General features: G+C 40.7%; 5 protein-coding genes across 10 annotated transcripts in view; 2 read left to right on the top strand and 3 right to left on the bottom strand.

Moving 5' to 3' along the window:
• Positions 1-9,285: 9,285 nt before the first annotated feature.
• LOC124131870 (protein phosphatase 1 regulatory subunit 16A-like) lies at positions 9,286-53,260 on the top strand. Of its 4 annotated transcripts, XM_048397521.1 has the most exons (13): positions 9,286-9,404; positions 13,311-13,858; positions 17,722-17,792; positions 20,987-21,132; positions 23,547-23,650; positions 24,903-25,027; positions 25,970-26,095; positions 26,535-26,610; positions 27,320-27,431; positions 33,592-33,663; positions 37,112-37,162; positions 42,849-42,963; positions 45,973-53,260. In XM_048397521.1, the coding sequence occupies exons 2-13, from the start codon at positions 13,588-13,590 to the stop codon at positions 46,702-46,704; spliced, it is 2,001 nt and encodes a 666-aa protein (XP_048253478.1). In that variant the 5' UTR covers positions 9,286-9,404; positions 13,311-13,587; the 3' UTR covers positions 46,705-53,260. The 4 variants fall into 4 exon arrangements, with proteins under 4 accessions (XP_048253478.1, XP_048253480.1, XP_048253479.1 ...); XM_048397523.1 differs by lacking the exon at positions 33,592-33,663; XM_048397522.1 differs by lacking the exon at positions 37,112-37,162.
• Positions 53,261-54,698: 1,438 nt separating this feature from the next.
• Positions 54,699-66,147, bottom strand: LOC124132241 (F-box/LRR-repeat protein 8-like). 2 transcript variants are annotated; one of them, XM_048397519.1, is made up of 3 exons: positions 66,037-66,147; positions 63,574-64,604; positions 54,699-56,862 (listed from the first exon to the last, which is right to left on the bottom strand). In XM_048397519.1, exons 2-3 carry the CDS (start codon positions 64,563-64,565, stop codon positions 56,724-56,726), a joined length of 1,131 nt encoding a protein of 376 aa, XP_048253476.1. In that variant the 5' UTR covers positions 64,566-64,604; positions 66,037-66,147; the 3' UTR covers positions 54,699-56,723. The 2 variants fall into 2 exon arrangements, with proteins under 2 accessions (XP_048253476.1, XP_046352046.1); XM_046496090.2 differs by lacking the exon at positions 54,699-56,862 and having other exon boundaries at positions 63,035-64,604.
• Positions 56,869-59,303, bottom strand: LOC124132172 (F-box/LRR-repeat protein 21-like). Its single transcript, XM_048397520.1, has 3 exons — positions 59,120-59,303; positions 57,553-57,831; positions 56,869-57,197 (listed from the first exon to the last, which is right to left on the bottom strand). The coding sequence occupies exons 2-3, from the start codon at positions 57,821-57,823 to the stop codon at positions 57,169-57,171; spliced, it is 300 nt and encodes a 99-aa protein (XP_048253477.1). The 5' UTR covers positions 57,824-57,831; positions 59,120-59,303; the 3' UTR covers positions 56,869-57,168.
• A 4,961-nt stretch (positions 66,148-71,108) lies between the features above and the next one.
• Positions 71,109-102,185, bottom strand: LOC124132315 (syntaxin-16-like). The gene is made up of 8 exons (XM_046496207.2): positions 101,979-102,185; positions 98,448-98,542; positions 83,563-83,615; positions 81,614-81,720; positions 80,217-80,379; positions 77,941-78,047; positions 73,867-74,010; positions 71,109-72,175 (listed from the first exon to the last, which is right to left on the bottom strand). Exons 1-8 carry the CDS (start codon positions 102,057-102,059, stop codon positions 71,993-71,995), a joined length of 933 nt encoding a protein of 310 aa, XP_046352163.1. The 5' UTR covers positions 102,060-102,185; the 3' UTR covers positions 71,109-71,992.
• Positions 102,186-106,659: 4,474 nt separating this feature from the next.
• LOC124122534 (Fanconi anemia core complex-associated protein 24-like) overlaps positions 106,660-108,483 on the top strand; it is a 14,991-nt gene continuing 13,167 nt past the window's right edge. The window contains exon 1 of one of the 2 annotated variants that reach the window (XM_048397517.1): positions 106,660-106,697. The gene's annotated coding sequence lies outside the window, so the exon portion shown is untranslated. Of the gene's footprint in view, positions 106,752-108,483 lie in introns of both variants that reach the window. The other variant, XM_048397518.1, reaches the window with a different exon arrangement.

Here is a 108,483-nt window from a genome sequence, read left to right as displayed (position 1 = left end):
CTGTCAAGGCAACTTTGGATGTATACTCCCCAGGGAGCTGAGAATGGAGTGCACACTGATCCACTGACCGGGGTAATAATGTTAGCGCTTTGAGCATGCACCGAGTATACGGAGGCTTGCACAATATACGTACACACATCACTATTATGTATTTGATACAAATATGTCATATTCTAGCACATGCAACATTTCATCACAGAGCGCATTTTGGTCCCATACGTTTCAGCTAATGTGACCTGCTGATCACCTCTTAATATGGGACCCTGGAAAACCAGGATTAGAATGATTAGAGGGCTAAATGGACCGAAAATGTGTCTGTCTGTCTGTCTGTCTGTTCGTTACTTAGCTGAGCCGATGGCGAGGGACATTGATCATCATTGTTCATGTCCAGAGCACAGTGGTTGTCGCAGGGATGGTTCATGGCCAGAGCACAGGGGGGTGTCTGTCTGTCTGTCTGTTTGTTACTTAGCTTAGCCAATGGCGAGGGACATTGATCATCATTGTTCATGTCCAGAGCACAGTGGTTGTCGCAGGGATGGTTCATGTTCAGAGCACAGTGGTTGTCGCAGGGATGGTTTATGGCCAGAGCACAGGGGTTGTCGCAGGGATGGTTTATGGCCAGAGCACAGGGGTTGTCGCAGGGATGGTTAATGGCCAGAGCACAGGGGTCTGTCTGTCTGTTTGTTTGTTACTTAGCTTAGCCGATGGCGAGGGATAGTGATCATCATATCAATCACTGTTTGTCTGATTAATTATCTAAATGCCGCCGTCATACAGCGGCAATATTGGTGAGTTCGGCATCAACCTCAGTCGCTATATGGCTGAAATCATACCGATGCGACGATAGATTTTAACTCACTCACTCATTAACATCAACCAAACAAAACGTCTTAACATGCAAGATGAACTTAGGTCTAGCGTTTTTGGTAAATGGAGTTCACCACAGTTGACATTTAGCTTTCCTAAAATAGAACACAAAGCTAGACATCCGGCCTTACTTCTTTACATTTAAAGTCCAATGGCCAGTGTACTGGTAGAAATTCGAAGATGTATGTGAAATACATTGAACAAAAACTTCAGGGATCATGAATATTTTTGGTGATTTCTAAAAGAAAAGTGTGCCCAGCCTTCACTACAAAAATATTCCAAAAATTATTAATGATCCCTAACTTTTCTTGTTCAGTATACATGTATATAAATTCTCGTTCCCATTATACCCTATGATTGTCCAACGAGTTTTAATGATATATATTTCATGAACATAATATATATGTATTTCATGAACATAATATATATGTTTTTCATGAACGCATTATATATGTATTTCATGAACATAATATATATGTTTTTCATGAACATGAAAAATATGTATTTCATGAACATAATATATATATGTTTTCCATGAACATGAAAAATATGTATTTCATGAACATAATATATATGTTTTTCATGAACATGAAAAATATGTATTTCATGAACAGCTGTAAACCAACACCCACGCTGTAATAACAATGTACTCTGTAACAAGATCAAGCGTATTGTGTGTCACGTGGTAACCACAAGTAGGCTCAGACCAGGAAATGAAAGCGACTTCCTTTAGTTTGTATTGTTGGTATTTATTACGCTTGTAACAGTATATAATCACACACACATAAAAGACAAAGAAACATTTGCAGCAAGTTTGATACAGTTAAGCTAAATCTTCAAAGACACTTCAGAGACATAATTCATTTGGTTATGTGTCCGCTAATTTTGAGTGAGTGACTGAGTGTGGTTTTACGTATCTGTATATTGTTATTATATTTATATATATTGTACATATGTATACCGTAATTATCCAGATACTAGTATCTGCTCAAATGCGGTTGATTTATTCCCCGACCAGTAGATCCGTATGCATTGAACTCAACTCCTTGGAGGGTTGAACAACCCAAGGTGCCTACTAGCGTTTGAGGGGTTTTACATCCACCTCACATATAGGGTACCCATTCCCGGCTGGGTGAACAGAGGCACATGTGAACGAAGTCACTTGCCGAGGGTGACACCACACGTTTTGACGAATTAGTTTTTCCACCATCTGGTCTTCTATCATCGGACGAGTGGGTTCTTTAGATTGCACAGAGTGAATGTACTGTACACTAGGGGTGGCGACAACACTATAAAGACCTGTAAACGTTGTTGGAATAACAGCCTCACCACTAGCAACATTACAGCAATATCACGGCGGTGAACACCAGAAATGGGCTTCACGCCTTGTACCCATGTAGAGAATCGAACCCGGATCTTCGGCGTGACGAGCGAACGTTTTAACCACAAGGCTTCCCAAAAATCCAGTGGTCCCCAGTAACCTATGATTGTCTTTAGAGGCGACAAAAATGGATAGGGTGGTCAGTAGACTAACGCATAGTCCCATTGACATGGGAGAATCCGTGCTTGTGGATAATCTAGACTTGCTTCATTTTGGGATACAAGATTACAGTACAGACTAGGCGGAAGGGAAAATAATATGATACGGGGACCGCGAAAGAGACTAGGGGAAGCTTATAGTTGATTGGGTCTCATTATATCAACCGCGGGTTTGTCTGGTCCAGACTCGAGTATTTACAGGACGCTATGATAAATCCGGAATATTGACTGCGACGTTAAACAAAATTCACTCGTTGTTACTTGGAAACTGCGCTAAACAAGATGATAATAGGAGAAATACGAAAAGAGACAAGTGAGAATTGAGAAGGGTCGGAAAGTGGAAGAGAAGAGAAAGATAAAGTATCAACAGAACGGGATTGTAGTGACACAGATTTCGGCGAATACCATATTACTGATTCCCGTGTTTATGCGAGAACGTTGAGCGATTACCACTGGAGCGTGAACAGCCGAGCCCGGTTCTCACGCTGGGCGACCCGCTGCGATAAAAGACAAGGAGTCAGCGAGCTGCCTTGCTACACACCTGTACAGAAAGTAGAGCCCTGCGTGAGATCATCCACAACCTGGCTACTAGGCCGCAGCCTCACCAACGGTATACCCAGTGCATTGATTTGAGCAGATTCTGGTTATTATTGTGACAGAATAGCAGCAAGCTGAGAAAAAATAAATGATTTGTGGTGCCTCATATGCCAACATATAAAGCTTAATATTGAGTGAGTTAAAATTTAACGTCGCGTCGGCATTATTTCAACCATATAGCGACAGCTCATTCTTGAAAAAAATGCATTGTGGGGGGTCCCACAGTTAGTGTTTGTGTGTATTTGTTGTTTAACGCCACAATGAACAATATTCCAGCTATATATGACGGCGGGCTGGACCAATCTGGATCAGACAATGCAGTGATTGATATTATGACCCACGCCGTCGGGTAAGATGACACTCCATCAACCGTCTGACCACTCAATCCATTTGGTCGTCTCCCACAGACAGGACAGGTTACTGGGGATCAGGTTTATCCCGGAATCTCCACTGGGCGACACAACGGTAAGCGCTGACACCATCGACATCGGCGCACAGTCCAAAGGATCAATCACGTGACCGCACACGTCATCGATTACCTCGTGTATCATGCATCCATTCTATTGTAATAAAAAATAACAGAAGAGAGATATAATAGACTGAATAATCGAGGTTGTTAACGGTTATCTAAGGCATACCCAATTTTATCGGGTAGATGGGATATTTCCCTTAGTAAACAGAAGTTTGTACCAAGGACTCGAATCACTGATTCGCTACTAAGTTAAAGAAAAGCTTTGCTTAGGAAGAATGTTTATATAATTTTCTCTTGTTAAGACGCCAACGACGACTGATGGCATGGGTCGTTCAGCTGATGTAAGAACTTTCTGACACGCGCCGTGCGGATGTAAGATATGAAATGATGATACTTCCGTATTCAACTTTGTATTATTATTGTCCAGCTATAGTCAGCCTGGTATTGACATCTACCTTACCTGTACAACATTGTATCTTACACATCTGTACAACATTGTATCTTAAACATCTGTACAACATTGTATCTTAAACCTCTGTACAACATTGCATCTTACACATCTGTACAACACTGTATCTTACACTTCTTTACAACATAGTATCTTACACACTGTATACATTGTATCTTACATACCTGTACAACATTGTATCGTATACTTCATTGCAACATTGTATCTTGCACACTGTACAACATTGTATCTTACAAAGCTGTACAACATTGTATCTACACTCCTGTACAACATTGCATCTTACATACCTGTACAACATTGTATCTACACTCCTGTACAACATTGTATCTTACACTTCTGTACAACATTGTATCTTACACTCCTGTACAACATTGTATCTTACACTTCTGTACAACATTGTATCTTACACTTCTGTACAACATTGTATCTTACACTTCTGTACAACATTGTATCTTACACTTCTGTACAACATTGTATCTTACACTCCTGTACAACATTGTATCTTACACTTCTTTACACCATTGTATCTTACACTTCTGTACAACATTGTATCTTACACTTCTGTACAACATTGTATCTTACACTCCTGTACAACATTGCATCTTACACTCCTGTACAACATTGCATCTTACACTCCTGTACAACATTGTATCTTACACTTCTGTACAACATTGCATCTTACACACCTGTACAACATTGTATCTTACACTCCTGTACAACATTGTATCTTACACTTCTGTACAACATTGTATCTTACACTTCTGTACAACATTGTATCTTACACTTCTGTACAACATTGTATCTTACACTTCTGTACAACATTGTATCTTACACACCTGTACAACATTGGATCTTACACTCCTGTACAACATTGCATCTTACACTCATGTACAACATTGTATCTTACACTCCTGTACAACATTGTATCTTACACACCTGTACAACATTGTATCTTACATACATCTACAACATTGTAACTTACACACCTGTACAACATTGTATCTTACACTCATGTACAACATTGTATCTTACACTCCTGTACAACATTTATCTTACACACCTGTACAATATTGCATCTTACACACCTGTAGAACATTGTATCTTACACTCCTGTACAACATTGTATCTTACACACCTGTAGAACATGATACATTGCACACCTGTACGTGATCATATGTTCCCCTGTTTCAGGGCATGTGACGATATGCTTCCTATATACATTGTAACCTATGCAATCCCACGCAGGTGTAAGTTCTAGGTCAAATATCTTTCCACGGCTCCTATTTCAATCTGACACACTCATGAAGCACACTTCTTAGACACTTTAAATATATCTCTCGGTCTGAAAACACAGCTGTTTACCGGGAAGCGTTTCGCGGAGACAGGCAGACCAGCATACATACCAGTACATTAGTAAATGGGTGCCTTATAACCTGATGGACGGGTCCATTCAGTATCACAAAGTACAGAACACAATACAGTACATGCCGTTTACAACACGCGGGTGTGTCCATACACTGAACTCGGGGGTATACAGGTGTTGTACCTTATTATAAACTTCATCAACTTCACCCCAGTTACTAAGTTAGTATTATTAATAGTGTTCGACATGGGTCGGAGAGCAACCATTGGCCCTTCTGACGTCAGTGTGGTTGCGACAGCCACCCCCGCCCTACTCCAGTAGGCTGGCTATCAGTGTAAATATTACATATATAGTAACTTGCAGGACAACATGATGTGTCATAGCTCAGTGCGTGTCTGTATAACACTCCTGTCTACTCTTGTTCAAATGCGATGCTTATCCGGGTCTGGAGGGAAGGGAGGGGCCTCTCTCCATTTTTGCCACATATAATTTTTTGGTACGCAGGATTCGGGGGTCTATGTAGAGGGTATCCGGGACTTGGCAGTACGGTACGCAGGACAGCAGATTCAACATTTGAAAAACATTAATGGTGTACGTAATAGTTTTCATTATCATATAAAATATATTTTAATAAGTCGTCTAAGGCACCACGATTCGCTGTGCAGAGTTGGGCACGCCAGAAACCTATGATTGTGGGTTCGAATCCGGTTAGCCCCGATTATGTTTCTAGGTTTGTCAGCTCCTGGGTTTCATCGAAGTGGTAAACGTCTGAGACCTGCATCACTTCGGGCTTTCCTCCCACATTAAGCTGACACGCCGTGGTATAACTGGAATGCTGTTAAAAGCGACGTTAAAACCCAACTCACTCATTCGATATTTTTGGGGTAATTTAATTTCGAATCGCACCTTTTACTCAGTGCTGAAATATGTGTCATGTAGAATTCGGGATTCAGGGAGGTGGCGGTTGGCACCCCCACAAGTCCTTGAATACCTATAATACCTTACATTATAATATGCACCCATCGTATCTCTGCAGGGGACGTGCGTGGCATGGTTGTCTTGATATCTTCATGACACAACTACAGATTATGGGTCTGCGTTGCTAGCACTGTGTGTAACAACAAGGTGACTACAATGGGCGTCAGCAATGGAGTGACTACAATGGAGTGATTCACCTCACTCTGGTTATTGCTTTGCGCACATAATTATTTCTGACAAATTGAGTGTGTGAGCGAGTGTGGTTTTACGCCGCTTTGGCAATATTTCAGCAATATCACAGCGGGGAACATCACAAATGAGCTTCACACATTGTACCCATGTGGGGAATCGAACCCGGGCCTTCGCCGTGATGAGCGAAATCTTTAACCACTAGGCCACCCCATCGCCCCTCCGACAACTTGAATATAGCTGTGATATTCACGCTATGATAACTGAGATATAGCCGTGATGTTTCTCGGATATAGTCGCGATATCATGGGCTGAGATACAGCCCTCATATCATGAGACATAAAGTCGAGATGTCACGATAAGGCCAAATGTCACCGAGATGTGTACGGGTAGGTGATAGACATCATAAGCTAAGACATTATCGAGCTTTTGTGTTAATGTCAAGCATGGGGATTCCGGGGCAGTACCTCATGCTTGTTAAGAGGACACTGACTCTATTCAGCATCAGCGATTCTATCGTAGCGCTCAGACTGTCGTAAGTCGTATCGTCTTAGCGCTATGGTGGCTTTTTGGAACAGGGACCTGGTTTCTGCCACCCATGTGTGTGACCTTTGTTTAAAGGGGGGCTAGCCGAGGGATATTCAGCACTCCCAGCAGGTTGGACTCAAGTCATTCAAACATGACTATATGGCTGCTACTTTATATTCAATTATGCAAGTCAATCATATATTTGGTTATTACCCAGGATATGTCTCAGTTTAACTCATGGCAACAACTCCAATGTCTTGACCTAGATTGGAATTGGGCATGAGAGCATGGAGCACAGTCTCCCTTTAAAAACGTACCCCGACAGCGTGTACCGGCACTCACACTGTCAAACTGATTATATTCCGTGAGTGAGTTTGGTTTTACGCGTCTTTTTGAAGTATTCCGTCGGGGAACACCAGAAATGGGCTTTTTGTATCTATGTTGGGAATCGAACCCGGCGTTCGGCATGACGTGCGAATGCTTAACTACAAGGCTACAATACCGCCCGATTATCTTCAGAATGCTTGACATCAATGTATATTAATGGGTGAGCTTAGGTGGCGGAGACGTCGGTCATTGGTATTTTCTTATTTACAGGGCCTATTTCAGAGCTGGTAGGGTAGCCTAGTGGTTAAAGAGTTCACTCGTCACGCCGAAGGCCCGGGTTCAATTCCCCACATGGTCACAATGTGAGTGAAAGCGGCATAAAACCATACTCAATCACTATATAACAAAGCGATCTTTCTAGGTCTATGTAAGAGTAGTGGAGTGACGCTGGAGTCGTTTTATGGAGCGAGGATGTCATTATCCTTTCTTCTACCTGTTTTTTCAGATTACGTTACCTGGAGGGCCTGCGTGATGTGTTGTATGATATCGTGCTATTGATATTTGGTGATAAGTTAGTGCAGAATCACGGGTTTTGTTACGTGCTGGTCAGCCATGCCTGCTGCCCGTGGGCCATTTAGATATACCTAACAATCTACGAGGACTAATGGGTTATATGTTCTTGAATAATAGTTGTGTGTCTCGAGCAAATTGCTTGCGTCTTACAACATTCATTCAAGAGGAACGGATAATCCGTAACTCAAAGTGATAAGGAAGGCAATCATATTCAAAAGATCAGCCAAATAAAAAACAGTTGTTCGGATGACGTAACGTGATAAATCAGGACGTCATGAACATTGTGTGTCGTCATATCATACTGTTAAAAATGTGACGTCACAATGCTTCAGCCGGCCAATCAGGTTTGAGAAATCCAAAATCAGCAATAAAAGGGAGTTATTACCCTCGATCTCTTCAAGTTTTGTTTGTTTGTAGTTTAACGCCGCCCTCAGCAATATCCCAGCTATATGACGGGGGTCTCTAAATAATCGAGTCTGGACCAAACAATCCAGTGATTGACATCATGAGCATCGATCCACGCAATACACAAGTCAGCTTGCCTGACCATCCGATCCCGTTAATCGCCTCTTACGACAAAGCATAGTCGCCTTTTACGACAACCATGGGTTGATGAAGACCTATTATACCCTAGATCTTGAAGTGGTAACATTGGTGTTTTGTTAACTGTTTATCTTGTTGAATATACGTTAAGCAGTTGTAACAAGTGGTTGTCTCTAACTACTACCACAGCTGAAGTGCATCAGGTCATTATGTCAGCTAGGTTGGTGCGTGTATCGGGTGTAAATTACTGCTATAATACTGAGCTGGTGAACTCCGAGATCTTTAGTGCCAGCCTTTATTCTCTTTACGCATACCGTGTGCGTCAATTATAACAAACGTGCCAACGTGAACTGTTAAGCAGGTCTTGCTCTGCATAATCAAGTGTACATGCTGCAAGTCTCGACAGCGCCTTACGCGAGGCCATTCGTTTCACTGCATATAGAGCGAGTCAAGGGCGGTATGTATATATATGCATGCCGAGAACAAGTTTGCAATCCGTCTGCACGTTGATTACTCGTTTATAACCTGTGTTGACAACATCCGTCCTACAACCCACTGCACCAATCCCTGCATATAAACTGTACTTTGTTTACGAACGCCTGAGAAATGATTCATTATGTTCATTCTGCATTCGGCTGCAACACGTACGCGACCCTATAGCTAGTTGATTGTAACATTAAACTAGCAGTTAGACGCTGTCATGTAGCCTGATTTTCCTAACTGCTCCTATCGAGCTGACCTCGCACGTTCAATCCATGCCGTCACGACCTCATACCCGGCCTCTGTGTATTACCTGTTCATAACACACCTGACCAACACCTGTCACATGACATTGTCCTCCGTGCGTAGCGCCACCTACCGGTAAAATGTCTACCGGGACTTAATCTGTCGACCTTGCCTAATATCGTCACGATGACCGGGTTATGAGGTATGTACCTCACCTGTGAAAAGAATATATGGTTAGTTCAATACTTTATGTATATATGTCTGCACGATGTTGTATTTGTGGCGAGAATGTCGCCCGATGGTCGAGTCAGAACTCAGGTCGACGCGACGAAGTGTGTCGTTTGGCCTCTATTTTGAGTTGTCGCATTGTAACGATTGTTGACAAGCCATCTACAACTTACACAACCCAATTAGCTTTAGTTTGTAATGGTTTCTGCTCTTTCTACCTTAGAGAATACTTCCAAATACCGTTTTTTATATGTTAACCGCTTTGGTACGGATTGAGAAATATTTGACACACCTAAACCGAGACAACACAACATCGGCTGTATATTGGATAGCTGAGCGGAAGTTCCGTTCGATGTCAGATCCAGTGGACTGGTCTCTAATGTTTTCTAAATGTTCGTGCACACAGTGATATTATGTAGAACATATGTTGTAGTGAACTGTATAGGTGAATGTTTTTCTCGTGTAACGGTTAGCGAGCCAGGGAGAGCTCGGTGGTGAGACAAGGTTGATGTCGAGAGACATTACGCCAGTACAGGTATAGATCTAGGTCAGGTAAGATGAAGTTAAAGTAGACGAGTCACATACATACAGGTGGATTTAAGAAGGATTACAGGTAGATCGGATTAGGTTATATAATCCTCTGCAAATATAAGCTCCTGTATTCAATGATGGAACACGCTAGATGTTACTAAGTCTCTGCAGGAAGTGATTTTACTGACGTAGCATTTTGATCATAAAATCACTATTGTGAAAATATGAATTTTTGTTTACAGAGTTAGACCCTATTTTTACGTATTTCATTGAAATTTGTACTGAATGTAATAATACTATTTCAACTAGGAAACATTGTTACTCTGTGAGTGTTATTATTAAAGTATTTCATGTTTAAACATTGTTTGTAAACATAATACGTTTCAGGTCCTACTTGATACAAACATATTCCAGCATGATACCTGGGATATTAATAAATATATATCACAACTGAAACAATATCATATATGTTAGAACAGTGTTAATAATTTCCTCTACTGTATTCACATGTGCAATATTAAGATGGATTAAGTTGAAATAGGATTCAGTGATTATAAATACCTCATTTCAGTTGTATGTTCAATATCTTGTGAGGTGGAGCAATTAACTGATTTAGGACTTATTGTGTGCTAGATGCCACACCAAATGAAAATATCATATATTTATTTTATGATATTTGAAAGAGTAGTTATTATTACTGTATATAAGTAAGAAAACAATAGAAATCTGACAGTTTATACTGTTATATGAACAAAATCAAAGTTGTACAACTGGCTTGACATACAGCTTGTTTTGAACATGTTTATTCACATGAACAAAATGTTTTTATTATTTTACACATATCAAGGCTGCCATGATTACATGTCATGTTGTGATGATGTCTTATACAATGCTGGGTGTGGCAATAAGTATGCTATACTTAATGTTGCATAGAACTGATTGGTTAATCATTATTGTATAACAAGAATCACTTGGCTGTTTTCTGTCAACGGTGCTATCAAGATTGCCACAGGGTTTAGTGTTGTTCCTTATGAATGTGTAAATGTCATTTTCCATTCTTGATGGAACAGTCGATTTTCAAGGTGTAGGTCATCTGTACTCAATTTCTTGTATGGCCACCGTTAGAGTACAAAACTGACTGGCATCGTCGTCCCATGGAAGCAGTCTGATCCCGAATTGTGGCCTGGGGAATGTTCACCTCCTCTGCCTGCTGTGCTTGTGCAAACTGTCGGAGGTTCTGTGGTTGTTGCTGACATGCTCACAGCTGTTGATCCAGTGGATCCCAACGCCTGTAAACACGTTGTCTATATCCACACGGCGAAGCATAAAACAGGACTCGTCACTGAACCAAACTTGTCTCCATCGCAGTTGTGGCCATACTCCGTGACCTTAACACCATTGATTTCACAGCCGACGATGCAGGTCCGCCAAATGACACCTCGAAATAGATGTCTAGTGGGAATACCTTCAGCATGTAAACATTTCCTCACTGCCTGGGCTGATATCCTACACAATCCTGCCGTATTTGTAGAGGTGGCTATGGTGGTTATATCACTGAAGTGACATAGATGTATGAATCGACCCGTGAAGATCCGGGTTAGGATAGGTCTTCAGCAATCCATTCTTGCCATAAAAGGCGACTGTGCTTGTTGTAAGAGGCGACTAACGGGATTGGGTGGCCAGGCTCGCTGACTTGTTTGATGCATGTCATTGGATCTCAGTTGCCTGGATCGATGCTCATGATGTCAATCATTGGATTGACTGGCCCAGACTCGATTATTTACAGGCCGCCGTCATATAGCTGGAATGTCTGATAAACAGTTCTACAGTCTTGTAATGGTGCTTGGAGCTATGTGGGAAAACCAGCATAAAGCTAAAGATGATTCTCCTGTTTGTAGTCGGCTGATGGTGTTGTTTAGCATTGGGCTTCCATCAGTTGGGCTGTAAGATTGTGATGGCATGCAAATGAAAACCCAACATGATGTTGCATGTGCATGTTACCTAGTGGTAATAGCAATCGCTCATCATGTCGAAGACCCTGGCTCGAATTCCTTCATGGGTACAATGTGTGAAACCCATTCCTGGTGTCCCTGCCATGGTATTGCTGAAATATTGCTAAAAGTGGCGTAAAACCATACTCACTCACTCACTCACTATTATGTCAAGTAACACTGACATAACCTGTGCATCACTATATGTTAAATGAACAAAGCTATCATTGTAGAATGATGCAAGATGTGCTTTAATTTGTGTCAATACATATTTCGTGTCTTAATTTGATGCAAAAGAAATCGCTACTCGTCATGTGAAGGAAACATTCCCTAATTAGAAGGGAAATAATAGTAGCTGCACTGAAATGTTTTTTAGTAGATTTGAATTAATTAATAAACCAGTTGATTGCGACTTTTATATAATTGTACATACAAGCAGAAAATAGATATTTATGAATAATCTGACCGCCTCCGTGGTCTAGTGGTAGAGCGTCCACCAGGAGAGCGGAAGGTCCGGCGTTCGAGCCCCGGCCACATCAGACCAAAAGACGTTAAAAGATGGTGCTTGTTGTTACCCTGTCTGGCGCTCGGCATGAAGGGGCTAAAATAAGGACTGGTCGGCTCGGAGTCAGTATACTGTGTCAGTCCGGGCTAGTACAAGCAGCCACACAAACACACACGTACATGCACATCGCTATATAAGTGCAATAATCTTGGACGCGACCTCACCTTATGATTAATCTTCATGCTATTATACCCTTGTATGGTTTTGTATCAATAGTCGTATCGTGGCACATAATATTGTGGTGCACTAATTGTTCTGTGGATCTTAACACAGCCCTTGTTTCTGTCCTGGGTCTTGTGGACCGCGTCTGAAAGCAATCTCATTAAAATCAGATCTTAGTTTTTGCTACCGCTAAACAAGGATCTAAAGACATCCCATTAGGGTTCACGTCAGAACAACTTTTGACCAATCAATGAAATGACTGACAAGAAATCGACATTAGCCAATCAGAAGGCAGCTTTTTCGAGCTTTACAACACTAGTTTCAAACTGGCGACTATGCTTCGAAACATATTTTGACGTATTCTCGGTTAAAATTTTTAAAACTGATTAAAAGAACATTCTGGAATGGCTTATAGATGGCCTGTATTGTATGGATATAATCATGAAACCTGTTACTGTCGTTCGGAATACCCTCTTTTAAATATTTCATGGTTACATGATTAGAAAACACATTCTGTGTGTCACTTTCATGATCTGGTAAGCGACGCTCCGACTGGTGAGATGAAAGGTCGTAATGGGATGTCCTCAGATCTTTGTTCAGCTATAGGGAGAACTAAGAACTGATTTCCATGAGATTGGTCTGATATCTGATGTTTGTTTCAGGTGACTTGCAACTAGTCCACAGAGGACCAAGGTCGACTCCGCCCACCTTACAGGAGACCTACTGTTGGATGTACTTCATGTGGAGCCTCTCTCAGACAGCATAGGCAACTTCCTGTAGACGTAGGCCCTGTGTTGGCCTATGGAGAGAAGGTGTGGCTTGTCACCTGCAGACTCTGATTACTGTCCTTGGCTTCTGTGATGGGGCAGGACTCACTGTGTGGGCGTTACCTCTAGCTGTGTTCTCCTATACTTGTGATATCTGACTGACGCTGCCAGGATGACTGACCATAGCGAGCTGGTTAATGAGATGGCGTCCGTGGAAAGGATGTCGACTCAGGATCGGCTAAAACATGCGCGGAAACGGCGCACACAGCAGCTGAAAAAATTTAGCCAGTATGAGAAACACTTGGATAAAGACTCAAAGAAGAAGAAATCTACATCTCAACAGAATTCTATTCAGAGACAGAAAAAAAAGAAAAATATCCGAGTCAAATTCATAAGTAGCATAGCATTGTTGGAGTCTGCGGCAAGAAATGACATTGAAGAAGGTAATAAAAAACATTATTTACCAACAGTATTGTTACTAGCAGCTAGGGAGTGGGTTGACACAGAAGAAGGGATTAAATAACATTATTGACCCACAGTATTTGTTACTAGCAGCTAGGGAGTGGGTTGACACAGAAGAAGGGATTAAATAACATTATTGACCCACAGTATTTGTTACTAGCAGCTAGGGAGTGGGTTGACACAGAAGAAGGGATTAAATAACATTATTGACCCACAGTATTTGTTACTAGCAGCTAGACCTGTGAATTTCCGGGGTAGAATAGTTCTTCAGCAACCCATGCTTGCCAAAAAGACGACTATGCTTGTCATAAGAGGCAACTAACGGGATCGGGTGGTCAGGTTCGCTGACTTGGTTGATGAATGTAATCAATCCCAATTGTGTGGACTGATGCTCATGATGTCAATCACAGGATTGTTTGATCCAGACTTGATTATTTACAGACTGCCATCATATAGCTGGAATATTGCTGAGTGCGGCGTTAAACAACAAACAAGAAAAGCAAAACAAAAATTGCTAGGTACTTGGTTGACAGAGAAGAAGGTAATCAATAGAGGATACCAGAACTAGTCACGAGTTTCATAAATTTGGTATTAAATGGGAACTTGTTTAGTTTTTTTTTTTTACTTACCGCTTATTACTTTAAAAACATCACTTCTGTGTATGAATAGGCAGATATCTACTTGATCACCAGCAAAATCCTATTAAGTTTAACAGAATCATTCTTCAAACACATCAAAAGTTGACAGGTATTAATTTACTACCATACAGGGGCCTACCTTTAGCATTCAGGGGTCCATCCCACAAAGTTGTCAAAGGTTATCGTAGCTCCCATATTTTATCATAAACTTTTTTGAATGGGGCCTTGCATCACAACGTTTACGATCACGTCACAATACCCTATGACATAAATTGTAAAATTTGGTTGCAAGACACTCTGGAGAAACAATGCCATGTCGAGTGTGCATGAGCTCTTCTCGGTGATATATAATCTCTACATGCAATGTTGTTGAATGAGCCAAGGGATGTTGAGAGTTTTCAACATTTGTTACTTTGTTGGTCAAACTTGTTCCATTAATTGTGTTTTCTTTGTAAACTTGTTCTGGCAGAACATAAGTATGCGCTTTGTTTTTCGTCACTGTGTAATACCAGCTTATTGTTATTAAACGGGTGATGTCTTCACGGGCAAGTAATAAATAACACCATTTACCAACATTATTGGTTCTAGCAGGTGGGTAGTTGGTGGACATTGAAAAAGACAAGAAATAACATTATTTATCAACAGTATTATCACTAGCTGCCAGGTTCATTGGTTGAAATGCTTGCACTTGTTCTTCCTTTCACCATGGTAACATGGAAATCTGTTGGGTATACTTCTCATGCTCAGTGCAGTTAATCATTGATAATCATTCAGAATTATAAAACCAATATCTTTGTACATGTTGTATTTAAAAGTTCCTAATTATTGATAATTACTGACCTTTATCAATAATTCAGTATTGGCAAAACCGACAATTTTGTGACATCCATTGATTTCTTGAAGATAGCTTTAACAAATACAGATGGAATATGGCAAAATTTGGTAATTTTCTCTTAAAATAACCAGCAAATTGTTGAAATGAAGTCAAGAGTTATCCGGATTTGATGATCAAACATGGATTTATCTAGACCTACTTGAAAGCTCATATGCAGCCTCAAGTCTGACGCAAATGTCAGTAAAAAGTCCCAAATTAGAATGAAATATTTGCCATGTCATTTTAGTATGGTAATAACAATGTTATCACTTTGCAGAGGGGTCTTGCTATTCACTGATAGCAGAACCAGTAAACATGAACAGGCTTTAATGTTTAGTGTTATGGTTTTGTATTGAGTTTATGGTTTTGTATTGAGTGGAAGAATAAAAGTACCCCTGAATTTATGAATATAACGACTTTAAAGAAAATCCCTAATTTGAACAAACTTGTTTTATATCCAATTTGTCTGCCTAGGGAACTTTGTTTGGAATCCTTGAAAAATCCCTGTCAAATTCTTTTGTTCGCAGGTGAATGTAAGTCACTATTAATATGGACACGAGTAACCATAGTAACATGACGTTTGTTATGTCCTGGTTTGAATGTAGGTCAGTGTGAAATCAGTTATGACTTTCATTGTTTTGTTTTTTATTTTATTTCTCTTTGGAGTTACGAGTTTCATTGGTAAGTGCACGGCTCACAGTGCCTGGCTGCATTAACAGAGCATGAAGTAAATATTCAGGCCCACATTTGTTATGCCCAGGTTTGAATGTACGTCAATATGCAGTACGTCAAAATTTACATGACCAGATTTGTTATATTAAGGTTTGAATGAAAGTCACTATGCTGCAAGTCTGTTTTCACATGACCAAATTTGTTATAGCCAGGTTTGAATGTACGTCAGTATGCATCGAGTCAGATATCACATCACCCAATTTGTTATACATGTATCAATGTTTGAATATATGTCAATATGCAGTATGTCAGTATTCACGTGACCAAATTTGTTATATCAACATTTTAAAGTGGATCAGTATGCAGCAAGTCAAAATTTACATGACCACATTTGTTATAGCCAGATTTGAATGTTCGTCAATATGCAGTAAGTCAGTATTCACGTGACCAAATTTGTTATATCAACTTTTTAAAGTGGATCAGTATGCAGCAAGTCAAAATTTACATGACCTAATTTGTTATAGCCAGATTTGAATGTTCGTCAATATGCAGCAAGTCAGTTTTCACATGACCAGATTTGTTAAATCAAGTTTTCAATATAAGTCAGTATGCAACAAGTCAATAGTTGTAAGGATTGAATATCGGTCGACAGTGTAAATGTGAGGCATGTCAAGAGTCACCATGGTTGGATCAGCATGTTAGGGTTTCAATGTAGGTCACATGTGACATGTATGAAGCAAGTTAAGAATTTCATGACCATGTTTATCATGTTTATGTCCAGATTTTAATGTAGGTCAACGTGAAGTAGATTTAACTTTCAATCTAACAGTTGGTTTATTGATTTAGTTATCAGTTGTTTGTAGAATGTCTCTGTGTGAAGGAAACCCACATCTGAGGGTATATTTTCGATTTAAAACAAGTATTTGTGTTTTTTTCCAAGGATGAGAGTTTTAATAAAAATCTTGCTGCGAATAGCTGCAAGATTGCTGATTGGGTGTTTGGCAATAACCAATGGCATATCCATATGTTAAAGTATATTTGACTAGCTAGGGATATCAACTACAGCTCTGAAGGAGAAATTAGTGTCGTAAAGTGTTAAAATGATATGGCTTCACCATGTTTGTGTCCAAACTTATGTTTGAGCCTGTGTACAATATGAGGGAGGTGAACCAGTTTTGTTTTGGTAGACATAACGCCCAAAAATATAATTTGGTTTAGTTGGAGCATTTTTGACATTTTGTCCGGCTAAAGAGTAATCATACTGTTTTTAACAGAATTAATATAGAAACTTTACAGATAACAAGGTGCTTCCTGTAAGTAATCTTTGTTGTGCAAAAGAAACAGACTATTTTTTTATCGGATGTTTGAATAAAAACTTTCTGTTTCCCTGACTCTAGGCTCTTGTGGTACCTGTGTCAACCGCTAAAAGCCAACTCAAAAGGTGGTCTAGGTGCACTGGTCAGATTTAACATAGACAATATCATCATGATGAATAAACTAGAATATCATCATCATAATATTCCGTGATATGTAATCTAGATAATTGGCAGTTTGCTGCCATGCAAGTCTATGTAAGCATGTTAAGCGCAGTAAGTGGTATATGCTTACCATGGTTAATTTGTGGTGAAATGCTTAGTAAATGTTTGCATTGTGTTTACAGTTCGGAATCTTTTACAAACCAAGACTGACCCTAATGTTACAAATGAAGATGGACTGACAGCATTACACCAGGTAAGGCTTAGTACCTGTACATGTTGTTGGAATATTGCCATCCTCAGAAATTTATTTTTTAAACTAGTCCAGAGGAATTGAAGGAAAAAATATATTGACCTAGTCCTGCTTGAATGAGACCAAAATGTTACCATGGTTACTGTGCTTAATTTGCTGTCAGTATTATTCAGTTCCAGTTTGTAAAAAAACTGAAGCATTGAGAACTAGTTCAGAATTATGGCTTATGGGGACCACCAACATTATATGCTTACTTGTCCTCAGCATAATTTTGTAGTCTCAGGCCAGCAGGCTGGCGTGAATTTCGGGGACTGTGTTTCTGCTACATTGGTGCACAGTTGTTCCATATGTCTAACATGTCTCAATCTTCAGCAACCCATGCTTGCTGTTAAAAGTGACTAACGGATTCGGGTGGTCAGACTCGCTGACTTGGTTGATTGATGCATGTCATGTTATCCCAATAAGGTGGATCAATGCTCATGATGTCAATAACTGGATTGTCTGGTCCAGACTCGATTATTTACAGACCGCCGTCATATAGCTGGAATATTGCTGAGTGTGAAGTTTAACCTCAAACAAAAAAACGAATAACATGTCTCAGGCGTTGCAATTTCTGTGCAGAGTTCTGTCCCTTAGGTGTGCCAGAATCCTATGATATTGGGTTCAAATCCGAGGTTCATTATGATTCGAAACACCTCTGCTTATGTGTGTCACCAAAGTGGTAAACATTTTAGATCTACCTCCTTTAGTGATATGACACTGTGAATAATACATATATTTTAAAAGTGATGTTGAACTCAATACATCATGATAAACTACTGCAAGGTTTTAATCTTGTGTTTTATGTTTCGGGGAAAGGGGAAATGTACAGCTTACCAGAAGCAGTACAGTGAGAATATGATGCACTCACTCACCTTAACTGCTCCATTTGCAACAAAAACATCTTGAGCAATGTGAAAGTTGTCCTTGTGTCAAGAGGGTATTTCATACTTGCAACAGTTTGCTGATCGTGCCTAGATATCTATGCATGCCATGAAGATATGAGTTGTATTGATTCTAGGCAACTGTCCACAAGGAAATATATATATATATATATATATGTGTATATATATATATATATATATATATATATATATATATATATATATATATATATATATATATATATATATATATATGTACGTATATAATATATGATAACTAAATAAGAAATAGTTGAAAATGAAGTAAAATAGAATAAAAATATGAATAATTTCTGTTTTTTATTTAACACTATAGGCCTATATTTGGAATTGTAGAAACATCTTGATGTGTCATATATTTTTTAACAATCATTTCTTTTTTTGGCATCACGGTGCATGAACATGAGAAATATTCTGTACATAACCATGATAACTAATCTAACTCTTGATATCGGATGGATATGTAGTATGCCATATATACAGTAGCAGTATAAGAATAAATATGAAATAGTTGCATCAATTATTATTTTCCGAAGTTTGGTGGGGGTACTTGCGGTGATAGATACAGCCATTTTCCCTGCTCGTACACACTCACACTCATTCAGAACTCTCTTGTAAAGGAAGGGACAGAATATTCCAGTGGGCACTTCAATGTGACTTTCCTGCACTCATGTTTGTCTAAGAACATCCAGATTCAACTGAAATGGAGATATCAGTGAACATGCTGAGCGTTTGCTATGTATAGTGGTCAGTGTTTGCTGTACTTACAGTGTGTACCTGTGAAGACCTGCATTAGAATTGGTCTTTAGGTGGTGAGGTGAGGTGAAATGGGGTTTAACGTCACGTCCAAGATTATTGCACTTATATAGCGACGTGCATGTATGTGTGTGTGTTTGTGTGGCTGCTTGTACTAGTCCGGACTGATGCCGATTTATAGTGCTACCTCACTGAGATACCATGCCGCAGTTTAACATGAATAAACCACTCAGACACAGTATACTGACTCTGAGCCGACCAGTCCTTGTTTTAGCCCCTTAAATGCCAAGCGCCAGACAGGGTAACAACAAGTACCATCTTTTAACTTCTTTTGGTATGACGCGGTCGGGGATCGAACCCCGGACCTTCCGCTCTCTGGGCGGACGCTCTACCACTAGACCATGGAGGCGGTCTGGTCTTTAGGAACTTATGCTTGTTGTAAGAGGATTGGGTGATCAGGCTTGCTGACTTGGTTGATGCATGTCATCGTATCCCAATTGCATAGATTGATACTCATGATATCAATCACTGGATTGTCTGGTGAAACAACAAACAAAGAAACCTACTTGGACTGTGACCACCATGGACGACAAAGTCTAGGTGGTGATGATGACTCTCATCATGAGTGATAATGGTGTAGATCTCAGCCTACCAAAACGACCTCATAAATATGTTGTTGTGGTTTCAATTACACCTATTTTTAAAATAGAGTAGGCTATGGTAGGTAGGTATGTATTATTTTTATTATAAACCTACGACCATGTTGGCAAACTGTTTGATTGGCAATGATTTACTCTTGCTTGACAACGGAATAAGGATGCATACCGAAACATCACATCATAGTAGAATAATGAAGTTTCATCCGTAACATATCTTGTCCTTACTGTTGAGAACTTCTGTAAACTATTTTTGTAACAAAAAGTGAGTACTCATAAAAAGTTAGGGTCATCACCTGAGATTTAAGTTGGGTCATCACCTGAGATTAGTCTTGGTCTGGAAATCGGAACCTCATAGCTGGTGTTTTAGGCCAAACGACGTTTATATGTCCAAACACTAAGAAAAACAATAAGGCACAGTTTCCAAATTGGCCGGTAATGGATTGGGTATGGTGTGTGTTACGTTATTGACTTGAATGATGTGACTGATTTTGTATTATTGTCTAATTTCAGTGGGTTACCATGGTTACTTCTTGTTGACATATATATGATTATTAGAAATGACTTCAACATATTCTTGCATTTATGGTGGTATAAACATAAAAACCAATATGCATATTTGCATAGCGCAAAAACAACAACGCATAAAGGATATATCATGTCCATTGTTACATTGTTACCTATTTGTGATTTTTGCATGATTAAGGGGTATCCTGGGGTCCTTAGGATCTCTATAGTATTTGAATCTAGGGCTTCCAATTTTTACTTTTAGCATTTGACAGTTGACTTTCCATCTCTGATGTGTATGTTTCCTCCATTGCAGTGTTGTATTGATGACAACACAGAGCTACTGCAGCTGTTGCTAGACCATGGAGCTAATGTTAACGCCAAGGACAGCGAGTTGTGGACGCCGCTGCATGCTGCTGCCACCTGTGGACATGTGCATTTATGTAAACAGCTGATAGACAGGTAAGCTGCAATGACCTGTGACAGGAGCATTCGACCATGACAACAGCTGATTGACAGGTAAGCTGCCATGACCTGTGACAGGAGCATTCGACCATGACAACAGCTGATTGACAGGTAAGCTGCCATGACCTGTGACAGGAGAACGTGGACTATGAAAACAGGTGATAGACAGGTAAGCTGCCGTGATCTGTGACAGTGACTGCACGGCCAGGACTTGGTGTGAAATGTTGGTGTATTATCACAGATCATGAAGGAGGACACCCTCCTCTTAAACATAGTATAGGGCAACACCCTCCTCTTAAACACTGTATAGGCAACACCCTCCTCTTAAACATTGTATGGGGCAACACCCTCCTCTTAAACATTGTATAGGGCAACACCCTCCTCCTAAACACTGTATAGGGCAACACCCTCCTCTTAAACATTGTATAGGGCAACACCCTCCTCTTAAACATTGTATAGGGCAACACCCTCCTCCTAAACACTGTATAGGGCAACACCCTCCTCTTAAACATTGTATAGGGCAACACCCTCCTCTTAAACACTGATAGGGCAACACCCTCCTCTTAAACACTGATAGGGCAACACCCTCCTCTTAAACATTGTATGGGGCAACACCTTCCTCTTAAACATTGTGGGGCGGTCGGGTAGCCTAGTGGTTAAAGCGTTCGCTCATCACGCTGAAGACCCGGGTTCGATTCCCGACATGGGTACAATGTGTGAAGCCCATTTCTGGTGTCCCCCGCCGTGATATTGCTGGAATATTGCTAAAAGCGGCGTAAAACTATACTCACTCACTCTTAAACATTGTATGGGACAACACCCTCCTCTTAAACACTGTATAGGGCAACACCCTCCTCTTAAACATTGTATAGGGCAACACCCTCCTCCTAAACACTGTATAGGGCAACAAACCTCCAGATAAACATTGATTGGGGCAACACCCTCCTCTTAAACACTGTATAGGGCAACACCCTCCTCTTAAACACTGTATAGGGCAACACCCTCCTCCTAAACATTGTATAGGGCAACACCCTCCTCTTGACAATTTGTATAGGGCAACACCCTCCTCTTAAACATTGTATAGGGCAACAAACCTCCAGATAAACACTGTATAGGGGAACACCCTCCTCTGAAACATTGTATGGGGCAACACCCTCCTCTTAAACATTGTATAGGGCAACACCCTCCTCTTAAACACTGTATAGGGCAACACCCTCCTCTTAAACACTGTATAGGGCAACACCCTCCTCTTAAACACTGTATAGGGCAACACCCTCCTCCTAAACACTGTATAGGGCAACACCCTCCTCTTAAATATTGTATGGGGCAACACCCTACTCTTAAACATTGTATGGAGCAACACCCTCCTCTTAAACACTGTATAGGGCAACACCCTCCTCCTCCTCTTAAACATTGTATAGGGCAACACCCTCCTCTTAAATATTGTATGGGGCAACACCCTACTCTTAAACATTGTATGGAGCAACACCCTCCTCTTAAACACTGTATAGGGCAACACCCTCCTCCTCCTCTTAAACACTGATAGGGCAACACTCTCCTCTTAAACACTGTATAGGGCAACACCCTCCTCTTAAACATTGTATGGGGCAACACCCTCCTCTTAAACATTGTATAGGGCAACACCCTCCTCTTAAACACTGATAGGGCAACACCCTCCTCTTAAACACTGATAGGGCAACACCCTCCTCTTAAACACTGATAGGGCAACACCCTCCTCTTAAACACTGATAGGGCATGTAGGGCAACACCCTCCTCTTAAACACTGTATAGGGCAACACCCTTCTCTTAAACACTGTATAGGGCAATACCCTCCACTTAAACATTGTATGGGGCAACACCCTTCTCTTAAACACTGTATAGGGCAACACCCTCCTCTTAAACACTGTATAGGGCAACACCCTTCTCTTAAACACTGTATAGGGCAACACCCTCCTCTTAAACACTGTATGGGGCAACACCCTCCTCTTAAACATAGTATAGGGCAACACCCTCCTCTTAAACATAGTATAGGGCAACACCCTCATCTTAAACATAGTATAGGGCAACACCCTCCTCTTAAACATTGTATAGGGCAACACCCTCCTCTTAAACATAGTATAGGGCAACACCCTCCACTTAAACATAGTATAGGGCAACACCCTCATCTTAAACATTGTATTGGGACAGATCTTTCACTTAAACATTGTGTGGGGAAGCATCCTCCATTTAAACATTGTATAGCGCAATGCCCTTCGCTGAAACATGTATATGTTCTTTAAGCAATGGCACTTATCTTGACCTTGTCTTCAGGTTGACTGGTAGTACAAGTTACAGTTTAACGATAGGCTTAGATATTTGTGAGTGTACTTCATGGCCCATTAGAGATAAAAAACTGTATTGTTTTCTTTCAGGGGTGCTGAGTTGTTGGCTGTCAATGCTGATGGCAACATGCCATACGACATCTGTGAAGATGAGGAAACGTTAGACTATATAGAGACTCAGATGTCTATGCGAGGTACCCAGTCTTTTTTCAATTCTGTCGTTTTCACTCACCTTGACATCATGGTTATGAATGACTTTGCCGTTCTTGTCCTTCCATCCGATGGTAGTAAAATATCTCCATCTGAAAAACTATTGGTGAACAATAACAATTGCACTTAGTATGATCTGTGTGTCCCTTATTTCAACAGAATAAGGATTTTCATTTTGGCCAAAGAAGATGGCTTGATAATTTATTCATGAAAAAATACAGACTTTATCGTGTGAATCCGAAGTCTTCTTTTCTTGTACCTATGGACAGAATCATAAGAGACGTAAAGGCACCTTGTTCAGAATTGATCTTGTAAAATTCAGATTGGTTGCCATTCAAAAATGTGAAACTGAAATCTGTAAGATATTGAACAACACTGTGGACACAGACATCTCAAATAAGTTAAAAGTGTTTAGCATAAAAGTTAAAGTTTAGGTTAATGATATTCATATTCATCTGCTATGAAATGTTAAACATTCACTCTGCACTTTGTACATCCATGGTTGAGAGTATCTCCCAGCTCTTTAAGTCATTGTGGGGCGGTCGGGTAGCCTAGTGGTTAAAGCGTTCGCTCGTCACGCCGAAGACCCAGGTTCGATTCCCGACATGGGTACAATGTGTGAAGCCCATTTCTGGTGTCCCCCGCTGTGATATTGCTGGAATATTGCTAAAAGCGGCGTAAAACCCTACTCACTCACTCACTCACTCACTCATTTTAAGTCATTGTGAACTTCTGAACCTGTGATGCTTGGATGATGAAGAGAGTTCAAATTATGTTAGACACTGTACAGTAATCATATTAATTAACTTTATCCTATCCTCTCGTTGCTTTATGGAAGGACTGCATGTGTGTTAGATCCCTGTTTATGCAAGTTTTGTATGCTATTGTGGGCAAACATTTATGGTCTAAAATGTGTTTGCCATTTTGAAATTTGTTGATCCGAAAATTATTTGGCAATTTTATCCATGTGTTCATTCAGCCTGTTATAAAAATAGAATTGATAAAGAAATTATATAACCTACCATCTAACCCTGCTCTTCCCAACTTGTGCGAATATTATTTTCAGACTAAACTTGATGAATGTGGAATGCTTTCAACAAAATTAAGAAAGTAATGAGCCTATTTAAATTATATGATTACTGAAAGTCCTGTTTGATAGCTCATTGGTTGATATTTGTGACCAGACGAAGTCTTTGATCAAGGGACATGCCAATAGAATGTGTGTTCATTTTGCAGGCATCACGCAGGAGCAGATAGATGAGACACGACTGGCCACAGAGAAGAGGATGTTAGAGGACCTCAAGGCTGCGGGCAATGAACGCCGAGCCCTGGAACACCGGCTTGATGATGGAGTGACGCCTGTAAGTCTTTACATCAACTTGAATTCTCGCAAATTGACGGATGACAAAGAAAACACAATTTATGGATAACGTCTTTTTTTACTGTGATGGCAACGTTTTGTTATAGATCCTTATGTCATTGGTAAGCAAGGGCAATGGTATATTGATCTGTACAGAACTGTCACCATTACAGTAAAATAAAGAAGTTGTTATCCATAAATTGTGTCTACTGTTTTACATCCACTGTTGTTGAAGCACCGTGCATCAAGAACTGTATGTGAACCAGTAGCTCAATATGGTCTGTGTCTCGTGTTTCAACACAAAAATGAGGAGCTAATTATATTTTTAAAAATATGTTAATGCCAATTCACCATGTTCTCTTTGATATTAGAGAAAATTTCAAAAAGCTTACCCGTTGATCCTTTGTAACCACCTCCTACCCATGTACGCAATGTCAACCAATAGGATCAACTCTTCTTCCGCAATGCCTAGGAATGTTACGATATATATCCAACTATAGACGTATTGCTGTTGATTGCTCTACAATTTTAACATATCAATAGGAATTAAGACACCAATGGTACTGAAGATGTGTGCATAACAATTGATCGTTTCAACAGACTCTATTAGTTATTAAAAAATCAGCTTTGACAGTCAAATTTCAAACCTGCTATGTGTTGATTAGCAAGGATTATGACTTCAGTTTAGAGTTACTTCCCTTTGGTTTGAGTAGCAACAAGAGGAAAATATCCGTCAATACTTTATTCAGTTTTATTACATTGGTTGTGTAATTATCAAGCCTTTAAGTTGGTTTAATACTATCGTAATACTGTTGCAATAGTGAATATAGTGCCAGTAGTCTCCCCCATTGAAAAAAAGAGTTAAATGTCACTTTAGAAATGTCTGCTTGTGTTCTACTTTGTTGATTATATAAATTTCACTTACTCTTACTTTTGTCCTCAGCTGCACATAGCCGCAGCCAATGGCTACATAGAAGTGGCCGACTATCTCCTGACCAATCATGTCGCTATCAACATGCGTGATGATGACTCATGGCAACCTATACATGCAGCAGCCTACTGGGGACAGGTGAGTTGATGATGAACCAAACTGCTTGAAGTAAACTGTTGTCTGTTGCTGTTGGGGGTGGTGGGTAGCCTAGTGGTTAAAGCGTTCGCTCGTTATGCTGAACATCTGGGTTCGATTTCCCACATGGGTACAATGTGTGAAGCATACTCCTGTCCCCCGCAGTGATATTGTTAAAAGTGGTGAAAGGTCGCTCACTCACTCTTGCTGTTGGAGTCTGTTTGCGCTTCAAATATTCAAAATCATTTAGGTACAAGAAATCTGCAATTGTTATGATGTGCTAAAATAATCATGATAATGATCACAGTGCTCTGAAATAGATATCACTTCTTGGTGTGAACATATATTTTGTCCTTAGTTCTGTTTTAAGATGTATCCCTATCTTATTTATTGGAGCTGTTGATGAAAAAGAGCCTACATATCTTACGTTATATTTTTCCAGCCAGAGATTTTGGAACTCCTTGTCCAGAATGGAGCTGATCTTGATGCCAAAACACGAAATGGAGAGACTGCTTTTGGTATTTATCATGTTTATGAACCAACTGAGTTTACTTGGCTTGTCCTATGATTATTGGTTTGAATCTCAGTTCACCCGATTACGTTTCCAGGTTTGTCAGCACCAAACTAATCGTGCTCATGGATTTTACCAATGTGGCAAATGTCTGAGACCTGAATCACATCGGGTTGTACTCCCACAGTAAGCTGACATGCTGTGATGTAACTGTTCTACTGAAACCCAACTCACTCACTCACTACATATCTTGTCCTTGTCAAATAACTTCTGTAGTACTTTGATTTTATGGAGTTGTTCTGTAGGATATTGCACCCTCCCCAATATTATTTGGGGGTACCTTATTATTCTTAGGTTATCATGCAGTGCAAAGACACAATAGTAAGCATTTGTGCTGTTACATCTTACCACAAAGATGGATTTGCCCATGCTCTAATTTATCATCTCTGTATAGATTCGTTAATTCCTGACCTTTGTTAAATATTGGCAGATGATGTCATTTGATCATGCTTGTATCAAGCAGAACTTGAGCTTGCAGAGGAGAGAATGCTTGTTGTAAACCAAAATTGTGTAGAACACTTGAGATTAACAGTTGAAACAAACTTTTACTTGAATATTGAAACTCCCATTGTAAACTGATTTGCTTTTGTAGTGAATGGATCAGCTGTAACTTTGGTAACCACTTGATGTGTTTCTATCTATCTTTCTGTGACCAGATTTATGTGAGGATCCCGAGCTCAAACAGAAGATCCTTGACATGAAGGATGAGATTGAGACAACGCGGAACAATCGGTTGCCCCAGAGAAAACACCGTATTAGTACCAGAAGGTAGGAGGCACTGCATGCTTGTCTTGAAACCAGGCTACAGAGATAAACGGAGGGAACTCCACTGGCATAGAAGTAGGGATCATATGGGTTCTCAAATAGGGACCTGAAGCAACATGTGGATGGTTCCTAGGGCCTCTAGGGGGTACGGGCTGGAAGCTTTTTGTAAATGGTGGTGCATACAGGTAGAGCACACTTAAAGATGCCTGGACATACTCGTAGGGATCATATAAAGAAACGTGGGCATACAGGTAGGGATCATATAAAGAAACATGGACATACTCGTAGGGATCATATAAAGAAACGTAGGCATACTCGTAGGGATCATATAAAGAAACGTGGGCATACAGGTAGGGATCATATAAAGAAACGTGGACATACTCGTAGGGATCATATAAAGAAACGTGGGCATACTCGTAGGGATCATATAAAGAAACGTGGACATACTCGTAGGGATCATATAAAGAAACGTGGACATACTCGTAGGGATCATATAAAGAAACGTGGACATACTCGTAGGGAGCTGTTAAATAAATGGTGGCCCAGTCGTCTAAGGCGCCGCGGTTCACTGTGCAGAGTTGCATCCCTTAGGCACGCCGGAAAACTATGATTGTGGGTTCGATTCCAGGTTTGGCCCTATTATGTTTCTAGGTTTGTCAGCACCATACCCGTGCTCGTGGGTTTCACCGAAGTGGTAAACGTCTGAGACTTGCATCACTTCGGGCTTTCCTCCCACATTAAGCTGACACGCCGTGATATAACTGGAATACTGTTAAAAGCGGCGTTAAACCCAACTCGCTCACTCACTCTTACAGAAATATCTGCATGCAGGTTGGGAGATCTTTAAGAAATGTGTGCACACAGGTAGAGCTTTTAAGCATGTATGGCCATACAGGTAGAGTTGGTAAATGTGGGTATACACGTATTAAGCTCTTAATGAAACGTTTTTTCTATCGTCAAATTATGTTGAAGTTCTTTGGATTTGTGAAATATGTGTGGCATGGGAGGCTCTTGATCAAGTAATCCCTAAATGACAAGTCCAGTAATGGCTGACACATCTGGAGACTGGTTTCAAATGCATGAATATATAATTGTTTATGTGTTTGATATTCACATGTGACACAGTATTTGACACATCAATATAACATAGAACAGTTATATCTTACAGTTGTCTGTATGTTCATCTGGTAACTGCTAGAAACATGTGCTAGGCACACATGTTCACATTTAGAGCAACTTTCACGTGGAAGATGTGGAAGTGTTGTCCCCTTGTCACAAATCCGTGTCACATTCGTGAATAAAGCATGTGTTTGAGTGGAGTTCATTAAGCCTATTGGTTGCTTTTTCTGGCCATGTAATCTGAAGTGAGCTTGTAGTAGTTGTCATCTGTATTGAAGGAAAGGACGAGTTGCCGGTGTATTAGTGGTGTAACGATACGGCGATACAGTATTGTATCCCGATGCACAGCCCATGATACGATGCATCGATTTGGAAAGCATGTATCGCGATACATACGATATTTTCATAACACAGTTTTACTTACCCAGTACTTTTAAACATGACATACGTTTAACAGTTTCAAAGCCAGTTTGTTGTTTCAGTAAAACATACTGTATTGCTGACAATTTGCTATAACAGTAAATAAACACTTTATATCTTCTTCAACTGTACTTGTCACATCTTTTAGAGAGCAGAAAGACTGTATTGTGATACGTATCGTATCGCGACCCCTGTATCGTGATACGTATCGTATCGCGACCCTCCCGTATCGTTACACCTCTACTGTGTATGCATTGTGACTTACTTGGAGTGAATAAGATTTGTATGAAAGTTGTTTTTGTTGTGTTGTCATACTGCTCAGGATAGGTGTTCACTGACACAGTGTGTACTGTCCATAGAATGGCTGGATCTGCTTGGTCATGGGTTCAAATCCCTTATTATGATCTTTGGTTTGTCTGAACTGGTTGGTTTCATAACTTCCATGGTCTAGCAGAGAGAGCGTCTACCCGGAGTTTGATCCCCAGACATGTCATACCAAAATATATTAAAAGATGTAACTTGTTACCCTGCTTGGCGCTCGGCATTAAAGGGATAAAACAAAAACTGGTCAGCTCAGTCAGTATGCTGTCTGAGTGGGGTATTCATGTTAAACTGTGGTATGTCTTAAGGGGCAAGCACTATAAAATGGGCATTAGTTTGGACTAGTACAAGCAGACAAGCCCATACGTGCAGGCACATTTCTATACAAGTGCAGTAATGTTGAACACAATATTAAACCCATTTTCATCTCATCTCGCCTCAATTCCGGTTGTCCTCCCATATCAAGCTCCCTACACAGAGACACTGAGTCAGACTACATTCCATTCATCGTTGTATGTTGTGTGTGTATGGTAGTAGTGTCTGTGTGTGCATCTTCCCTAGGCAAGGGAGTTAACTGACTGTCAAAGTCCAGTTTCCACCCTTGCTGAACAAGACTGGAATTTCAGGGCTCGATCGTAGCGCCAAGAGTGGCTATTATGAGTTATGTCCCTTCTGTGTTCCCCCTATTGACCAATCAGATTCCACCCCTCATATTACTTGCATTTGCTTCAAACAAAATGGTGGCGCCCAGTTAACACGATCTGATTGATAATCAAATTCTATATAGTGATAAAGTGTATCAAATCACGTGAGCACCTTGATTAAAAAGATGAAAAGATTTGAAAAATATCTATTGATCCTGAGATGGCGGTACACATGCTATGCAAATCCTGCAATCGACTAAAACCTGTACTGCAGTTTATGAAATGGATGTCGATTTTATTACGAGATTGATTGGACTATGCGCACACTCGTTAGTCCAGCCAAAATATGACTCCATTATTCCAGCCTAGTTCGGCAAGTGTAGAAACTGGACTTTTATAGTCAGTTAACTCCCTTGCCTCGGGAAGATGCTGTGTGTGTGTGTGTCTGTGTGTATATTCATAGTCACATGTAAGGCGTGTATGTTGGCTTGTCCAACAATGCATGGGTAGATGGTTGGGTCTGTTGCATGACATTATTTTCCTCTGTAAAAGGAAAAATATTTCAAACAAATTCAACTGAGTGTCATAAGATTTGTGATAAGAATCAGATACTGAAGACACTCGAAATATTTTCAGTTTATTTCATAATAGTAATAGCATTTCCACTATCTTTGTAGTTATGAAATAAAGTTATTATATTATCTGTATCCCTTATTATCATGGTTATTTTACCAAAGGATTTGCAGTATGGGATTTGTACTTGTATCATGGCTGGCATCATCATGCTTATGTGCCCTGTGTAAAGCTAGGCTTGATGTTGGGTGCGATTATTGCTTGCCTGTATGTAGTGTCTTCTGCACTTAAACAAATGGAATATCTATACACGGTGGACATGATACTGATGAGACTCTCACTGATGCTCAGCGCTACCTAATCCATATGGTTCAGTGCTGTTTACTGGCATCAGAACCTTTCTGTTAAATTAACGTTTTATCAGATCCAACGAAAATCTTCAAAGTGTAGTCAACTTGTTACTATACTACTCAAAACAAGTTAAGGACCACCTGATTCTTTCATATTACTATAGTTAATCAGTCCTGGCATGTCAGGTTAAGTACTGCTATATTACTACAGTTAATCTGTCATGGCAAGTTTGATTAAGTTTAGAAACATGAAAGAATAACTTTTTTTAGTAGTATATTTGTGAACTGCAGTTAAATTAATTTTTTTTTCAATCATTTTGTACTTTCGGACACAATTCGCCAACAGTGCTACAGTTCTCTGTACAGAGTGGTGTTCCTTAGATGTGCCAGGAGATCCTGTTATTTCTGGGGTCAAATCCCTGATTTGCCCTGATTATGATCCTTGGTGTTTCAACACTGAAACCATGCTTGGGATTCCAGCAGGGTGGTGAATGTGGAACACCTGGATCACTTCAAACTTTCCTCCCACATTTAGCTGGCATTCTGTGATGTAACTGATGTACAGTTCAAAGCAGCGTAGAACACAACTCACGCATAGTGTTGTTGAATGCTGAATCGGATGACCTCATCAGCGGCCAGAGTTCATCAGTCTGACATTGTCCACAGTGTATGGGAATTCTTCATATGCACTCTGCCTGCCCTTTATTCAGATTAATTGTTTAACTTCTATTCCAGATTTCTTTGAGTTGTTTCTTGCCTTGATACATTTTACAAGACTACATGTGCATCCAGATAAAATAAATATATACCAAATATAAAAAAATGATTATCTATATTAATCTCTAATAAAACTAACTTGTCCACAGTCAGACTTTTCAAGCTCAACTGGCTGTCATGCATTTTCTGTCCTCTGTTGCTCTGTTTGTAAAACTCTTGATATCACATCTTTTGCAAGTCAAACCAGTGTCTTGATATTTTGTTTGGTTAGGATCACATGACTTAAAAACAGAATCTTTCAAGGGGGTTGATCTCAACCCTTCTGTTGGCATTTTGCTGTACCTAAGTTTTTATCTTAACTAGGGGTACTAGTTACTTTAGTGTTGAATTTATGCTTAATATAGAGGTCGTCGTTTATGCTTAATATAGAGGTCATCAATAAGTGTTTAAGAAGTACTGTCATGTCTCTTCAAGTCCTTATCATCAATGAGATTTTAAATAAATAAAACTAGCTAAACTAGGTTGTAAGCTACTTGTTCTGTGTGTTTTTTCAGTGTAACTTGTAATAGTCTTCAAAATTCAATGTTTGTTGGACAATCAGTTGAGCACAAACATGGTCTGAGGCTCTTGTCCTTCTACCTAATATATGTACTTAACTCCATGCTACATACTTCCTACCTTCAGGTTGTTATCCATATGACATAGGTTCCACAATTAACTTTCCCTTAATGGTCTCTCTATCTCTCCAACCCCCCTTTACCTTTCATATGGTCTCTCAAAACCTCCAACTCATCTCACCTTGGCGGCCAATTTAGGGGAAAACAAGATATTTTTCAAACTTGGATTTTTTAAAATTTATTTACTGTATTCGACGTAATAAGCGCCCTGCTCTAAAAAGCGCCCACGGCGATATTTGCTAATATATTGGCTAGTGTACAATCCAATTAGCACCCCCTGTCGATTGATCAATGTACACAAGACTTCGCGTATAATACGCACTTGTGTGTTATATGCACCCTTAATTATGGGCAATTAAATTCTGGGAAAATATATCTGTCGTATATAAACATTTTAGGCTGTCAGCATAAACCACGAAATATATCTTTCAACTCTGTTTTTTTTCACCAAAATAATATTCTAATAAGAGCCCCCTATTTCTAATTTTGAGAGCGCCCTGGGCGCTTATTACGTCGAATACGGTATTTTTGTAAATTCTGCGGAATTTAGAAACTGTAGATTCAAATAAGGACTTTTACTGTTCTTTAGCTCCATATTTGTGGCCGAATATCAGCCTCTGAGCAGGCCTAGATATGTCCACTGTCATTCCAACACACTTTAACCTGACCAGATGGTTTCTCGATCTTTCCAACCCACCTTCAACTGCACTTGGTCACTCCATCAGTTAAACCCACCTTTGATTTACCCTTTGGCTCTCCATCGATCCAGCCTGCTTTCAACACATCCTTGGAGTTCTAGGCCATGTAACAGTCACTGGTCCCACCTTTTACATATTATCCATGTGTCCAGTGATCATGGTTGAAGGTCAAACCTCTGTTGAAGGTCATTTTGTACCCATGCCCAGTCTATCAGTTCAAATAACAAAGGCATTTTAGGCATGAACTTAAATCTGTAATAACAATAGGGCATGAAGTGAATCTTTTTGCTGAAATTATAAATTTACTAAACAAAAAGGTATGAAGTTTATTTTTGGCTGAAATGATAATTTATTATAACAAAGAGAATGAACATGATGAAGTTAGTCCTTTTCCCGAACTGATAAATCATTAAACAAATGAGCATGAAGTGATTCTGTTGCTAAAAAAGGATAAATCTATCATAACCGAAGAGCATGAAGTTAATCAAGATGAAATAAGAGTCTCAAAAGACCATTTCCTGTAAGATTTGAATGCACATGAAGCTCTTGGAGTGTTCTCACCTCCAGCACCATGTAGGATGATGTATGAAATGATGCCACTAAGGCAGGCATGATCTCAAGCCTGATGCTGCTCTATATTTCAGCTTGACTCATTCCCCAGGGATGCTGTATAGCTCCAATTCCTCACTGAGTGAGAAAACTCCCAGTAGTCACAGGTTAGACATCACATGATAGATACCATATATATCATTGTAATATGTCTCTCAGTCTACTCTGCTGCACCATCTTCGCTTACCTTTCCACATCCCAGCATTATCCTTTGACGGCTTTAGTATTAACCAACCCTGCATTCTAATAATCAATCTCATCTCATAGATCAGATTTGTATGAGGTAGACCACTATTGTAACAGACTTAGGTTGTGTGTTTCCTTGACAGAAATATTAACCTGGTCAGATTTGCTGTTGACTACAAGACTCTGTGTTCTGACCACTGAGGTGTACTGGCTTTAAGATGTACTGACTATGGGCATGTACTGATGTATATTTTACTGAGTTCCAGGTGTACTGACTACAGAATTGCTGACTTTAGGGTGTACTGATTTTATGATGTACTGACTTAGGTGTACTGTCAGCATGATGTACTGACCTTATGATGTACTGACTACATGATGTACTGACTACATGATTCTACAAAGGTGTCACTTAGTGTTCACTGATGGTTGGATGAACAAAGGTATTGCTGACTTGGGTGTTCACTGATGGTTGTATGGACAAGGGTGTAGCTGACTGTAGGGTGTTCACTGATGGTTGATGGACAAGGGTGTAGCTGACTGTAGGGTGTTCACTGATGTTTGGATGGACAGGGGTGTTGCTGCCTTGGGTGTTCACTGATGGTTGTATGGACAGGGGTGTAGCTGACTAGGGTGTTCACTGATGGTTGGATGGACAAAGGTGTTGCTGCCTTGGGTGTTCACTGATGGTTGGATGGACAAGGGTGTAGCTGACTGAAGGGTGTTCACTGATGGTTGGATGGACAAGGGTGTAGCTGACTGTAGGGTGTTCACTGATGGTTGGAAGGACAAGGGTGTAGCTGACTGTAGGGTGTTCACTGATGGTTTGATGGACAAAGATGTTTCTGACTGTAGGGTGTTCACTGATGGTGGGATGGACAAGGTTGTAGCTGACTCTAGGGTGTTCACTGATGGTTGGAAGGACAAAGGTGTTGCTGCCTTGAGTGTTCACTGATGGTTGTATGGACAGGGGTGTAGCTGACTGTAGGGTGTTCACTGATGGTTGGAAGGACAAAGGTGTTGCTGCCTTGGGTGTTCACTGATGGTTGGATGGACAAGGGTGAAACTGACTGGTGGATGGACACAGGTATGGCTGACTGAAGGGTGTTCACTGATGGTTGGATGGACAAAGGTGTTGCTGACTAGGGTGTTCACTGATGGTTGGATGGACCAAGGTGGAGATGACTGTAGGGTGTTCACTGATGGTTGGAAGGTCAAGGGTGTAGCTGACTGTAGGGTGTCCACTGATGGTTGGATGGACAAGGGTGTAGCTGACTGTAGGGTGTTCACTGATGGTTGGAAGGTCAAGGGTGTAGCTGACTGAAGGGTGTTCACTGATGGTTCGATGGAAAAAGAAGTAGACGATTGTAGGGTGTCCACTGATGGTTGGATGGACAAAGGAGTAGATGACTGTAGGGTGTTCACTGATGGTTGGATGGACAAGGGTGTAGCTGACTGTAGGGTGTTCACTGATGGTTGGATGGACAAGGGTGTAGCTGACTGTAGGGTGTTCACTGATGGTTGGAAGGTCAAGGGTGTAGCTGACTGAAGGGTGTTCACTGATGGTTCGATGGAAAAAGAAGTAGACGATTGTAGGGTGTCCACTGATGGTTGGATGGACAAAGGAGTAGATGACTGTAGGGTGTTCACTGATGGTTGATGGACAGGGGTGAAACTGACTGGTGGATGGATACAGATATGGCTGACTGAAGGGTGTTCACTGATGGTTGGATGGACAAAGGTGTTGCTGCCTTGGGTGTTCACTGATGGTTGGAAGGACAAGGGTGTAGCTGACTACTGTGTTCACTGATGGTTGGATAAACAATGGTGTAGCTGACTGTAGGGTGTTCACTGATGGTTGGATGGACAAAGATGTTTCTGACTGTAGGGTGTTCACTGATGGTTGGATGGACAAGGGTGTAGCTGACTGTAGGGTGTTCACTGATGGTTGGATGGACAAGGGTGTAGCTGACTGTAGGGTGTTCACTGATGGTTGGATGGACAAAGATGTTTCTGACTGTAGGGTGTTCACTGATGGTTGGATGGACAAGGGTGTAGCTGATTGTAGGATGTTCCCTGATGGTTTGGTGGACATGGGTGTAGCTGACTGTAGGGTGTTCACTGATGGTTGGATGGACAGGGGTGAAACTGACTGGTGGTTGGACACAGGTATGGCTGACTGAAGGGTGTTCACTGACTGTTTGATGGTATAAAGATAATTTCTGACTGAAGAGTATTTTCTGAGTAAAATGGACACACAAAGACACTGGCTGGCTGTAGGGTGTTGACTGTATGATGGACAGGGCTTTGCTTACAGTAGGCTACACTGTCTTAATTGCATTTTTTTACATTATCATGAAGTGACTTCAGTAATGACAGCAGTAGGATGTACTGCCAGTAGGTTCTGAGTTACTGTAGAGTGTACCCAAGTAAGGTGTCAGATGTTCTGACCGTAACAAGTGTAAGCTGCCAGGGGACTGTTGAAGGGACTGACGCTCTGACAAAAGGATAAGACACCTGTATCCTCTTGAACTTCAGAATGGCTAGGTTTACAAACACAGCTTTGGTCTCTGCATTGGGTATGTAAATAATTGGCAGGACGCCTGTACATGTCAAAATGCAATGAGATTATTCAGAAAGGACACTTACAAGAGTTCTATAGAATCATTAGATGCTGAAGAGAAGCTCTTTGAGTGCCTGAAATCTGTCGTAGCTGGCTGCTTTAGCCTCTGCATAACACACCTCAGTACTGATTAACATTTCCCTCTCCTTCTAACAACAAGGTGTAACCCTGTGAGTTTGGCTCATGCTGCTGGCATTCACAAAATGGACCCTGTATCAGATTTGTGTATGAGAAACGTTTGTCTCAGTAGAAAAACAGTTTCTGTCCATGTTTTTGTGTCCTGTTTAGTGTGCATGATCTACATGTGAATTAATTCTAATTTTGATGTATCTACACACGTTTGCCAATGAAAATCTGCAGAGAGCAACAAAACTGTCATATGTACACCATTTAAATAGAAATAACCATTCACAAACTGCAAACAAGATGCAATCCCCATAAAGTGTGCCTCATAATGATTAAAACCCACATATTCAATGGAGACCGCTACGAACCGAAAGTGTACGCACTTGGTTCGTCGTGGTCTGCGGGATTTACTAACTTTGGTTCCATTGAAAATGTGGCGGGTTTTAATCATTACGATGCACACTTCATGGGGATTAGGTCTTTTGTAATTTGTGTGGCTATTTCTATTGATATGTGTACATATTCCACAGTTCGGATGCTCTGCTGGTTTTCATTGGTAGGCCTGCACAAGACACGATGTGTTGCACTTTTATTGATTTGAGTTGTGATGGGTTGTGCAACAGGGACAGAAGCAAGGCTTGCTCATCTCGCATCAATGACATGAGTGACGTACGGTAAGGCAACCTTGTCCTAGTGACAGAACAGGTTATAATATTCATGGTATCAAGCTCGCTACCAGAGGTTGAAGGTGATGGCCTAACATTGTATTCTGCGTGGTTATTAACTGATGTTACTGGCTTGATAATAAATATAATTGATTTGTTTTGATTATCTTAAAGAGCAGATTTTTCCCACATAGATGAAGGTGGCGGTAATTATAGATGTGTATGACAAACATGTTGACTTTGTCCAATGGTTGTAGCATGTGGTCAGTTACCTGCCTTTGCAGCTGTCAGCCATCAGGTGCATGTGAAGTCTCCTGATTAGATGAGATTGAAAGTTATTTGAAGCTGGACGTAGTACCGGGTACATGATGACTTTCAGCTAGATGCATGTACTATGGCAGAATTAGGTGATGATGATTTGTAAATTACGTTGATGATAATTATAGGCATGCTCACTTTGAGATAAGAATCTTTTGAAGTAGGTGACCTATTGATGTTCAATGCTAAGGCTTGGGGTAAAGTCTCAAGGGTTGGGTCTGGCAAAGTACATGACTCCTCGGTTATATCCAATATCGACCGAAATTGTGGTCATAAGAGGTTGATATATCTATTTATCACATGGCAACTTGGCATGGATGGCACAGTCGCCTCAGTCATGGCAGTGTGGTGAGCAGAGTTGAGAATCCTTTGATACTGGGTTTGGATCATGGATCCCTGATGCTGCTTCAGCACCAACCTGTGTTCGTGGGTTTCATCAAAGCGGTAAACAATCTAAGACTGGCACTTCTGTCTTTCCCCCATATTAAGCTGACATGCCGTGACATAACTGAAATATTGTTCAAAGTGGCGTTAAACCCAAGTCACTTGCACAGGGCGATGTTTGATACATCGTTTGAGATTAAGTCAAGTTATCCTTGCCATTACTCTTATGTTTAGAGTTAGAGAGAGGAAGGGTCCAATCTAAGATTCAATTACCTCACTTCTTAACAAGCTGGTGAAATTACTATCATATGCTGATTAGGATATTGATAAAAAGGTTTTTGCATCACCTTTTTATGAACTTCAAAAACCTCAAAGTCGTTATTTACGGAAACATTTCTGAAATATTATTAACTGTCTTATAACTATTAGCATGATTAGTTTGAGTGAGCATGTATTACTGAAGGATTTAGATACATTTTGAATAGGATCTAGTAACTATTTGGCAAAATGTACTTTGTAAATCTTTTGGACAAGGTCTGAACTGTTAACTGCATATCAATTTACCAGACAAGACCATACAAAATGGTTGAGAAGTTGAACTCAACCATTAAAGCAATGTTGGCCATTATTGGGTGATGAGGAATGTCATAACGATATATCATATATCTGTATATAGAGGATATTTTTTTCTTTTCTTGTCACATAACATGTTTATCTCATTGAGTGAACTGCAAAGTTTATATTTTCATGAGTGGCACAGACATAATTGAAAATGTCAACTTTGCAGGTGAAGAAATGAAATAAATATACACCAACCGTGAAAATATCTCCTTTCCCCCAGTCACTCAGTGAGAGAAACATATTTCATGGAATATCGTATTTATTATATACTATTAAAAAAAAGTAGGGGATATTTCATTTTGCGATCATACTTGTAACAAATGCAAATGAATACGAGACAAAGTAATATAGATCCTTACAGAGGAAACATTTCCAGTGAAATTCGGCCCCCAAACACAACAATGGCAACCCCAGGATCTGCACGTGATGCGAGTGATGATCATGGGGGTTGAACACCACGACTTTGAATTTGAAGGTTATACCCACTGTGGAAGGAAATTTGAAGGTGGAAACATCAGTTTAATCGTTTTGGAACTCAGAAAATTAAATTATTTCATTACATATGTAAAAACTTGAGACATATATTATTATTTTTCTTCCTACCTAACAGGCAGGGAGGTTTCACCAACTCTAGTTATTGCGACTTAAAAAGAAGTTCCGTGTTTGCAGAATCTTAAGACATATAAACAATAGCCAATAGAGGTCAATAAAATGAATTATAATAAATTTGGATATGATTATATACAAAATCTACTTCAACAAAAAATATTCTTGAATTCTATGAGACCACTGTTGGAAGCCAAAGAACACAAGCTAGTCAAGTAGCGAAAATGGCGTTTTGTGAAACGAAGGCTCCATTGACGAGTTATGTGAGAAACTTACAAGAAGCATTATTAACTCCATAAATGACCAGCTGTAATTATTTTGCCTTGTCAGTGTGGAACTAGTGTAAAATGGAAGTCATCAGTTTGTGTATATGCTTGACAAATGAGACAATTTGCAGGGTCATAACTTGTGAGACAAAAGTTCTACCAAAGTGTTATGTTCACTGCCCTGAGATATCAAGTGTTATGTTCATTGCAGTGAAAAAATCACTTTTCTCAACTTCAGAAAACTCAGTCTTTCACATTAAAGTATATAACAAACATGTTATTTGGCAAGAAAAGAGACAAATGTTTATTTCTTTCTTATTTTCTTGCATGATTTTCATGATGTTACTCTAAAAAACATAGTGAAAATAGTTCCAGCATAAAGTGTAATTTCACTTCAGTGAAATATGGATTTTATATTTTCATAAAAATGTAGTATTTCATTACTAAATGCAGAAAAAATGGATATTTCTTTATATATAGAAGTGTGTATGTCAGTTTGCAGTCTTGTTCCTAGTTACTGCCTATTGCATGGTGCAAATAATTACTGGAATAACAATATACACATAAACCACATAAGCTTTGCTTTGGTTAATGTTTGAATGCTGTGAAGCACTACTCCATATTGGATATCAGCGCTGCCTGTTACAATATAACATATATAGCAAGCCTTTCAATGTATTTCTCTGTTATCATGTTAAATTTATGTGAGTAATATCATCTACAATGAGATAATAAAGCAAACTCATCATGAACTGGAGCTATTAGTCATGACGAGCTGGTAATTGAGACCACTTACTCATGAGTCAGTCAGGGGGCAGATGTAACTTGAGGACATCCGCAATTCAGTTTTTTTATATATAGTCAGACAGTCTATATATGTGTCTAAGATGCATGGTTATTTAAAGTTAATCTGTTAATTTCTCTAAAAGTTGTTTTGATACAGATGATTTGCACTGTTTTTCCAAACAAACAAGAAATCAGGTAGTCATTAACATTATTACCATAATGTCTTCAGCTTGAGTCTCCATGGGAGATCTCATCAACTTCTGCACATTAACAAGGAGTAACCATCTCCTTGTTTCCATGAGAGCCAGAGATGTCATCCACTTGTTCCTCTGATAGTAGAGATGTCATCCACTTATTCCCCTGATAGTAGATATGCCATCCACTTGTTCCCCTGATAGTAGAGATGTCATCCACTTGTTCCTCTGATAGTAGAGATGTCATTCACTTATTCCCTTGATAGTAGAGATGTCATCCACTTGTTCCCCTGATAGTAGAGATGTCATCCACTTGTTCCTCTGATAGTAGAGATGTCATCCACTTATTCCCCTGATAGTAGATATGCCATCCACTTATAACCCTGATAGTAGAGATGTCATCCACTTGTTCCCCTGATAGTAGAGATGTCATCCACTTGTTCCCCTGATAGTAGAGATGTCATCCACTTATTCCCCTGATAGTAGAGATGTCATCCACGTGTTCCCCTGATAGTAGAGATGTCATCCACTTGTTCCCCTGATAGTAGAGATGTCATCCACTTGTTCCCCTGATAGTAGAGATGTCATCCACGTGTTCCCCTGATAGTAGAGATGTCATCCACTTGTTCCCCTGATAGTAGAGATGTCACCCACTTGTTCCCCTGATAGTAGAGATGTCATCCACTTATTCCCCTGATAGTAGAGATGTCATCCACTTGTTCCCCTGATAGCTACAGATGTCATCCACTTGTTCCCCTGATTGCTACAGATGTCATCCACTTGTTCCCCTGATAGCTACAGATGTTATCCGCTTGTTCCCCTGATAGCTACAGATGTCATCCGCTTGTTCCCCTGATAGCTACAGAGGTCATCCACTTGTTCCCCTGATAGCTACAGATGTCATCCACTTGTTCCCCTGATAGCTACAGATGTCATCCACTTGTTCCCCTGATAGTAGAGATGTCATCCACTTGTTCCCCTGATAGCTACAGATGTCATCCACTTGTTCCCCTGATAGTAGAGATGTCATCCACTTGTTCCCCTGATAGCTACAGATGTCATCCACTTGTTCCCCTGATAGCTACAGATGTCATCCGCTTGTTCCCCTGATAGCTACAGATGTCATCCACTTGTTCCCCTGATAGTAGAGATGTCATCCACTTGTTCCCCTGATAGCTACAGATGTCATCCACTTGTTCCCCTGATAGCTACAGATGTCATCCACTTGTTCCCCTGATAGCTACAGATGTCATCCACTTGTTCCCCTGATAGCTACAGATGTTGTCCACTTGTTCCCCTGATAGCTACAGATGTCATCCGCTTGTTCCCCTGATAGCCAAAAAATGTCATCCACTTGATTCCACTTTGTCCCATGTTATGTCAAATGTCTCATTGTCAGCTAAGAATGTCACACAATTGTGACACTCTTCTTGTGTTTCTTTTTCAATTGGAATCTTTGTTTAGCTGTATCTGTTGTCTAATAGTATGTGACCTTGCCATGCTTACTGTCACCTGTTCATTAATGACCTAACAGCTAACACTTCCTAAGGGGCACCTGTCATGCAAGAATTGGCAACTTAGTAGACCTGTTGTTTTCTAAATATATAATAACTGTCTGTGAGATTGTCAAGTTTTCATGGCAAAATGTGCATTTGTTAATGATTTCATTAGGGTGTGTCGTTCAGATCATGTGTGCCAACATGTTCTGCACATGAGACGGTTCGATCTCTGATGAAACAACAGATTATCACTAAATAGCACTAATGCATAGTGTAATGATATTTTAAGGGTTAATGCGTATCATGTCATGTGACTCCACCAGAGAGATTGTTACTTACCTTCTTGATTACGAAACAGTTGGCAATATTTAGTGTATATTCTGTCTTGGCAGAAAACAACAATGTTTTGAATCTTGAAGTGTTATTGACACCTTTAAATCTTAAACTGGGCTTGAAACCAAAGTGAGAGATATTTAGTCTATGATTCCATGCCTGAAGACTCAAATTATAGTAATTTTTTAATCTATAAATCTTTTCCTTGTTAGTGTTGAACTTTGATATCCTTGATAATTTTTATTCAGTGTTTGGATCCAATCTTGTGTTCATGAAATATGCAGTGTAGAATAAATATAAAGAAAGATACCATTTTGAGCGATTACTTCCAGAGTATTATTTTGGCCAATGCCTGATAGATCAAGCATTTCGTTCTCTGGTGGGGCTGGGAGGTAATGTGTTTGAGAATATATATATTTTACCAAGATGTTCTTCAACATGTTGAAGCAGTGACCACAAAAAAGTAGCCAGTCTTTCAATAACACCACACAGAATATCAAATGGTAATAATGATGAAAAAAATAACACAAGTTTTAGAATCTTAGTTTTATATATTTCGGTTTTTGTTTAGTCATTGTGGTCATGACATTTATCACACAGCTGTTATCCCTTGTCTGGGATGACATTTCATTATCAGTTGGGACAATAATACCTGTATACCCTCCTGACATGTCGCCTCTGTTTCCAGTGCCTCCATCCGTCGCAGCAGTCTCCGCGGTGAGAAGAGTGTGTTGTTCAAGAAGGAGGCTAAAGAGGAAGCCCTACACTTTGGTCTGCTCCCAATGGAGGACAACGATGATGTGGTCAGTAGCCTGCATATGTCATATATTGCTGACACAGCACTTGTGAAGGAGGAGGGGCAAGAAATTCAGAATGTCGAGCTTCTGTAACCTGAGTAAATGCCATTATCAAAATACACCAGGGGCATTGGGGTAGCTTGCTGTGATTGGGGTTAAGTGGTTACACTTTGTGACCAAACTGTTCGTGTATTTTATACAGTGACATGCTTGCTATCATTAGTTTCAACTACAGGTTTTCCTGGCCTGTACTGACTTAATAAAAGCCAACCTGAGATAGCTGGCATATTGCAGATTGGCATGACACAGTAAAGTCACTGGCACTTGTTCTTAAATACAGAATGCCACAGTACATTCTTTCTTCTCAATGTGCACTTAATTGTCACAGTAGTAGTCAAATGACAGTTTTTGACATCAGTAATCACTTTATATCTTGAGGCTAATGTGAAGAAAGACGGTTTGGTTGTGATTAAAACTATCACAGTATATGAAGCTGGCACCTTCCTTATCCGGGGAAGAGAATGCTTAACAATGTGCAAGGGGTACATGTATTAGTGACAATGAAAGCAGGTGAGGAATACCTATTGTGACTAATTCTTACAAAGCTTCTACCTCTTTTACATATCTGCCATAAATCCTGTATTTTGGCTTCAATCACACGAACTAAAATTTTCAGATTTTCAACAGACGTCCTCTTCTCTGTCAATTACACGCAATTAGTTGACGCCAAGTAGTCTTGTAACTACCCACACTGTGACGTCACTATGGTGGCCATGTCACTTTTTGTCCTTTGTGTGCTACTATAGTAGGAGTGACAATCTAGCAACTGGTAGTAGATCACATTAACCTAAGATTATTCTAATAACGGACATATAAATAAAAATATATTTAAAGTAATAGTGCTGCTGGAAGAGACTACACGCACATGAGTATAGCTGATGTTGGGTTTGTGAGGTCGCCATGCAGTCTCCCACCACCCCATGCACATTGGAGAAGAGATGTGAGAAATGCACCCAAACATCCGAAGAGATATTCCCCAAAATGTCAGGGCTGCCTGCTCTCACCCTGAGCCTCATCCTACAACTTCTGAGTGAACAGCAGGAGATGATGAAAGACATGCTTGATTCTAAGCTGTCGGATATGGACACTAAGATCGTGATGATAGCTCTGATTAAGACTACTAGATCTTCGTCCACAGTCGTGGGCCAGTCTACACAAAATCTACAAGCTGAGCTGCATGGCCAGCCCACAGGCCATGGCATGGATCACAGTTACCAACCCATGAACCAGTCACTAGACCAGAGAACAATACCATTCAGGAGCCGCACGGAATCCATGGACAGCCCGTTCACGTCAACCAGCCATACCAGACAGAAGCCGTATGGCCCCACAGGCCTGCCTCCCACGTCATTCCAGCCGTCGGATAAGCGTCGGATGAGGACTGCTACGGCATGACTGCCGTTACCCACGGGCTACAGCCCGGACGGAGACATATTAATCCGGAGTCATGGTCACCGGAGGATGATAAGCCCTACGGGGCAGAAACTGAGCGATATGATTATCCACCCCCCATGGGAGATATCCAGGGCTACTCAGAGCCGGAATCAGAGGGTTTGGAGGAGACTGACAGATCTTGTAGATCTTGTACACCCTTGATTTACTCTGCTTATTAGGTGTAGGATGGATTAGAAGCACCTTAAATATCATCTATCACCATTTACCGGAAGTGGTGTCATTGCAGGAAGTGATAGAGAAACCGGTAGTGACGTCAGCCGCAGAAATAGCTGAACAAAGCCCTTCTAACCAGGAAATGACGTCTTTCAGGGTAGAGATAGACCTTGTGAGACGTCATTACCAAAAAGGGGAAGTGACGTAATGACCGGTATTATAGGTCACTAATCCAAGTTTATTATGGTCAAAATCAGCAAATATAACGGTAAATCTAGTGATAATATCACATATTTGATGGATTATTGATATAGTTTTCTAATATTCAAGTCCTCAAGGGGAATTTCAGAGGAAATTATCTCAGTTGGATGAGAATCAGTACATTATGGTTTCCAGAAGAGGATTGCTGTCAATTACACAGGGAGTTACTAGAGGCAGATCAAACCAGGGTGACACGTGAAGATTCCGGGGAAGAATGGTCTTCAGCAACCCATGCTTGCCGTAAAAGGCGACTATGCTTGTTGTAAAAGGCGACTAACGGGATCGGGTGGTCAGGCACGCTGACTTGGTTGATGCATGTCATCGATCCCAATTACGTGGATTGATGCTCATGATGTCAATCACTGGATTGTCTGGTCCAGACTCAATTATTTTCAGACCGCCGTCATATAGCTGTAATATTGCTGAGTGCGGCGTTAAACAACAAACCATCCAACCAATCAAACCAGGGTCCCTCTGGTATATTCTGGCAGATATTTAATAGAGGTAGAAGTTTCGTAAGAATTATTGAACAATATATATCATTGTTATAATTCTAAGAATACTACTTTGAATTACTACCTCCCACCTCCCCAATTCATCTACCTCTAGTAGGAGATGAGGGAAATAAGTAATATGGCCGCCATTGTGACGTCATGGCTTGGATAGTTTAGAGACTACTTGGCGGCAACTAATTGTGTGCAATTGACAGAGAGGACGTCTGTTGAAAATCTGAAAATTTTAGTTTGTGTGATTGAAGCCCAAATACAGGATTTATGGCAGATATGTAATAGAGGTAGTATTCTTAGATTTATTAACAATGATAACTATTGTTTGATATTTTAGGGAAAAGGAAGCCATAAATAGCTCGATCTGGGTACATATTAATCATCACATGAAGCTCATTTATCATGGTATGTTAAGGGTCACTGGGGTTTTCTTCACATGTATAAGGCCTTGTAAGGCCAAAGTGGTAGGGATTGTGGATTGTCACGTTACTTTAGGTCACGGAGCTTTCTTTAAGAGCATTAGCTCCATGAGACATGATGCAAAGACAACATAAATGCATGTTCCTTTAATTGCTTCCAGGATGATGATGACAAGGAGACATCCCCCATCACCGACATCGATGATGTTAAGGTGACCATATCAGATGATCAAGAACAGGATTCACGAGATGGACCTCCAAGCCGCCCAACCAGCACATCAGTCTCATCTCGACCTACAAACTCTCAACCCACAGTGCAGAAGGAGGACTTCAAACGACCCCCTGCACAGGCTGCACCAACTTCCAAACCAGAAATGGCCAAATCTCAGCAGCCACGTCCACCTTCTGAAAGCCGCCCATCAGCAGAAAATCGCCCAACGAGTGAAAATAGGTCTGTCCCTCAAGGTGACAAGGTCGTTCCTGGTGGTTCAGCAGAGCCAGGAGCTAGTGCCAGGGTTCCCCCAGCACAGCAACGGCAACCTGGAGCCCAACAACCTGGGTCACAGTTTGGTACCCTGGCAGATCTCAAAAAGATTCGTACTGAGAAGCGTGTAGTAGATCCTCCAGCAAGACCAAAAACACTTGATGATCATCTTCAGGACATGTTTTTAACCAGCTTACAAAAGGACCCTGTTATGCAAAGTACCAGTGTTCCGAAACCATCAGCGAAAGACAAAACACAAAATGGGCATAATAACAACAACCGAACATCAATGTCATCATCCAACCGCAATACCTATCCTCATGATGACGGTCGACTGAAGTCATTCAAGACTCATGCAGTGATTGGTGGGGATGATGATAAGGACACAAAATGCTGTGTAATATCATAGTAACTGGCCCAGCAGGATATGCTTGACACTGATACAGTGTTGCATGTTAACTGATCGAAGTAGTGATATGTCCTTAAGCAGAAAGATAGATTCTCTTTGAGAAATATTAATGCCATGTCATCCTGGAGAAATTGTTTGTGTTACCATGGTTACAAGCCATAAGAGACAGATGAGATTCTCTTTGAGAGATATTAATGGCATGTCATCCTGGAGAAGTTATTCATGTTACCATGGTTACAAGCCACATGAGACAGATGCTTGTTGTGTCCTGAACCAGGAGAACGGTTTCCAGTACAGCGTACAAATGGCGTCACACTGATGGAGAATCAATGTGAATATTTTATTTGCAGAATTTTTTGTGTTATTCAAGAAATAGTCACAGATTACCATTACATTTTGTCATCAGATGAAATCTGGTGATTAGGCCTTCACTACATTGTCTACAGTATCATGCTTGAACTATTTAAGTTGCGCCATGTCATTGAAGTTTTAGTTGTTGAATGCATATATCCTTTCTTGTGGAACAGTTGTGGCTTATCATCAAGTCTGTGTTGACCATAGCACTGTCACATGCCACTGCCTTAATAAGCGTTATTTATCTTATGTAGACATCTTACTTCTAGCCTGGGCATGTCTGTATAACTCGACTCATAGTTTGCAAATATTAGCTTTATTTATTAGATTGAGCTGTAGTACATCCATTGTCGATTGCCCCTTCTGCCTGGGATCTTAGGCTGACTCAAATAATGTGCCCCTGCTGAAGACCTAGGGTCCGTTCAACAAAGCTATCGTAGTGCTAAGGTTATCGTAGCTCCCATACTTTAACATAGACATACGACTGTCGTTGCGTTACGATCGCCTAGTGGAAGGGACCCAGCCTGCTCTCGTATGTACAATCCATCAACTGTTTGAGCTTTTATCTCCAGGGGCTGTCAACGACCTCATGCAATAGAACATGATTTGAGATGTTTTCTATGGCAAGCATTGTTTGCCGATATGAGTGCAAGTCGGATAGCTATGCAATAGGAGACATTCCACTCCAGCCATCCCCTTCCAAACACCACCTTGTGGTTGATATTGTGTCCTTCCCTCAGACATTCCAAAATTAGGCAGCACTTCTCTTTTGGGTTTTTTGGATTTGACCAAAAGCAACAATCAGAAAATGATAGGAAATAATTTAGATGCATTTTTTGACAATGATAAATTACTAAATTCAAACATTACTGCAAATATTTTATTTATAATAGTTGCTTAAATATATTGTATATAGTTTCTGCCAATTGCAAACACTTTTATCAAGAGAACAATGCCATCTCTCACAGTGATACTACATATACATGTTACTATACAATGCAGTAAACACCTTGCACTTTAAGCAGATTTAGCAATTATTGTTACTGACTAAACTGATGAAGACAGTGAACTTAATGCTCACAAAAATATTGAGATACACCAGTATATTTTATTTATATTTAAACCTAAGAAAGGTTAAAAAACAACCTGAAAACCATGAAAGCAAGAAGTGTTGCCTTAGGTCCTCTACATGTGAAAGTTTCCTGCAATCCTGTATGTGTTAAAGTGTTTCTTGTAATTGTATATATGCGTGAAAGCAGTTCTTGAGGCCTTTAAGGTTTGAATGTTCAACCTGTTCAAAGCCCTGTGATGTGAATGTGTTTCCTTGAGAGACTAGCACTATAGTGTTAGTGGGATTGTTCAACCTGTTTAAGCCCCTGTGGTATGAATGTGTTCCTAAAACTTTTAGTGAGCATGTGATTGTTCATGACATTTTAATATGATTGTGATCCTTCAAGACTGATATATATTAATATAATCCTTTATGCCCATTTGTGTGAATGTGATCTTTCAAGTTCTTTTAGTATGAATGTAATCCCTCTGCCCTTTTTTTTGTGAAAGTGTTAAAGACCCAGCGAGTGACTGTGTTTCGTGAGACTCGAGTAATGTGAAGGTGTTCCCAGTGTGTGAAATGGTCTCAAATTATTGCTGGCCAGGTGCGCCAGCTAGCCTTAAAAGTTACTAGTCAGTTTCAAATTTCACAAGCTTAAATAAGTGACAGCTTATTTACTCTGAAATTTGATTCTGCAAAAGTATCAATGAAGTTAACCAAATTGCAAATCTGAGTCGACTATTTTGAAGGGGGGTAACTCTGAGCTCGTAACCTCGCAAAATCAATTCATTACGATTGATGGTTATACTGATATACAGACAGGGGATAACTGTGCTTAACAAAATCTCCATTAAAATTTCAGTAGCCAGTCGAGAATGTTTACCCTGACGGATATTTTGCTAGCCATGGGCTAGCAGGCAGGCAGCTATTTCGCACACTGGGCGTTCCTCAAAGCCTTCAAGTATGGCTATATTTCCTGGTGTGAAAGCGTTCCCAGCGATCCTGTGTATGTAAATGTGTCTTCTTCAGCAGTTTGTCACAAGGTTGTTATTTTTTATAGAATTCTGTACATAGAAGTATCTGCCTGTTATACCATTCAGTGTGAAGCAACCCTGCGTTTTGTTAAATGGCACATTACTTGACGAAGGGTGCTAGGTGCAAACATTACATTAACAAGGTTCATGGAAAAATAGGCATTTCTATGTTGTTATTGGTTGTTTTTTTAAACTTTGTATATAAACTAAACGGTATTGTTCTGTGAACTTTCCAGTACATTCCAGGTTGTATATAGCCATGTCAAATGAAGCACCGTCGGAACATATTGCCACCAAGTGATCACTTGCACGATGACATACCATTGAGTTAGCTCTTTCGCTTCGCCTTACCATTGAATAAGGTCTTCATTGTCACATACCATTGAGCAAACAGAGGCAATGACATCAGGGTTAAGTTTAGCTATTCTTTCAATCCATCACTTGCACCTACAGAACTTGAGGTCTGAATCACAGAATACCCCAATTTCTCGGCCAAGAGATGGTGGGGAATCCTCGTGGTTAAGCGTCAGGCCGAAGGCCCTTGTTTGATTACAGTCATAGGTACAATGTGTGAAGCCCATTTCTGGCATCCCCTGCCATGATATTGCTGGAATGTTGCTAAAAGCAGCGTAACACCATACTCGCTCACTCACTCACTCATTCTCTCTGACGAGCTCCTTGTGGCTCACCCTGGTGGTGTAAACGCTTAACCTCTCTATGTTAAACGTGTGTTTAAGGGTGAACATTTAATCCACTAATACTTTAATATCCTTTGTATAACTGATAAACTCCCAGCCACTCAAACAAGCACATTCTTTGTAATAAGGAAATAATCAGTTTTATCTTCTGTTTATGGCTATACACTTCATCTACCAATAGTTTTATCAGTGTTGGTGCTATTTGGACTCCTGATAAAGCCAGTAACACGAATAGTTATTTGGGAATTCAGGATTTTATTAATCCATTGATGCACTGAACTTTTCATATCCTATTCTCAGTGTATGAAAGCTTTTCATTAGTTTTTAGTGTTTTATGAAATTTTAAACCTTTTTTATATTACAAAACAGAATTTGGTGCCCATGTGTATTTGTGACAAGGAAATATATATGCAGTGAGAGCTACAACAGTTGGGTGGTCACAAGTGCTGGTGTATCTGACAGAGTAGTACATGCAGTGAGAGCATACCTGTAGGTGTAACATGTAGTCTAGGAGATAGAAAACTTATTTAGAAGTTGTTGGATGATTGAACCCTGGAAACATTGAGGTATAGACAACAAAAAACAGGCAGATCCAGGACTTTTTAAAGGGTGGGGAGTCAAGATTGGCACGTCATTTTGATGAAGTCACATGACTTTCAATAATACAGAGGTATATTTGTTGGGTGGGGGGTGGGATTTGTCATTTTTGAAAGCAAGGGGGTTGGACCACATGAAGTCACCCTCTCCACCAGCCTCTCCCCCTACGCCCCATAGATCAGGCACTGAAAAGCCTTGTGTCACTCACACCTCAGTAATCGCCCTCCTGAGAGTAGTCCTCACTGAAATATAGGTCTTCACATGCTTTAGTATAGTATATTTTAGAAGTATCTGAAATCAAATGCATTGATATTAATATTGTTACTCCCATATGATTCAGTCAGAACCTTCTGCCCCCCAATGTTCATATTGCAAATAACATATCTTGCCTGCATTAGGACTATTCAAAATCTGACCTTGCTGTCATCAGTCCAGACTAAACTAGGTGTGTTCCTGGTGACCCTCATCTGGAGCCTTCGACCCTAAACCGTTTTTCGTGTTCTTTTGAAGTGGCACCAAAGCTATTAAAACAATCCTGGTATTGTCCATATTTTATGTCACAAGAGTTAATTTGCTGCTCATCTCTTTAGTCAAACCAGTCATTATTTTCATTTTAAAACAGGATTTTACTGACACACTGCAAATTACTGTTTTCAAAGGAAAACACCCACAAAAACGGACTTACATTGGCTATTTTGGGATGGTCTGAAATAGGAAAGACATGTTGTTTAGGTCATCTCGCCTTGCTGGATTTAGTATGTATAGGCAAGGCCATGATACGTGAATGCTATGGGGTTACCATGATCACTATGGCATTGGTTGATCTGTCTGGAGTGGTGCCCCTTTGATACTGATCTGAGGGAGAATGAGTTGTAAGGAAAACATGAGCATACATATGACATTGTTTGAATCCCATGTTAATTTGATAGTTCTACATCTTCATTAGTCATTTTTGTAGCATGCCTTTTAAGTTTTAAAATATGAATTTAACTTCCAAGTAAAGTATAGAGAAACTAATGAATTGAATTGAATTTGTATGTATATATGGCACATATGAAAACATGATGTGACCATCACATATTCTGTCAACTTACCTGAATGACATATGGAGAAGGAGGTATATAGTAGGTGGCAATTCTGCATTGCCAGGAACTGAAATGTTATAGCTAGGTTTTGTAATTGGTGCATTGGCTGACAGTGTCCATGCTTAAGACACATTCAGACATTCTAAAACCAATGCAGAGCATTAGTCAGGAATCAAATGAAGACTTGTGAGATTGATGTATGTGTTAGGGCTAATCAAATAGGTATGGCAAAAATTGGAAGACATATATTCCAAAGTGAACTAAGCATTGAGCACTTTGTCTATACAAAATGAAGTCGGGACTGAGCACATTTTCTGTACTGTGTACCGTGTATACATTGTCATGCTTTGACATCAGACATCAAGTAATTTTCCAGAAATATCGAAGAAACTACACACCATTTTAAAATATTCATATTGAACATGGAGCACAATGAATGTCAAGTAGATAAATATCAGACCAGATTGCATCTTCCTGAGGCAAGGGACTATAAAAACCCAGTTTCCATGCTTATCAAACAAGGCAGGAATTATGGAGTTATGTTTTGGCACAGACACATGCAGATTTATCCTTGAGGGCATTTTGATCACTGGAGACACCATTGTGATATTTTTTGTAGCTTTTCTGCTTGACATTTGAGGAAGATTGAAGGCCTGCACTTAGCAGTGCCAAGTTAGTTTTGCTTGATATGTTAAAGAAATGTCCATTTTAGCCATGCCCATTTAGAGTAGCCACGTACATAGTGAAGTAAGTGCTTATCACTTAGTACCTTATCTCCCTTTATTTGCTGATGGCACAGGGAAGGCGTCAGTGAATTACCTCCCTTTGTTGGCCAATGATAGTGAGCTATAGACGATTACATCCTTTGTTGGCTGACATTGCTGGAGTTGTAGGGGTAGATTACATCGTTTGGTTGGATGACAGGTCAGCAGATTACCTCACTTTGTTGGTCAATGGTAGTGAGCTATAGACGATTAAATCCTTTGTTGGCTGACATTGCTGGAGTTTTATGAGTAGATAACATCATTTGGTTGGCTGACAGGTCAGCAGATTACCTCCCTTTGTCGGTCAATGGTAGTGAGCTATATTCATATATAATATAGACGATTACATCCTTTGTTGGCCGACATTGCTGGAGTTTTACGAGTAGATTACATCGTTTGGTTGGCTGACAGGTCAGTGGATTACCTCCCTTTGTTGGTCAATGGTAGTGAGCTATATTAATATATAATATAGACGATTACATCCTTTGTTGGCTGACATTGCTCCCTTTGTTGGCAGAACCAGAAAGATGTGGCAGTCTGGTTTAGATCTGGTAGAAAATGAGATGTCATAATAGTAGGGAGGATGCAAAATGCTGACTTAGGGTCACATTAGGCAGTAAGAAATGTAAATGGTAAGTTGACTGTACATAGCCCCTGTTGTCAGTGATGCTTCCTTGATATTGGTAAGGTGTGCTCATGCATGTACCTTTGCTCATTACTGCAGGCTGCTCCACTCCCAGAACATGGCTCACGCTTATTCACTTTCTGAGGAATTGTTTATACATGTAATGTTATTCAAAAGGTATATTTTTAATATGTGAGTAATCAGAGACCTGTTACAAGAGCTGATGTCCTGAAGTGTGTGCCCCTGTTGACAGAGTCTTTGACACAATGGACATTAGCTGGACAGATGCCCTCTGTTGATTGGTGTGAAACGAAACAATGACAAGAAATAAATATTGCTTTTCACATTCCTGTTTGTTTGTTATGCATGGTATTGTCAGGAAGTGTTATTTGTGTGTGTGTGTGTGTGTGTGTGTGTGTGAGTGTGTGAGTGAGTGAGTGAGTGAGTGTGTAATATGCACTTCTCTTTGTGTACACAATTGCAACTTCTGGCTTTGCATTGGAATGGGCATTACCATACTGGCTCAGTGATAAATAAATATAATCATCAATGTCACATCAGATGTATCAACTGTTGAAAAAACACACATCTCCTTCTAATAAATTGTACATTTGTATAGCGCATCTTGTCCAGATATCCTGCTCAAGAGTGCTCCGTCATATGCTGAGGAAGATGGTCTGGAGGGTTGAGTTGAAGCTGCTGACACCCACTGGAAGCTCATTCCATCGATCAGCGCCAGCTCTGCTACAGGTTCTGTGTCCATATGTTGCTGTCAGGGCCGGTGGAACCACCATCTGTTGTTACCACCAGATCACAATGCCTGTTCAGGCGGGTAGAGCCTTGTTGTTTAACGACATACTCAATATTCTAGCTATGTGATGGCGGTCAGTAAATAATCGAGTCTGGACCAGACAATCCAGTGGACATCATGCGCATCAATCAATGCAATTGGGTTGCGATGACATACATGAACCAAGTCAGGGAGCCTGAACACCCGATACTGACTCTTAAGACAATCATAGTTGCCTCATGGGTTTCTGAAGACCAATTCTAACCTGGATCTTCAGGGTATAAAACCTTGTAAGTTCTTGTAGGTACACTGGAGACAGACCATGGAAGAATTTGTTGACAAATACCAACATCTTGAACATGATTCTCTCCCTTACTGATAGCCAATGGGGTTCTTTGAGGACCATTATAATTAAAAGGACCTTATAGTCAACAAGTGAGTGAATATTGAAGAATATCGCCTCCGCAATTTTGCAGCTTTTTGGGGGGGATATTCAAGGCCTAAACTTATCTTTCAAAAAGTTTTATGGTAGACATGTGGAGGACATTTCCGCATCGGATGCGACAGTGACAAAATTATGTCTGATGCAGTCCCATATTTTGCCTTGCTTGTACCATGTTTTTCATATTTTGTCAGGTGAACAATTTACTTGCCTTTGTATGTGTTTGTGACAGATGCCACCGGTTGAGCTGGATATGCTTTCCCCTTTTCGAGAACACCTGGTATAGTCACTTTTTCATTGTGAATGGACTCTTTTTTTTAAGACCGCCTCCGTGGTCCAGTGGTAGAGCATCCGCCCGGGGATGGGAGGTTGGGGGTTCGATCCTGGCTGCGTCAAAAACGTTAAAATATGGTATTTTTTGTTGCCGCGCTTGGCATATAGGGGCTAAAACAGGGACTGGTCGGCTATGAGCCAGTATACCGTGTATGAGTTGGGTATTCATGTTAAACCACAGCATGCTATCTCAGCAAAAAAGCAATGGAACTTGGTCATGGGAAACCGCCGTATGCTTTAATCACGATCAAACACAATACTTTTCCATAGGACCTGGGTCACTTCAGATACAAACATCTTTAAAGTTGAATCATAAAATCACCGGCATTTATTCATTTTCAAAAGGTAGTACAACTGAAGATGTATAACATTGTAAACAATTCGCATTCCCACAGTGCTACCGGTTTCAATGAGGGTGATATATCCCCGTGAAGATCCGGGGTAGAACAGGTCTTCAGTAACCGATGCTTGTGGTAAAAGGTGACTAACGGGATCGGGTGGTCAGGCTCGCTGATTTGGTTGATGCATGTCATCGTATCCCATTTGCATGGATCGATGCACATGACATCAATTACTGGATTGTCTGGTCCGGACTCGGTTGTTTACAGACCGCCGTCATACAGTTGAAATATTGCTATGATTCTATTTAATGATCCACTGCATATGGTGCGAAGTATTCCAAGATTCAATAACCATTCTTGAAACGTTGTAGGTGCCTAATAATGCCTGAGTGAGCAGCTTGTACGTAATCCAGCCGAGGCCAGGCAGACCGGTTGTTGACCGCATGGTACACGATCCACGCCTTCGGGGCATGATGACTCACGATCAGCCAGGTCAGACACTGGAGCCTCACGATCCTCATACTTCATTTCTCACATATTCTGCCCCAGAAACACCACGGGTACTTTGACTAAGTACTAGACCTGATGAATTTGTCCTTTTCTTGGACAATTGCTTTATTGGCGTCATTGAGGTTGTGAAGCTAGAACATCTCTACTGGTGGTGTTGCCCAGCTGGGCAAGATTCTAAAGTTGTTGATTGGCAGAATGCGAAGTTACGAATAGGTTAAGAATCGTATAAGAGACTTGATTTTCCACCTCATACATGCACCAACTAAGTCAAACTGGGCTATCTGTGGTATCTAGGCAAATAAGGTTTAAAAGAGGTGCCGGCTTTACTTGCTAAAACCTGGGAAAAGATCTTCTCAAATGTACATGTATAATTATCTGAACTAAAGCTATACCCATGTTATACCCAAATGCTATTGTTCTTACAGTTGATGACATCACGATACTGTTCTTGTAGTTGATTCTTAATGAGGAATTGACTGGCTATTCTAAACGTGCGTTTAAAGAAGTTAAACCGACACAACTATAGGCCATTATGCAACACTAGAGAAATAAAACACCAACCATATTTAAACATGGTTTACGTCAGAGAAATCACTGGAATCTGTTGATTCCGAAAGCAGAATCAAATTGCCCCTTTGAGCATTGTTGATTCTACTTCCGGAATCAACACATTCCAGTGACTTCTCCCTTACCGAATGTTATGGTCCCTTTTAACATTGACCATGTTTCAGGTTTTAATGAAGGATGTCAAGTAACCTTGAACATGGTGTAGTACAGGTATATTGTTGGCATAGAATTGGGCAGAGCAGTTCTTTTAATGCCCGTCATTCATTCAATCATGCTTCGGAGCCATAACTTTGTATGTCAGGGTTCGTGTGATTGGGTTGTTGATAGTTGGACCAGTTTCATCTATGGATAGGAAACCGCCTTGTGGTTTCGAATTCTTGATTCACTTCCCAACCGTGGTTGCGTTAATGTTTGTGATGATTATTTAGGGGCTTTCCTGACACAATTATTAACCTAAAGACTGCGATAACGTAAAGACTGATAAAAGTAGCGTTAAAGCATAGGAACTCAAGAACTCATTTACAAGGCAGGACGTCCCACGTGTGTAACCAATGTTTTACTCTGTGTCTTCATTATTTGCAAATATGTGAAACAAGGAGTGAGCCTGTTTTTCACACCGCTTTTATCCACATTCAAGCAATATCACTGCGGGAGACAACATAAATACGTTTCACACATTGTACCGATGTGGGAAATAGAACCCCGTGTGACGAGCGAACGCTTTAACCACATATCTACCCCCAACGCTCTGTGAAACAATGACAGTTGGTCTTACTTAAGAAAACTTGTCCCATACAGGTAAACGAAGCGGTTATCGTTCCTTTCATTTCAGTTGACTTCCGGATCTGGTTCCCACTTAAGGACATACGTTCCCCTCTCCTTCATGTCAGGACAGAGTGCCAGGATCTTGTCCACCACCGTCTTCTCCAGCACGCAGTACACCAACAGTGACGTCAGCCTTTGACACCTGGTGCCCAAGTTGATGAGAGAGTCTCCGAGTTCAGCACAACTCTGTAAAAGCTGGCTGCTAGATTCACCTCGTCGTTGAAGAAGTTAGCGTTCTCGAAGCGAAGCTCTACAACTGGTATTTCCGGCTTCATTATTACAGCAATCTTATGCAAAGGACATGTATCAGCAAAAGTCAAACGTACTCTAAGATTCGGACACCTGGTGGTAAGATGTGTCCAAGCTTCAGATGACAGGTCCCCTATATATGCTTGTTCCCATCTACACGTGATACTAAGATAGTCCAGAGGAGCGCGGTCGGTTTGAGCTAAAGCTTCCAGAACTTGGTCAGTGAGGCTGCAATGGAAAAGTGCCAGATGTGTTAGACTCCTGCATCTATCTGCAAGTCTTTCCATACAATCAGGAGGTACTTTGCAAATACGAACATTATTACTGATATCTAGAGATTGCAGTTGGGGGTTGTTTTCCGACAATAGGTCAAAAACAGTGTTGTCGTACGACACTGCCAGTCCACTAAGCTGTACGTGTTTCAGTTGCCAAATAACAGAGTCTGTCTGACGGTCAAACAACGCTCTCAAAGCATCTACAAACTCCTTGCCATTGTAGAAGAGAGGGTTGTCTCCCGTGAACTCAATACACAACTTCATCAACTGGCTTCCCTCGACGTGGGAGAGCAAATAAAGGGCTTTACATGCATTGGCTCTGTTCTCCGCCTCACGCTGGTTTAACAGGATTCGCACGGTCCTGATGTGTTTGGCATACTGGTCGAGCCCCTGAAGACATCGGCCGTCGTGAGGTTGCTGGAAGTTGATGGTGGTGGTGTGCCAGAACTGGGGGCATCTGTAGCAACGCTGCCAGGCTGTGCTGGTTCTGCACGCCCTGGCTCTGTCTTCCAGGCTGAGGTAGGACATTATTGTAATGATGGCATGATCTGGCAGTGTGTCCCATGATACGTTGTCCATTGCAGGCGCTGTAATGGTGAAAAATTGAGCGTTAGATGTCATGATACCCAAACGGGTATGACTGAATAATGTGGTGTTTTATAATGAACAGGTCATGCTACCAATAAACACATTTGAGATCGATGAAGGAATATATTTGGGAATATGATAAACGTACGCCAATGTTTCGTTTAGAATTAAAATGACATGTTCTTCCTATTGTTTTAGGGACAACATTTGCTGTAAATATCAGAAATTGTTAAGTTGTTTTAACTAATGAAAATATGAAACTTGAATTTTAACTTTGAACCGGACTTACCGTTGAATGCACATTAGGATTTGTCTCGTGTAGTGCATCGCCACGTATTATTATCTTTCGAAAGGAGTAAGTTATTAAGTAAATGGAGGATCACTCCAAAACATATATCCGAATTATATACGGAACTATTTCCGTTTTTAGGCCTATGAGCGTAATTACAGGTGGGCCTAAATAGGGAAATCCTTGTACATATGCCTGACATAAAAAACAAAATTATGATGCTAAATATGGTGGTGGAACAAGGATAGCGAGCCTTACCAATTTTAGATAATGTAGATTGATTTTGATTAAATAATATGGAGATATTTCGCAGTAGTGGTGCAGGACTATATGACGACCGACATGGAGTAATGTGGAGAAGAATTTTATAATATCGTCTACATTAAAGATGGCAAGGTGAGCTAAAATGAAACAAAATTAGTTTAAGGAAGAGAATATAAGGATGTCAACTTCTTTATTATGAGGAACACAGCGTTTCGGAGTACATGCTTACTCCTTCATCATTCACCTGAATACTCCGAAACGTTGTGTTCCTCATAACAAAGAAGTTGACATCCATATATTCTTTTCCTGATGTGTATCACTTCTAAATGCCTTTCAAAGACAAAATTAGTTTAATTGCAATTTAGATGAGACTTGAACAACAGTGGGACATGCACTTGGAATAAACGGTCCTCCTAACGGTTATCTCCCTTTGCGGCTTCGCGCATACTACATGTACCTGCGACGGGTGGGGCCATATACAGATAATAGACATTGCTTGTAAAGGCATTATCGTCACATATTCATACAAAGTCAATAATGGAAGGCATTCCATTCATCTCGGAATCGTTTCCCTCGCATGTCAATACCTGACGTACGTGTTACAACGAGGAAGCAATTTAGTACGCTCAAGCCATGCATGCCATGGTCACCGCGTAATATAGGACAGCGGGTGGGCCACGCGTCCAAGGGCGAATATGACAACGACGATAGCGTGGATGGTCCCTGTAACTTACCGTAATGTATGTCTGTGTACAAGCACACACACGGCCCACGTCACTGTTGAATGGGTATAGGATTACCAACAGGTCCCGGGAACGGGATTTCAATGTGAACGACAGCTGCTTTCTCCGCCACTGCGACAGCCTTTATGCATGTTCGTTCTAAGGGTTACAGGCCGAGATGATACTGTTAGCCGTTCTCGAGATACTCGAGGAGATTGTCCATATAGGGGTATCTGATTCGCATAAATTTGCACATATAAGGGCCTTGAGAAAATGGATTGACTGGCTGTCCCCTGTTAATAAAACATAACTTTCTACTAATAGAATATTGGATACCACAGGTATTAATGAATACTTATGACTTCTATAACAGTCTAAGTAATAGTAGTGAATCATTTAATGCTGACTTTATAGCAAATGAACATTTTTGTGAGTCCTTGGATTTCCATTGTTTCAGAAATAGGTCATTGGGACAATGAGGGTTTGACATGTGGAACTATGGAACTATCTCCTATTGCTGTATGAAACTATCTCCGATTGCTATATGAAACTATCTCCGATTGCTATATGAAACTATCTCCGATTGCTATATGAAACTATCTCCTATTGCTGTATGAAACTATCTCCGATTGCTATATGAAACTATCTCCTATTGCTGTATGAAACTATCTCCTATTGCTGTATGAAACTATCTCCTATTGCTGTATGAAACTATCTCCGATTGCTATATGAAACTATCTCCTATTGCTGTATGAAACTATCTCCGATTGCTATATGAAACTATCTCCTATTGCTGTATGGAACTATCTCCTATTGCTGTATGGAACTATCTCCTATTGCTGTATGAAACTATCTCCGATTGGTGTATGAAACTATCACTGATTGCTGTATGAAACTATCTCCGATTGCTATATGATGCTATCCCCGATTGCTATATGAATCTATCTCCGTTTACTATATGAAACTATCTCCGATTGCTGTATGAAACTATCTCCGATTGCTATATGATGCTATCCCCGATTGCTATATGAAATTATCTCCGATTGCTATATGAAACTATCTACGATTGCTGTATGAAACTATCTACGATTGCTGTATGAAACTATCTCCGATTGCTATATGATGCTATCCCCGATTGCTATATGAATCTATCTGCGATTGCTATATGAAACTATCTACGATTGCTGTATGAAACTATCTACGATTGCTGTATGAAACTATCTCTGTTTGCTATATAAAGCTATCTCCGATTGCTATATTAAACTATCTCCGATTGCTATATGGAACCTTCTGTGGTTGCTTTATGGAACTATCTGTGATTGGCATATGAAACTATGTGATTGGCATATGAAACTATCTGTGATTGGCATAAAGAACTATCTATGATTGGCATAGGAAACCCTCCATGTGACTTATTATGAAATTGTCACTCTCATATTCTGGAGACGCAATGTCTAGTTTTACGTCATGTATTCTCTCATTGATAATGTGGAGGTTGGCGTAGAAGCTTCTGGGATGTTGTGTCAGAAAAACAATATTATTTTCGGTCACACGCAAAATATTTGTTTTTGAAAGGAGGACCCATACAAAAAAACAACAACACAGCGCACCCAGAATTTCTAATAAACAATTGAGTTTCTGTGGTAACATCTGAGGATTAATGATTTTATCCCACTTTCTTTATGGAAACAATTATATTTTTGTTATATCCCAGGCCAACCCCAGAGTATCAAAAGGTCGGTCCTTCAGGTTAATCTTGAAGGCAGGCGTCGTTATTATTGGAGTGGGTGGAGTTTAATGACAATTTCAGCATTCTTTTCAGTGATGATGCGGCTCAAGTAGACATTGGCGGGAAGCCCAAAGTTACCTTTCTTGTAAAACCAATGAGTATGGCTATAATGCCAACAAATCAGGGATCATAATCGGGGTAAATCTGGCGTGCGGATCCTGGCAATGGATGGCAACTCTGCCCAATGTATTTATTGTGTCGCAGGCCAGTGGGGCACCCGTGAATCTTGAATGCGATGCCGTCCTTCCCGTCAGCCACCATTGACCGTATACCGCAAGGGATTTTATTACTGGAATTGAAAGTATGTTTGGGTGGTACGTTTGGTGCGAGCGAGTGAGTGAGTGAGTGAGGGAGGGAGGGAGGGCTGGAGGGAGGGAGGATCCCAGATGTATACTACGGCCAAACCACAAAAACCGGTGACTAAAAGTATGAGCAACGATCCATTCCATCTGGGCACGAACGACATTCAATCAGCTAAGTCATACAGTATTACCATCCCATCTGGGCACGATGACATTCATTAGCTTTGTCATACAGTCTGACCATCCCACCTGGGCACGATGACATTCAATCAGCCACGTCATACAACCTGACCTAATTCTATTGTTTTGTCGGCCCTGGCAAGCATGGGGTACTCTGCCAGACATATTCTCATCCGGAATTCTGATAATACGGATGGGAAGTTTAGATAGTCGGATCCATGAGGTGTCCGAAACTTTGCACAGCTATCGGCAAATTGTGCAAGATAATTCACAACTAATAATGTACGATATCATTTGCGAGTTTTATTAAAAATATAACAAGGAAAAAAGGTGAACCCATTGCAACATACATACAATCTGTTACATTTCATCTGTTTAATACATACTGATATCTTATACAGCAAGATAACCATCCTCGGTTACTCAGTGTGTCATAGCTCCATTGTATTGTATACTATAGTATAAAGTATATACTGAAGCCATTCGCCACCTCCCCTTGAAGACACTTGCCGTAAAAGGCGACCATGCTTGTCGTAAGCTGTGACTTTGCTTGTAAAAGGCAACTATGCTTTTCGTGAAAGCGACTTTTCTTGTAAAAAGCGACCATGCTGATCGTAAGCTGAGACTATGCACTTGTAAAAGGCAACTATGCTTGAAAAAGGCGACTGTGCTTTTCGTAAAAGCGACTTTGCTTGTCGTTAGCTGAGTCTATGCTTGTGAAAGGCGACTATGCTTGTCGTAAGCTGAGTCTATGCTTGTAAAAGGCGACTATGCTTGTCGTAAAAGGCGACTATGCTTGTAAAAGGCGACCATGCTGGTCGTTAGCTGAGACTATGCTTGTAAAAGGCGGCTATGCTTGTAAAGGGCGACTGTGCTTTTCGTAAGAGCGACTTTGCTTGTCGTAAGCTGAGACTATGCTTGTAAAAGGCGACTATGCTTGTCGTAAAAGGCGACTATGCTTGTCGTAAGCTGAGACTATGCTTGTAAAAGACAACTGTGCTTTTCGTAAAAGGCGACTATGCTTGTCGTAAGCTGTGTCTATGCTTGTAAAAGGCGACTATGCTTGTAAAAGGCGACCATGCTTTTCGTAGAAGGGGACTATGCTTGTCGTAAGAGGCAACTATGCTTGTAAAAGGCGACTAAGCTTGTCGTAAAAGGCAACTATGCTTGTCGTAAGAGACGACTCTACTTGTAAACTGTGATGATACTGCTAGACTGGGTGTACACATAGAATAAATCTGGGTCAGACCTGGGTCGATTGCTTTCACCACATTATCCGCTACACCTGAGCAACACATGCTTGCCGTAAAGGGCGACTATGCTTGTCGAAAGAGGCGACTAACAGTATCGGGTGGTCAGGCTAACTGCCTTGGTTGATGCATGTGATCGTATCCCAAATGCGTAGATCGATACTCATGATGTCAAGCATGGGTTGTTGAAGACCAATTCTAACCCGAAATCTTCACGGAACTCCAGGGTAATGATCATATCAGAATGGAGATACAATACACTGGGTAGACGAGGATGTACGCTAGCATTCGTTTCAACGATTTTGAATCAGAGTTGCTGTGAAACGCGAGGATAAAGTTGGATGATCATATCGTTGTCCTTTACAATGGGAAATCAGCATCAAACATACAATAGAAAACTTTCAAATAGAGATGAAAAGAAATCATGATTTGTTTGCGATGATATACACATCCTCCTCAATTCCGGATATGCACATTTTGACATATGCAGTCGATGTGTTAAGCGTTTTCGATTATATACACATATAATTAATTACAGCTGGTGCTCATTTAATATGCATTAAGCATGTTCTCTCATTGTGGAAAATAGTCTTTTTGTTCAACTGGCGTCCGACATGAACAAACGTTTGGGGTCACATCCTCCTCAATTCAAATTATGACACATGCAGTCGGTGTGTTTAGCGTTTGTGATAGGAAATTACTGAAGAATTTGTTTCTGAATATTGTCCATCCGTCACAGACTCCTTCGTTAGATGTGATGAGGGGGCGGTGAACACATATACTTAGTCCCCTTCTTCTACGCCTACAACCCAAGGTTCCGGTTCCTGTTCCCACTTGAGGATGTACGTGCCCTTCTCCTTCATGTCAGGACAGAGTGCCAGGATCTTGTCCACCACCGTCTTCTCCAGCACGCAGTACACCAACAGTGACGTCAGCCTTTGACACCTGGTCCCCAAGTTGATGAGAGAGTCTCCGAGTTGAGGAGAGTTCCTTGTCTGAAGCACCACCTTCTCCAGTGTCTTGCTGTAGAAGCTGGCTGCCAGGTTCACCTCGTCGTAGATGTATGTAAAGGTCTCCAAACGAAGCTCTACTACTGGGATTTCTGACTTCAGTATTACAGCAACCATGCGCAGCGGACACGTGTGGTCAAATCCAAGCACGACCCTCAGCTGTGGACACTGCTTGACCAGTTCGGACCAGGCCTCTGACGTCAAGTCTTGAATGTATTTCTGTTCCCTTCTGCACAGAATAGCGAGATGCTTCAGTGGTTCGCGCTCGGCCTCCGCTAACGATGAGAGAACGCTATCCGACATACTGCAGTGGAACAGGCGGAGGTCGGTGAGTTTTCTACACCTTTGTACAAGCCTCTGAACACACTCAGGTGAGATCTTGCACACGAGGTTCCCGTTCAGAATATTTAAAGATTCAAGCTGTGGGTTGTTCTCAGACAAAACATCAAATACACTATCATCATATGCTACAGATATTCCGCTTAGGTCTATGTGGCGGAACTGAACTTTCTGGGATTCCATTCGACACCCAAACAAAGTTTTTAGCTCATCTACAAACTCCTGGCCAGCGTAAAACAGCGGATTTTCCCCCGTGAACTTTATGCGCAATGATGTCAACCTTCTTTCTTCTGCGTGGCACAGTTTATGGAGAGCTGTGCACGCATTGGCTCTGTTCTCCGTCTCATGCTGGTTTAACTGGATTCGCACGGTCCTCATGTGTTTGGCATACTGGTCGAGCCACGGAAGACATCGGCCGTCGTGAGGTTGCTGGAAGTTGAAGGTGGAGGTGTACCACAGCTGGGGGCATCTGTAACAGCGCTGCCAGTCCGTGCAGGTTCTGCCCGCTCTGGATCTGTCTTCCCGACTGAGGTAGGACAGTATCTGGACCACAATGTGGTCGGGCAACGACGAGGGGGATGGCTCCATCGTAGCTCCCACGGGTGCTTTAGTGTAACACTACAGGTGCTGAAACATACACAAGGTCACTATGACGTAATGGTTATGCCATTTCTGAATCACAACATACAACAGGCTCCTACTATGTCACTATCCCGCTATGGTGCCCCTCCATCAATTGTCCAACTCAGGTGTCATTAGCCTCCCTGTGGTGTCATTAGCCTACCTGTGGTGTCATTAGCCTCCCTGTGGTGGCATTAGCCCCCCTATGGTGCATCTAGCCACCAATCGTGCTACTCGCTTCCCTGATGTAAGTCGCAAGCCTATGGTGTCACTAGCCTATATCTAAATGTCACTTGTCTTCCTATGGTGTCATTAGCCTTATATGGTGTCATTAGCTTCCATATGGTGTCGACCGCCTCCGTGGTCTTTAGGTATAGCGCGTCTGTACGGAGAGCGGAAGGTCGGGGTTTCGATCCCCGGCCGCGTCATGCCAAAAGACATGATACTTGTTGTTACCCTGCCTGTCGCTCGGTATCAAGGGGCTACAGCAATGAGTGGTCGGCTCGGAGTCAGTATATACTGTGTCTGAGTGACGCATTCATGTAAAGCTGAGGCATGGTATCTCAGTAGGCTAGCACTATATAATCGGCATGTCCGACACGTACAAGGAGCCACACACAAACACACACGTGCACGCACGTCGTTTATACAAGTGCAATAATCTTGGACGCGACATTGAAGCCACTTTTACTTCACCTCACCCTATGGTTTCACTCGCCTTTCTGTGGTCATTATCTCTTTAGTGACATTAGCCTCCTTATAGTGACATTAGCCTCCTTATAGTGACATTAGCCTCCTTATAGTGTCACAGCCTCCCTTGATGGCAATTGCCACACGATTGAGTCATTACCCACACTAAGGTGTCACTACATACTGACGGTTATTTGTGGCTAAAGTGTTGGCTCACCTTGACAACGACCAGGATTCGATCACAACTCTACTAACCATGGTACCCCTTATCTTACTCTGGCATAGTCAGATTCACTGATAAAGCGTAATAAAACAATTACCCCTTATTCACTTGTAATTGTATAATGGAATGTACATAATGCCTGATAACGTGGTATTTTATGACTACTTCTTTCACAGTTACCTCCCTTGATTAACTGCTCCATCCGACGCAAATTATGGACTTGTTACATCCTTTGCGCTGTGTACAGGACACACCGTCTACGACAAGATGTGGCCAACACACACATTGTAAAATAATGTTATAGGTATATCAGAATATCACCGCGCAAGGTAATGTCACGTCCTGGCCCATCAATTCACGTGTTTTCACAGGTATCAACTCGCGACCAGTCATTGAGACATGGAAGTCTACAGTAAATATACTATTTCCACACAAACAGTTTAGAGATGCAGCATTCCATGTACCTCTGATTATAGTGATATGAGAACCAATAAAGGTTGAAAATGTCACCTGTCGCCTACTCACCCGTGTACAGCGTACTTCGAACCTGTTGTAAATATTACTCGCACAACAGAGTTAACTCCGCTATTCTCAACTCTCCATATATAGGCACACTTATATGTCAGTTATTTATAGAACTGGAGTCAGCTATGAGTGAGTGAGGCGCGGTATTAACCGACTCCAGCAGTGTAGCTACCACTGTGATGATACTGCTAGACAGGGTGTACACATGGAATAAATCTGGGTCAGACCTGGGTCGATTGCTTTTACCACATGGCTACACCTGAGCAACCCATGCTTGTCGTAAAGGGCGACTGACTATGCTTGTCGTCAGGCTCGTTGACTTGGTTGATGCATGTCATCGATCCCAATTGTGTGGATCGATGCTCATGATGTAAATCACTGGATTGTCTGGTCCAGACTCGATTATTTACAGAGCACCGTCATATAGCTGGAATATTGCTTAGTGCGGCGTTAAACAACAAAGAAACAAAACTGAACCGGTTTAGTTGAGTTAGTATCTATATATTACTCATAAGGTTTAGATCCCATTTTCAGATACGTACTGCTTATCTTCTCGCTTATTGTTTGTTTGTTGTTTATGCCGCATTCAGCAATATTCCAGCCATATAACGGCGGTCTGTAAATAATCAAGTCTTGACCAGACAATCCAATGATTGACATCATGAGCATCGATCTAGGCAATTAGTTTTTGTTTGTTTATGTTTAGCGCCGCACTCAGCAATATTCCAGCTATTGCGCTAGGCAATTAGGATACAATCTCATGCATTAACCAAGTCAGCGAGTCTGACCACCCGATCCGTTAGTCGCCTGTTACGACAAGCATGGTTGCTGAAGACCTATATTCTTACCTGGATCTTCTCGTTTATTGATTTGAGTCCAATGACTCGAGGAAGGGAATAGAGTTGACTTTGAAATGGTGGTGTTTCGTGTTGAAATTATAATTTTTTTTGTTGGAAACTAAACATATATGAAATGCTTACATCGTTTATGATAAACGATGTATGTGAAATATCGCTTCAATTTCAGGTGAATGCTTGTGTGGATGCCTACGGTTTTTCATAAGAATTTGATTGTCAAGTAATATCAACTCTCTCCATTTGCAGAGGCAACATTTATAAAGTTGAATTAATTATTGGTTCTAGCTCCTTAAGATTTGTTTTGTTTTGTTTATTGTTTAACGCACTTATTGTTTAAGGCTGCCAACACCCCTCGGGTACGCGGGATTCGTGGATTTGTTTCAGGGGTATTCGTGATTCAACAGTATGGTACGCAGGGCGAAAATAAGATCGTATTTGGTACGTTGACTCATCATGCAATATTTTCGATATTTTTTCAGTAACTTAACTTTTTGCCTCAGGCCTCCGTCTCGTGGTATAAAACCTAACGCCGGACGCATGAACCACATGTACCCTGAGTAATACGGCTCCAACGTATTTTAGACAATGATTGGTTGTCTATTGGATAGTTACTGATGTGTGACTAACCACTAACAGGCAATGATTGGTCATCTACTGGATAGTTACTAATGTGTGACTAACCACTAACAGGCAATGATTGGTTGTCTACTGGATAGTAACTAATGTGTGACGAACCACTAACAGACAATGATTGGTTGTCTAATGGATAGTTACTGATGTGTGACAAACCACTAATAAACAATGATTGGTTGTCTATTGGATAGTTACTGATGTGTGACTAACCACTAACAGGCAATAATTGGTCGTCTACTGGATTGTTACTGATGTGTGACAAACCACTTATAGACAATGATTGGTTGTCTACTGGATAGTTACTGATGTGTGACAAACCACTAATAGACAATGATTGGTCATCTACTGGATAGTTACTGATGTGTGACTAACCACTAACAGGCAATGATTGGTCGTCTATTGGATAGTTACTGATGTGTGACTAACCACTAACAGGCAATAATTTGTCGTCTACTGGATTGTTACTGATGTGTGACAAACCACTAATAGACAATGATTGGTCGTCTACTGGATAGTTACTGATGTGTGACTAACCACTAACAGGCAATGATTGGTCGTCTATTGGATAGTTACTGATGTGTGACTAACCACTAACAGGCAATAATTGGTCGTCTACTGGATTGTTACTGATGTGTGACAAACCACTAATAGACAAAGATTGGTCGTCTACTGTATAGTTACTGATGTGTGACTAACCACTAACAGGCAATGATTGGTCGTCTATTGGATAGTTACTGATGTGTGACTAACCACTAACAGGCAATAATTGGTCGTCTACTTGATAGTTACTGATGTGTGACTAACCACTAATAGACAATGATTGGTCGTCTACTGGATGGTTACTGATGTGTGACAAACCACTCATAGACAATGATTGGTCGTCTACTTGATAGTTACTGATGTGTGACTAACCACTAACAGGCAATGATTGGTCGTCTATTGGATAGTTACTGATGTGTGACTAACCACTAACAGGCAATGATTGGTCGTCTACTTGATAGTTACTGATGTGTGACTAACCACTAATAGACAATGATTGGTCATCTACTGGATAGTTACTGATGTGTGACAAACCACTAATAGACAATGATTGGTCGTCTACTTGATAGTTACTGATGTGTGACTAACCACTAACAGGCAATGATTGGTCGTCTACTTGATAGTTACTGATGTGTGACTAACCACTAACAGGCAATGATTGGTCGTCTACTTGATAGTTACTGATGTGTGACTAACCACTAACAGGCAATGATTGGTCGTCTACTTGATAGTTACTGATGTGTGACTAACCACTAACATGCAATGACTGGTTGTGTACTGGATAGTTACTGATATATGACTAACCACTAACAGGCAATAATTGGTTGTCTCTTTGGCAGTTGAATAACTACAGTACTAATAGCCAATGATTAGGTGTCTATTGGATAGTTACTGACGTGTGACTAACCACTAATAAGCAATGATTGGTTGTCTATTTGGTAGTTGAATAACTACTGTACTAATAGCCAATGATTAGGTGTCTATTGGATAGTTACTGATGTGTGATTTACCTCCAATGGACAATGAACAGTTGTCTATTGGATAATTGCTATGTGTGAATAACTACGAATTGACAATCGTCTATTGGATAAAACTGCTGTGAATAACCACTAACTGACAAGAATGGTTTGTAACAGTTTTGCAGCTCATCTTTAACAGCAACAAATACAACAAAATCACTCATTTGTCCATGTGTTTATCTGATATATATTGCAACGTTTGATGACAATAAATATTTACAACATCATAATATACAAACAGTCAGTAGATACATAGATATACATTATGTACACACACAACTTACACACATCCGTTCCAAATTACAGAGATATTTGAATAGCTTTAAGCGGAATGATTGTAAGATGTATAGTTCATATAGCCACACGCTCACTTCCGGAATGATGCAAGGTTCCAACACCAGTAGCTGTACCAGGTGGAACGCATGTCCTCACAACTACCCCCAGGACAGAAACCCATCATACCAAGGGACATTGATCATGCTGATGATGACTGGGACAGTGATGTTTAGGCCATTATTTAAAAAAAAGTTATCATCGATGCAGGTACCATATTTCAACTCCTGGTAATATGAAAACATGTATTCTACTCAAAAGAAGTTAAGGACCACCTGATTCTTTCATGTTACTATGGTTAATCTGCCATGACAGATTAACTATAATATGAAAGAATCGGATGATCCTTCACTTCTGTTGAGTGGTATAAATAACAAATGGCACGTTACTTATCGCAGTCATGACACACAAAATGTGACTACTCCATGTTTTTAAAGAAGCATCAGTATCGCTTAAGATGATGCTCAATTTAAAACTCATATATTTCCAAACCGTTTACTCAGACTTTGCCAGAAAGAATTCTGTGATCCAACAATTAAATGATAATAGTCTCATTATAATTTTTTTATCATAAAATGCTTCCATCAGTCACAACTGCAGTGATGTAGCAGTCCTTGTGAATCAATGTCAGCTGCAATAATTCTTTAATTGTCATGAATCATTAAGCAGTAACAAATCACTGACTCACTTTTTCCTCCATCAATGGTAAGCGAGGGTTTGTTTGATCTTTAATGCTGCGGTCAGCAACATTTCAGCTATATGACAGCGGTCTGTAAATAATTGAGTCATGACCAGACAATCCAGTGATTGATATTGTGAGAAATGATCCATGCCGTCGAGTAAGAGATACCCAATTAACCAAGTCACCAAGCCTGACCGCCCGATCTGTATTGTCGCCTCTTATGACCAGCATAGTTGCTAGGAACCTATTCCAACAAGGAATATTTCCCCACGGGATGGCTTGTGGGTGAGTTTGGTTAAGCCCACTGTGAACCATATTTCAGTCATATCACTGTGTGGGAGGAACAATCCGCAGATACCCACACCACTAAGGGAAACAACTCTGCACAGCATACTGCAGTGCCTCAGAACCCATGCCCTCATCGCTCATATTGTCAATTGTCTCCAATTGATGTTCGCCCAGAAAGTTAAGAATAAAACTCAACACTGATTAAAGCCCTGTCCATCCTATGTCACCATGCCCAAACATCCTGGTCAGTGATACACCACACAAGTCAATGGTCCTGTATTTCACTCTCATGATAATGTACCCACAATGTCCTCTTCACATTCAATGCATGATTCACACAACCAATAAAAAAGACTGAACGTTTGAACTTTTGTGGCTCAGTTCTGTTGCTCATTTTGTTGATGAGATGTTTCTGGTTGAGTAATGACTTGGGTGCAGATCCAAAAAGCTATCTTTGCCATACAACTGTCCTAGGTCTTTCATTTTTTATTATCTACTTGACAGTTTTTTCCCCTCAAAAACAAGTCAGATACAAATAAATTTAATTTTGTTTTTAAAAGTCTGTTAAAGTTTCTTTGATTGTTTGTTGTTTTACGCCGCACTCAGCAATATTCCAGCTATATGACGGCGGTCTGTAAATAAATGAGTCTGGACCAGACAATCCAGTGATTGACATCATGAGCATCGATCCAGGCGAATAGGATACAATGACATGCATCAACCAAGTCAGCGAGCCTGACCACCTGATCCCATTAGTCGCCTCTTACGACAAGCATAGTCGCCTTTTACTGCAAGCATGGGTTGCTGAAGATTTAAATTGGTAGGGTTAAAATAATAAAACCAATGATCACTTTCACAACCATTAAAGAGCACATTCTGGAACCACTAAGCAACAGTTACATTTATTACAGACTTTTATACACTATATGTTACCATGGTTACAGACCTTGACAGTTATCCTATGCTCTTGATCCTAACATATTTAATTAGAGAAGTATTAACAGACTGAGCCGTATGGAACATGACGGTCCTCATAATTCTCATGTTGTTCCATATTTGTTAAAGTTTACATCAGTGTATCCATAAACTAAGTAATTAAAACAAGATGCCTTAAGGTAGGGAAGGTACAACAGTTGTATTGTAAAGATCCCTTTGTGGAACAGGGTCCTGGGTACACTTCACATGATGATCTTAGCGCTATAACTCTGATACTCGAACACAGACTTATGACAGTCGTAGCGCTAAGATCATTTCGTGCAAGTGGGCCCTGGGCCCGTTCCACAAAGCGATCTTAGAGCTACGATTGTCGTAAGTCAGTGTTAAAGAATGGGAGTTACGATTGACTTAGCGCTAAGATCACTTTGTTGAACGGGGCCCTGGTCGAGTGCTAGCTGAGAGCTTTAAGGGGGACCACCATGAAGACAAGACCCGTAGGAGCCTGTAGTTAAGAACATGTAAGTCTTGTCTTGACCCTTGTCTGCCATCACAGCTCTCGGCTAATCCAGGGCCTGCTACTTTGTGCAACACCGTCAGTTATATTTACAAACCTGTACAATCTGTAGAGTACAACATAAGTTACCTGAAGACTAAATCAAAATTGAATGTTAACTTTTTACAGCAATTAATACGATGACTAGAAATATGATAAGGACAGCCAAGACGATTATTATGTACATTTTTCGGTTCTTCTTTTGGTATTTTTCTGCCTTCTGTAACTGCTGCAGGCCCTTCTCGACGGCGACGGAGGAATGTTCTATGTTGTAGTCAATTCTGTCCAGAAGGCTGCCCTGCAACACAGACAACATAGTAGGGGTGCACCGGTACATCGTGAGTTTTCATGCAACAATACGATACACGATACAATTTTGACTATCGATACACGATGATACACTTGCTGAAATAAATTATTTACTACTCATTTGATGACCCCCAGCATTTTTGTCTGTCAGACTGCAAAATGTGTTGTAATTAGTTTTTCAAGCATGTCAAGTTCACTAATAAAAACAGCTACCATGAACATCTAGCCTTTCCCTTTGAACCTGCTCTTAAATATTTATAGTCAAGATGTTTCCACAAGATTTGAGGTAAATATGCATATAGCGACCTAAGTATCATGATACGTATTGTATTACGTATTTCACCCCTGCATCATAGTGAGTGAGTGAGTGAGTGAGTGAGTGAGTGAGTGAGTGAGTGAGTGAGTGAGCGAGCTGGGTTTAACGTTGCTTTTAACAGTATTCCAGTTATGTCACAGCTTGCCATCTTAATGTGAGCTGAAACCCCGAAGAGATGCAGGACGTTTACCACTTTGGTAAAACCCAGGAGCACGGGTATGCTGCTGATATACCTAGAAACATAATCGGGGCGAACCGGGATTTGAAAACCCAATCATAGGTTTCTGGATTGCTCATGGGACGCAACTCTGCACAGCGAATAGCACCTTAGACGACTGGGCCACCTGTGCCCCCAATTGGGGTGAATCCACTCACTCATACATTGATGCTGAGGGTGAAACAATATCCTCAAACTCTGTACCCTTCAATACGATTCATGATACAAACAGGCCTGTATCTCAATGCTTGATGATACAAACACATAATTTGTGCCTTCTTAAGGTACGAAGAAAACCTGTCCTGTTTATTAACATACACCAGTAGTCAACTTTATACCAAACATGTATGCTTAAACCAGTTACATTTCAATCTGAGATGAGGACGGAAAGTGAGCTTGATAAGCCGTCCACGTCCTACAAATCAGATGTTTGGGATCATCTTCGGTTCCTGTTACTGTATGTGATGGACTCAAAACACTTCCAAGGTAGAAACATTCTGTCACATTTGTTTATACTTATCTGATATACACGAGTAACACCACAATATGACAACACATTATTGCCATCATCACACGAACATTGATATTAGTGGCGCCATGCTGAATGCCCAGGTTGCTATTAAAGCACTGATTCTGCATGAAGATCAAGTGACTGAAGTTTTTCTTTTCAGGACATGGCCTTTGTGTTGATACTCTGCTGTATAGAGATATGCATCATGTCATGAAAAGTGTATCATGATACGTTTCGAGTCATGAAAAGTGTATCATGATATGTTTCGAGTCATGAAAAGTGTATCATGATATGTTTCGAGTCATGAAAAGTGTATCAAGATATGTTTCCAGTCCTGAAAAGTCTATCAAGATAAGTATTGTTTTTATGAAAAGTGTACCAAGATATGTATAGTGTCATGAATAGTGTACCAAATTTTGTATTGAACCTTCAGCCTGCTGTGCTGTGCAGAGTTGTGTCCCTTAGGTGTGCCCAATGTCTGTGAGGAAGGGCATGAATCCTGCTATGTAGATGTAGAAACAGTCAGTGTCATGTAATTCAGGCCATGTAGATGCAGCCAAACCTAAGTGAACAGTTATGATAATTAATCTACTGGTCAATATTTATTCATGCAAAGATACTAAACTCTTCTCCTACCTGATCTACTATCATCGACGATAAGTCTTTAAAGATTTCATTAAGATCCATGATTGAGCGGACAATCTGGGACACCTCCTTCTCCCTTGTCTGCACAATTGTTGTGTTGTCCTCCACCAGCAGGATCTGGTCAGCAGTGAAGCCCTGAAACATCACCGGTATTACAGTCAATCAGGAAATCACTGAACGGAATTTGAGTCCACCAAGCTTGTATACTCAAATGCGAAAGAAATGCAACATGTACATAAGATGCAGATGGCGTTAAGACGATAAAAGATATGAAGACAATATTTAAAAAACTGATAACAGAAAAAACATTTGATAACAAATGGGCTTTGATTGTTTGATGACAACCAATCTCATTAAAATCAGATCTTAGTTCTCGCTATCGCTTAACAAAGATCTGAGGACATCCCATTAGGGGTCACGTCAGAACGACCTTTCATCCAACCAATCAGAGTGTCGCTTACCTGATCATGAAAGTGACAGTCGGAATTTGTTTTCTCATCACGCAACCATGATATATTTAACACAGGGTATTCCGAACGACAGTTACAGGTCTTATGATTATATCCATACAATCTGTGCCATCTATAATCCATTCCAGAATGTTCTTCTTATCAGTTTTAAAATCTTTAATCGAGAATACGTCAAAATATGTTTCGAAGCGTAGTTGCCAGTTTGAAACTAGTCTCGTAAAGCTCCAGAAAGCTGCCTTCTGATTGGCCAATGTCGATTTCTTGTAAGTCATTTCATTAGTCGGTCAAAATTCGCGAAAGGTTGTTCTGACGTGACCCGTTATGGGATGTCCTCAGATCTTTGTTTAGCGGTAGCGAAAACTAAGATCTGATTTTAATGAGATTGGATGAAAACCATCTGTGTTTATTGAAAACTCCCCCTGAAAACAGAAAAATGACAAGTGCCTGTCATGTCTATCAATAACATGTGTGGCCACCATTAGCTGCGATACAGGCCGCACGTCGCTGTCTCAGTGAGTCGACAAGTCTTTGGAAGAAGGCTTGAGGAATCCTGAAGGGTATATGGTTCCCTTGCAGCCTGAAAACATCTCCCAATCTCGTCCCACACATGCTCAATTGGTGACATGTCCGGTGACAAAGATGGCCAAGGCATCACAGGAATGTTATTTACTTTGAGAGGCCCGTGCTGTATGGGGACGACCGTTGTCCTGCTGAAAGACCTGGAGTTGAGGTTGACCCAGGAAGAGAAGTCTGACGTGATTGCGAAGAACAGCATCCCTGTACATGAAAGCAGTCACCTGCTGATGGAGCACTTTCTTTTGTGGTTGAGTATATTACTCTAAGTGACACAATTTTATGTGGAAATACTCTGCTGATACTGGTGTTTATCATCCAAAAATGGCTTCCACTTGGGTGAGATATAGAGAATACTACACTCGTTAGATACCATATTTACGAAATGAGTGGACTTTCTTGAAAAAGGTATCTAACGAGAATTTTGTTTATTACCCATGCAAAATATATAATTAAGTGTAAATACATAACAACTTTCGTTCGTTGACAGACCAAACTGAAACCGGTTGCAAAATCTGGTTGCGCATGAATATTGATATATGCCTACATATGTGCATTGCCGAAATTTGTATGCATACGCATTTCCAACATCCTCTTGCTGTTGTGTTTACAAACATAACAGCACTGATGCTCAAGATCCTTTTTGAAGAATTTCTTCAACTTATGGTAATTCAAGCGCATTGTTGTTAGTACGCAGGACACCTACAAGAGAAACTTTAAAAGTTACATTAGCGCTGCGCTTTGAATATCGGACCAACAGTCGGTCGCTCACACTGCCAGGGTCCCGGCTGTGCAATCAAAATGGTTCAGTTTCCTTGATCTATCAGCTGAATTTATATCAAGTCCGTACCATTTTGGAAGAGGGAAATCAGAGTGTTTGACAAAGACATTCATGTTAACTGTACCACCCTATACTGAAGACGTGAAAATCAACAAAGTCAAGTCTGCCTGCATGTCAGTGACAGCTTAGAACGAAGGGCAAGGTGACCACCGGAATAAGAAAAGACAACCCTAATCTACTCACGCGTTTTACGCTAGAGATAGGGAATGTTATTGTTCACATTTGGGATGTTTTGGGCCTCATAATCAGAAGTCAGGCACACTTCTACGGAGTTTTCGAAAGATTTTTTACCGGAAATGTTCACAAGGTCAACTTTGTACGACACACGTGTGATGTACAGATTTAGGATCTCACCACCTGTATCTTCACCACGTGATACCTCCTAGGAGATACTGCTACGATGATATTGCACCCAGATTCTAGTTTTTGTCAGCTTTTATGAGAAGAATAGGACACTGGGAACCTGTTTCCTTTTCTTGGAGCAACCATTTTTATTAGGGCTTATCATACCCTGACATTATCCTAACACCCATCACTGAACTCACCCGGTCGTACATGTCATCATCACAGCCATCACTGAACTCACCCGGTCGTATATGTCATCATCACAGCCAGCACTGAACTCACCCGGTCGGATATGTCATCATCACAGCCAGCATTGAACTCACCCGGTCGGATATGTCATCATCACACCCTGCACTGAACTCACTTGGTCGTATATGTCATCATCACAGCCAGCACTGAACTCACTTGGTTCTATATGTCATCATCACAGCCAGCACTGAACTCACTTGGTGGTATATGTCATCATCACAGCCAGCACTGAACTCACTTGGCAGTATATGTCATCATCACAGCCATCACTGAACTCACCCAGTCGTATATGTCATCATCACAGCCAGCACTGAATTCACCCGGTCGTATATGTCATCATCACACACAGCACTGAATTCACCTGGTCGTAAATGTCATCATCACAGCCAGCACTGAATTCACCCGGTCGTATATGTCATCATCACACACAGCACTGAATTCACCTGGTCGTAAATGTCATCATCACAGCCAGCACTGAATTCACCCGGTCGTAAATGTCATCACCACACCCAGCACTGAACTCACGCACGTACATGTCATCATCACAGCCAGCACTGAACTCACCCGGTCGTACATGTCATCATCACAGCCAGCACTGAACTCACTTGGTTCTATATGTCATCATCACAGCCAGCACTGAACTCACTTGGTGGTATATGTCATCATCACAGCCAGCACTGAACTCACTTGGCAGTATATGTCATCATCACAGCCATCACTGAACTCACCCAGTCGTATATGTCATCATCACAGCCAGCACTGAATTCACCCGGTCGTATATGTCATCATCACACACAGCACTGAATTCACCTGGTCGTAAATGTCATCATCACAGCCAGCACTGAATTCACCCGGTCGTATATGTCATCATCACACACAGCACTGAATTCACCTGGTCGTAAATGTCATCATCACAGCCATCACTGAACTCACCCGGTCGTATATGTCATCATCACAGCCAGCACTGAACTCACCCGGTCGGATATGTCATCATCACAGCCAGCATTGAACTCACCCGGTCGGATATGTCATCATCACACCCTGCACTGAACTCACTTGGTCGTATATGTCATCATCACAGCCAGCACTGAACTCACTTGGTTCTATATGTCATCATCACAGCCAGCACTGAACTCACTTGGTGGTATATGTCATCATCACAGCCAGCACTGAACTCACTTGGCAGTATATGTCATCATCACAGCCATCACTGAACTCACCCAGTCGTATATGTCATCATCACAGCCAGCACTGAATTCACCCGGTCGTATATGTCATCATCACACACAGCACTGAATTCACCTGGTCGTAAATGTCATCATCACAGCCAGCACTGAATTCACCCGGTCGTATATGTCATCATCACACACAGCACTGAATTCACCTGGTCGTAAATGTCATCATCACAGCCAGCACTGAATTCACCCGGTCGTAAATGTCATCACCACACCCAGCACTGAACTCACGCACGTACATGTCATCATCACAGCCAGCACTGAACTCACCCGGTCGTACATGTCATCATCACAGCCAGCACTGAACTCACTTGGTCGTATATGTCATCACCACACCCAGCACTGAACTCACCCGGTCGTACATGTCATCATCAGCAATATTTACTTCCTCCATCATGGAATCCGGACCAATACTGGTGCCAAAATACTGTCGTGACCGCTCCTCCCTTGTCTTCAACTCTACATAGAAACATCTCAGTATTACATACTGTGTGTAAAATGCACATCAATTTGAGTAAATGTTCATTTTCAATAAATTACAAGGCACCTGCCATCTATTCCCCTAAACTATACATCCTTCTATTTCTCTAATCCTGCATCCTTCTATGTCCCTATCCCTGCATCCTTCTGTGTCCCTAACCCTGCATCCTTCTGTGTCCCTAACCCTGCACCCTTCTGTGTCCCTAACCCTGCATCCTTCTGTGTCCCTAACCCTGCATCCTTCTGTGTCCCTAACCCTGCATCCTTCTGTGTCCCTTACCCTGCACCCTTCTGTGTCCCTAACCCTGCACCCTTCTGTGTCCCTAACCCTGCATCCTTCTGTGTCCCTAACCCTGCACCCTTCTGTGTCCCTAGCCCTGCACCCTTCTGTGCCCCTAACCTTGCATCCTTCTGTGTCCCTTACCCTGCATCCTTCTATGTCCATTACCCTGCATCCTTCTGTGTCCCTAACCCTGCACCCTTCTGTGTCCCTAGCCCTGCACCCTTCTGTGCCCCTAACCTTGCATCCTTCTGTGTCCCTTACCCTGCATCCTTCTATGTCCATTACCCTGCATCCTTCTGTGTCCCTAACCCTGCACCCTTCTGTGTCCCTAACCCTGCACCCTTCTGTGTCCCTTACCCTGCACCCTTCTGTGTCCCTAACCCTGCACCCTTCTGTGCCCCTAACCCTGCGTCCTTCTGTGTCCCTAACCCTGCATCCTTCTGTGTCCCTAACCCTGCATCCTTCTGTGCCCCTTGCCCTGCACCCTTCTGTGTCCCTAACCCTACATCCTTCTGTGTTCCTAACCCTACATCCTTCTGTGTCCCTAACCCTGCATCCTTCTGTGTCCATTACCCTGCATCCTTCTATGTCCCTAACCCTGCATCCTTCTGTGCCCCTTGCCCTGCACCCTTCTGTGTCCCTAACCCTACATCCTTCTGTGTTCCTAACCCTACATCCTTCTGTGTCCCTAACCCTGCATCCTTCTGTGTCCATTACCCTGCATCCTTCTGTGTCCCTAACCCTGCATCCTTCTGTGTTCCTAACCCTGCATCCTTCTGTGTTCCTAACCCTACATCCTTCTGTGTTCCTAACCCTACATCCTTCTGTGTTCCTAACCCTACATCCTTCTGTGTCCCTTACCCTGCATCCTTCTATGTCCCTTACCCTGCATCCTTCTATGTCCCTTACCCTGCATCCTTCTATGTCCATTACCCTGCATCCTGTTATGCCCATTACCCTGCATCCTTCTATGTCCATTACCCTGCATCCTTCTATGTCCCTAACCCTGCATCCTTCTATGTCCATTACCCTGCATCCTTCTATGTCCCTTACCCTGCATCCTTCTATGCCCATTACCCTGCATCCTGTTATGCCCATTACCCTGCATCCTTCTGTGTCCCTAACCCTGCATCCTTCTATGCCCCTAACCCTGCACCCTTCTGTGTCCCTAACCCTGCATCCTTCTGTGTCCCTTACCCTGCACCCTTCTGTGTCCCTAACCCTGCACCCTTCTGTGTCCCTAACCCTGCATCCTTCTGTGTCCCTAACCCTGCATCCTTCTGTGTCCCTTACCCTGCACCCTTCTGTGTCCCTAACCCTGCCTCCTTCTGTGTCCCTAACCCTGCATCCTTCTATGTCCCTATCCCTGCATCCTTCTATGTCCCTGACCCTGCACCCTTCTGTGTCCCTGACCCTACATCCTTCTGTGTCCCTAACCCTACATCCTTCTATGTCCATTACCCTGCACCCTTCTGTGTCCCTAACTCTGCACCCTTCTGTGTCCCTAACCCTGCACCCTTCTGTGTCCCTAACTCTGCACCCTTCTGTGTCCCTAACCCTGCACCCTTCTGTGTCCCTAACCCTGCATCCTTCTATGTCCATTACCCTGCACCCTTCTGTGTCCCTAACCCTACATCCTTCTATGTCCATTACCCTGCATCCTTCTGTGTCCCTAACCCTGCATCCTTCTGTGTCCCTTACCCTGCATCCTTCTATGTCCATTACCCTGCATCTTTTTGTGTCCCTGAATGTCCCTAATTCTTGCAGCCACACTATAGCTCTTGTAAGAAAATTTTGAGGTGAATATCTAAACATGCTAAACATAATCATACATAAAACATTTAACCAGCCAATGAAAAACTCACTTCTGAGATAATTTGATTGACTCTTCCGGAAATTTGTGGACATTTCCTGGATAGCACGTGCTAAGGATGACAAAATGTTTGCTGACAGACGCTTCTCTTGGTTGGTCCCATGCAAGCTTCTGGAGCCTATGGAATGGACTAATCTCTGACACCTGGTAAACATCTGAAATAAATAAGTGATCATATGTAAAGTCTCGCATTGGATGACCAAAAGTTAAACACAAACTAATCCTACAGATGTATGTGTGTTGAGTTACAAGCCTGAACTTTGCTTTCTACCTTTACACGATGAATACAGGAACGACTGTCCTTAGCAGCAACCTTCAAGGTATGCACGACCAGATTAACACGATTATTGCTGCCAGTTCAACAGGCTGTACATAAGACCAGGGTTTTACGTGAGGCATAAATGTGAGTCCAGAACTCACAAATGTTGAGATTGGTTGTAAAATCATAATATACTGTGTCTTGAGGGAAGCTCAATAATATTCATTGTACCTACAGCGCATAAAGAGCAGTTATGGGTGTCTTGTAATTTCATCCATCAATCATGACAACTGTCCACATGATCATTGATTCATCCCAAGCTCTAACATAATTATCAAAACGTACAGGACACTACACCATTCCATTACTTTACAGGACCCTCATACTGCCTGCAAGGACCCTTAAAACTGATAATTCGGATACCCCTAGACCCCGACATTCGTAAGTCAAAGTAAACCCTGTTGGATCCATGTACATCTGGACCTGGCAACCTGTGACTCACAGGACATTAGGTGTTTTTTTGTCTGTTTGTTGTTTAACGCCGCACTCGGCAAATTCCAGCTATATGACGGCAGTCTGTAAATAATAGAGTCTGGACCAGACAATCCAGTGACCATCATGAGCATCAATCCATCTAATTGGGATCAATGACATGCATCAACCAAGTCAGCGATCCTGACCACCCGATCCCGTTAGTCGCCTCTTACGACAAGCATTGGTTGGTGAAGACCTATTTTACCCGGATCTTCATGGGCCCAGGACATAAGCAATGATCCAAGCATAAGCAATGACCCAAGCCATTTCAGAATGACCACCCAATCTCAATTTTAGTTTGATGGTTAACACAACACTCAGCAATATTCAAACTGTAATGACAGCGGCCTGTAAATAATTGAGTCTGCACCAGACAATCCAGTGATTGACATTATGAGCAATGATCCACACTATTGGCCTACGATGGCACAAAATCAACCAAGTCACTGAGCCTCACCACCCGATCCATTTGGCCGCCTCTTATGACCTATTCGAACCGGAATCCCCACAGAATCATTTTAGTTTTCTCTTGTGACAAGCATGAATCCCTGTGATATGTTCTGACCCTTACTCTCCACAGGGTTGGTAACCGGTACCTGAGTTATTTCTTGGGTCTGGATCTCAATGGCATGTTCCTCATCTACACTGTCATCTAATGTTGGTCGATTCAAATGTTTGTCATGGAGAGCAGACAACTCCTTCACTGAAACAAACACACATACATGATATTTACACTTAACACTAAGAAGGTGTTGGATGCTACACCAATCTCATTAAAATCAGATCTTAGTTCTCGCTACTGCTAAACAAAGATTTTAGGACATCCCATTACGGATCACGTCAGACCGACCTTGCGCAAACTTTGAGCGACCAATGGAATGACCAATCAGAAGGCAGCTTTCTCATGCTTTACGGCACTAATTTCAAATTGGCGACTACGCTTCGAAACATATTTGAACAAATTCTCAATTACAAATTTGAAACCTGAACAAAAAACATTCTGGAATGGCTAATAGATGGTCTAGATTGTAAGGATTCAGTCGTTAAACCCGTAACTATCATACAGATTACCCCATGTTAAAGTTTTCGAGATTGCATGATTAGAAATCACATTCTGACTGTCACTTTCATAACCTGGTAAGCGACGCACTGATTGGTCGGATGAAAGGTCGTTCTGACGTGACCCCTAACGGGATGTCCTCAGATCTTTGTTTAGCGGTAGCGAGAACTAAGGTCTGATTTTAATGAGATTGGATGCTACATGTACTTACGAACAATAGCAATTACACAATAAGGGACAATAACTGAAATTGAAGTGGGCCCACCATGATCAGTCAGAAAACCGTCGATGGTTTGATTAGAACTCCTAGCCAGTTCAAAATATGCAAGCCAGTATTCATTAATTTAGTTAACATTATTAACAATCACTTGCAGTAACATTTAAAAGGCTAACAACATCAATATTGTGACAACCTGATGCATTCACTATAAAATAGTCATGAAGACGAATCCACAGTTTGCTACTTGTGCTATATCACCAACAATCTCATTGCTGTCAGATAAAGCTGAACAGTAGGGCTGTTACGATTCACTCGAATATTCGGGGAATCGAACCGTATCCATTCATGAATTGAATTCGTTATTCGTGGCCTCTAGGATCGAATATTTAAGAATATGCAATCATGTGCATTTACATACCCTGTACCTAAAAATATCCATAAGAACATATTATTTGCATAGATTTCTTTAAAGACAACACTCTTATAATATTTAATTTGACAGGATTGTGGTCACTGGTCCTTGTCCCATTTGAGCAGATACTAGTACCTGGATAAGTGCAGTATATAAATCTATAATATATTAATATTTAACAAACCACGTCAAAGAATTTATGTTGTTATTGTTTCACTAAATATAACAAATACTACATCAGCTGCTGACATGTTATTGTATTCATGATTTAATAATTGTATTCATTACCCTATATTCGTGATACGAATCGTATTTTAAATATATTTAGTAATTGCTGCAACTAAAATAACATGATATTGGAATATATTATTCCTGATAAAAAAATAGTTTCAGATACAATTGTTCTCGATCCTTGCATCAAATCCTTTAAAGTTCTATCATTGGGTAAGTTTTAACCGAATCACCAATAGATCCCAAGAAAACATGTGCACAGCTGATTGCTGTTTCGAGCTTAGCTACACATGGTAATCTTAATCCCTCCATGTAAAACAATGCCTAGCTGAACAAGAAATATAATTTAAATGGTAAATCAATATGTCTGGTGATTTTTTATCTCAAATTTGTACTGACCAAGTTTCTTATCACCTGTTCGTTTACCGGAATTCGCTGAAGGGGTACGGTGTATTTTTTTTCTGCTCATAATATTTGAATTAAATTTTTTCCAAAATACTGAGTCCACTAGAGGGTGGTGTGCATTATACTTGGGTGCGCAATATACTGGTACTCAAGAAAACAAAATATGAGCACATCAAAAGATTCATGATGAAACTCAAATGAGAAACAAACTATTTACCTCTTTGTTTGATTCGGGATATTTCAAATTGGACCTCCTCCACACCATCAACCCTGCAGCAGATAAACATGTGATGTACAATCAACCTTTCAACCCAGTTTACCATGTGAAATACAGTCAACCTTTCAACCCAGATTACCATGTGATATACAATCAACCTTTCAACCCAGTTTACCATGTGAAATACAGTCAACCTTTCAACCCAGTTTACCATGTGATATAGTCCAGAGTGAGTGAGTGAGTGAGTGAGTGAGTGAGTGAGTGAGTGAGTGAGTGAGTGAGTGAGTGAGTGAGTGAGTGAGTGAGTGAGTGAGTGAGTGAGCGAGTTGGGTTAAATACTGTATTCCAGTTATATCATGGGGTGTCAGCTTAATGTGGGAGGAAAGCCCGAAGTGATGCAGGTCTCAGATGTTAACGACTTTGGTGAAACCCACGAGCATGGGTATGGTGCTGACAAACCTAGACACATAATCAGGGTGAACCGGGATTCGAATCCACAATCATAAGTTTCTGGCGTGCCCAAGGGACGCAACTCTGCACAGAAACGCCTTAGATCACTGGGCCACCTGTGCCCCCCTCAAAGGTCAGAAATTTTCCGAAATAACCCCCCAAAATACACATATTTTGAGTTATCATAAATAAAATAATAGGGGTGAAATGATGCAGTGAGGTCACAATACAACATTTTTCATGATACATAGGTCACGATACGATACGTATTGTGATACACATATTTACGTCAAATTGTGTGGACACTTCTTGACCATAAATATTTCAGAGCTAGTTCTAAAGGAAAAGCTAGCTGTAGATACATGTTTGTAGTGGCTATATTTAGTTGTGAACTTGGAACGCTAATTACAACACAAAATTGCTGTGGGGTCATTAAACGAGTAGTAAGTAATATATTTTAGCATGTGCATTGTCTTGTATCTATACAGAAGAAAACATATGGTGTATGGTCGCATGAAATCTTACGATGCATCGATGTATCATTTCACCCCTATTAAATAATAGAAATTACCGTATTCAACGTAATAAGTGCCCAGGGCGCTCTCAAAATTAGAAATAGGGGGCTCTTATCAGAATATTATTTTGGTGAAAAAAAGAGAGTTGAAAGATAAATTTCGTGGTTTATGCTGACAGCCTGAAATGTTTATATGCGACAGATATATTTTTCCAGAATTTAATTGCCCATAATTAAGGGTGCATATAACACACGAGTGCGGATTTTACGCGAATAAATAAGTCTTTCAATCGGAAGGGGTGCTAATTGGGATTGTTCACTAGCCAATATATTTAGCAAATATGGCCGTGGGCGCTTATTAGAGCGGGGCGCTTATTACGTCGAATACGGTACCTTCAACAGTAGAGGACGTAACGTGTACGCGAGACGGCTCTCCCGTCTCGCGTACAAGTGACCCCCTGAGAGGGGTCACGCGTATGCGTGACGGTCTGTCAGTGGACCATGGATTTCTGCCTGTTGCACAAAAATGTCTCTACAAGCGTTATTTGTGAAAATAATAAAACAAAATTAAGTACAGTTATTGATTATCCTACTAGTTATCGAATGACATGAAAAAAATGTCATAAGAAAAATAATAAACGGTCAAATTGGGAGAAAAATGTGTAAAAATCGAGCAAAATGTTCTGTTTTTGACAGCGATTTTCTCCTATGTACATATTTTTCAGAAACTAACACGTAGTATTTTCTAAAAGCTTATTCATCGTAGAGTTACAAAATATATAAATTATTTCACGCACACCAACGCACACCCATTTTCCATCGCGTTGAAACATGTTTACTTTCTTCGAAACTGCGCGAACCGTCTCGCGTACAAGTGACTGGTCGACAAGCCGATAAAGGGAGGTAACCGATGCCTGACTAAAATGTTCAATCGGAACATCCGTCTTGTTACACTAAATGTGTCTGAATCAGAATGATGCGTGTAATATGCACGATATTTATTTAGCGCGTAGTTTCGTGGTTAGAACAAGGAGGAAATGTATTTTGATCACGTATTAGAAAAACAATTTTGCAGTGGGTAATATATTTTTAGGTGGAAGTAAAATTGTTGGAAAACAAAGTATTTCTGTGAAAAAATGAGTAATGCACATAACATATTGAAATTAAAAGAGTCAAATTTGCCGATTTTGGACAGCGATTTTCATCTATGTGCATATTTTTCAGAAACATAATTTCAGTATTTTCTTAAAGCTTATTCGTCGTAGTATAACAACATATATCAATTATTTCACGCACACCAACGCACACCTATGTGCCAGCGCGTTGAAACATATCTACTTTCCTCAAACTGCTCGCAACTGCTAAACAAGTCGTCCCACAGCCCCGTTACGCGTACGAGAGACGGCTCTCCGAACAAGCAGTGAAACACGGCCTGAGAGAGAGTCACTTGTAGGCGTGACTGCCTGTCGAAGGATTGCAGATGTCTGCATGTGACACCAAAAAAACGTCTCTACACACTTCCTATGTGATTATATAAACAAATATACGTAGTTGACTGTTATAGATGCTTGTTATCGAACGATATACAAAGTAGAAAAATAAATTAAAGGGGTCAAATTTGGAGAGATATGTACGAAATTGGAGCCAAATTTGTCGATTTTGGACAGCGATTTTCTCCTATGTGCATATTTTTCAGATACATAATTTCAGTATTTTCTTAAAGCTTATTCGTCGTAGTATAACAACATATATAAATTATTTCACGCACACCAACGCACACCTATGTGCCAGCGCGTTGAAACATATCTACTTTACTCAAACTGCTCGCAGTTGCTAAACAAGTCTTCCCACAGCCCCGTTACGCGTACGAGAGACGGCTCTCCGAACAAGCAGTGAAACACGGCCTGAGAGAGAGTCACTTGTAGGCGTGACTGCCCGTCGAAGGATTGCAGATGTCTGCATGTGACACCAAAAAAACGTCTCTACACACTTCCTATGTGATTATATAAACAAATATACGTAGTTGACTGTTAGATGCTTGTTATCGAACGATATACAAAGTAGAAAAATAAATTAAAGGGGTCAAATTTGGAGAGAAATGTACGAAATTGGAGCCAAATTTGTCGATTTTGGACAGCGATTTTCTCCTATGTGCATATTTTTCAGATACATAATTTCAGTATTTTCTTAAAGCTTATTCGTCGTAGTATAACAACATATATAAATTATTTCACGCACACCAACGCACACCTATGTGCCAGCGCGTTGAAACATATCTACTTTACTCAAACTGCTCGCAGTTGCTAAACAAGTCTTCCCACAGCCCCGTTACGCGTACGAGAGACGGCTCTCCGAACAAGCAGTGAAACACGGCCTGAGAGAGAGTCACTTGTAGGCGTGACTGCCCGTCGAAGGATTACAGATGTCTGCATGTGACACCAAAAAACCGTTTCTACACACTTCCTATGTGATTATATAAACAAATATACGTAGCTGACTGTTAGATGCTTGTTATCGAACGATATACAAAGTAGAAAAATAAATTAAAGGGGTCAAATTTGGAGAGATATGTACGAAATTGGAGCCAAATTTGTCGATTTTGGACAGCGATTTTCTCCTATGTGCATATTTTTCAGATACATAATTTCAGTATTTTCTTAAAGCTTATTCGTCGTAGTATAACAACATATATAAATTATTTCACGCACACCAACGCACACCTATGTGCCAGCGCGTTGAAACATATCTACTTTACTCAAACTGCTCGCAGTTGCTAAACAAGTCTTCCCACAGCCCCGTTACGCGTACGAGAGACGGCTCTCCGAACAAGCAGTGAAACACGGCCTGAGAGAGAGTCACTTGTAGGCGTGACTGCCCGTCGAAGGATTGCAGATGTCTGCATGTGACACCAAAAAAACGTCTCTACACACTTCCTATGTGATTATATAAACAAATATACGTAGTTGACTGTTAGATGCTTGTTATCGAACGATATACAAAGTAGAAAAATAAATTAAAGGGGTCAAATTTGGAGAGAAATGTACGAAATTGGAGCCAAATTTGTCGATTTTGGTCAGCGATTTTCTCCTATGTGCATATTTTTCAGATACATAATTTCAGTATTTTCTTAAAGCTTATTCGTCGTAGTATAACAACATATATAAATTATTTCACGCACACCAACGCACACCTATGTGCCAGCGCGTTGAAACATATCTACTTTCCTCAAACTGCTCGCAGTTGCTAAACAAGTCTTCCCACAGCCCCGTTACGCGTACGAGAGACGGCTCTCCGAACAAGCAGTGAAACACGGCCTGAGAGAGAGTCACTTGTAGGCGTGACTGCCCGTCGAAGGATTACAGATGTCTGCATGTGACACCAAAAAACCGTTTCTACACACTTCCTATGTGATTATATAAACAAATATACGTAGCTGACTGTTAGATGCTTGTTATCGAACGATATACAAAGTAGAAAAATAAATTAAAGGGGTCAAATTTGGAGAGATATGTACGAAATTGGAGCCAAATTTGTCGATTTTGGACAGCGATTTTCTCCTATGTGCATATTTTTCAGATACATAATTTCAGTATTTTCTTAAAGCTTATTCGTCGTAGTATAACAACATATATAAATTATTTCACGCACACCAACGCACACCTATGTGCCAGCGCGTTGAAACATATCTACTTTACTCAAACTGCTCGCAGTTGCTAAACAAGTCTTCCCACAGCCCCGTTACGCGTACGAGAGACGGCTCTCCGAACAAGCAGTGAAACACGGCCTGAGAGAGAGTCACTTGTAGGCGTGACTGCCCGTCGAAGGATTGCAGATGTCTGCATGTGACACCAAAAAAACGTCTCTACACACTTCCTATGTGATTATATAAACAAATATACGTAGTTGACTGTTAGATGCTTGTTATCGAACGATATACAAAGTAGAAAAATAAATTAAAGGGGTCAAATTTGGAGAGAAATGTACGAAATTGGAGCCAAATTTGTCGATTTTGGACAGCGATTTTCTCCTATGTGCATATTTTTCAGATACATAATTTCAGTATTTTCTTAAAGCTTATTCGTCGTAGTATAACAACATATATAAATTATTTCACGCACACCAACGCACACCTATGTGCCAGCGCGTTGAAACATATCTACTTTCCTCAAACTGCTCGCAGTTGCTAAACAAGTCTTCCCACAGCCCCGTTACGCGTACGAGAGACGGCTCTCCGAACAAGCAGTGAAACACGGCCTGAGAGAGAGTCACTTGTAGGCGTGACTGCCCGTCGAAGGATTACAGATGTCTGCATGTGACACCAAAAAACCGTTTCTACACACTTCCTATGTGATTATATAAACAAATATACGTAGCTGACTGTTAGATGCTTGTTATCGAACGATATACAAAGTAGAAAAATAAATTAAAGGGGTCAAATTTGGAGAGATATGTACGAAATTGGAGCCAAATTTGTCGATTTTGGACAGCGATTTTCTCCTATGTGCATATTTTTCAGATACATAATTTCAGTATTTTCTTAAAGCTTATTCGTCGTAGTATAACAACATATATAAATTATTTCACGCACACCAACGCACACCTATGTGCCAGCGCGTTGAAACATATCTACTTTACTCAAACTGCTCGCAGTTGCTAAACAAGTCTTCCCACAGCCCCGTTACGCGTACGAGAGACGGCTCTCCGAACAAGCAGTGAAACACGGCCTGAGAGAGAGTCACTTGTAGGCGTGACTGCCCGTCGAAGGATTGCAGATGTCTGCATGTGACACCAAAAAAACGTCTCTACACACTTCCTATGTGATTATATAAACAAATATACGTAGTTGACTGTTAGATGCTTGTTATCGAACGATATACAAAGTAGAAAAATAAATTAAAGGGGTCAAATTTGGAGAGAAATGTACGAAATTGGAGCCAAATTTGTCGATTTTGGACAGCGATTTTCTCCTATGTGCATATTTTTCAGATACATAATTTCAGTATTTTCTTAAAGCTTATTCGTCGTAGTATAACAACATATATAAATTATTTCACGCACACCAACGCACACCTATGTGCCAGCGCGTTGAAACATATCTACTTTCCTCAAACTGCTCGCAGTTGCTAAACAAGTCTTCCCACAGCCCCGTTACGCGTACGAGAGACGGCTCTCCGAACAAGCAGTGAAACACGGCCTGAGAGAGAGTCACTTGTAGGCGTGACTGCCCGTCGAAGGATTACAGATGTCTGCATGTGACACCAAAAAACCGTTTCTACACACTTCCTATGTGATTATATAAACAAATATACGTAGCTGACTGTTAGATGCTTGTTATCGAACGATATACAAAGTAGAAAAATAAATTAAAGGGGTCAAATTTGGAGAGATATGTACGAAATTGGAGCCAAATTTGTCGATTTTGGACAGCGATTTTCTCCTATGTGCATATTTTTCAGATACATAATTTCAGTATTTTCTTAAAGCTTATTCGTCGTAGTATAACAACATATATAAATTATTTCACGCACACCAACGCACACCTATGTGCCAGCGCGTTGAAACATATCTACTTTACTCAAACTGCTCGCAGTTGCTAAACAAGTCTTCCCACAGCCCCGTTACGCGTACGAGAGACGGCTCTCCGAACAAGCAGTGAAACACGGCCTGAGAGAGAGTCACTTGTAGGCGTGACTGCCCGTCGAAGGATTGCAGATGTCTGCATGTGACACCAAAAAAACGTCTCTACACACTTCCTATGTGATTATATAAACAAATATACGTAGTTGACTGTTAGATGCTTGTTATCGAACGATATACAAAGTAGAAAAATAAATTAAAGGGGTCAAATTTGGAGAGAAATGTACGAAATTGGAGCCAAATTTGTCGATTTTGGACAGCGATTTTCTCCTATGTGCATATTTTTCAGATACATAATTTCAGTATTTTCTTAAAGCTTATTCGTCGTAGTATAACAACATATATAAATTATTTCACGCACACCAACGCACACCTATGTGCCAGCGCGTTGAAACATATCTACTTTCCTCAAACTGCTCGCAGTTGCTAAACAAGTCTTCCCACAGCCCCGTTACGCGTACGAGAGACGGCTCTCCGAACAAGCAGTGAAACACGGCCTGAGAGAGAGTCACTTGTAGGCGTGACTGCCCGTCGAAGGATTACAGATGTCTGCATGTGACACCAAAAAACCGTTTCTACACACTTCCTATGTGATTATATAAACAAATATACGTAGCTGACTGTTAGATGCTTGTTATCGAACGATATACAAAGTAGAAAAATAAATTAAAGGGGTCAAATTTGGAGAGATATGTACGAAATTGGAGCCAAATTTGTCGATTTTGGACAGCGATTTTCTCCTATGTGCATATTTTTCAGATACATAATTTCAGTATTTTCTTAAAGCTTATTCGTCGTAGTATAACAACATATATAAATTATTTCACGCACACCAACGCACACCTATGTGCCAGCGCGTTGAAACATATCTACTTTACTCAAACTGCTCGCAGTTGCTAAACAAGTCTTCCCACAGCCCCGTTACGCGTACGAGAGACGGCTCTCCGAACAAGCAGTGAAACACGGCCTGAGAGAGAGTCACTTGTAGGCGTGACTGCCCGTCGAAGGATTGCAGATGTCTGCATGTGACACCAAAAAAACGTCTCTACACACTTCCTATGTGATTATATAAACAAATATACGTAGTTGACTGTTAGATGCTTGTTATCGAACGATATACAAAGTAGAAAAATAAATTAAAGGGGTCAAATTTGGAGAGAAATGTACGAAATTGGAGCCAAATTTGTCGATTTTGGACAGCGATTTTCTCCTATGTGCATATTTTTCAGATACATAATTTCAGTATTTTCTTAAAGCTTATTCGTCGTAGTATAACAACATATATAAATTATTTCACGCACACCAACGCACACCTATGTGCCAGCGCGTTGAAACATATCTACTTTCCTCAAACTGCTCGCAGTTGCTAAACAAGTCTTCCCACAGCCCCGTTACGCGTACGAGAGACGGCTCTCCGAACAAGCAGTGAAACACGGCCTGAGAGAGAGTCACTTGTAGGCGTGACTGCCCGTCGAAGGATTACAGATGTCTGCATGTGACACCAAAAAACCGTTTCTACACACTTCCTATGTGATTATATAAACAAATATACGTAGCTGACTGTTAGATGCTTGTTATCGAACGATATACAAAGTAGAAAAATAAATTAAAGGGGTCAAATTTGGAGAGATATGTACGAAATTGGAGCCAAATTTGTCGATTTTGGACAGCGATTTTCTCCTATGTGCATATTTTTCAGATACATAATTTCAGTATTTTCTTAAAGCTTATTCGTCGTAGTATAACAACATATATAAATTATTTCACGCACACCAACGCACACCTATGTGCCAGCGCGTTGAAACATATCTACTTTACTCAAACTGCTCGCAGTAGCTAAACAAGTCTTCCCACAGCCCCGTTACGCGTACGAGAGACGGCTCTCCGAACAAGCAGTGAAACACGGCCTGAGAGAGAGTCACTTGTAGGCGTGACTGCCCGTCGAAGGATTGCAGATGTCTGCATGTGACACCAAAAAAACGTCTCTACACACTTCCTATGTGATTATATAAACAAATATACGTAGTTGACTGTTAGATGCTTGTTATCGAACGATATACAAAGTAGAAAAATAAATTAAAGGGGTCAAATTTGGAGAGAAATGTACGAAATTGGAGCCAAATTTGTCGATTTTGGACAGCGATTTTCTCCTATGTGCATATTTTTCAGATACATAATTTCAGTATTTTCTTAAAGCTTATTCGTCGTAGTATAACAACATATATAAATTATTTCACGCACACCAACGCACACCTATGTGCCAGCGCGTTGAAACATATCTACTTTCCTCAAACTGCTCGCAGTTGCTAAACAAGTCTTCCCACAGCCCCGTTACGCGTACGAGAGACGGCTCTCCGAACAAGCAGTGAAACACGGCCTGAGAGAGAGTCACTTGTAGGCGTGACTGCCCGTCGAAGGATTACAGATGTCTGCATGTGACACCAAAAAACCGTTTCTACACACTTCCTATGTGATTATATAAACAAATATACGTAGCTGACTGTTAGATGCTTGTTATCGAACGATATACAAAGTAGAAAAATAAATTAAAGGAGTCAAATTTGGAGAGAAATGTAGGAATTGGAGCCAAATTTGTCGATTTGGACAGCGATTTTCTCCTATGTGCATATTTTTCAGATACATAATTTCAGTATTTTCTTAAAGCTTATTCGTCGTAGTGTAACAACATATAAATACTTGTTCACGCACACGAACGCACACCTATGTGCCAGCGCGTTGAAACATATCTACTTTCCTTAAACTGCTCGCAATTGCTAAACAAGTCGTCCCACAGCCCCGTTACGCGTACGAGAGACGGCTCTCCGAACAAGCAGTGAAACACGGCCTGAGGGGGAGTCACTTGTAGGCGTGACTGCCTGGTCAACATCCATAGATTACAGATGTCCATAAAAACAAACATACGTAGTTATTGACTGTTGTAATACTTGTTATCGAACAATTTAACATCAAAACTAACGAATAATTGGCGTCATTTTGCATGGTGTTTGTCATGCACCTCACTGTCGCAGTTTAATTAGCATCTCTATATGATTATGTAAAAGAATATTTGAAACGGTCCGAAAGGCATGCATTAGGCACCTCTGTTCAAAATGTAAACATATTAACTTGGTCTCGTCGCCATATGGCTGAAATAATACCGATTCGACGTTAACAATTAACTCGCTCACTCTTATTTCAGAATAGGTGCGTTAGTTTTCTAACAAGAGAAAGGTTCGATCACGTGATACCCTGCACAACCGCAGTGGGGGGTGAAAATAAGGCGAGCATGGCCGAGTGAGCTCGGGGGTTATCGGCAATTGTTTGTAAATCTTGCCTCGCGAAGGTTCGACGTATCGGCACTTTTAATGACTGTCAGATCAATATTTAGGACAGAATATACATTAATTTGTGAGATGATGTCTTGGAACATGTATGACACGATAAACTTTCTTTATACACAAAATATACCCGAGCACAGGTGGACAGGAAATAATATAATCTGGTCCAAACGGCCTATCACGCACGCAGAATACACTACTATATAGAATATACTACTGCATCGCACGTGTTTTACCTAATTGCCGAGACTGCCTGTATATTCAGTGCAATTTGAGGTGGTCATAAATCCTACAGGTCCCTCCCCGTACCTATACATGGCCCTGAAGGACTGGCCGTGTGCGCGCTCACAATGTATATTTCCAAATACAATATACAATTCCAAATATATTTTTTTTTTCATTATTCACACCATACCCCATAGATGCGGTAAAGTAAATATAAAATTGGATTTGCTTGTGGGTTTGTACCCCCCCCAACCCCCTCCCCACCAGAGATTGATTTATTTATACTTTATTAGGTCATTTATGCTAAAGCGATGTAAACCATTATATATGCCTATCAAAGACTTCGCAGAAACCGTGCTTGTATAAATTTCGTTGGCTTCCTTTGGATATGGCTGACACAGCCTACCCACATGTGTGATTCGAGTTGCTAAGCGAAATCAGTATACACGTCCCTGATATGCTGCCGATTGGTGCGAGTAGTGATTCAACTTGGATTGGAATTGACACTTATTGAGGTTAACTAATCTGCATAAGCACCGGTTACGTGTTCTTTCATAATGGGATTATCAGAGGATAGTAATTGACACAACTGTTCCCAAGACTTATTTATTCATAAAACTATACAATGACAAAAAAATCATGATAATATACATGTGTGTCTGTCTCAACAGTACAAGTCATCTTCTGGAATCCTGCCAGTTTTCGGTTTTTGATCAAGCGTGTGCCTGTTGGAGACTTAAAAGGGATTAACTTTGGACCACTGTCGTGGTGAATTTACTGCACTAAATCTATCGTGAAAGAACGGGGTAGCGTTCTGCAGAGATCCATCATTCATCGCTGACGTGATGACGCCAGGTCTTTGGGACCCTACCCACACATTGTCCATCTGGTAGCAGCAGTTGATGGCTGAGGTGTCGAATTGGTTGCCTGGTTCTTGGTGAATCTTCATCATGTTCAACGGCAAGGCGATTGGTGGTTATACCCGGAAAGCATGATATCTGCAGAATAAAAAAGACATGTCGATTTCATCCAATTGATGAATACCTGTTTTTCAGTTATTTCGAATACATCGAATGCTGTGTGTATAGCTGTTTGTAGACCATTTATGAAAATTTATGATATCTTTGAACGGTTGCATGTTCCACAAGTGTGGGTTTCATCTTTACTTCGCAAGCCTCAGAACTGTCGAGTAACCATTAGGGTAAGTCGAGTTGTTTCGGCATATGTTAAATTCCCAAATCCCGTCGAATCAATGACATCAACTATTATCAGTAGTATATTTGTTGTAGCATAACACGTCATCCGTCTAACGTTTGTGGTTACACGCATGCGCTTTTAAAATAAAGTTTGGTAGCGGAATAGAAATTGAACTAGTACGCTGCTACAGTTCCTTACTTACCCATAAATTGTGGAAAATACCACTACAGGACACACCGACGCGTGTGTAGTGACTGGAAAAACTTCGGATCCCCATCCAGTAGGTCCACGGAAAGAATGCACATATTGAACTAAGGACGAAAACCTTTTCGTCAGCTGATCCATAACTTTAGTCTAGTGTGGATGAATAAACGGTTATGCTCACGCTTGACAAATCTAAATATGACGAATGAATTAACAATTGTTGAACAGTTGCATTAGTTTACATGACATCAACCACTACGTCGTGCATGGATATTTGTTCATAAAATAGCAATTGCTAAACGGTAACAACATATATTCAATATGAAACAGCACGGACCTACATGTGATGCAGGTGATTAAAACCGCTTAGTTGTGGGCATAGTCTGACCACCGACTGGCTCACACTGGCTAATCCCCTTCTGATCGATCAATATACAACTGTATCGTGTTAAAATATGCACTCGTCTATATTTATATTATTTCAGACATTGTCATGTTACTGATAATACGGAATTAAATACGAAATGCTATACATTATCATTGCCTGTTTTCAATTGTGTTCATACAAGAACATAATTCAATTTCGTCTGCTGTCATTACACCACCAGTTAAAAAATTATATGGGAGGGGGCATCAATTGGTGCGGGAATCGTATATAGGTAACTTTCGGGTCTCTCGAGGGGATACGTATAAATAGTAATCCTCCAGACTTTTACAAACGAAATATATTTTATACTGTTAGCACCTTCTTTGTTTTTAACGAGCCTACTATCAAAGTTCTTGCAGCAAATACTGTGCTATAGTTAATCACTGTCACTGTCCTTGTGCAATTGAGGCTGTAATTTGAGAACACGGTACCAGCACCAATTGCCTTCAGTTGTATATTGTCGTTTAACAACGCGCATTTTGATAGGCTGACTGTTGACACTCGAGCAGCCAAGCTCAGGTATTAACCGTTCGTTATCGTAAACATTGTCGTTGACAATACACACGGGTTCTCTCTATACCCGTTATTTCGTTATAAGCGCTTTCATCATTGTAGTATTCTATTCTATTCTCATCACTTTATTATGAGGACAACAAAACGCGGGTCAGTCGTCTCGCCGGCTCCTCTTCAATTAGATCGCGTAATCACAAGATGCAAATTAGCATAACACCGGAAATCCTGTTATTACACGATTGAATATTCCATTTAATACTTTTCAGATATACGAATCGTGCATCAATGAACGGATTTATTTCCAGAAACACCGCTGACGAACAGGTAGATGTGAGCTGATTGCTATTTCCGGCCTATAATTTACGAGAAAATACATGCGGTATTTTTAATATCTGCATATAAAACAATGCCAAGCAGAACAGAAAATATAGGATACTGCGCATAATATGATAATGATCGTGTATACACTAATCGACAACAAAAACACGTCAATGTGGCTGCTGCTCAGATAGGTGTCGTTTGGCGCAGCAAGAATAGAGCGAACCGCAATCAGGTGGATTTATCATGATGACTAAGCGTTTCTCCACTGCCACAAAAGGCTAAATTGTATATCACGTGATCGGACATTTTGATAGTTTTTCTTGTTATATCGCCGAGGAACAATTATCGCTAACCGTTATAGCGCGCACGTGGTTGCATCTCATTTTAGTTTTGAGAGTCTTAGTTTTCATAACAGGGGAGAAATATTTATCCGAAAACAATGATCAAAAGGACTCTTGTGCGGAAATATTTTTTCAAAACCCGCAATATTCACCTTGCTCAATATCTTCAATATCCTATCTTCCTCAAAATACAATTCTGAAATCTATTTGAGGTACACATAGGGATAAGCAAGATCGAATTTGGGGAATATTGTCAGTTTGCAAAGAACAAATTGATAATAGCATTTCTTATTAATTTTGGTGAATTAAAATAATATTGAGCGCGAAAACTGAAATATCCCCAAAATGTCATTTGTAAACTGGAACTGTGGGCGTGATCACGTGCTGTAAGGCGATTGCGAGAGCTGGTACAATAAGTCACCGGTAAAGTTTCCACTGTTCCCTATCGTAGCACAGACAGACATTGTAACGCTATAACCGAAATCAACTGAATCTTATTCAAGAAAGCGCATATGCTCACAGTTTCACAAAAATTAAAGTTATTGGTACATTCAACTTTGTAGCCTGCAGCCTCGGGTTTCGCGGTACTTGTCATAAACGGAACAAATGGCACTCACTAACATTTATGATTATTCACTCCTGTTATGCCAAAAGTATGTATTTATGATTTGGCTACTAGTGAAGAAAGTACTGCTAAGTATGAAATTTTGGCCCTAATTATCTCCTAATATATCCTGACCACAGCGCGGGAAAATGTGCGGGCTACGTAACTTCCGTTACCTTATTAGTCGCCATGAATATGTAGATGAGCTAGTTCAGCTCGAGAGAGAAAGTTTATTTGGGAAACTGCCGGTCATATCGCTGTCCATTGACAGATGGGGGTAAGGCAATAATAAAAAAATAAAAGATACCAGAAGTAAGTATCAATGCGATAATGACCCCTAACTTGCAGCAGACGGAACATTCCGAGGAAATTGAAATTGTTTACGGAGCGAGCACTTCCTGGTTACTGATTGTCATAACAGACACCCGCTAAAAGGCGTGTCCCGCGTGAGCGACCGGAAATCACAAATGCCGCGATACGATGAATGCCGCGGTACCACGAGGTCAGAGTATACACGGAATATGCCAGAAATAACATGAAAAATGGCGATAATTGGTCGCTAGCTTCGACGTGTACACTTTCAAGTGTATCCAGTCCAGAATGACATGTTGACATGTTTTAACTGTTCGAAAATAGGGTATGTGAAAATAGGAAGGCGGATGCCCCGATGCACACGCGACCCGCCAGTCACGACCTTGGGTGGATTGTTGTGGTCCCTCTCGGCAGTGGGTGATTTTACATAGCGCTTTAATTACTTTCGCGGAGGTCGCGGGTGACAGCACAGCCACGGTGATTGAATTAATTAGTATCAAGCGCTTCACTGAGTACTGCGGACCGCACCGTCTCGCGTACAAGAGACGGCAGAGCCGTCACGCGTACACGTTACGTCTGTGACTGTTCAAAAGCTATTTGAACATCCTGAAAATTGTGTACTTTTGCCACAATGGCCTATTGACATGACAATATCATGACAATTTGTTGACTGTCACCTGACTTCCTTGTATATGCTGACTGGTCGGCTATTCAAATGTGGACACAATGAGTCGACATGATCGGTGTACTAAGGGATACCCACCATATATCTATTCTATCTAAAAACAGTTGCAATACCCACCATTCTGGAGGTAGTCGAGATGACCTTGTCGAAGCAATCCCCAGTTCAGGGTCAACAGAGGCAGAACCCATGAGTGCCATGCGGTCATCTGCTGTCTGAAAATACCAACCAGACATTCCAGTTATATCACAGCGTGTCAGCTTAATGTGGGAGGAAAGCCCGAAGTGATGCAGGTCTCAGACGTTTACCACTTCGGTGAAACCCACGAGCACGGGTATGGTGCTGACAAACCTAGAAACATAATTGGGGCGAACCGGGATTCGAACCCACAATCATAGGTTTCTGGCGTGCCTAAGGGATGCAACTCTGCACAGCGAATCGCGGCGCCTTAGACGACTGGGCCACCCGTGCCCCCCCAGACCTGTGAAGACCACCAGACTTGCAGGTTGTGGAAAGTGCTGTACAAGTCAATGTTTGACCAATGATTTTCCTTGAGACTAACTGCAGTAGGACATACTTAAAAATTTATCAACTCTTGATACGACATTCTTCTAAATCATTGCCAAATTTGAAAAATAGAGTGGTTAAGGCATTTTTGATAGAAGACCTTTCATCATTTGTGGTGACATATATATGTAACAAGGACTAAATGCAGTTTGGAACATCGCGCACATGACCAATCCAAATGACGGCAGGTTCTGAGTTCAAGCACACTTTAGACATGCTCTCTGATTGGTTGATCAGAGTACGATGTTGCCAGCAGCACATCATATTGTAAGAAGTCACGGCTGCACAATGGGTATACTTTCATAACGTACTAGAAATAGATACATTCATTATTTGTGTTGAGAAATCAAGAGATTCTTCAAAATGAAAATCATGGAAAGTAAAAGAACCAATTTTGTGACATAAAAACACCATTTTTGGTCAATAATCTGGACAAGTAGTATTGTTCACAATCATTCACTTGATTCACTGTTTCAGAGACAATTCCATAAATAGCCTCTGCTTGTTTCAGTGAAACTTGAAAAAAAATATGGATTTATCTCTGATTACATTTGATAACTTTTGGAAAGAGGTGAGATAGTTAATCAAAACTCACAACTAACTCCTAAGATTGCACTGGGTATTTTTATCGGGTAGAAACTAACATTTTTAGTCCACTGGTCCTTATAATGATTACATATAGCAAAACCCTTAAAAATGGCAAATTTCTACAAGTCCTTATGATACCTTAACTATTGGGCAGATTGGCAAGGACTACAGGACTAGTGCCAATTTCTAAGGCTGAAGGGTAATTAACCCTATGGATTGTAATGGGATGCTTGATCTTCAAGTCAGTATTCAGGGTAACCTTAACTAGACTCATATACTCTCCAAAATAAAGTCCTGCATAAGGTTAAATAGAAACAACCGTATAAAGGAACCCTCAAGTACTAAGAAACTCTCAAGTCTCAGTTTCTTTCCTCGACTTAAAAAGGAGATTAAAATAGTAGGGCTGGGACAGGTAACTGGGGTCAGGTGGGTACTGTGTAGGACCAGTGTGTACCCATAGGATTACCTGGACTTGTGGTAGGTCACGTGATATATATTGTTTAATGAAAAAAAAATATCTAGAACTCTATGTTTAGACTATAAGTCACTTGTGTTCGCATTTCTTTCTGACTATGCACACATTTTATTTCTTACTTTTATACGTTTGAATAAAGATAAAACTTCAGTCAACGTTAGTGTATGCATGACTTGATGGTTTTATAAGTGTATCTAAATACATATTTTCCAGGGCTATGGTCAAACTATTCCCAATTAGACATTTTGTACATATCTCTTGAAACCTACAGTGGGTACCCGGGAAGGGTCGGGTACCCAGATAGTAAACTTGGACTCGTCCCAGCCCTAAAAAAATAGGCTGCTAGCGCTGAGAAGGGATAGGAACGGGATTCATGTTTCACAAAAACATGCTCTGGGGTCTCTGCGTGCTGTCACTGAATCCCTGCAAAGAGCTCGTGATACAGCCACTTTGAAGATATATTGTCAAACAACTCACTGTCGCAGTTGTAGTAGCAAAACAATATGTAAAGCGCACCGAAAGGCTTGCATAAGGGCAGTCTGTTCTGATTTCAGAATAACCGCGTTTGTTAACAAACAAACAAAACGTCTGGTCACGTGATATGCAAATTACCCTCTGGCAGTGGTGTTACACTAAGTCACCACTGCGCCGGAGTGTGACCAAATATCATGAATATGTTTCAGTTTAGCTAGTATCATAATGGACATGTTACTGTTTCCTCAACACATCATGTTTCAATTATCCATGTATTGTATCGTGTATCCCATCCCCAACTAAATAAGGGTTATAGCTATTAGGCACCTCAGCAAAACGTCACCCGGTGAAAACAGCACCGATTGGCAAAAATGGCACCTCGTCTCAAGTGAAAACAGCTACTTTTGCCTAGCGAAAACGGCACCATATAATTGTGAAACGTTACATTAGAAATTAGCCTCTATTTCAACTAGATCTATATTCCAACTAAGCCTGTACATAACTCAACTTATTGTGAAAACATAGTATGCTTTAAAGTAAAATAAATGAAATCATACTCACATCGCCACTTACAAACACAAATAATTGTGAAATGTTAAAATAAGTTTACTCCAATTTACTCACCGACTCTGATTGGGAGGCACAACAAACTTATTGTGAAAACGTTATATGCTTTGAACAAATGTTGAAGTTTTAAGTACCTATTCAATTTAACTCAATGTCAACATGGTCAAGCTGAAACTGTATCACAATTATTCACAATGGCCTTTTGATGTGTTGCATGCGATAAGAATGTTAGAAAAAATCAACATGCTGTATCATGTGACATAAATTGTTCTTATCGTTATTAAAAATAGATATGCCGTTTTCGCTAGAGAAATCTGTGACGTTTTAGCCTGCCCCAACTAAATAACACAACTATGTGTATCGTTGAAGCTCCAGCAAAGTACTTACCGTATTCGACATAATAAGCTCCCCGCTCTAATAAGCGCCCACTCTAATAATTTGCTAATATATTGGCTAGTGAACAATCCCAATTAGCACCCCTTCGGATTGATCAATGTACACAAGACTTATTTATTCGCGTATAATACGCACTCATGTGTTGTATGCACCCTAAATTATGGGCAATTAAATTCTGGAAAAAGATATGACGTATATAAACATTTCAGGCTGTCAGCATAAACCACGAAATTTATCCTTTAACTCTGTTTTTTTTCACCAAAATAATATTACAAAATATTGTAATAAGAGCCCCCTAATTCTAATTTTGAGAGCGCCCTTGGCGCTTATTACGTCGAATACGGTATTTCCTTTCACCTGTTATTGTTATTGTTATGTTAATTTGTGTTTAGTCTATATATTTGGGGAGGAAATACATGTGCCAGATATCTGGCAGTACATGACAAGAAAGCATGCACATATTAAGATCTGACATTTTGTTTTTCCTGTTTCTCCCATATGTATTATACGCTGTAGCAGCTATGAAGCTGAGCGGTCTGCTTACATCGTATGATAATTAGGCCTAAGTCAGTGTCACAACTCACTTGTTCTGAAAAGATGTGGCGACTTTGCAAGGCATTATTTCTCATTAGAATGAACACTTCAGTGAGACTTCTTGTCGCCATTATGGCAGAAGGCCCGGGAATCGGGTGATCTTCACTAATCAAAACGACCAGATGACTCAAAACGATAAACGTGTTGTCGGTTCCATTATGTCATTTCTTATGATAGAAGGGGCCTGAAGATTCCGTTCCTTTTCCGGTGTGGTCGCTTACACCGTTATCTAAGCTCCCTGCAGCGAACTCAAAGGTAGCACGCGCTGCTTTGGAGTTTGGAGCTAAGCCATGCTTTTTCGGATGTTTAAAATGTGTTATTTCTTAATATCAGTAATAAATGAACTAACAACCTCACAAAAATGTTCTAATTATAAATTGTGTAACCAAATAATTCTCAAATAATTCAGTGTATACGGGTTTTGAATCGTTTGAAGTCATCGACTTTCGTCTTTGTATGTATGTGTGTTCGACCGTGGCTAATACGTCTCTGTTATCAAATACAAAATTCCAACCACGTCAAAATAGTACGTATTGGCAAATGTATCCCCGTTGTTTTGTCAAAGAGTATATGTTTCTGCAGTGAAATGGACTATTGGAATTTGGGAATGGGAATTTTCCCCAAGGAACAGTTTTTTACCGATACATTGACAGTGGCAATATTTGTTCCGGGCGGAGCTAATTCCATGTGGAACTGATCACTGTTGACACCTACGCCAAGACGTTATCATGAAACAAATTTTAATTTAAACCATACTGTTGTAGTCACGATGATGTATATACATAAGCATAGGTTCGGAGGTCTGAGGAAATAAGTTTAATTACATGTGTGTGTGTGTGTGTGTGTGTGTGTGTGTGCGAGTGCGTGCGTACGTGCGCGCGCGCGCGTATATACGTGTCAAAAGTCGTTATATCGAAGAACTCATGGAAGCACGCACATAAATCTACGATCTGTCCGCCGTATAACGTACAGAGGTTCTCACCTATAAAATGGGGCGGTCGGGTAGCCTAGTGGTTAAAGCGTTCGCTCGTCACGCCGAAGACCCGGGTTCGAATCCCGACATGGGTACAATGTGTGAAGCCCATTTCTGGTGTCCCCCGCCGTGATATTGCTGGAATATTGCTAAAAGCGGCGTAAAACCAAACTCACTCACTCACTCTCACCTATAATAACCGTGCTTGCTTTCGTGCTTTGCTTACAGTTTATATTGATCAGTATGACGAAATATGTACATGCCATTTCGTAAATTCTAAATACCTCTGTCCACATTCCATCAGCCTACTCTGAACCCATTAAGCAATAACGCCCCCATTATGTATACTTAATCCTCTTTCATTGGCTTCCTGTCTTATTGGCTTCTCTACCATGTGTTCTCTATCCATCAAGTTGCTGCAGTGTTATCCTTCTAGTCATTGAGAGGCATTTAGAAGTGATCACAGAAGGAAGAGAATTCATGGATGTCAACTTCTTTATTATGAGGAATACAACATTTCGGAGTATATACTTACTCCTTCACCTGATGAAGGTGAAGGAGTAAGTGTAAACTCCGCGTTGTGTGTATGCTTACTCCTTCATCAGGTGAAGGAGTAAGTATATACTCCGCGTTGTGTGTATGCTTACTCCTTCTGTTTTCATTACTTAACCTACTCATGTTAATCTCTCTCATCTATGCAATTGTTGTTACTGTTAATCCCCCGCCTACTATATATATTCTGTACCATGTTCATTATTCAGCCTTGCTTGACAACGGTTTTAGGACTTCGCCTTTACAGTAATTAAAGAAGTTACTATCCATACATTGTGTGTACTTTGTCATCCGTCAACTTCTAAATAATGCCGATCAAACAATTCACTGTGGTCCTGTGAAGATCCGAGTTAACCCATGCTTGTCGTAATGGTTGATGCATGCCATGGTATCCCAATTGCCTAGATCGATGCCCATAATGTCAAGCACTGCATTGTCTGGTTCAAATATTATTGATAGACCGCTGTCATATAGCCGGAATATTGCTGAGTGCGGCCTTAAACAACAAACAAACAAACAAATAGTGCGACTGTATCACTGAGCAGACTGAGATTAGTTCCGGTATACAGTGTTATTTCACTGGAGGGAAACATAACCTATATCTATCATCAGTTAATTATGAACGAAATAAACGTCGCCTAGGAGTTGTTTACTGTACCAAAAAACAGTGCAGAATGATTAAACCACGAGGGGTGCGCCCCCGTGTAGTTTATTGTCCCAGCAGTGTTTTATTGTACGGTAAACAACGACCACGAGTCGTTTATTTTTTATATGAGATATCAACATCATGTACAGCATGTTTAAGTATGTAAATATAATGTACGAGCTTTAAAATATTTAGCCGTAATCCGAATGTACTCAATGTACGTTTTGAAAACCAAATGTAGTACATTGTTGGCAGTATAATTTTCTGAGAGAGATTTTGATAGTCTGGACCCCTCCCTTTTAAAAATGGTGGATCCGCCCCGGTAACACAATAATACTATCGTATACTGCCATTGGAATTGAATAATGTTCCAGACTATTCGCTTGGTTTTCTCACCACCGTCAACGTGGAATTGACCCAGTCTTTGTGATGTGCGACATGACCTCCACGCTCCAAAAGGTGAGCGTATCCTGCCCCACCGGTGACACACTTTACAAACACATGCAAAGGCAAGTCAATTGTTCACCTGAAAAGGGAACATATGGTTCAAGTCAAAAGAGGTAATTACATCTGAAATCATTTTAGTCACCGTGGCGTCATATTTGAAAATGCACTCCACATGTCTACCATAAAACATTTTGAAAGTTTTACAGATGCCTTGAGCGTTGTAACCTTAAGCTTGATTAAAAAACTTTTGAGCAAGAGTCGTAGAAAGAGCATGCTCGATTGAACCTCATGAGTTGTAAAATGTAGATTACTCGACATGAAGGGAATGTTTACTATTGAAATGTTGAAGTCTCTTGTTCTACTGTCCTGTGGAGAATTCTGAATCTTTATGCATAGATCTCCTTTATTTCTAGTTCCGGTGGATAAATTAGTGGAAGAGTGAGTGGGTGAGTTTGATTTTACTCCGCTTTTAGCATTATTCCAGCAATATAAAGGCGTGAAAGAACCACCACGACCACCTCTATAACTACGGCAATACCAGGATGGCGTAGAATATCAGCCCAGACAGCGGGGAACCGTTTACGCGCTGAGGGTATTCGCGTTTGACGACTAGTTTGAGGTGTCATTTTGACGAACCTGCATCGTGGGCTGCGACGTCAATGGTGTCAAGGCCACAGCGCATGAGGACAAGTTAGGTTTAGTGACGATTCACGTTTTATGCTTTGTCTTTCTGACGGCAGACGTCGTGTTTACATGCGTCGCGGGGATCGTTATGCACGAAACTGCATACATGAAGTGGACAGGTTTTTGATGGTAGCGTGTTGATATAGGCGTCCATCTCCTACACTGGTAGAACAGACTTGGTGTAAGTTCTGTGGAATTTTAACGAATGGGACACGGATGGGATTATTCGGCTACCTGTCCTTCCCATTACGCAATAAACGAAAGTCATTTTCGAACAAGGCAACGCCCTACCTCACACGGCAAGACTGACAATAACCTTTTTCAGGAATAACAAAATTCAGGTCCTGCCATATGTATTGGATCCACTGGATTAACGACTGCGAGCACGTCACGCAACAACCACAAAACCACCGACAGTTGGCACAGGCACTGCAGGAGGAGTGGGTGAACATTCCCCAGGTCATAATTCGGGATCTGATTATTTCCACGAGACGACGATGCCAGTCAGTTTGGGACTCAAATGGTAGCCATACAAGATATTGAAGAACAGATGACCTTCACCTTGTAAATCTACAGTTCCAAGTGTACCATAAGGAACGTGGGTCAATGCCAATGAACTGTGCCAATTTTGAACATTCGATTACCATCCGTTGATTATTCATATGATATATAAATTATATATGTAAAATCACTTTTGCGTTTGCAGAGTATATCTAGAAAAAAAAGGTTTGAAATTTAACTTTTTAAAATTTTCCATGTTTCCAGTCGTGATAAATTTGTACCAATCCCCCTATTTCGATGTGTCAATTTATGACCCCCCCCCCCCCCCCCCCCCACACACACACACACACACACACACACACTCTTAATCTCACCACCCCCATTACATATGACCTGTCCCTAAGTTAGACTGTATAAAGCGCCATAAGAAATAAAATGCACACACCTGCATTGAAGTGCTTGTAAATGTTTCGACGTTTTGAGCATTATGAATATGATTGCTAAGTGGAAAGAACTTGAGGTGAAACTTGTATTCATCTTTTAACTATATCATTCCTGGGATATGAAAACTGATGTATCACACACTGATAACATCACCAAGTTTAATCACAGGACATTGAATAACTTCATGTATCACTTGTAAGGAGAATTAAGTTAAAAATTACTCTCAGGTTATAAAGCTGCAGTCATTTGATATTTGCACTACTTAGAATAAACACATACAGGTAATACGCACACAAGATACAGATACATTCTTTGAATAAAAAAACCTACAAACAAAATAAAACAAATCGGTAGGCAAAATGGAAAGGTCGCAATGAAATACTTGTTTTAGTGGTATTCTAATTCGTGAGCTGGCAATCAGTTATTGCCTCCCTTTGACGTTCATGGCGGCTTTTGCGAAAGGTAAAGTTACACTTTTCATGTAATGCCGAACATGTGAAGCTTTAAAAACATTAGGTCAGTGAAATTGTTCCCCGCCATAATTTTGTAATAGGTATCCACTTATCTACCTTAGTTATGTGTATGTGCTCGTGTGTGTGAATCGAGAAAGTTTCGGTGCTGCACAGTTCACTTCGTGTCAGACAGTGAGACAGTGACAGTTGTCTCCAGTTTTAGTGTTTTATTTAAAAAAATCAGTTGAATTAATAATCAAAAGACACACATGCATTTATATTTGTGTTTGTATTCACACAAATCTACTGTTCATGCGGCCTAAGTCTCTGCAATAAGGTGTGCAGAGTTACGTCCCTTGATCCTGCCAGGATGTGGTTATTGTGGGTTTCCATCAACATAGCATCTCCTCGACTCGCGTTGGTTTGTCAGCCTTGTTCCCTGGGTATGCTGCGCTGGCGCTACACTGACCCATGCAATGACTGCACAATGGCTGCCTAGATGAACAAACATGGCGGCCATGACATGTATTTAATATAGAAAAACGGGAAAACGCCAGAGCAAGGTTAAAAAATTTTCTTAGCATTTTCATAAATGCTTGCAATGTATACGTCACAAGAATAATATCCATTGTTACTTTGAGTGAAGGAAAACATTAATTTAGCTGTTTTGAGACTCGAAAGTGGTTATCACATCGGTAAAATGTAAACAATGACACACACCCAATTTCAACAGTGATATGTGCATTAATTTTTGTGTCAGCTCACTTTTGTCCGAAATGGTACACACAATACCTGGAATTGAACGACCACATTAATGAAATACTGTTAGCATCTATATTTTAGCAAATTTGAAGACACAAATGTTGCCGATCATGCTCCGTTTTCTACCATTGTAATATGGTGGATTTAAAGAAATTATTGACCACCCAGTATAAAAAAAATAGATGTAATAATTTTCGAAAAATAATTGATTAATTCCAATCTAGTGTTTTTTGACTATGTGTGTGCTTGTAAAATTGTTGGGTCTAAATGGCATAATGATAAAGAATATGTTAATTTTTTATTTGGAATGAATTTGGTAAAACAGCATACACATCCATGTGTAGAGCGGGGGAGGCAGTACCCAGACAGCGGTAGTAGCCGGACACTCACCAAACATTTATTTATAGCTAATTAGGTAACCTGCTGATACCCAAACTTAACAGGCAAGCATAATCTGTTTTCCCCCCAGGCCATTTAAAAAATTGTCTGCTAGAGATAACTCTCTCAACAAACCGTCCACGATCACCTTTCAAACATGACTGCCACCCCCGTAGGTTTCATACATTATCGCTAAGCAATGCTGTTTTCAGTCTTAAATTAGTGTATCCCAAACGATTCATTTTAAATTAACTTTGGTGTAAGGTAGGACTTGAAGTAAATGTAACGACATTCCATGAAAAAAGATGACTCGAAAATTCAATAAATAGTACTGTTAAAGCGATGTGCAGCAGAAAAAAAGTGGTAAGGGAGTACTCGGACATGTTGTTTTTAAATTAATCAATTAAATATCTTCACATTTTAACATATAATACTTTATTTTTTCTGTACATAGTGATATATAAATTGATGTAACTTAATGCATAATTTATAAAATCAGATGGAATCTTTATTTGCGTATATATCATAAAGTAATTATATTTAGATATCTACATTCACCTACCTAGAATAAAGCAGATTTTCTTCAAAATGTCTTAATAATCTGTGTGTCATTATCTGTTATTGCTTTTTAATTTTACGGATTTTTAAAATATCTA

This window comes from Haliotis rufescens, unplaced genomic scaffold (assembly GCF_023055435.1).
Source record: "Haliotis rufescens isolate VD_foot unplaced genomic scaffold, xgHalRufe1.0.p SCAF_17, whole genome shotgun sequence".
Lineage (NCBI taxonomy): Eukaryota > Metazoa > Mollusca > Gastropoda > Lepetellida > Haliotidae > Haliotis > Haliotis rufescens.
The sequence above is the reverse complement of the archived record's forward strand: the minus strand, read 5'-3'. Positions and strand labels throughout refer to the sequence as shown.

Coding starts and splice junctions, on each gene's coding strand:
- LOC124132315 (XM_046496207.2), bottom strand. CDS start 102,059: ATGGCGACAAGAAGTCTCACTGAAGTGTTCATTCTAATGAGAAATAAT. Junction 78,048..80,216: donor TCAATCAAATTATCTCAGAA/GTGAGTTTTTCA, acceptor GTTTCTATGTAG/AGTTGAAGACAAGGGAGGAG. Junction 72,176..73,866: donor CGTCGATGATAGTAGATCAG/GTAGGAGAAGAG, acceptor TCTGTGTTGCAG/GGCAGCCTTCTGGACAGAAT.
- LOC124132172 (XM_048397520.1), bottom strand. CDS start 57,823: ATGGACAACGTATCATGGGACACACTGCCAGATCATGCCATCATTACA. Junction 57,198..57,552: donor GGAGAACAGAGCCAATGCAT/GTAAAGCCCTTT, acceptor TTTCCATTGCAG/CCTCACTGACCAAGTTCTGG.
- LOC124132241 (XM_046496090.2), bottom strand. CDS start 64,565: ATGGAGCCATCCCCCTCGTCGTTGCCCGACCACATTGTGGTCCAGATA.
- LOC124131870 (XM_048397521.1), top strand. CDS start 13,588: ATGACTGACCATAGCGAGCTGGTTAATGAGATGGCGTCCGTGGAAAGG. Junction 26,096..26,534: donor CAGCAGCCTACTGGGGACAG/GTGAGTTGATGA, acceptor ATATTTTTCCAG/CCAGAGATTTTGGAACTCCT. Junction 42,964..45,972: donor TGGAGGACAACGATGATGTG/GTCAGTAGCCTG, acceptor AATTGCTTCCAG/GATGATGATGACAAGGAGAC.